At 40.1% G+C, this 107500-nt stretch overlaps 5 protein-coding genes and 1 non-coding gene across 9 annotated transcripts; 2 read left to right on the top strand and 4 right to left on the bottom strand.

Annotated features, from left to right (window-relative positions):
- Window positions 1-10675: 10675 nt before the first annotated feature.
- sox17 (SRY-box transcription factor 17) lies at window positions 10676-13568 on the top strand. Its single transcript, XM_077201572.1, has 2 exons — window positions 10676-11119; window positions 12530-13568. Exons 1-2 carry the CDS (start codon window positions 10819-10821, stop codon window positions 13126-13128), a joined length of 900 nt encoding a protein of 299 aa, XP_077057687.1. The 5' UTR covers window positions 10676-10818; the 3' UTR covers window positions 13129-13568.
- A 25499-nt stretch (window positions 13569-39067) lies between these two features.
- On the top strand, window positions 39068-54028 carry LOC143710573 (uncharacterized). 2 transcript variants are annotated; one of them, XM_077201493.1, is made up of 4 exons: window positions 39068-39191; window positions 41729-42414; window positions 46951-47101; window positions 47436-54028. In XM_077201493.1, the coding sequence occupies exons 2-4, from the start codon at window positions 41746-41748 to the stop codon at window positions 52184-52186; spliced, it is 5571 nt and encodes a 1856-aa protein (XP_077057608.1). In that variant the 5' UTR covers window positions 39068-39191; window positions 41729-41745; the 3' UTR covers window positions 52187-54028. The 2 variants fall into 2 exon arrangements, with proteins under 2 accessions (XP_077057608.1, XP_077057609.1); XM_077201494.1 differs by lacking the exon at window positions 41729-42414 and having other exon boundaries at window positions 39092-39191.
- Window positions 54029-56598: 2570 nt separating this feature from the next.
- Window positions 56599-79301, bottom strand: LOC143710608 (kinesin-like protein KIF20A). Its single transcript, XM_077201586.1, has 18 exons — window positions 79062-79301; window positions 78885-78980; window positions 72847-72966; window positions 71114-71252; window positions 69243-69427; window positions 67798-67882; window positions 67560-67739; window positions 65127-65238; window positions 64979-65041; window positions 64161-64307; window positions 63926-64088; window positions 62566-62742; window positions 62049-62188; window positions 60910-61075; window positions 58544-58655; window positions 58310-58380; window positions 58120-58239; window positions 56599-56883 (listed from the first exon to the last, which is right to left on the bottom strand). The coding sequence occupies exons 1-18, from the start codon at window positions 79176-79178 to the stop codon at window positions 56632-56634; spliced, it is 2445 nt and encodes an 814-aa protein (XP_077057701.1). The 5' UTR covers window positions 79179-79301; the 3' UTR covers window positions 56599-56631.
- A 1543-nt stretch (window positions 79302-80844) lies between these two features.
- On the bottom strand, window positions 80845-85970 carry rps20 (ribosomal protein S20). Of its 2 annotated transcripts, XM_077201585.1 has the most exons (5): window positions 85812-85970; window positions 83909-84008; window positions 83655-83728; window positions 81004-81165; window positions 80845-80883 (listed from the first exon to the last, which is right to left on the bottom strand). In XM_077201585.1, exons 1-5 carry the CDS (start codon window positions 85812-85814, stop codon window positions 80863-80865), a joined length of 360 nt encoding a protein of 119 aa, XP_077057700.1. In that variant the 5' UTR covers window positions 85815-85970; the 3' UTR covers window positions 80845-80862. The 2 variants fall into 2 exon arrangements, with proteins under 2 accessions (XP_077057700.1, XP_077057699.1); XM_077201584.1 differs by having other exon boundaries at window positions 80845-81165.
- LOC143710884 (small nucleolar RNA U54) lies at window positions 83792-83860 on the bottom strand. Its single transcript, XR_013194679.1, has one exon. It is a non-coding gene; the product is annotated as a small nucleolar RNA U54 (small nucleolar RNA).
- A 452-nt stretch (window positions 85971-86422) lies between the features above and the next one.
- Window positions 86423-104822, bottom strand: plag1 (pleiomorphic adenoma gene 1). Of its 2 annotated transcripts, XR_013194601.1 has the most exons (4): window positions 104650-104813; window positions 100519-100845; window positions 88072-92156; window positions 87741-88003 (listed from the first exon to the last, which is right to left on the bottom strand). XR_013194601.1 is itself a non-coding variant. In XM_077201565.1 (3 exons), the coding sequence occupies exons 2-3, from the start codon at window positions 100740-100742 to the stop codon at window positions 91220-91222; spliced, it is 1161 nt and encodes a 386-aa protein (XP_077057680.1). In that variant the 5' UTR covers window positions 100743-100845; window positions 104650-104822; the 3' UTR covers window positions 86423-91219. The 2 variants fall into 2 exon arrangements, 1 of the variants encoding a protein (XP_077057680.1); XM_077201565.1 differs by having other exon boundaries at window positions 86423-92156; window positions 104650-104822.
- Window positions 104823-107500: the final 2678 nt, after the last annotated feature.

Raw genomic sequence — 107500 nt, 5'->3', positions numbered from 1 at the left:
GCTTTCCGGAGCTCTGAGTAAAGTGGTGGGGTTCGGGAATGCGCTGCAGCAGTTTAGATTTTACAGCAAAGCCAACTCCATGGTTACGACGAGTGCCTTCGGGGACCCCCTTCCAGAAGAAGGTGTACCCAGCACCAACCTCTGTCAGGGAGTCCTCCCCATGTAGTCTAGTCTCGCTGAGAGCTGCTATTTCAATGTTATATCTTGCAAGCTCCAGGGCCACCAGTGCTGTCCTGCGATGGGGCCTGTCAGGAGTTTCGGCCAGGTCCAGCAGTGTACGAACGTTCCACGAAGCAATACTTAGCTTATTTTTTTTTACTTTGACTTTTCGACCGCAAAAGGGGATGCTCCGACGGTTGCGGCTTACCGTCCGGAGTGTGGGGAGCAGACAATTTTTGGACCACCTTTTCCAGGTTGCTGCTCAGTCGCAGTGGAAGCTGCCGAAGAAGCTTGCGCATAGGTGGGGATTAAGGTGAGGGTGTGGGTGCGCAGACCTCACTCCCACCATCTTCACTCCTACCAGATGACCTCCAGTGGCATGAGGGAACCCATGACGACCTTCGTCTGGCAGGAGTTGCAGTTTTGTCTTCGGGGTTTGCTCCCCTAGCCACGGTACCCTCCCGAGTTAACCCATGTGGCTTGGGGTTGCCTTCGTCCGCCTTCCCAGCCGTTGTGGTGGTTCTCACATCACCATCTTCCGCCTGCGCCGCCATTGGGGTCTTCACTGTTTACCCATAGCTGGGGCTATTTACCCATAACTGGGACAGAGGTTGACGGGCATCAGGGCGTTTCCACTCACCAATGAGCCTGCATGCCGCGTCTCTGGGGCCTACTGCTGCTCCGAGATCCCGTACAACTTAGCCTGGAACCACAAGGGACCAGTTACCATGTGTGCCACAGGGAGGCGTGTACGAGATCTTGGTGGTGGAGAGGCTATGTACCGGCTGAGGAGGCTTACGCACTCGGCTCCCCTTTTCGCCCCTGAAAACAGAGGGCTATCCGGTGGGAGTAGCTGAAAGCAGAGAGTGGCAAGCAGAAGGAACATGCAACATGCACTAGCTACAAGCACTACTACTCCAACACTGCTGCACTGACGCAGCACACGCCCTGTGTACCAGGACACACACACACACACACACACACATATATATATATATATATATATACATGAGACCCAGCAGAGAAAAACTGTTGAACGACCCCTCAAAAACACAAGGCTAATGTCATACGACACTTTATTTAAAGGAGGGATTTCAGTCAAACCCGGGAAACAGGAATCAGGGAGACTTGGAATTAGGCTTATTGACCTTGGGCCAGGAAGAAGCCACATAACAACCACCCGGTACACCCTAGCAACCATCATAACAACCACCTGGTACACCCTAGCAACCATCATAACAACCACCTGGTACACCCTAGCAACCATCTTAACAACTATTTAGCAATGCATAAAAGCCGTCAGAACACACGACAGGAGGGGTTGCAGGAAAAGCAAAATAAAACAAACATTATGTTTCATTTTCGCTATGGATATTCAGAAAAATCTCACATAGGAGAATTTTTGATGTGTGTGTGTGTGTGTGTCTGTGAGTGAGTGTATGTGTGTGTGTTTGTGTGTGTGTGTGTGTGTGTGTGTGTGCGTACGTGCGTGTGTTTGAGTGTGAGTGTTAGTGTGTGTGTGTGTCTGTGAGTGTATGTGCGTGTGTGTGTGTGTCTGTGTGAGTGTTAGTGTGAGTGTATGTGCATGTATGTGCATGTGTGTGAGTGTGTGTGTGTGTGTGTGTGTGTGTGTGCGTGAGCCTACTTTGCCATATTTTCAGTTTTCTGGATGTGGGTTAGAATTAGGGGATAATAATGATTTATAACTAGTTGACGTTAAAACACTTATAATTGAACGTGTGTGTGTGTGTGTGTGTGTGTGTGTGTGTGTGTGTGTGTGTGTGTGTGTGTGTGTGTGTGTGTGTGTGTGTGTGTGTGTGTGTGTGTGTGTGTGTTTGAGCCACAGGCACTCGATCTATGCAGAGATCAGAACAGGGAAGCTCAGCTCATACACTCGTAGGAAGTTAGTACAGGAGTAAAGTGTGAAATCACTTCTCGTTATCTCTATCTGTGTGTGTGTGTGTGTGTGTGTGTGTGTGTGTGTGTGTGTGTGTGTGTGTGTGTGTGTGTGTGTGTGTGTGTGTGTGTGTGTGTGTGTGTGTGTGTGTGTGTGTGTGTAATTTTGCGTGTAAATTCTTTTTTTCATTAGTACCCAAACTGGTCATATACAACACACAGACATTTTTGAGAGATCGATTCCACACACACTGATGCACACCGACAGATGATGATTAACTTTTATTCAAACGTGTCTATCTCTGAATCAAAGCGCTTCACTCAATAAAGTCAGAGTCAATATTCAGTGTTTGATCTGTCTGTGTTTGAGTCTGTGTGCCTAAAATATCTGACTCGCACATTTTCTCACCAAAGCTAAACTCAGGTCAGAGTTCCCAGGTCATTTAGGAGAACAATGGGGCCGTTAAAACACTATATATCACTCTCACTTTACTCTCGGACTCCGTTTCTTTTCAAGCTTATATCACACCTCTCTCTCTCTCTCTCTCTCTCTCTCTCTCTCTCTCTCTCTCTCTCCCTCTCTCTCTCTCTTGTTCCCTCTCGTTCTATCTCTCTCTCTCTCTCTCTCTCTCTCTCTTGTTCCCTCTCGTTCTATCTCTCTCTCTCTCTCTCTCTCTCTCCCCCCTCACTCTCTCTCTCTCTGATTTACAGGATGTGTGCTATTCCTAGTCTTTACACAAATGCTCATTAAAATGATTAACTATTGCAATAATCAGTGTTTCTCAGCATGGTTGGCAACCCTTCGATAGGGTCAAAATGGACTAACCCTAACCCTAATCCTAAGGCCATTGATTTTCATGAGGAAATATTTAATTGGAATTGGAAAACAAAATATTAAACAAGTGGCATATGTTTTAATAAAAGGAAAAAAACAATAACAACTCTGCTGATTTTTAACTTTATTTTTATAATGTTAGCAGTATATGTTGCCTGCACCCAGATACACCCGTTTATTTATCAGCAAAAGTCCATTTTGGATGCCATATGCTTTATAGTACATGCCTTTGTTTGTTTCGTTTGCCTTTGTCCCCCTTTGCTCCTTTGTTATAAGTGTATTTGCCTCACTTTCCCTCCTTCTTACCCTCCTTATTTTCGGCTCTATTCATTCCCCTTGTGTGTCTGTTTTGTGCCAGATCGCTGTTAGCCAGCCGGTTGCTTTGTCAGATTGTCTAGTGTTTTTTCCCTGTTGGCTTCAGGACTTTCTGCCTGTGTTGACCTCCCTCTCTGCCTGATTATCGGGTCTGTCCTGCCCTGGGCTCATCAGCTGTGTGTCGGGCAGTGCGAGCCGGGCTTTCACCGGGCTTTAACCGGGCTAATGGCCTTGAGTCTGGAACATGAGCCCAAAACCTGCTGTGTTTCCACTGTGCTTCACTAAAACACACCCGTAACACGCCTCTCTGGAACAGCGTCTCAGCGTCTCACAAACCCATCGTTTCACCGGCAAAAGGAAGTTTTATCAGAAAACGGATCAGAAAGAAATCACTGGAAACAGCGATATCGCAAAATGAACATGATGAAGCGACTGTTTGGTGGATGTTTGTTGTTTAGGCTACTTAAAGATTTAAAACCCTAGCATTGATGTTTTACTACAGGTTTACAATATAAAGTGATACATTGATCATAATGAATTAATTTGTGTCAAAATTGCACATTAGTCACACAAGCCCCTTTCACACAGCGCGTTGATCCCGGGAAATTACCGGGAAATTGCCAGAACACCTTCTGTGTGAACGCAAACACGACCCAGGATTGATGGCGGGTTCAGGATCTAGTAACATTGCCATTTTCAGTCCCGGAACGTGCGCTGTGTGAACAAAAGCCGTAATCAATGCCGTGTCGTAATGATGGCGCTGAAGGCCGGATCGTTCGCCAGCGTGAAACGGTACGTAATGCGCTACTTTATGATCGAATCAGAGAAAAAAATGCACAAGCGTGGTTTCTCGAGAGAGAAGTCGCAGCTCATAAGCAAACTATAGACGCTGCTGAGACATTACATGTCACATCGATGTCACATGTCTTTACGGGATTTTACGGGTTGTGTGTAAACGCACTCTCTGATTCTGGAAAATCACTTGCAGTGTGAACGAACCAAAATCAAACGAACCCGTGTCAAATCCCGGTTCACTTTATCTGTGTATTTTCCAGAATCTGTGTGTGAAAGGGGCGATAGAAATAAAGTGGTTTACCATTATTTCAGAAAAGAAAGAGGACACACTTACTTATACAGTCGCGTTTGTTTCTGTTTATTTGTCACAGCACATATGTACATCACATTTAGAAACAATTTCTGATAATACTGATAATTTCTACAAATATCCCACCAAAAATATGACCTGAGGAGCTTTAGCGTCTCTCACAGTACAGTTATATTTTCAGTCAGAGAAACAGAGGAAGCTATGCTATGATAGGCCATGTGGAGCTAAATATGGATATCAGACAGTCCGGTAAGAGACGAGAAGTACTGACAGATCAAATAAAAACATGATTGTGATAGCCTTTATGATTTGTCTGATTTCTTCAAGCGGTCATATTTACCATGTTTACTATGGTAATGGTTAGCGCACAGTCCTTCGTATGCGTATAAATATTTTTTGCCTTATACGGTGATCAGAGTCCACATCGGATCACAAACAGAAGGTATTCACACATGAAAGTGAGTTTTGAGCTGAAATGATTTTAAAAGTCTTTAATGCTGATGTTAGCTGGTATAGCTATAGAATCAGCCGGCGCTGTCGTCTCCAGACTCTGGTAATCCCCGCCTCTGTTCGTGACCCTGGCCGTTGGTCTCGAGGAGCCCCGGCGAGCCTGTTCAGGCCCCGGAAGTGACAGTGGAAACGCGACTGGCCCCGGCACACACTAGCACGTGTTGACTCCTGATTCTCACAAAGCGCTGCAGTGGTTCTTGGATTTACTCATTTTTATCACCATTTGTTGCATAATTATAGCCAGATCACTTTAATCTTGCAGACTACCACCTGTCCAGTCCAGTCCAGTCAGACTGGGCAGTCCTCTCAGAATAAGGTTGCTGAAGGCTTGTTTCTATTCTGCACCCATTTTATTATTTACAGATCCTTAGTGGCAGCTCGTTGTGGAGGTTGATGCCTCAGAGGTTGGTATTAGGGTGATCCTTTTCCAGCAAACCCTGGGAGTGCAATCTTGTGCCTATTACTCCCTTATCTTAACGTCCAAGCTCCAAAAATCTTAAGTCAGATGCCTTGTCCCAGTATTTCACTGGCCCAGATGACCCAGTTGTACTCCTGAACCTATCATTTAGCCTGAGTGGATGGTGTCAGCTGTCAGGACGTTGAGGTGGGGTCACGGAGGGGCTTCAGTCAGCTGAGAGAACCTATTATTTGTGCCTATAAGGTGATCCTGCCCTCCTGTGGAGCCACTCATTAAGGCTTGCCATCCATTAAGGCTTGCCACCCAGAATTGAAGAGGACACTGAAATGCCAGCAAATGCCATATGCCAGCAATTGCTGTTCAGTGTGTTACTGCCTGCTCAGTCTGTGCCCAGAATAAATCGTCCAACATGCCTCCCTCATCATCCTTGGTCCCACTTTGCCTTGGATTTCGTCACAGGCATTCCCCTGTCCAGTGGCAATTCCTTCATCCTTTCTGCGATGGATTACTTTTCTAAGGTGGTCCACTTAATTCCCCTCCCTAAGCTCCCCTTTGCTAAGGAGAGAGCACTGGCGGCGGTAGCCCACGTCTTCCAGATCCATGACCTTCCGCTGAATGTGGTCAGGGAGTCTCTTCAGGCTGAGGAGATCCTGGGGTATTCTGGACTGGTTTCCCCGTGTCTTAGCCCTGCCCTCCTTGTGTGTGCTGTTCCCTGCCGCTGTTTGCCTTTGTTCTGTCAGCATTCAGCCTGTTGCTCTGCCGGCTTGTCTGTTATTGGCTTCAGGATTTTCTGTCTGTTTTCCCTGACTGGTCTTGTCTGCCTGATTATAGTCTCTGACCCGCCTTGGACTCTGAGGCCCTGTGTCCACCAAAGCGTTATTTCACGCGGCTGATGTATTTTTCCAATTGTTGTCAATGGGAGCACCGCGTTCTTAAAATGCCATAAGTGAAACGAGGCGCTGAGCGTTCAGCATTTTTTATCGGTTGCCGAGAGTTGAAGAACTTCGGGTAAAACACAGCGCTCATCACTGCCACTTTTTACCCATCCGTCCAATCACAGTGCAGGAGGGGCGGGGCTAATACCACACCGACCAACCTTCGCATTATGCTTGTACAACGTCAACAGATGGCAACAAGAAGTATAATAATGGAACAAAATAATTTAAAACAAGAGCCAGAGCAAATACTTTACATTTTATCGACATTTTTATGTAGAAACAACACAGAAACAAACTGTAAAATTCGATACAAGTAACACTTCCGCAGTTATTCTGTATAATAGCAAAGCGTCTCAACTGGGGAAAACAAAACGCTGTAATGCCAAAACGCTCTCAGGCGCCCACAGCTAGGCGTTTTCAGCAGAGCGCCTAGCGTTTCCAGCTAAACACGCTTTGGTGGACACGCGGCCTGAGTTATCTACTCCTGACCTGTTTCCCTGGTTTCTCCATCTCAGAGGTGGACAATAACAAAGTACATTTACTTGAGTACACTTTTTGAGTATCTGTACTCTACTTGAGTATTATTCTTTCTGGAAACTTTTTACTTTAACTTCACTACATTTGAAAGACAACTATCTTACTTTTTACTCCAACTACATTTCTGTCAAGGTCCTTGAGTAGAAAGTAGTAACGTCAGTCAGGGGATCAACATTTTGGTTGGAAATGAATGTCAGGTTGACGTCAGAGCCTGAGTGTTGTTTGTTTCTGACATCAACCTTATTTTCATTTTCAATGTTGGGTTTGGTCTTCTAAATGTGAATTTTGTCATTGTTTTGGAGCAAACTAGCTTATGGATAACAGGAAGGCTAACATATCCATACTAAAAGCCAAAAAACTTTAAATAGGGCACTATTTGAGGGAACAGCCATTTGGGTGTCTGAAACCATTGTGTGTTAGTGAGTGCACTTATTCAATCTCACATTCAATCCCACTACTGGAACTGTGTTCTAGAAATAAATTTGATATTTTTATATCAGGGTAGGCATAGATTCAGAGACATAGGGTACTGTAAGTATTACATACAACAATAATAAAACAATACATTGAGATTTACTTTGTACTTTTGATACTTAAGTACTTTAAGTAAAAAAAAAAAAAGTAGTTCTGTACTTTTACTTAAATAAAAATTGGTCTTTACAACTTTTAATTGTACCGGAGTAATATTTGACCAGTAGTATCAGTACTTTCACTCAAGTGAGGAAGTTGTGTACTTGGTCCACCTCTGCTCATCTACCACCCCCCCCCCCCACCCCCCGTGTGTGGACTCCAGTGCTATCCGATCTACTGGCTCTGACCCTCGAGTGCCCAGACCTCAAAACCAGCCGTTCGGGTCAGTCCCGGGCCGGCGCCAGGACACGCGACTTTATAAATCTAAGGGCGCTTGTGGGTGAAATCGAGGTCTGGATGGGGGTTGGAGGCGTTCATAACATCACAGGATCGCTTTCCTTGAACTCTTCCTGTCCGATTTTAGGGAAAAATAAATCAGATCTATTGAAGACGAACAATAGATCACTTAAGCGCGCTGAAAGAACACCACAGACAAAGTACAATCAACATGGGAAAATCTCACAGTAAAACTGGGAGCTGTGAAAAATTAATATACTGGTGTTTTGCCAGATGAGAAGTTCATCTATGTATCATCCTTTTACACTTTTATAACCATTTTATTTTTCCTTGCTTTTCTTTTGTGATTATTTTAATTAATTTCTGTGTAAAGCACTTTGAATTACCATAGTGTATGAAATGTGCTATATAAATAAACTTGAGATCATCATAGCCATCGACATCGGGCCGGATTCGGGTTCTCTCTCGATGACTGGCCTTGATAACACCAGGTCCCATTATGCATTTATAGCTTTTTCTTTGGGAGTGTTAACATGTTTGTAAGGCACCGGCGGAGGGCAGACTGGAATGGAGTGAGGGGTGTGTGTACCTACTTTAGGGACAAATTTGTAGCCTCCCTTTAGGGATGTCCTTATTCGTAAAACTTAAATAAAAAAAATTTTTGTGTTGGAAAAATGTGAAACGTTGTCTGAGTTATGTTTAAGTATGTACAGCTAGCTGTATATAAAATAGTAGACATTTATAAAATGTCCCCATTTATGTGTGTGTGTGTGTGTGTGTGTGTGTGTGTGTGTGTGTGTGTGTGTGTGTGTGTGTGTGTGTGTGTGTGTGTGTGTGTGTGGGAGAGGTCTCTCACCCTTATCTAGGCTAGTGCTTCAGCCTGCATTTCCTGTCCCTCACAAACTGCTTCCTGTCCTTGGCGTTGGAGCCTTCAGACACACGCACACGCACACACACACACACACACACACACACACACACACACACACACACACACACCCTGTCCCTCATGCACAGACAGCTCTACACATAGACTCACATTTATGAATATACGCACACACTGTCGCCAGGCCTTTGTGGGGAATTACACAATAGCACTGGCTCCTGAGAGCCGGGGGACTTTACATGAGTCAGACGGAAGCTGTATATGTGTTCACACTCACCTCTCTCTCTCTCACACACACACACACACACACACACACACACACACACACACACACACACACACACACACACACAGAGACACACACACACACACACACACACACACATGGTTTTCACAAGCAAAATAGTCGATGTATTTCAGAGGGCGTTACACGTGTCCAGTTTATGTGTATGATGCTCTTCTGATAATCATACAATCATGAAGCCATTATAACACAAAGAGTTAGAGAATAAAAAAATTCAAATCAAGGTGACCAGAAAATAGGATGTGGTTTTGGTAAAGTTCCCGATTGCTCCGGTAACACTGCTCACGAGCGGACAGCGACATTTTAGTTCTCAAAACGTCAACATTTACCATTTAAATGCTCATTTTACAGCGTTAATTTAAGCAATAAGCCTCATCACACCACACAAACCCTTTACTGAGGCAACAATATTATCAGACCCCAATATTCAATAAATAGTTTGTTTTTAATACGATAACAATTTAATTTACCTTGCATTCGATAAAACAAAACACTGTAAAGTACTGTAAAACACCTATACTGTAAGTAAAGCCAGTTCAACAATCACTAACGTTAAAGCCCAGAGTTTGAAGTTACATAACGACTACTTAATATTCAGAGACTAGAACTTAATTCAAAGGCATGAGAGTTCCTTCTCTGAATACAATGCAACACCTTTCTCTTCATTATCAGTGTGTGACAATCCTCCTACTACTGTTTGCAAATTCAGGTTAAATCTACTGGCAGGATATTAATCCTAAACCAAACATTATCGCATCCGTGAGACAAACATTTTAATTGCAACTCTTAATACTAGACAACCAACGATTAAAAGTTTGCGAAATAAAAGTTAAATCACTTTAAAATTACAAAAAGTCTTTATGCTTGCACTTTTTTATCATCACGACAAATAAAAAGCACATTCGTTTTAAGCGTATGCCTCCTAGAGAGAAAATAAAAGTGTTTCTATTGCTTGAGTAAAAGTTAAAGCGATTCATGCAATGCATTTTTGTCATAAATAAACACTCGCAAACAGAAGCAGAACTTTTCACCATGCACAAAACATATGCTATGTCAGGTGATGTGATTTTCCAACACGATCTCATGAAAGTGCGTATCTATAGCACGAATTTCATTTCTCGTGCCATTTATACGCCAAAAATAGTTTTTGCTTGCGAGTGATATACGCACTGCAAACCTCTTGGACACGGGTGTGGAGTCAATCAATCAATCATATTTATTTATATATAGCACGTTTGAAAAACATCCTAAGTTGGCCAAAGTGCTTTACATACAGCCCAGAACATATTATCTAAGATTATAAAACAAATTATAAAACAATTACAAAGCACCTGCGTATTACACGCGAAAACTACGTATCATATGCACGAAAAAACAATTGTTGGCATATAAATGACTCGAGAAATGAAAGTCGTGCTTTAGATGCGCACTTCACCTGACATTGCATGTGTGTTGTGCGCGGTGAACAGTTTCAGGAGACCGGGCTGGATTACTATTCACATGCTTTTACGATCGAACCTTTTTTTATCAGTATGACAAATAAAAAAGCGTCTTAACACATACTACTAACACATTCGGTTTAAACATATGCCTCCTATAAAGAAAATAGAAGTGTTTCTAATGCTTGAGTAAAAGTTAAATCACGAGCTATGCAATGCATTTTAGTCATAAATAAAGGCGCAAACGGGAACCATAAGGACGTTTCACCATGCACAAAACATATGCTCTGTTAGCTGATGTGATTCACATGCTTTATATTCTTTAAATATAAAAAAGTGAAATGTCACGGGGGAAGAATCGCTGTGAACGCGCAGTGTTTGTGAACGCGGAGTCTCTCACACCTTCCCCGGCTCGGTTCGGTCCGCCCACACGAGTCACTATTGGTGGAGTTTAAATCTGTGTGCACTTCTGACCTTAGTGCTGAATATACTGTATGCGCTCAGCACTGGGAAACCAGCAGAGGACATCCAGTGAAGGAAGTTTCCAGGCCAGAGAGTCCAGTTTATCATCGGTGATCACCGGAGAAGCGCGCGCGCCGCGTGTAGGAGATGAGCAGTCCCGATGCGGGTTACGCCAGTGACGACCCGAGCCTGACCCGAGCCAGACCCGAGCCTGACCCGAGCCTGAGCCGAGGCACGAGCTCAGTCATGATGCCCGGCGCGCGACAGTGCGCATGGCCGGAGGTGGACGCGCTTCACGCGCTCTCGGAAGCCAAAGCGAAGCGCGGAAACAGCGAGGCGCGCGTCCGCAGGCCGATGAACGCGTTCATGGTTTGGGCGAAAGATGAGCGAAAGAGGCTCGCGCTGAAAAACCCGGACCTGCACAACGCAGAGCTCAGCAAAATACTCGGTGAGTTCACATTATGTGTAGGCTACTACTGGTTTTACTACAAAGAGAGAGGTTCATTAAATCAGCAGCTTTTGTTCAAAAACATAATTATTCAAATCACATATTCAGTCTTTGTCTTCCAGGCTGGATTGTTAAAAGTCAAATTTCATAGGCTATAAATACAGCTTTAAATATAGTAATGTGGGAAATATGCATCAAAATAAAACAAGAACCCAGACTTTTCCATACACGTGGAAGTTTATCATTGACCCAAGGTGAAATAAAAGTAGAATCTAATGTCATGTATTAATATCATTCGACATGAATGTGTAAAGTGAGATGCATACATGTGTGTAAAATGTTTAAAATAGTTAATGCAAAACAGTTTCTACACTTTTTTTATACCATATACCGAAGTTAAACCAATTATTAGTGAATAAGCAATGCTGACAGTACAAATATAATATTTATATTTGTATCATGTGATTTAGTTTTATAATAATGTGATTTGCATGTAGAATTAAATTATTTATCAGTAAGTGTAATAAGAGACAAACATTCTGGAATTGTATTTTTATCCTGCTCTTTGTTCATGGATATTTTCCTTCATTTTTTCACCGTAAAAAAAAAATTATATGATCAATAAGTTGAGACAACATATGTTTCTATGTTGCTTTAACTCACCTAAATAAGTTGAGCAGTTTTCAACTTTCAGCTGAACAAGATTCAACTCATTTTTTTAAGTCAGTTTAATGTAATTTAAGTCAAGTTGATTGTACTTAAAACTTTACGGCTATTTTTTGTACGTTTTATTTGGTTTATACACTGGAGATGTGTTCACTGTAGACTGTGATCAGCTGACTTAACTTAAAACGTGAACTTCAACTTAACTTAAATAAACCATGCGTAATTGAAAAAATTAAGTTATGTGGACTTGTCAACTTGACATAATTAAGTTATGTCAAGTTGAAAATTCCACATAACTTATTTCTTTCAATTACGCATGGTTTATTTCGCCTACTTAATTTCAAGACGAGTTTCCTCTTTTTTTAAGTTAAGTCAACTGATCACTTTCTACAGTGCAAGCACTAATAGATAACACTTTACAATAATGTTCATTAGTTAACATCAACTAAGAATGAACGACATTTCTACAGCATTTATTAATCTTAGTTCATTTCAACATTTACTAATACATTATTAAAATCAAAGGTGGTATTTCTTAACATTACCGTGAACTAACATGAACAAACATTGAACCGCTGTATATTATTCTTAATAACGAACATTAACAAATATTCATAAATACTGTAATAAATGTATTGCTCATCGTTAGTTCATACATTAATGTTTAGTAATGAACCTTTTTGTAAAGTGTTATTTAAACGCTCACTGTCTCTTTAATGCTCATTATTGTGGTGTTATTTGTAGGTAAGTCGTGGAAGTCGTTAGCGGTGTCGGAGAAGCGTCCGTTCGTGGAGGAGGCGGAGCGGCTGCGAGCGAAACACATGCAGGATCATCCCAACTACAAGTACCGCCCGCGGCGCCGCAAGCCGGGGAAACGAGTGAAGCGCCTGGACTCGGGACTCCTGCGCTCCGGTCCGACCGGTCCGGGTTTTCCCGCGTACTTCGAGAGCCAGGCGTTCGAGTCCTTCAGCTCGACTCCGGTGGGATTCAGCGGACACCAGTCGTCGTGCAGATACACACACTTTCAGGAGCACACCGACACACACGCCGTCTACACACACACCGAGCCGCAGCTCAGTCTGATGACGGACACACAGCAGCTTTATAATGAGAGTGTGTGTGTGTATAACTCTTCTTCTCATCACGCGTTCCCCTCGACTGGAGATGTGTTCTCCAAGCGTCAGTATGAGGAGTCCTCACTCAAACACAACACCGATCCCGATCCCGATCCGGGTCTGATGATGGACGACTGTCTGCTTTACGGAGTCCCTCATGTTCCCGATCCGATCTCCACCGCTCTGTCTGACGCCAGCAACGCTGTGTATTATTACACTCATTCCTGAGCCGTTCTGCGCTGGTTTAGATCAAAACTGAATCCAACTTGATGAATTATTTCTAGTTTTCGGTCAGTTCCCTGTAGAGCGGACTTCTCTGAGAACCTTCAGTTGCTTTCACACTTTTTATGAGTAGCCGAAACCATTGAAATGGCAGCAATAAAGTATAATTTAAGGTTTCAAAATGTACAATCTTTCTGTAAAGCAGCACAAAAAAAACACTAATGAAAATAATATTTCTGGTGCAAAACTCTGTAGAAACTGTCCAGCAAATTCTGGGCTCTTTAGAATTAAAACTTGATGAATTATTTCTAGCGTTCGATCAATGAAAATGTAATTCCCCGTAGAGATTTCAGAGAACCTTCGCTTGTTTCGAGTTCCGAACCCATTAAAACATCATTTGAGTTTAAAGCGGGACAAACACTGAGAATAATAATTCTGGTGTAAAACTCTACCTGACTCATACTGTAAATATTGACAGTGTAAAATTACTGTACAGTAAAACTCTTACAGAATACATTTCTGTTCATTTTATTTTGTCTTTGTTTTGTTTTTTTGTATTTTTGAAAAATAAAAGGAAAGCATAATATTGTGTTTTTTGCTTTGTTTAATGAATTCCTCCTGGAGTCAAACTCTGTTAATATTAACTCTATTCTGCGCGCGCACACACACACACACATACACACACACACACACACATACATCCCACACACAGACATACACTCACACACACATACATCCCACACACAGACACACACACACACACACACTCGCACACACACACACTCAAACACACACACACACACACTCTCTCTCACACACACACACTCTCTCACAAACACATACTCTCTCTGTGTGTATCAGTGTTTTTGTATGTGAGTGTGTGTGTATGTGAGTGTGTGTGTGTGTGTGTGTGTGTGTTTGGAAGTGTGAGTGAGTAAGTGTGCGTGTGAGAGAGTGTGTGTGTGTGTGTGTGTGTGTGTGTGTGTGTGTGTGTGTGTGTGTGTGTGTGTGTGTGTGTGTGTGTGTGTGTGTGTGTGTGTGTGAGAGTGTGCGTGAGAGAGAGAGTGTGTGTGTGCGAGTGTGTGAGTAAGAGAGTGTGTGTGTGTGTTTGTGTATGTGTGAGTGAGAGAGTGTGTGTGTGTGTGTGCGAGTGTGTGAGTAAGAGAGTGTGTGTGTGTGTATGTGTGAGTGAGAGAGAGATAGTGTGTGTGTGTGTGTGTGTGTGTGACAGGAATGTATAATCCTGTAAATATGTGTCTCCAGGCTTTATCAGGTTCATAAGCTCGTTCTCAATCCCAGTCCAGTTGTGCTGATGATAAATATAGACACACACTGTATAGTAGCTCAATTACACAACCAGATATTCGTCACACTGATTTACACACTTACATCTATAAATATCTCTGACACACACAGACTCTTTTGTTACTTGTGTGTGTTAGTGGAGTAAATCTATAAATGTAACTTATTGTAACAGGAATACTGACTAAAATTAACTTATTGTAAAAGAATAAGTGTTTTTGTCTGTAACGTAACTGTGTGTTGATACAGGTCCAGTTTGAGTGTGTGTGTGTGTGTGTGTGTGTGTGTGTGTGTGTGTGTGTGTGTGTGTGTGTGTGTGTGTGTGTGTGTGTGTGTGTGTGTGGCTATGCAGAGAGTGCGGAATATGAATGTTTGTGTTTGTTTGTGTGTGTGTGTGTATGAATGTTTGTGTTTGTTTGTGTATGAATGTTTGTGTATACATGTGTGTTTGTAGGTGTGTGTGTGTGTGTATGAATGTGTGTGTATGAATGTGTGTTTGTGTGCGTATGTGTGTATGAATGTGTGTGTATGAATGTGTGTTTGTGTGCGTATGTGTGTATGAATGTGTGTAAATGTGTTTCACACACACATCTGAGAAGCTTCACACCGATGTTCCTGTTTATCAAACAAGTTCCACATTTGCACCTAAAGAATAGTGACACACACACACACACACACACACACACACACACACACACACACACACACACACACACACACACACACACACACACACACACACACACACGTGTTAAAACATTTATTTTTTTCCTTTCCGTTACTTGTGTACTAGTACAGCAGAGACACACACAAAATCAGTTCAATTCACGTTTATTTATCACTTTATTTAATACAGATTCCTTCGAAGCAGCTTAACACTTATACATTATAAATATGAATAAATACCCATTAGGCACTTTATTTCCACTTTTCATAATTGTCTTAATTTTTATTTAAAATAAACTCCTCTCCGAGCTGAAATGCGATGAGAAAACAAAAGCCAGCATCACCCATCACCCGTCTGTCTTCTGTGTGTGTGTGTGTGTGTGTGTGTTATCAGACAGGTTTCTTCCGTCAGTTTGACCAATCAGACAGCGGTGGGCGGAGTCACTGCAAACACACACTTCGCTTCTGGCCATATATATTATCTAATTATCTTCAACTGCATTCCCCTGTGATTTACCAGTATTTTATCTTCTTTTATTAAAGATCAAGCTTCTGAGATGGCCAATCATGTGTAATGTTTTAAGGTGAATAGTGTATGAAAATATACTTTACACTATATGAAATCTATACAGATTTTTTGTATTTATATTTATTAATAATTTAAACACCTGACATTCTACATTACACCCAAAAATGACATTTCACACACACACTGCCTTTAGGGGGCGCTCTTGTGCTTTTTAAAATTGGAATAATTATATCAGCTTTGTCACTTTACTTTTTATTTGTTCATGTTTGTTATGAAATTCACCAAATCTGCCAAACTGTTTTTAGTTTTGGCAGTTATAAAATGAGTGTTGTTTTCATTTATCTTTACTGATTAAACTTATAAAGCGTTAATAACACCACTGGTCTGTGCAAGAAAGAAAAAGTGATCAATGAGGTTTATAATAGTTTATGAAACTATCAATCTGAATTCAATCATCCCAATGTTGCAGAACAAAAGCAAATGTACTTTTATTTTATACAAAATATAAATTTTTCAAAATATTTTTTACTCTGAAAATGCTCTGAAATGCCATGTCTATTCAAGTTTTGTTTGAAATTTGAAGTTGATATCACAAAAATTGAAGTTCCTATGAGAATTTTTGTTTTTGCGCTTTACTAAAAATATCCATCGAGTCACACACTTTCCGTTGATTTTATTATGGGTTCTTCTGTCACAAATGTATAAATTTCTGTCAAAATATCACTTCTCTCAGAAAAACAATGACCAAATATGGAACCCAGAGTCTCAGACCATTCCATCGATATGCATTTTGTCAAGATTAGAAAAGTTTTTGATAATAAAAAAGTGCAGTAAATATTGTAATATGAAACATGACACCGGGCCACTCGAGGAGCCGCTAAAGAGGAATTTAAAGTAACGTTTCGCAATATAAAATTTCTTGCAACTTGATCCTACAGAATCAGTCAATTACAGGCCGATCTCGAATCTACCTTTTCTGTCAAAGATACTAGAAAAGGCAGTATCCTCACAACTGTGTTCCTTTCTAGAAAGAAATGATATCTGCGAGGATTTCCAGTCAGGATTTAGACCGCACCATAGCACTGAGACAGCTCTCATTAAAGTCACAAATGATTTGCTCTTATCATCTGATCGTGGTTGTATCTCTCTATTAGTGTTACTTGATCTTAGTGCTGCATTTGACACCATTGACCACAACATTCTCTTAAATAGACTAGAAAACTATGTTGGCATTAGTGGAATTGCACAAGCATGGTTTAAATCATATTTATCTGACCGCTATCAGTTTGTAGCAGTAAATGAAGAGATGTCTTATCGATCACAAGTTCAGTATGGCGTACCACAAGGCTCAGTACTAGGACCGCTGCTGTTCACTCGGTACATGCTACCTTTAGGAGATATCATTAGGAAACATGAAATTAGCTTTCACTGTTATGCTGATGATACTCAGCTCTATATTTCTTCAAAACCTGACGAAACTTACCAATTCACAAGATTATCGGAATGCATAGTTGATATAAAAAAATTGGATGACTAGAAATTTCCTACTACTTAATTCTGAAAAAAAAGAGATTCTAATTATTGGACAAAAAACTTCCTCACGTAATAACCTAGAATACGGTTTATCACTTGATGGCTGCACTGTCTTCTTCATCAGTTAAAAACCTGTGTGTGTGTGTGTGTGTGTGTGTGTGTGTGTGTGTGTGTGTGTGTGTGTGTGTGTGTGTGTGTGTGTGTGTGTGTGTGTGTGTGCTCTTTGATACCAATCTTTCATTTGAAAGTCACGTGTCTATATCTGTAAAACCGCATTTTTCCATCTTAAAAATATATCTAAATTACGCCATATGCTCTCCTTGACAAATGCGGAACAACTAGTTCATGCGTTCATGACATCAAGGCTAGATTATTGTAATGCTCTACTGGGTGGTTGCCCTGCACGCTTAATAAACAAACTACAGCTGGTCCAAAACGCAGCCGCTAGAGTTCTTACCAGAACCAGGAAGTATGACCATATTAGCCCGGTTCTGTCAACACTGCATTGGCTCCCTATTAAACATTGTATACATTTTAAAATATTGCTGATTACTTACAAATCACTAAATGGTTTAGCTCCCTAGTACTTGAGCGAGCTCTTAACGCATTATAGTCCTTCACGTCTATTGCGATCTCAAAACTCCGGCCAGTTGATAATACCTAGAATATCTAAATCGACTGCTGGCGGTAGATCCATTTCCTATTTAGCACCAAAACTTTGGAACAATCTTCCTAACATTGTCCGGGAAGCAGACACAGTCTGTCAGTTCAAATCTAGACTAAAGACACATCTCTTTGACCTAGCATTCACATAACACTCTATAGACTTCTATAATTCAATGTTAGGCTGCTTAGATTAGGTCAGCCGGAACTGGGAACACTTCCCTCAAATCCTGATGTACTCGTTACATCATAAGAAGAATGGCATCTACGCTAATTTTAGTGTCTTTGTTTATCCCGAGGTTTTCCCGCAGCCTGCCGGAACCAGGCCGTTTCCAGATCTGACGAAGGACTTTCGCCTGGACCCGATGACAATGCAGTGCTGAAGTGCCAACTAGCCTCTCCCAATGAAGGATCCCTATACCACTCTACAGATAAAGCCTTGTGGAATTTTTCGGTTTGCGTACCTACCTGAAGTGAACAAATAAAATAAAATTCTGCATCTAAATTTATAGACAAGACAAGTAGTTTGTTTAGGCATGGTTTGAAGGGAATTACAAACCTGCACACATATATTCAAACGCACATAACTATAGAATCAATTCTTAATGCGCATGTGAACGCCATCAGCGTCTATCACAGGTTCACGTTTAAAGTCTGTTTAGAGAGAACGGTGTCGTCTTAGCGGCCCCTAATTTAATAACAAATGATCATTTAGACGGAAGTGATTCAATCAAAACTAACTTTAGCTGGAAAAAACATTTTTCAAGAACCACTATAAAACCAAACCAATCTCTGTTACCTTAAATTATATGTTTATCTCTGTAAAGCTGCTTTGAAACAATCTACATTGTTAAAAGCGCTATATAAATGAGGATGACTTGACTTGCGTGTATCAGTATATTAGATCAGCGCATTCGCTCTTAAAGTGACAGTAGCCTAATAATGTCATGATTCTGCCCTCTTGTCGTAGATTTTCTCTGGTCATGATGAGGCAGGATCATAACAGAATCATGTTTTGTGTGCAAGCGCATGGCCAGCTGTTCGGGCGATGTGCTTGTGTTGTCTCGTTTCGTTACCCCGCCCCCTTGTTATCCTCGTCTCGTCATTATTGTCTAGTCAGTTTCACCTGTCCTTGTCATTAGTGTTCCCTTTATAATCCCCTTGTGTTTGCTGTCCTGTGTCGGTTCATTGTTTGACTCTGTTTGACGTTGAGTGAGTCTAGCTGTAAGTAGTTTATTGAGAAGTCTGTTATTCGAGAAGTGTCTGTACCTGTCTTAGTTTTGTTCCTGTCTTAGTCTGGTGTGTTCTACCCTGTCTTGTTTTGCCCCCTCGTGGGTTTTGTTTTCTGTTTTTGTCCTTAATAAATCCCTTAAAAGTCATCTGCTGTCTGCGCCTGGGTTCTCCTTCCATCCGCATAACAAATAAACCTGTCTGTCATTAATGTTGATCAAACAACAAAAGACAAAGAGAGAATCATTCACTGAATAACTTTAGTAACTTTAATAATAATCAATGTGTTTATTCATACAGTAAAGACTATGCAGAGTTATATTTTTTACATTTGATTATTCAATTTTTGTATAGTATATAGGGTAAAATATTTAACTTTATATATTTTTTTTATTGGTAGCACCTTACAATAAGGTTCATTAGTTAACATTAATGTATTAACTAACATGAACTAACAAGAGCAATACATTTGTTACAGTATTTATTAATCTTTGTTAATGTTAATGTAAAAATACAGCTGTTCAATGTTTGTTCGTTTGTTCACAGTGCATTAACTAAAGTTAACAAATACAACCTTGGATTTTAATACAATATTAGTAAATGTTGAAACTAATTTTAAGTAAGATTAATAAATTCTGTAGATATTGTTCATTCTTAGTTCATGTTAACTAATGAACATTATTGTAAACTGTTATTTTTGTATTGTATTTGTCCTGTTGTTTGTAATCTTATTTTTTATGGTATTACTGACTGTTTCAACTCACCGTTGTTGGACAGTGAAACTGCTCTAAAAAATAACATATTAAGGGTTTGGGGTCATTTTGGGGTTTCATTTTCATGAATTTATGAATATGTGTTAATTGAAAAACACTTTGCCATCAACATTTTTAAATGTGCAGTTTTGTTTTTATTTGACCCCATTTTTCGTGTTGGGGGTGACAGAAAGATCATTAACACAGCAAGGCTGCTTTGCTTCATGTCATCTATGCATGTACATGTGTGTAACTATCTGAGTCCACAGACATATCAAACAAATTCTATGTTTATCCCAAACATGTCTTGGATGTTTTCCCAGTATAAGCAATGCTCGCTCGGGGATCTGGAACCGGCGCCTGGAAAACTGCAAAGGGTTAAATATAGATACACACATTCCCGATGAATACCTCCGCATACATGATGAGAGAAGCGCAGTCTCACACAGATCATCGCTTGTGTTTAACGCAGGATTGTTTTGACTCCTTTACACACTTTATAATCACGAGTTTTCAGATGGTCAGAACAACGTCACACATAAAACGAGCAAGATTAGCTCACAGCAGTGTTTTGCACGTTTGGTAAGTTCTGTTATCAAATATATATGTCATAAAACCCATTTCTTTTGTTTTGTATCTTTATGTTGTTCAGGTATTAAATGTTTCCCCGTCATTGATGCAATTTTTCGGCTTCCCGTGTTTCCACTGTTATACGGTAGGGGGCGCTATAACACATCTTCTGAAAGAGTACAGAATCTCCTGATCAAAACACACGCGTCCCGCGTTGCGTTACCGCACAGCATTTTCACCCCTTGTCCCGCACGTCGCATATTGAGAAAATGTCCCGCATTTTCATCAGTCTGTGTTTCGCCTGAAGTACAAAATACAACAGCAGTTTTTAAACCCCTATGGTTGAAAGCACAGGAGTAAACACGGTCACTAGTGGGTTGTTGTGACGCTATCAATCAAAATGTGGAGCAGTGATTCGTTTCTTGTGTTTCAGTCGGAAAAAAATGGATAATTCTGTAAATCAAATTTTAAATTTAACGGAGTTTATCAACTTGTTGCTGCTGAGGTTTCCAAATCCTTTCTAAAAATATGAACGTTTTTGGTGTAATATATTCTTAATATAGAAGACTGTCAATGATCTAAATTCATGTTGGTTTATATTTTATTTGTTCATTATTTATTTTGTTGGATTTTAGTTGGACTTGGTCAGACCTGTTTCAAAAATAGTGATCTGCATGATGCCTGATGCCTTTGGGCTCAGTGATGTTGAATTTAAATGTCATGTAAGACATAATGTTACATGTGATGTAACGGTGTGTCTGGAAGGGACTAAAGAACAACGAATTTTTATCAGCTGAAAGGCACAATACAAATGTTTTTATTAAGTTAGATAAGTTTCCGGTTATGTTATAGTCCCACATTGTCCCACACAAACTTATAATTGTCCCACATTTGTTGGTGGTGGTCACCCTAACGTGAAGAAGATGCAAAAAAAGAGGAATCTCTTATGTAAACTGACGCGATAATCAACATTAAACAGCATATAAATCTAAATTGTCTAACATTCTGAATGAAGTGTCGAACCCATGAACGGTTGAACACTGTGAAGCTTTGAGGTGTTGATGGACTCGATCGACTCTGTGTTTTGAATCGCTCTGAATATGATCCAGATGTAGTCTTTCACAAAAACGTGATTTTATCACCTCTTTTGCTCAAAATGTTGCTTCTTTTATGAAATTTGCCCAGTTGATTAAAAAAGCATGACCGTATTTTTTTTTTAAGTAGAGGGTCTGTTATTCCTTTTTTACACCGTGTCCTAACCAGATGTATGGAAGCCCGTTTCCGCCATAGTTGAGTAAAAAAAAGGTTATCTAAGTCATAATAATGAGAAAGTTTCTCATAATTATGACTTAGTATCTCATTATATTGAGAAAGTATCTCATAATAATGAGAAATTTTCTCATAATAATGACTTAACATCTCATAACAATGAGAAACTTTCTCATAATAATGACGTAACATCTCATAATAATGAGAAACTTTCTCGAAATAATGACTTATTTTCTCGCACTTCTACCGACTTCTACGCATGCGCAAAGCAGTGGAGCAGAAGGGAGTGCCACGCTAGCGACATCCGCTGGTCAAAGCGTGTAAATGCATCACAGCAAATATGGCACCCTCTGCAGTGAATAATATTAATGATAAACTAGAAAAAGTTCGTCGAGACAAACTTTAAGTTGGCTTGTGAAAGTTTGGACCAATAAGTTTGAAGAAGTTTAAATTAGTTTAAAGTTTAAATTAGTTTAAATTTTAAAGTAGTTTGAAGTTGAAATTAGTTTAAAGTTTAAAGTAGTTTAAAGTTTAAAGTTTTAATGGTTTAAAGTTTAAAGTAGTTTAAAGTTTGAAGTATAGTTTGAAGTAATTTAAAGTTGCTAGGGTGTTTCTAGTGGGTTGCTAAGGTGTTCTGGGTGGTTGCCTGGCGGTTGCTAAGGTATTTTAGGTGGTTGCTAGGGTGTTTTGGATGGTTGCTATGGTGTTGCTTGGGTGTTCTACGGTATTTTGGGTGGTTGCTATGGTGTTGCTAGGGTGTTTTAAGGTATTTTGGATGGTTGCCATGGTGTTCTGGGTGGTTGCTATGGTGTTGCTAAGGTGTTGTAAGGTATTTTGGGTGGTTGCTATGGTGTTCTGGGTGGTTGCTAGGCAGTTGCTAGGGTGTTCTGGGGTTGCTAGGCAGTTGCTAGGGTGTTCTGGTGGTTGCTATGGTGTTGCTAGGGTGTTCTAGGGTATTTTGGGTGGTTGCTATGGTGTTGCTAGGGTGATTTAAGGTATTTTGGGTGGTTGCTAGGGTGTTCTGGGTGGTTGCTAGGCAGTTGCTAGGGTGTTCTGGTGGTTGCTAGGGTGTTGCTAGGGTTTTCTAGGGTATTTTGGGTGGTTGCTATGGTGTTGCAAGGTATTTTGGGTGGTTGCTATGGTGTTCTGGGTGGTTGCTATGCAGTTGCTAGGGCGTTCTGGTGGTTGCTAGGGTGTTGCTAGGGTGTTCTAGGGTATTTTGGGTGGTTGCTATGGTGTTGCTAGGGTGATTTAAGGTATTTTGGGTGGTTGCTAGGGTGTTCTGGGTGGTTGCTAGGCAGTTGCTAGGGTGTTCTGGTGGTTGCTAGGGTGTTGCTAGGGTGTTCTAGGGTATTTTGGGTGGTTGCTATGGTGTTGCTAGGGTGATTTAAGGTATTTTGGGTGGTTGCTAGGGTGTTCTGGGTGGTTGCTAGGGTGTTCTAGAGCATTTTGGGTGGTTGCTATGGTGTTGCTAGGGTGTTTTAAGGTATTTTGGGTGGTTGCTAAAAAGAAAGAAAGATTGAAAGAAAGATTAGAAAGAAATAAAGATAGATAGAAAGATTAGTTAGAAAGAAAGAGAGAAAGAAAGAAAGAAAGAAAGAGAGATAGAAAGATTAGTTAGAAAGAAAGAAAGATTAGTTAGAAAGAAAGATTAGTTAGAATGAAAGAAAGTTAGAAAGTAAGATTAGTTAGAAAGAAAGAAAAAAAGAAAGATTGAAAGAAAGATTAGAAAGAAAGAAAGAAAGAAAGAAAGAAAGATAGAAAGATTAGTTAGAAAGAAAGATAGAAAGATTAGTTAGAAAGAAAGAAAGAAAGATTAGTTAGAAAGAAATAGATTAGTTAGAAAAGAAAGAAAGAAAGAAAGATTAGTTAGAAAGAAAGAAAGAAAGAAAGATAGAAAGATTAGTTAGAAAGAAAGAAAGAAAGATTAGTTAGAAAGAAAGATTAGAAAGAGAGATAGAAAGAAAGATAGAAAGATTAGTTAGAAAGAAAGAAAGATTAGTTAGAAAGAAAGAAAGATAGAAAGTAAAATTAGTTAGAAAGAAAGAAAGAAAGAAAGAAAGAAAGATTAGTTAGAAAGAAAGAAAGAAAGATTAGTTAGAAAGAAATAGATTAGTTAGAAAAGAAAGAAAGAAAGAAAGATTAGTTAGAAAGAAAGATTAGAAAGAGAGATAGAAAGAAAGATAGAAAGATTAGTTAGAAAGAAAGAAAGATTAGTTAGAAAGAAAGAAAGATAGAAAGTAAAATTAGTTAGAAAGAAAGAAAGAAAGAAAGAAAGATAGAAAGATTAGTTAGAAAGAAAGAAATATAGAAAGATTATTTAGAAAGAAAGAGAGAAAGAAAGATTGTGTTCATAAGTGTATGAATTCATGAGTTCATAAGTGTATGAATTCATGAGTTTATAAGTGTACGAGTTTATGAGATTAGAGTTTATAAGTTTAAATGAGTAAGAGTTCAGAGTTTATTAATTTATGAGTTTGAGTTCATAAGAGTTTGAATTCATGAGTTTATAAGTGTATGAGTTTATAAGTGTATGAGTTTATGAGTTTAGAGTTTATAAGTTTAAATGAGTAAGAGTTCAGAGTTTATTAATTTATGAGTTTAAGAGTTCATAAGTGTATGAATTCATGAGTTTATAAGTGGATGAGTTTATAAGTGTATGAGTTTATGAGTTTAGAGTTTATAAGTTTAAATGAGTCTAAGAGTTCAAGTTTAGAGTTTATTAATTTATTATGAGTTTAAGAGTTTAAGTGTAGATAGATAAGTGTCATAGATATATGAGTTTATTAGTTTAAATGAGTCTCAATGGCTCATATAGTATATAGAATGGCAGTTTGATTCAGTCTAGGGCTTCAAGGTATTTAGATTTGAAATTTTGACAGTTTGGGAGTTTGAAAATCTGAACATTCCGCAATGTAAAGTCAATGGGAGTTTTTTCCGACTTTGATCGTCATTTTTAGGAAAACCGTAAGTCCGATCAGTTAGAAAAGATATAGCATACCGAGTCAGAACAGTTTGAGTGTCCGTGCCGAGTTTGGAGTATGTGGAGTTAAAGCTCTAGGAGGAGTTAGAGTTGTAAATTTGAGTAAGAAGAATAATAATAATAACTAGAAAAAGTTCGTCGAGACAAACTTTAAGTTGGCTCGTGAAAGTTTGGACCAATAAGTTTGAAGAAGTTTAAATTAGTTTAAAGTTTAAATTAGTTTAAATTTTAAAGTAGTTTGAAGTTGAAATTAGTTTAAAGTTTAAAGTAGTTTAAAGTTTAAAGTTTAAAGTTTAAAGTTTAAAGTTTAAAGTTTTAATGGTTTAAAGTTTAAAGTAGTTTAAAGTTTGAAGTATAGTTTGAAGTAATTTAAAGTTGCTAGGGTGTTTCTAGTGGGTTGCTAAGGTGTTCTGGGTGGTTGCCTGGCGGTTGCTAAGGTATTTTAGGTGGTTGCTAGGGTGTTTTGGATGGTTGCTATGGTTTTGCTTGGGTGTTCTACGGTATTTTGGGTGGTTGCTATGGTGTTGCTAGGGTGTTTTAAGGTATTTTGGATGGTTGCCATGGTGTTCTGGGTGGTTGCTATGGTGTTGCTAAGGTGTTGTAAGGTATTTTGGGTGGTTGCTATGGTGTTCTGGGTGGTTGCTAGGCAGTTGCTAGGGTGTTCTGGGGTTGCTAGGCAGTTGCTAGGGTGTTCTGGTGGTTGCTAGGGTGTTGCTAGGGTGTTCTAGGGTATTTTGGGTGGTTGCTATGGTGTTGCTAGGGTGATTTAAGGTATTTTGGGTGGTTGCTAGGGTGTTCTGGGTGGTTGCTAGGCAGTTGCTAGGGTGTTCTAGTGGTTGCTAGGGTGTTGCTAGGGTGTTCTAGGGTATTTTGGGTGGTTGCTATGGTGTTGCTAGGGTGATTTAAGGTATTTTGGGTGGTTGCTAGGGTGTTCTGGGTGGTTGCTATGCAGTTGCTAGGGTGTTCTGGTGGTTGCTAGGGTGTTGCTAGGGTGTTCTAGGGTATTTTGGGTGGTTGCTATGGTGTTGCTAGGGTGATTTAAGGTATTTTGGGTGGTTGCTAGGGTGTTCTGGGTGGTTGCTAGGCAGTTGCTAGGGTGTTCTGGTGGTTGCTAGGGTGTTGCTAGGGTGTTCTAGGGTATTTTGGGTGGTTGCTATGGTGTTGCTAGGGTGATTTAAGGTATTTTGGGTGGTTGCTAGGGTGTTCTGGGTGGTTGCTATGGTGTTGCTAGGGTGTTTTAAGGTATTTTGGGTGGTTGCTAAAAAGAAAGAAAGATTGAAAGAAAGATTAGAAAGAAATAAAGATAGATAGAAAGATTAGTTAGAAAGAAAGAGAGAAAGAAAGAAAGAGAGATAGAAAGATTAGTTAGAAAGAAAGAAAGATTAGTTAGAAAGAAAGATTAGTTAGAATGAAATAAAGTTAGAAAGTAAGATTAGTTAGAAAGAAAGAAAAAAAGAAAGATTGAAAGAAAGATTAGAAAGAAAGAAAGAAAGAAAGAAAGAAAGATAGAAAGATTAGTTAGAAAGAAAGAAAGAAAGAAAGAAAGAAAGATTAGAAAGAAAGAAAGAAAGAAAGAAAGAAAGATAGAAAGATTAGTTAGAAAGAAAGATTAGAAAGAGAGATAGAAAGAAAGATAGAAAGATTAGTTAGAAAGAAAGATTAGTTAGAAAGAAAGAAAGATAGAAAGTAAAATTAGTTAGAAAGAAAGAAAGAAAGAAAGATAGAAAGATTAGTTAGAAAGAAAGAAATATAGAAAGATTATTTAGAAAGAAAGAAAGATAGAAAGTAAAATTAGTTAGAAAGAAAGAAAGAAAGAAAGATAGAAAGATTATTTAGAAAGAAAGAAAGAAAGATTAGTTAGAAAGAAATAGATTAGTTAGAAAGAAAGAAAGATAGAAAGTAAAATTAGTTAGAAAGAAAGAAAGAAAGAAAGATAGAAAGATTAGTTAGAAAAGAAAGAAAGAAAGAAAGATTAGTTAGAAAGAAAGATTAGAAAGAGAGATAGAAAGAAAGATAGAAAGATTAGTTAGAAAGAAAGAAAGATTAGTTAGAAAGAAAGAAAGATAGAAAGTAAAATTAGTTAGAAAGAAAGAAAGAAAGAAAGATAGAAAGATTAGTTAGAAAGAAAGAAAGAAAGATTAGTTAGAAAGAAATAGATTAGTTAGAAAAGAAAGAAAGAAAGAAAGATTAGTTAGAAAGAAAGATTAGAAAGAGAGATAGAAAGAAAGATAGAAAGATTAGTTAGAAAGAAAGAAAGATTAGTTAGAAAGAAAGAAAGATAGAAAGATAGAAAGATTAGTTAGAAAGAAAGAAAGAAAGATAGAAAGATTAGTTAGAAAGAAAGAAAGATTAGTTAGAAAGAAAGAAAGATAGAAAGTAAAATTAGTTAGAAAGAAAGAAAGAAAGAAAGATAGAAAGATTAGTTAGAAAGAAAGAAAGATTAGTTAGAAAGAAAGAAAGAAAGATAGAAAGTAAAATTAGTTAGAAAGAAAGAAATATAGAAAGATTATTTAGAAAGAAAGAGAGAAAGAAAGAAAGAGAGATAGAAAGATTGTGTTCATAAGTGTATGAATTCATGAGTTTATAAGTGTACGAGTTTATGAGATTAGAGATTATAAGTTTAAATGAGTAAGAGTTCAGAGTTTATTAATTTATGAGTTTGAGTTCATAAGAGTTTGAATTCATGAGTTTATAAGTGTATGAGTTTATAAGTGTATGAGTTTATGAGTTTAGAGTTTATAAGTTTAAATGAGTCTAAGAGTTCAAGTTTAGAGTTTATTAATTTATTATGAGTTTAAGAGTTTAAGTGTAGATAGATAAGTGTCATAGATATATGAGTTTATTAGTTTAAATGAGTCTCAATGGCTCATATAGTATATAGAATGGCAGTTTGATTCAGTCTAGGGCTTCAAGGTATTTAGATTTGAAATTTTGACAGTTTGGGAGTTTGAAAATCTGAACATTCCGCAATGTAAAGTCAATGGGAGTTTTTTCCGACTTTGATCGTCATTTTTAGGAAAACCGTAAGTCCGATCAGTTAGAAAAGATATAGCATACCGAGTCAGAACAGTTTGAGTGTCCGTGCCGAGTTTGGAGTATGTGGAGTTAAAGCTCTAGGAGGAGATAGAGTTGTAAATTTTTGACAGAATAATAATAATAATAATAATAATAAGTTTAAGTACAATATCAGTAAGTTGGCTCTCACAAGCCAACTTAATAATAATAAGTTTAAATAGGATTTCAGTAAGTTGGCTCTCACAAGCCAACTTAATAAGTTTAAGTACAATATCAGTAAGTTGGCTCTCACAAGCCAACTTAATTATCAGTATATAAGACGGGCTTCCATACTAGATAGTCTTTTATACATTTGTAATATTCATTTGTATTTCTGTGTATGAACAAGCAGCAACACAGAAGGGTTCAGTGTTCTAAAAACGTGTTCTAAAAACATATTAACACATATACCCATATATTTTATGAAGATGTTACACTTAAACTAAACGAATAAATGTAATAATCCAACTTTAATCTGATAGTTTTGTAAATTCACGTAACACCATCGGTGTGCACAAGCAGGCGTCCTTCGTTACCATGGTAACCGTCCTGCTTCTGCTTTCCACTTTCACACCTTTTCGTGGGCATGGAAAAGTATGGAAGATACTGATGATTTTTAATTGATGTTATTTTATGATACTACAGATTGCACTTCTTAGTTCACACCGACTGTAATGAAAACAACTGGTTTGCAGATCGTGCCATGTTTGCTGTGATGCATTTACACGGCTTTGACCAGCGGATGTCGCTAGCGTGGCACTCCTTTCTGCTCCACTGCTTTGCGCATGCGTAGAAGTGCGAGAAAATAAGTCATTACGAGAAAGTTTCTCGTTATTATGAGATGTTAAGTCATTATTACGAGAAAGTCCTCATTATTATGAGATGCTAAGTCATTATTACGAGAAAGTTTCTCATTATTATGAGATGTTAAGTCATTATTATGAGAAAGTTTCTCATTATTATGAGATGTTAAGTCATTATTATGAGAAACTTTCTCAATATAATGAGATACTAAGTCATAATAATGAGAAACTTTCTCAATATAATGAGATACTAAGTCATAATTATGAGAAACTTTCTCATTATTATGACTTAGATAGTCTTTTTTTTTTCTCAACTATGGCGGAAACGGGCTTCCATACAGATGCGATGAGATTCAAGCGACAAATAATTAGTCTGTCCACACGGGACGCGACTGTGAGACGGGTCAAAATCAATCAAAACCCACAGCCAATTAGAACAGCGTGTGGGCGGAGTCTCGCGGCACCAGAGAGTAATCCTGACGGCACTCGCAAGATGATGGATAAGTACATAATCAAATTCACAAACATTAGCCTACACCATTTAAACATTATTAAAAATACACAGGCTGCTGAGTTACTAAAACAATCTTTGTCATAGCCTAATACACTTGTTTGTTCACAGTGTTGTTTCCATAATTTCAAGATCTGAGGTGAATTATCCATTGTTGCTTTTACAGCTGCAAAGCTGGAGCACTAAATTATATTCAAAGTCACATTACACGCTTTTAACATTAATTAAAGCACATAAACAGTACCTGAGATATTGCCACACTTGGTTTTTGTTGTTCCAGCGCGACGTCGCAGAAAAATAGAAACCGTTTCTAAAATAGAGTCGTCGCATGTCGCCGTCGCGGCTGGTTAGGACAAACTCTGATTAACATGGAAAAGACGCCTTTTATCGCTCGTCGTGGCATGAACCGAGTTATTAATGACATGAGCAGAGAAAAGTTAACAAACTTTAGAATTGCTGTGAAACTGGAATCCACAAGAGTTTGATGTTTCATTGGATAAAAGACAAAGACATGCAATCAGTTACGAAATAAACCATTTATTGTACCGTTTTTAAAGAACCCGTGCTAGCATGTTTTAGCATATAGCCAGCGTGATTTGTTAACGTTATTAACATGATTTAGAATTGGTGCTCACATGATTCTAGCATGAATAAACAGTGCTGGAATGTTTGAGCATGTAGCTAACATAATTTAACAGGGTGCTAACATGATTCTTGCATGAATTAGCATGGTGCTAGCATTTTTTACATGTAGCTAACATGATTTTACATGGTGTTAACATAACATGATGCTAGTATGTTTTAACATGTAGCTAGCATGATTTAGCACAAAATGAACCATGCAACTCATTATTCCAGGGACTCATTTATTTCAGAAATGGATTTTGCGCGCTTAAATGGACAAATACTCTCAAAAATGTGTTAGAATGCCCATCTTGGCGAGTATTTACTAAACGCAGTTGGTTTTGTCTTAAGTGAACATAAATAGTTGGGAAAGTAATGGAGTGTGTGTATCAGTATATTAGATCAGTGCATTCGCTCTTAAAGTGACAGTAGCCTAATAAACCTGTCTGTCATTAATGTTGATCAAACAACAAAAGACAGAGAATCATTCACTGAATAACTTTAGTAACTTTAATAATAATCAATGTGTTTATTCATACTGTAACAGACTGAGAACAGGATGCAAAATGCAAGTAAGAAAAGTGCTTTTTTAAACAGACGTAGAATACACCAGGCCAGGCGAACAAAAATAGATGTAACGTGGCGCAGGGACTTTGACAGGCAACCCGGTGATGGTGCACGGTGATCCAGTGCGGTAATCTCCCGGTAATCTCCCGGTGATGGTGCATGGTGATCCAGTGCGGTAATCTCCCGGTGATGGTGCACGGTGATCCAGTGCGGTAATCTCCCGGTAACTCCCGGTGATGGTGCACGGTGATCCAGTGCGGTAATCTCCCAGTGATGGTGCACGGTGGTCCAGTGCGGTAATCTCCCGGTAATCTCCCGGTGATAGTGCACGGTGATCCAGTGCGGTAATCTCCCGGTAATCTCCCGGTGATGGTGCATGGTGATCCAGTGCGGTAATCTCCCGGTGATGGTGCACGGTGGTCCAGTGCGGTAATCTCCCGGTAATCTCCCGGTGATAGTGCACGGTGATCCAGTGCGGTAATCTCCCGGTGATGGTGCACGGTGGTCCAGTGCGGTAATCTCCCGGTAATCTCCCGGTGATAGTGCACGGTGATCCAGTGCGGTAATCTCTCGGTGATGGTGCACGGTGATCCAGTGCGGTAATCTCCCGGTGATGGTGCACGGTGGTCCCGTGCGGTAATCTCCCGGTGATGGTGCACGGTGGTCCAGTGTGGTAATCTCCCGGTGATGGTGCACGGTGATCCAGTGAGGTAATGCAGGAATCCAGACAGATGACGACGACAAAGAACAAGAAGAAAATCCACAATAAATCCAAGAGACGAACACGGGAACAGGAACACACACCGGGGAATCCACAACGATCTGACAACATGAGACACCAGTTTCTGAACATATAAAGGGAACAAACAAGTAGTAACAGCTGGCGCCGCTAATCAGTGGTGATCAGCGGCCATGGCCACTTATGTTATGTTATGTATCACACACACACACACACACAAACCAACACACAAGACTAGAGAGAGACAGTGAATTCATGAATCGTGACACATATGGTAAAGACTATGCAGTTTTATTTTTTTACATTTGATTATTAAATTTTTGTATAGTATGCATTATAAGAGAATAAATGATCACTCTCTGATTATTAAACCATTGTTTTTTCATGTTGGAAGTTGTTTTATTTAAATTATTATTATTATCAATAATAATAATAATTTTCTGTGTTGACTTAGTTTAATGTATAATGTGTTCAGATAAACAATTTTAGAACACATATTGTTTTTCTTTGTCACATGTCTACTAGCAATATTGTTGTGTGAGTTTGTTGTGTTCAGAACGACTTGAAAGTCTGCTAGTGGTTGATCCGGAGTTGTTCAGTGTATGATGCCTAATTTTGCCCATCTGAAATGGCGCTAGAACAAGTTCAGACTGAATATGCATCCCAATCTCTGTTAGATAAAGTATTTGTGCGTCTTTTGGACTTGAGGACCACCGTAATCAGACTAGATAACAGGGGTATCTTTCCCTACAACCCTACCTCACTTTCTAAAACTGTTAAACAGCGTAGAAGCCCTGAGAAACAGGATTAGTTAGTTAGCTTTGACTTAAAGCTAACTGAGTCTTTAAATTTATACAGATATGACCTATTTCAGGAGATATTTTGTGAATGATTATTGCATTTCACCAGAACAAAGTACAGATTACGTTTTTCTCAAGACATCAAAGCAAACTTTGATTGTGATCATAAACGAGCGTAGTTTTAGGAACCTTTATCTTCCCAAAATGGGCAAATTATAAAATAAAATTCCATGTTCCATTGTGTGATTAAGTCGTATGCCAGTCCCACCCCACTTTAAAATTATTATTATTCCAAATTATTTTCCTGTTTTTTCTCACTTTTGCAATCATCTTTAATTCAATCGTAGAAATATGTAGGATAATCTCAGGACGGAGGGTTCCACTGAAGTCCAAGCATGGCGTCAACTCTGAATCCCAGCTTCACCTCTCTCTCCTGAGGACAATAGGCCACTCTTACATGCAGCTCCACGTCTGATCCTCATCCGGGCACTGAATGACATGCTAGGTCCCCCACAAGAACGACATATACATATATATACCACATATATATAAACAGAGTCGTGACCAGAATGCCGACATGGTCATCCATCCATCACAACTCAGAGGTGATTGGGTTCCCGAATGAGACCCCATTTGCCAGTGTTCGAGGTATTGTTGAACGCGACTGACAGATTGGTAACTTATAGTATGTAAAGCAGGCCTTTGTTAAAACATTAAAACATTCAAATTGTGTGAGGAAATACAAACTTTAGCATGGGCTTGAATCATTTGATAAATGAAACAGAAATAACATTGACCTTTGTTCTAAAATCATTCCCTGTGTGCGAGGAAACAGAAACTTTAGTAAGGGTTTCAATAATTGAATTTAGCAATCGATGAAACAGAAATAACTTGTATTTAGGTAATATTTACTGAAAACATTTCTATGTTTAACTCTTATTATCCCTTTTCAGTAGTTTCACATTCTCTGTAAGAAGCCACAAATGGCAAGTTAAAACTGATTAGAGCCCATAGTTACAAAATCACAATATGCATATAGAATAAGAAGCTAACCTATTTTTAGGTTTTGAATATCTTAATTTATTTTTTTATTTTTTTGCCTAAAGGCCAATTCAAACATGCATTTGCCTTAATAATTTAATATTTTGCTGTAACAAGAATGTGTTGTGTTCCTTCAGCTATAGCCATCATATCCAAAACATGAATGTTTTTCACAGTGTTATGATGGGCTAGTCAGGAAATATCCACAGTTTGTGTAATATCAGTGTATAATAAAATGACGTTGGGGAATATGTAGCAATGTGAAATGGTCTGAGGAGAAACTTATCAGTGTTTTATGATCTGTACAATCCCTCTCTCATAGTGGACTTTGATACATAATTAAGGCTTTAAGAATGTGTGACTCATAATATGTAAACCATGAACTCAGGTCAGTAAATCACATTGAGTTGGACATTCGAAGGTGCACAAGCTGAGATTACACACCGAGGCTGCTGGGTATTATTTTTCATGTGTTTGGACACTGGATTCGTTTAGGGAAATGATTCTGATAAACTACACATCTTCATTCATTTTGATCCTGAGTCTGTCTCTCATTTCAGGTAGGGAGAAAAATATACATCAAATTGTCATAAATAGTCTGTCACTTTAATTTGTTTTCCTTTGTTACACATTTACTTTGTTTCATTTTCCCGCTCTTTGCTGGTTTTTGATTAATTGGCACACCTGTTCATTTTTGAGTTCATCGTCCCTCAGTTTTGCTTTATTTAACAAGACCATTCAGCTGTTTTGAAATACTTTGAGTATCTTCATCCTCATTGGACGCTGTTTAGATCCTGTTATGACTTGTTCCTGTTTTGACACAACCGTCAAACCTATTCGATGTGAAAACGGTGGAACTCCACATGCAAACAACCTGTCCTGTATCTGTCCGGCTGCTTATACGGGGAGATTATGCAGTTATGTCAACAATGAAATTGCAGTCAAAGGTTTGTTAAAAAATCTATCAAATATAAATAAATGATTGTATGATTAACTTTTATCTCTACGTCTTCATATGCCAATTTCTTTGGAATTATTTTGCAACAATGTAATCGTCAGAATGAAAATTTGTGCAGTTGTTTTTCCCAGTAAGATTGGTCTCATTAATTAAAATGTGGTGTATTAAAATTTCTTCAAAGCTTAATAAATGGTATCTCGACTACATGAGATGGGCAGGATGCCCTTTTTAGTTTTAATTAGTTGTTACATTTTATACTTTCTTAAAATTTTTAAGCACCGAGTGAACTACACATTAAAACGCATCTCAGTTATTTCAGTAATGTTTGATGTTGAAATATTCTAAACATTCTGCATGTTTTTAATCACAGTTCTGCAAAAGCTTAAAGTTTACACAAATAACTCCCAACTGGCCTCTGCATATGAATTGTATTTTAGAGATAAAACACAAATGCATAAATCAGATTTGTGGCACAATACATTATCAATAAGAATTCCCATTTCGAATAATTTAATTGTTACTAGAAACCGAGACACTACTTAGAAAACGTCAGAAAAGGATTCAGTGAAAAAAGGAGAGCATTAGGAGAGGAGATATACAGAGAGAACAACAATTAATTTGGGGAAGCAAAATAAATAAATAAATACAGTAGCATAGATTTTCAATTTAAATCAGGCAATTGATTATACTTGTATTTACTTTCATTGTATTTATAATTTGTTTTGACTCTTTCTTTATTCTCCAGGCTAAAAAGCTGTGTTGAGGCTACATCTTTCTGAAAACTGCTGTTCTGTTGGATGGCAAAGTGACGTGTGTGACTCCGTGCCGTAACAATAATCCTCAATCAATATATCATACAATCATCTGTACAGTTCCTGAACAAGGACCAACCTGCAACTATCCTACTATCACTATATAATTATTTAACTATAGTGGTGGTTAAAGATCTGGGCTAGATACGGAAATACTGTACGTCTGTCCCCGACACAGCCTGAGTAATAAACGCATCTACTAAATGGCTAGTTTGATTATAGAAATATAAATACATGCTTAAATTGGTTTGTAAGTAATATCAAAAGTTTGAATCCTTCTGATAGGATGAAATATTTCATGCGATCAAGACCAATGATTGTAGAACTGGAATGATTTAAACGAAACAAAAGCAATTACAAAGCAATAGTAACAAATATGTACAGATGTCTTTATGAAAATTGAAAAGGACTTATAATGCATGTAAAGGCTTTCCAATGCAGTTGTTGTTGATAATAAGAGTAAGCTGTTTAGAAACCGAGTCCATGCAGACGGATGTAAACGCAAACAAATGTCTTTCTTTATTACTTGTTGTGCTCCATTAAACATCATCTCATAAACTTCTTGTGGCCTTTCCTTGTACACACACACACACACACGCACACGCACACGCACACACACACACACACACACACACACACACACACACACACACACACACACACACACACACACACCTTAGACAGCAAAATACTAAAATCCAGCTTGAGATACACTGCCATGTGGTCAAAAAAACGAAAACAAAATCCCGATTACCACTTGTGTCTCAGGTGCTCTAGTTCTACACAGCGCCACCCAGTGGACAAAAAACTTTACCTTACAACAAATGGCTCCGACACATCGGCCCCTTAGTTGATTATGACATATTGCCATATCAATTACAAATTCATACAAATGCAGCCATACATACCAATTCAAGTTTCGTACAAATGTATGTAGGAGACAGTAAATTCAAACACTTAAAATGTCGAATGCCCTATTTTAATCTGCTTCTAAGATGTTACTTTTAGTTTGAACTTTTACTGAACGTAGCAAACCCTGGTTGTCAGGATAGGTCTCCACAACTCTTCCAAGTAGTCATGAAGCTCGTGTGCTGAAGAATCAGCAATAATCACGATCTCTCCGGGGCTAAAACTTTGTTGTTCTTTGTTCCACTTTCGTCGCTTTTGTAACAAGGCTAAGTATTCCTGTACCCGTCGTTTCCAGAAGAGATTGGAAATATCTTGCACGTCTCCATCTCTTTTTTGGCATACAGATCAGATCTTTCAAACAACCCAGTGCAATGCAGGATTTCCTCTCGTAAGCAGAATGTGATTTGGGCTTCCGAATCATTAGGATCATTGGATAGTTTAGAGATATCGATCATTCAAAATAGCTTCCGCTTCACACAAGACTTCTTCATCCAATGTTTGTTGTCGAAGGACTACACAAAGAATTTGTCTCACCATTCGAATTATACGCTCCCATGCTCCACCGAAATGAGAGCCCGTCATAAAACCCATTTCTTTTGTTTTGTATCTTTATGTTGTTCAGATATTAAATGTTTCCCTGCCATTGATGGAATTTTTCGGCTTCCCGTGTTTCCACTGTTATACGGTAGGGGGCGCTATAACACATCTTCTGAAAGAGTACAGAATCTCCTGATCAAAACACACGTGAAGAAGATGCAAAAAAGAGGAATCTCATATGTAAACTGACGCAATAATAAACATTAAACAGCATAAATCAAAATTGTCTAAAGTTACTGAATGAAGTGTCGAACCGACGAACGGTTAAACACCGTGAAGCTTTGAGGTGTTGATGGACTCGATCGACTCAGTGTTTTGAAGTGTTCTGAATATGAACCAGATGTAGTCTTTCACAAAAACGTGATTTATCAGCTTTTTTGCCTAAAATGTTGCTTCTTTTATGAAACTTGCCCACATTCAAGAGTTGATTAAAAATGCATGAACGTATTTTTTTTTTTGTTTAAAAGCAGAGGGTTATTCATTTTTACACCGTGTGTCCTAACCAGATGCGATGCGATTCAAGCGACAAATAATCAAGCCCCGTTCACACTACAAGCGACTTTGTCGCTGCATGTCGCCAGTGGCTGGCGATGAGGTCGCTAGTGGGCGTTCCCACTACTGGTTGCCTTTATAAATGACATCCAATGATGTGGAAAAGGATCATGCGCGCTCCACTCCTGTTGGTTGTCGCTTCCGAAAGTCGCTCTTCATTTGCATAAAGTTAAACAGATCTCAACTTTGTCGCGTCGCCAGACACGCCCCATCCGGTCGCCAACGGTCGCTGTCACGAGTGTGTTTAAACTTGAGGAACGCCCATCAACTTACAAATGTGGAGAGGCGTGCGACACCACGCTTCAGATGTGTCGCAAAAGTGGATCAGTACCGTGATGGTGCAGATCCACTTGTCCGTGCGACACTTCTGTTGCGCAGCGCTCCACTTTATTCCTATGGGTGACGTCACGCGACTTTAACGCGCCCGCAAAGCATCCCGGGAAGGCGGCGCTTCATTTGGAAAAATGCTGCATGTCAAAAAGCTGGCCGATGCCCATCTTTATGCAAATGAATTCCGTTGAACGCGACGCGACTATCCAATAGAAGCAGAGCATATGTAGACGGGGGGAAGTGTCTCGCAGGTCCTCTGTTCTAGACTGGCCGCTGGCTCAAAACCACACCGGTAGCGGTAAACTTGAGGAACGCCCATCAAAGTACAAATGTGGGGAGGCGTCGCGACACCACGCTACAGTCGTGTCCTTACCGTGAGTCTGTCCACACGCGACGCGACTGTGGGACGCGTCAAAATCAATGAAAACCCACAGCCAATCAGAACAGCGTGTGGGCGGAGTCTCGCGGCAAGTGCACAGAGAGTAATCCTGACGGCACTCGCAAAGATAATGGATACTAATCAAATTCACAAACATTACACTATTTAAACATTATAAAAAATACATAGGCTATTGAGTTACTAAAACAATCTTTGTCAAATAATACATTGTTTGTTCACAGTTTGTACGTTCTTGTTTCCATTTGTTTCATTTCACGATCTGAGGTGAATTATCCATTGTTGCTTTTACGGCTGCAAAGCTGGAGCACTAAATGATATTCAAAGTCACATTACATGCTTTTAACATTAAATAAAGCACATAAACAGTACCTGAGATTATCATTGCCACACTTGTGTTTGTTGTTCCAGCGTGACGTCGCAGAAAAATAGAAACCGTTTCTAAAATAGAATCGTGTGTCGCCGTCGCGTCGCGGCTGGTTAGGACAAACTCTGATTAACATGGAAAAGACGCCTTTTATCGCGCGTCGCGTCGCGTCGCGTGTAGTTAGGACACGGTGTTACGTTACATTACATATTACATGTTCAGATATTCATACAAGAAAATATTCTGGAGGCCATGAAACTTTTGTGAAAATGGTCTAAAACGCTGGCGGGGAAAGAGTTAAAAACGGCAGTGGTAGCGCTAAGCGAACCAGGGCTAAATTAATAATTTCCTTTTTTTTTGGAGCAAAAGATCCAAGAGAACCTCGAGTGAGTTCACTAGTGTAACAGCGCAGCGCTTCTGTGTTGTACGTCACACGCATCACACACATGACCAGCGTCGGCCAATAGTGAGGCTACGTGTGACGTAGCTCTACGCTATCACACTACGCTAACTGACTCGAGGCCCACAGAGAAGGAAATGAATAGTTGAAATAAAGTCGTTATTTTTGTTTGTTTTTGCACACAAAAAGTATTCTCGTCACTTGATAAATTTAAGATTGAGCCACTGTAGTCACTTGGACTATTTTAACGATGTCTTTAATAACTTTTCGGGGAACAAGTGTCAATCCCTTAGAAGCCTATGGAGGAGTGATCCAGCTCTCAGATTTAATCACAAATATCTTAATTCGTGTTCTGAAGATGAACGAAGGACTTACGGAGTTGAACAACATGAGGGAGAGTAAATACTGACAGAATTTACATTTTTGGGTGAACTATCCCTTTAAAATTATAGAAGAACATGCCATTTTTTATATATTGATTTAATCATGTTTACTGCTGAATTAATGGGGGAAAGTTTGCTTTTCATGTCCTCGTTATCATCATGAAATTGTAATGTGTTACGGTTTATGAAAATAAATCAATGTTATTGCTATAATAGTATAATTCTTTCACAGTCTATGTAGTTATAGTTCTTTACGTAGAGACAGAATTTGATTATATTTAACAATCATATTTCAGTAAGAGTCATCAAGGATCAAACAAGTTATAAGTGTTTCACTGTTTACTAATATTGTGAACTTAAGAACATTTGTTTATTCACTTCATCAGTTTGTTACAGTTAGAGTAAAAAAATATTGAATAATATTTGAGAATATTTTGACCATTTTTCAGACGTACCGAGTTATTTCTTTTATTGATAAGATATTGATCGGTTAGGTCTCTTACACAAGTGAAGGTGTGTTCGGGTGATGTGCTTAAACTAGCGTGTTTATCTCTCACACACACACACACACACACTGGTTGGTGAGATTACAAGCGAGAAAAGATTAAGCAAATGAAGTCTGAAGCGGTCTCAGAATAACTCCTAGTCTCCAGCTTTCCTGTTCGGCGTATGACAGCGCTTGTGCGTGACTAAATGTTCACATTAACTCGCTCGAAATGAGGAACACAGTGAGTATTGTCCAACCTCTATGACTGTACATGTAATGTTGTGTTTTTTAGACTGGGGAAGTGTTTTCTGGAGCGGTTTTGTCGTCACCGGGTAAATCTTCCACGGATAAAGCTGCATTCAGAGTATTAAGGGACATTAGTTTAGAAAATGTATGCTTTCTAAACGTAAAAAGCCAATACCGTTTCCTTATAGTAACTTAATGATAGAATGTTCATAGATTTAATCCTGAGTATCAAAATGAATATTGGATTTTTTCCCCCAGTGAAAGTATCTTACTATAGTTTACCTTTTAAAGAATTCCTTTTCCACATAAATTGTGTAAGATAGTTGTTTACGGTTTATAATACAGTGATTATAAAGATGTAGTGGTATTAAGTGGCTGATTATTTGAGCATGTCTCTGACTGGACAGTTCTGGTGATGGTTTAATCCAGACCTGTTGAACAGTAAACAACACCTGCCATTAAAGCTGATGTACAGTCTGTGATCTGCTGTCCGGATCCACAAAAACAGGCTTCAACAACTCAGGGTATAGCTATATGCTGCATTTAAAGAAAATGCAATCACAAAGCTTATTTGTAATGTGGTTGAAAACATAATCCAATATTATCTCCAATAATGTTCAATATTATAACAAATCTGCTGAAAAGATATGTTGTGTTTGGAAGCTGTAGCATTTAAAGACATAAAACACACTTCCAACTAAGGATCACTGGAAAAACGAACCTCTACCTACATTTTTCGTTAAACGCAAAAAACAACAACAATACATGCAAATCATTGCAGTTTCCATCTGAAATGAACAATAGAGACAGTAAAACAGAAGGGCAGATTATTGATTAACTCTTTCACCACCACTGACGGATATTTTTTGTATTTTCACTGTTATACGGTAGGGGGCGCTATTACACATCTACTGAAAGAGTACAGAATCTCCTGATCAAAACACACGTGAAGAAGATGCAGAAACATGCAATATCACATGTAAGCAGATGCATATGATATGAAAAATAACGCGATCGTCAATTTTAAATGACAGAAATCAAAACCGCGTAATTTTACTGAATAAAATGTCGACCCAGGAAGGGTTAACGACTGTGTTAGTATTAGGGGTGTTGATGGACTCGATCTACTCCATCTGTGTTTGATCATCGTTCTGAATCTGAGAGCGTTTTTCTGAGCTTTTTACTGAATGTTGCTTTTTATAATGAAACTTACCCACATTCAACTGTTGACAGAAAAATGCATGAATGCACAGGATATGTTCTCTATCTTTTGATATATAATATATGTTTAGATATTCATACAACAAAGTATTCTGGCCATGAAACCTTTGTGAAATTATCAGAAATGCTGACGGTGGCTGGCAACTCTTTTTTTTTTACGCTGGCGGGAAAAGAGTTCATAAAGACGTATTTACACGTGGTCCCTTGCAAAATACTGTTTTATGATCTCAAAACACTTTCACCATAGTGCATGATTTGTAAACTAATACAGTTTAAGGTTTGCATCACATAACCAGCTCTATTTGTTTGTCTTTTCTGGCGTAGTAAACTTGCAGCAGTGCAGTCGCGATGTGAAGCGCTCGGGTACGAGTAATGGTACTAAATGTTACTAAAATGGCATGTTGCTTCAGAAAATGGGTTTTTATCCCACTTTTGTTAAAACTATCGGGTTTAGTGTAAGTGGTGCGTTATTTTCAAACTCCATAAACCATTAACTTTGCACCACTTAATCCAGAACTGTCGTGACTCGTGATACGTACAACAACCTACGTAAAAAAAAAAAACATTCCCAGATACATGTACATCTTAAGATAAAACTGATCACGCTTTAAGCGCCACCCACTAGACATTTCAATTGCAAAGTGCAAAACGTGCAAAATGCAACGTAAAATCATTTTGCAGAAATGCAGCCACAGGTATGTTTTTCTCAATGAGTATTATATATTTCCCTCCAACTGGTGTCTATAATATTAAAGTCCCCCTGTAGTCGATAATTGTATCCCTTTAAACTCCTCTTTGATCACCAAAATGACATATTTTAAAAAAAATCTCCTTGAAAAAAATGTTGTCTTGCCTTAAAATATCTTGAATGTAACTCGACACCCTCGCCTCATTTAGTAGCCTATTTGCAGTGGTTCTATGAATATGCAAATGAGCCCCGCCTCCACTCACTCACTCAGAGATCCACTCGTTGACGATCACACGTTGATCTGATTGGTTACAAGGTAGTTTGTGACGTCAGAAACACCAGCGATTTCAAAGCGTGTTTTTGAGACTGTCTTTGGTTCACTGCAGTTTTAAGGAGAATATACTCAGCAATGCTGTCGACTTATGAATTTACACATGGTTTGTCATAAAGCGTATTAAAAACAACACATACACATATAAACAACATTAAACGCTGGAATTTCACCATCTGGATGCTTTCACTTGGTCAAAAGCATGATTGCATGGTTTGTTACTATTTAAGTGGCCATAATCATTCTACATTTTTGAGTTCTTTAAGTTAATTTCATGCGTTCCTTCATGTAGGATGCGGTTGAATCGTGATGATGATGATGATGATGAGTGAAGCTCCGGTTGTGAAGAAGGCTGTTCCCCCGGCCCAGTCCACCGCTAGCGGTCACACTCAGATGACCTACCGGCAACCGTACATCTCGGAGAAGACCTCCTCTAAACACGTGTGCTTTTACAAAAGTGGAGACTCCCAGTTCAGTGGTATACCTGTGATCATCAACAACCGCACCTTTAAAACCTTCGAGGCTCTCTTGGATAGCTTATCGAAGCGTGTGCCTCTGCCGTTTGGAGTTCGCACCATCACAACTCCTCGAGGTCATACGTCGGTTCGGTCGCTTGAACAGTTGCATCATGGACACTCCTACATTTGTTCTGATCGCAGAACCGTCAAACCCATTGACCTGGAGCGCGCGCGCCGGAAGCCGCCGCCCTGGTACCACGCTCGACCCGTTAGCGCCCGGCGATTAGCATGGTACACGCACAGCCCTGCTCAACACGGACTCTACAGCGCGAGAAGGAACGAGCGGGTCCTGCTGCATACGCCAAAACGCCTCGTGCTTTTCCGTAACGGAGAGCCAGAAGTGAAACACACGCTGACGCTGCAGAGAAGGACCACATACTCATTCGAAGCACTCTTAGATCACATGTCAGAGGTCATGCACTTCCCTGTCCTCAAGTTACACACACCTGAAGGGAGAAGGGTAAGGATTTTCCCGGCAGATTGCATTCATTTTTAATTGCAATATTTTATTTTTCATTCAGTTCGGTAACACTTTACAATAAGGTTCGTTAGTTAACATGAACTAATAATGAACTGCATGTTTACAGCATTTATTAATCTTTGTTAATGTTAAATTCAACATTTACTAATACTTTATTAAAATCTTTTTGTAACATTAGTTAATGCAATGTGAACTAACATTGAACAACTGTATTTTTTATTAACAAACATTAACAAGGATTAATAAATAAAGTAACAAATGGATTGTTCATTTAGTTAATACATTAATTAATGGTAACTAATGAAACTTATTGTAAAGCGTTAACTTCAGTTCTTTAAATCTAACATTTAAATTGGTTTTTCGATTTAAAGGATTAGTTCACTTCAGAATGAAAATTTCCTGATAATTTACTCTCCTCCACGTCATCCAAGATGTTCATGTCTTTCTTTCTTCAGTTTTTGAGGAAAACACTCCAGGATTTTCTCCATATAGTGACTTCAATGGAGTCCAACGGGTCGAAGGTCCAAATGTGAGTTTCAGTGCAGCTTCAAAGTCTCGACACGATCCATCCGAGGAATAAGAGTCTGATCTACACAAACCAGCGCACATTTATAACAAAATAAACATTTATATACTTTTAACCACTAATGCTCATCTTGCACTAGCTGTGATGCGACCCACATTACGTAATCAGGTTGAAAGGTCAAGCGTGACGTAGGCGTAAGAACAGATCTAGTGTTTACAAAGCAAATGTGCAAAGACTAAGTCAAATGCCATTTACAAAAAAAATTTAATAAATAAAAGGTAAAACAATGATGTTGGACAATTTTGAAGTAGAAGGTCATGAACTCGAGAAGAAAGTGAGTTTTTTGCCCTTCCCTCATCTTCCGCCTACATCAGGTTATCACCTGACCTATCCAACCTGATTACGTAATGTGTGAAGTCGTGAGCATTTGTGCAAGATGAGCATTTGTGGTTAAAAAGTATATTTAATTATTTTTAGAAAATGACAGATGGTTTGGCTAGATACGACCCTTATATCTAGGCTGGGATCGTGTAGAGCCTTTAAAGTTGCAATTTGGACCTTCAACCCGTTGGACCCCATTGAAGTCCACTATATTTAATAATATTGATCTTAATTTCTTTTCGACTGAAGAAAGAAAGTCATGAACATCTTGGATGACGTGGGGGAGAGTAAATTATCAGTAAATTTTAATTCTGATGTGAACTAATCCCGTAATTTGGTCCATTGAACTGAAAGGATTAAATGTGTGTTGTTGTTTTTTTGTTGTTGTTACATGCACGCTTTTGACACATTGAAACAAAAAGAAACTATAACTCTATTTCCAGAGTGTTTTATTTGATTAGAGAGTGACCATGTCAGTAGTGGCTCTGGTGTAAAGCTGGCCAGTCATAAATAGCTTTTACAGACCGAGGAAGACCTTCTGCCCAGTGATGCTAATCCTCTTTACCATTTCATCCTATTATACTCTGCAATCTGGGATAGAACATTGAAGGGAATAAGAGGCATGCCATATAGACTACCAAACCAGCTTTATTAATAATGCTAACCTTAAGTGTTCTTCAGAGCATGATTACTATTTATGGTTATTATTGAAGTACACATTCAATAGAGTAACACCTATACATATATATATTCAATGAGAAACCTTTGGTGTGTCACACAGATACGATGGAAAAGGGAAATGTATCGTCATGATGACATTATATATTGGGGTATAAGTTTGCCATTTTGACATATATGTTGGGGTGTGATTTTCAATTTAATCAGCCAATATTTATTTATATTTATTTTATTTACACCATTTAGAAATGTTTGAGCATGTAACCCAACCCTTACCCCCTAAACATACCCATTTGTGTATTGTATAGTGGTCAACCGATATATCGCCTAGGCCGATATATATCGGCTGATATTTGGCATTTTTTAAATATCGGCATTGACCGATAAGTGTTTCTGATTGGCCGATGTGTTGGAATCGGGACTTTTATTTTGACAGCGCTCCGGACTTTTATCACTCACATTCTCCGTCTTCATTAGTTTACAATCTCTATCCGTCATATCTCTAATACTTTGTTACACAGAACTGGTAAACAAAGAAAGTAAATGGTATGCGAAAAAGTAAAGCGTAGCTTTTATATTATTTGTAACAGAAAAGGCAAACAATCAGGCTAAAATACTTTTTCATTTACCGTCAACATTCAGCAAATGCGCATCTACATCATTTAAACAAATCTCTGAATATCTAATAAACATTTAATTTCACAAACCTTGCAGATTTAATCGAATCCAGCTGTGATATCTTGAGAAGTGTGCGTTTGTAGCCTCATAAACGTGTTCCTGCGAGTGACGGTCGGTCCGTGCGCAGTGAGTGAATGTGAACAGAAGATCAGCTTCACAGGAGACGCCATCAAAAACTTTAAATCCTTCATTTTAAAATATGCTGTGCAATATCCAGTTGCCCACTGTGTCATATTCATATCAGTTTCACCGTGAGCTGTAAAATTAGCGTTATCTTGTCTTTATTAGAAAAAATATGATTACCAGTGCACACGAAATGACCAGATTACTGAGTGCCCTGTTACAGTGTTTACTTCCTTTTTATTCACATATTCATGTATTTTTAAAAAAAAAAATTGTGAAAAATAGTGTTATAGGATTGCAGATTTAAGAAGTTGCCATCTAAAGTATAAGGATGTTTATTTTAAAGATTTGTTTTCTAATTTATTTCTAATTTATTAAATATTGATTAAAATAAATATAAACATATATATATATATATATATATATATATATATATAGGCCATTAGCCGAAACAGACCCAAAAACGATCGCCCTCTCCATCCGCCATGAAGCTCATGTGCAGTGATTAAAACCTTGCGCTCTGTTCTTGGGGTGGGATTAGGTGCTCCAAAAAACTACTACTTTTACAAATGCAAAGTATGCGTCTTAATCTGACGGATATGGCAAACAACTGAAAGCAACGGAGTGCCCTGAAAGTCCTGACCAAGTGTCAATATGTGATGGGTTGGAAGTGAGAATGTGTTCATATTCTCTCTATAAATCCATATGGGCCTCAGTTAGTCCAATAATTTAGTGCTGATAATACAAGAACACCTTTCAGGTGTGACGATTACCTGAATAGCATCACTCCAATTCATTGGCTGATGTCGCTTGACACCACCTAAAAAGTGCTGCATAATCAGCTGCTTATAATGAGGGTTTTCCACTACACAGTACCAGCTCCCCTCAGCTCGACTCGCCTTTGTTTGGTTTTCCACAGCGTAAAAGTTGTACCTGTACCTGCTTTCGGGGACTTTTTTTCGTATCACCTCCGGTGAGGTTCTGAGCGAGCTGAGGCGATACTAAAATGTGACGTGTAAACACGGCAGACTGCTGATTGGTCAGAGAGAATCGTCACTATTCACTGCGTCATCATTGCACGCGCCAGACGGAGTATTCTGAATAACCCCGCCATTTTTAAATAGTTTGGCCAGAGATTGCGTGATTTTTAAATAGATATAACTTTACCCATGGCAACTCGGAAGAATACGCCATGTGAGAAACAGCCACATCCCGAGGATCAAAAACAGACACTCGATTTCCTCCATTGTCCTGTGTGTGGATAGCGGGTGTGCGTCGCGTTGAAGATTACGTCACGGCAGTTTCATGCGGCTTCGCTATGACGACCAGGTACTATTGGGGAGGTACTATCTGCAATGGAAAACGGAGCTAAAAGCGAGCCGAGACGAGGCGAGTCGAGTTGAGCTGGTACTGGTAATGGAAAAGCGCCTTAAGAGTGTGCTAGCATAATCACCATATATAGCTTCCACCTCTACCAGCCTGCGTAACAAGCATGTTAACCACACACTACAACATCTAACCCTGATCAAAAACTGAGAAGCAGGTGTTAATCCTCTGTTCAAATTTCTCTATAAAATCCAATATAAACTATACTGGCCAAGAGGAGGCCAGGAACCATTGGTGATATCAATCCGCAGACCTCATAGGTGCACAAAATTGCTTTCACAAACTTCTGGAATAGCCTTTTAGGCTACACCCTTTGTTCAGTCCCTGAAACAAATAAAGAACTGTTCAGACTCACGTCACTGGCTGCTAGTGCAGTCAATGTAAATCTGCAATGCTCTTACACAACATACACATCCTCTCATCCTCTGCCAAGTCTGCACTCATTCCCTCATCCTTATGTCATCCCAAACCTGTACGACTCTCTGTCTTCTGTCGAGCACAAAACAAGATATTTTTTGAAGAATTGAAGAACTGTCAATTAGTATAAAAATGACATCGGGCCCTACTGCCCTTTATTAAAGTCACACTCTGCTTGAATTTGACTTTGTTAATAACTCTTAATTTTAATAAAGGACCTAATCCAACAATTATGAAGTGCACTGTATTGTAGAATGACTACTAACTACGCTAATATTTTATATCTGCTTTATTGACAAATGATAAAGATGTTTTTACATTATCAGGTGGATGGGCTTCCCGCATTGATCTTATGCTCTGGGGTATTGGTGGCCGCTGGCCGAGAACCCTTCAAAAAAAGCAACTATGATGTCCAGAAGTCATCTCCATCAAAGTGGCTACCGGCTAAAAGACTGGGACGGCGGCGTCCAATAACCAGTAAGTTGATTCAGTTTACTTTTATTCCAGTACAGAGCTCAACTGCTATAATAAGGAGGAGAAAATAACTTTGCAGATATTCAATACTTTAAAACGTGTATTATATGTTACACTGCATGTCAAGATAATCTACTACTGAGACTGTCTTGAAGCAAGTGCTGAGGCATTCATATCTAGTGTAATACCTACAGTGACCCACTTTCTTCAATATGGATTATAGGATACATGCTCTCTCTCTAATCTGTGTTCCTATTTTTCTCACTTGCATTGCTTTACTGCTGTCCTGACTTGATCAAACAACTCTTCATCTGTCAACATCACCAACATTATAAAGGAAAAAAGAAATCCCGCAGCGCCAAATCTTGTCCCTTCTCCCTATCTTCAGAAAGCTACATTGTGAATCAAATACAAAACAGTTTGCCAGGAAGTATGTGTGATTTTCCAAGCAACCCAAATGGCTCTGTGGAAGCAGCTACTGGATATCATCTTGCGTCAGTTTCTGAAACAGAAATAATCACCAGTCTGGATAGTGAGAGAGAGGATGATTCACACATGCCCTCTGATGATGACATTGAGAAATCCTTTCGAGTCAATCAAGATGGAAGTATGACCGTTGAAATGAAGGTACGCCTCACTATTAAAGAGGAGGAAACAATACATTGGACCACCACAGTCAGCCGCTCCAATGTGTGCAATCAATTTATAGCAGACACTCTTCCCTGTCCTGACCTGGAAGCTAATTTACCTGATAGCTTACCCCCTCAAAATTATCCTGGTGCTATAGAGGTCAGCGAGAGTGACCCCAATGAAGACTGTAAGGTAAATCAACAAAGTGAGATCAATGGAGGTGCAGCAAGCATGGAGTTAGAGCGGCTTTCTTCACCACTTACTCACAAACAAGGATCCATCGAGAGCATCATAACTGCTAGTGATACAGACATTCATAAGAACTCTTCAAACTCTTACATGGAAGATCTGGACAATGGAGAGGTGAAGCAGAACCACCCTGTTCCCAAGCCTCGATGCACTCTTCCCTCTGATACGAACACCACCACACCGCAACAATCCAGTAACTACAGATCTTCAGAAGTCCTCCAGTTCCAGGACGATCAGAAAAATACATTGTTACACATCTATGAAGAGCAGATTTGTCAAGAGAACTTCTCAGGCAATACGCAACATGGCTATATAGCATCTTCTGACACAGTATCCTCAGATAAAACGTTCCATTACTTTAATGAAGATATGAAATCTGAGACCTTGGCAACTATCAAATGCGAGTCAATTAGGAAAAATGATAAACCATATGCTTACACTAACGAAACAAACACCTCCTCAACACAAAGGGCCATGGTGTCAGTAACACCAGTTACTGTATCCTCAGAAGCCTCGGTATCTAGAGGAGTTATTACTGTTGATACAACCACAAAGAGGAAGTCAGTGAGAGTAATAGTGAAAAAGAATCACTTGTTTAGGTCTGCTTACCCAGAAAGAAAGCAGAGAGATAAAAAAGATGACATCCTGAAAGAAATAAAGAAAATAAGAGCTGATATATTGAGACAGAAAGGAGCTATAAAACATTTCAGAGCAAAAGCTGTTCAAAAACTTCTGAAAAGGAGAAATAATAGTGGGAATGGACTAAAGCCTCAAACAGAGTGTGTTCAACTGAGTACAGACGACCCAAGCCCACAATTAGTTGAAAAAGAACAAAACAACATACAAGTGCAAGCTGATAGTTTCACTCTGCCAAAGGAAAACCTGCATAATGCATCACTCAGCAAAGGCACAATGACACAGCAAACATCAGAATATGTTGAACTCTGGCTACAATCTCAACAGATTCCAGCACAGTCCTGTTTAGAAGCAATACCCAAAAATAACACAATGGTAAAAGCATCACTGTTCAATTATCAATCTTCTAAGACAATACAACCATCTGCAAAGGACACATTTGATGAGAAAGGAATCCATGTATATTCACCAAACACCAAAAAGCCAGCACTTTCAGACAAAGAACAAAGTGATCACTTAACAAAAACAAATGGATATCAACAGATTTCTGAGCTAATAAGTAAGACCTCCTCGTATGACACAGAAAATACTTTGAGGGGACCAGTTAATATCCAAACAAAGCCTCTAAAAGAACTGATAGATCTGCCAGCACAAAAATACTATACTGTTAAAATGGCTGTAAGGCCCGATATGAAGCCAGTACTTGATCAGCTTTGCAATTCCATTCAGTCACTTCGTGAGATCACACAACAAAAGAGGTCATTATGTTTGAAAACATCCAAATGTCTGCCAGATTTTTCTTCATCCTTGGCATCTACGTTTAGCTCTTCCTCCAGAGTACTCCTTGCCTTTCTTTCTATCATGACTTTAAAGGATGGCTTAAGCCATTTAAATACATGTTGTCAGACTGAGGCCGACCTAAGCAGTTCTGAGGCAATGCTCATGCTGCAGTCTCTAAAGGAACTGGCAGTAATAGAGAATGCAGAACATCTAAGGATAAGTCTATATGACCTCTACAACTCAGCATCTGTTCAGTTGCTCCAGAACTGGAAGGGCTTTCAAGTACTGAGCAATAAAGCAAGAAGTAGCAGTGGGAGTGAGTCCCATCACAGGTCAAGTATAGAGGAGGAAGAACATTCAATCCAAGTGCTGATGGAACATCTAGGTGTTCCTGAGAGGGTTCGAGAGGAGCTGGCAGCCCTCAACCATGCAGATGTAGAGTACATGATTTGCAATCAGATGGAAGACACTGACGCAGTAAGTGATTCACTCCCAGAAATGAATATGAATGGCGTTTCAGAGCACCGCTCTAAAGAGCAGATGGTTAGTTTCTCAGAGTTTGTGCTGGAAGATTATGTGAGCATCTATGTTAAATCAGTTATTGATAGAGCTATAAATGCACACCTCACAGCAGGCTCACATGCAAGACCTGATATGGACAATCTTGTGATCACTGATAGATACCAACAAGATTTGAGAAATGAGATATTTTCCAATATTAAGAGAACTTTTCAGGGTGATTCAATACCTGACTCAGATATCTGCGAGGATATGTCATCTAGTGAATCTAGCTATGGGGCAGAAATGTGCAGAGAGATGGGGTTGATAAGAACAGGTTTGCAAGGAATGGTGAAAGGAAGACGCAAGCGACAAGAAGAAGAAACCATCAAGAAACATCAGGAAAAGGAAGAAAGACAATGGGAAATTGATGAGGGGAGAGGTACATGGGAAGAAAGTGGTTCTGAAGTAGAGAAGACATTAAAAGAGGTCATAGGAAAAGCTGTAAATGAGATTGTAAAAGACAAAGATACTGTTGAAGATGTGGGAACTAAATTATCAGAAGAGTCACTTATTACATGTACTGGAAAACAAAATGTATCTGTGAAAGAAAAGGTCCGCCAACAGGAGGAGAACAAGAGTGAGATCTTTCCTGAGGAAAGGACTTTCAATAAAGAAATTAATCTTACTGTGAAAAGTTCTGGACTGAAAGATTTAGATGTCTCAAAAGAGAAGATATCAGGACATTGGAACAATGAGATTCAGACCATTCAAACTCAAGATCAGTTGCACAATAAAAGAGAGAGGACTGAGAGGGATGTTGCATTACCTGAGGTGCAAGGCATTTCTCATTTTGTTCATATTGAATCAAATCTAGAAGTGGATGAAGACTTGTCACATCAAGACTTGTCAATGGAAAGTGGGACTTATTCAGAAGAGGAACAAGTGATCCTAGAAGCGCCAGAATGCTACACCATCTACCAGGAGGACTTTGAGGAGATGTCTAATGAAGCCAACCAGTGTGAAGAAAATGAGATTCATTTTAAGGAAGAAATAGCAAGCACTGTTGCAAAGCTTATCTGCAGTCTACAAGACCAGGAAAAAACAGTGTGTAAGAGACCTTATAATACAGCACAAACATTTGGCGAACAGCTCTTGAACCACATCAATGCACCAAATCTAGAGGCAGCAGAGATTACCAGAACCACAGATAGGGCATCAATGGATTCAATCTCATCCTCATTAGCATTCAGCTATGATTCCAAAAACAGTGCTTTGCCAAAAGATTCAGAGGTACACATTCAGACCAACAAAGTGAAATCCATCAGAGACATGTTTCTTGCTAAGAACACTACAGGCATACAGCAGAGACAGACACAGCCGAGAAGTTCTGATTCGGCAGAATACCAATTTGAATCTTCTAACAAAAAAGAACACCAATCCTCAGATGTATCAAGAGAAGAAGAAGATCCATGCAAGTTGTCCATTGCCAAAGGTTATGTAAAAAGGACTATTGAGCATCTTTATGGACAAGGCTCTAAAGGATCTAGTTCTGATGAGAAGAGATCTTCTTCAGCCCACAAAGTCAAGAAAAGAGAAGGCCTTAAAGCTACAAATTCCCCCAGGCTGCCCTCGATCAATGAGGCTCACACAAATGCCATACAGGATTTATCTTACTTTAATGCCACAAGCACAAGAGACGGCTTCAATGAGCCAACGCATTGCATTACTCTGAATGCGAGGATTAGACCAAATGATGCAGTCCTAATTGATAAGGGTCGCTGGTTATGTAGGGAAAACCAAACGAGTCCGAAATCTTGTCCAGAGAATGAAGACACACCCAAGCATGTAAAGTCAGAGCAGGATTCTGGGAAAGAGGATATTCCATATTCCCTATTTGGCCCTTCTACTATCATACCTGACAAGGATTCGTCTCTCACAGAACAAGGGGAAAATACTGGGTGCCCAGGGAGGACATTCACATACTTTCACCTTCCAAACGCCAATGATTCAGAAATACAGCCAGATGAGCAAAAAACTGACACTCCAGAGGGGAAAACAGGGAACAAGGTTAGTCCTCTTACAGAGCCTCCTAAATGTTGGTCTGAAAAACACAGCATTGTATCTGTCTTGACACCACCTTCTAATAAGGTGCATCCAATGACAGAAACTACACCTCCAGTAGTTACCCAGCCAACTAAAGGACAAAGCACTGAAGTCACAAGACGCTCTGCAGAACCTGATGCACTGGAGATTATATATATGTTTTGTGGACAACACTGCCCCATACTCTAAACTTGCTTCAGAGTGTAAATTCATTTATTTGTACTATATCATCATTAGTCCTCACCTTAACATGAACCAACATGAACTCAAACTGAGAAGAACAAATGCTAGACTGGCGTTGGGCAAGCTTTCAGGTTACTTAAAGAATTTGTCAAACAAAGTTTGGTGGGCAGAACTTTGAAAAAGATGTGTTTAAGGTGATATTACAACCAAGTATGCACAGTTCGTAGTATTTCAATATAGTAGTATTTCAGTGCTCCAACCCTGATCAAACTCACCCGTCTGTGGCGTTCTGAAGGTGTGTTTGATTAGGGATGATCTCGAGGGCCAGAGATGCCCAGCCCTGGTCTACTCTGTCTGTCCCTGATGAAAAGCAGTAGCCGCTGTGCTAGCCGTGGATTAGCCTTTAGGGAAGATTGATTCGCACAGAACGAACTACAGCGAACTGAATGGCAAAAGAGACCATTTACACAGAATGCTTTTTTGTTTTTGAATAAATGCAAGACGCAGTGCATTGGAACGGAAAAATGTGCAAGATCTCAAGATGCCTTTTTAAAAGTTGAACTTCTTGGCACCAATTTTACTCCAGAATAAGACAATTAATGAATGGGATCAACAAGTTTCTGTTGCAACTCCTCTTGCACATTATAAACAGAGATTATGCTCAAAACCCTCTGGGCAACAACTCTCCAGCCTTCATTTGCATGACAAGCTCTTTCACGAATTGTGCATTCTTGTTTTTTTCCCCCATCAACTAGGATGCAAGGAAAGAAAAAGAGGATAAAGAAATCAAAGAAAAATATATTTGTTCATTGAAATATTCATGATCACTTGATCACGCTTTAAGCGGTATCAGCTGAGCTCAAGTGATCTGCCCTCATGTTGTTGAGGTTTGGTTATGAATTTCATAAGAAACATGAATAAAGCAAGATGCCCTGTTGAAATATGTGAAATGTATGGTTTATTTAAAGGGCATATCTAGTGGAATTACAAAAATACAGCATATTTGCAAATATTGCGTGTCACGCCTCCCCCAACTAAAACATCACAAACAAAGCTCTTGTCAGGTAAAATTAGGCTAACCTGAATATTGAATTCAATTCAATTGAATAGCGAACACTGTCTAGAGTATCTGTACACTGCATCTGCACTGGGTTATTGTTTCGACATGACACGACCCAACTGTTGAGTCTGTCCGCACCGGACACAAAGTAACCACTATAAACTGGTGCATTGGTCTTTCTGGACGGGTGCATGCTGGTGTTGTATTGAAGTGTTCATTGTAGTGCGTTGCATCCTCATGCCTTGTTTGCGTTGACGTGTTCAAGAGCTTTTTTTAATCTTTGAAGCTCTAAATGCAGCGAACTTCAGCTTGCACTCCTGAAACCAAAACTGAGTGTCTTTTTCAATGTAACGTATCAGGCATGGTCCCACGGCAGCTAAACACCCTCTGGCTCCACAGTTTATGAATTTTTATGCTCAAAGCATATTCATGTGATTTCTATTCATCAGACAGTGTATGTTGTGTGACCATGCTGCCTGTGACCACTATGGGAAAGTTGGATATCACATTTACTTTAAACAAGAATAAATTTATGTTTGTAAATTTTATTTATTTGTAAATGCAAGGCTTTTTAGAAATTTTAAGAAAACGGTAGATTTGTACAAACTTGTTATTTTAGAAGTCATTATACCTCATGCAATCTAAGTTCCAAAAATATGTTTTTTACAGTAAAGCTATAGAAGAACCGGTTTGGGTTCCTAAAATAACCTTTTTTTGTTTGTTTTTTCATAGTGCAAAGAATAAATAAGAATTCTACAAAATAATTAAATCATCTGAAGAACTTTTATTTTGATGGTCCACTTCAGTTATTCTACTTACTGTAAGTAACTTGTCAAATAGAAGTCAACTAACTCTTACTACAGTATTAGTAGACTGTTAGTTTTAGTAGAATAAGTTGATATTTACTTGCAAAGTTACTTATAGTCAGTAGTGTCTGAAATGGACTATCAAAATAAAGTGTCACCACCTTTTTTATATATAATTAACCTATAGTTTCTTTACAGAACTATAGATGCCAATTAAGAAACCTTTACTTGCAAAAGTCTATGTATGAAATATGAGTGTGAAGAAGCTCAATACAGTAAGACTGTGTTGTGTACGGTACAATACGCACAAATAACTTATACTGTTGTCAAAATGAGACTCCTCAATCAATGGCAGCTGATGTGTATTAATCATTTTTAAAACAAAATGTAATAATTTGTTCAGTTAAACGTATGTGTTTATGTTGTCCTCTTTTTCATGAACTGGAGATCTTTCTTTCTCTGCCATAGACTGTAAATCCACTTAGTGGCAGCAGAAGTTTCCACATAAATCTTGACAAAATTAAAGATGTTGAATTATTGATTGTGTCTTTTCTGTGATGTTTGTTTTGCTCACATCAGTGTAATTTATACCCTGTGCACGATAACACTAATTAAAATGCTTTTTAAATGAATAGTAATCATGCACGTTTCATTTAGTTAATGCAGTGTTTACGTGGAATATTCATACATTTTATTTGAGATTAGACTGCATGACTATTTAAAATGAGCTTGTTGAAGGTGAAAAAGGTCATTAGAATATTGAACATGTTGAGTTCAGTTAACTGGAATTAGTGGGACACTATATATGTACACATCCATTATTAATCTTGTGCCTAACATGATGAAAACGGCTTTGTTAATGTTTCTTGTCCCCTCACAATGACAGAAAACTAATTACACGTTACATATAGGCCTATTTTCAGTTCAAAATGGCGAAAATAGACAAAACTATATAAGTTTGCCTGATTATTTCTTTATCATTCGTCTACCATTTATGACCTAAGTTTGATATATGATATAAAATAAGTTTATCTACTTACATCTTATCTCGCACTTGACCGTACGCGTCGAGTCGCACTGTTAAAATTCGCGCTCAGTGAACATAAAGCCCGCCTACCTTAATTTAATTGGTCATCTCAAATATTCTGACATTGACGAGCAGTGACAGACCAATGAGGCTCAGATGAACACACACACACACACACACACACACACACCACTCTGTTTCTGACGTGCTCTATGCTCGGCGCCGCTGCGGATTGAAGATGAAGAACGCGCTGAATCTGATTATAACAAGACTGAAGCGAACACTAATTTGTGTAGCATACATAATCACAAATTTTTTAGGGGGCTAGGCATTAGTTTAGGGGGGCTGAAGCCACCCTAAAAAGGGCCTAGCGACGCCCCTGGTTGCAGATTTATTCAACGTTGCAATAGCGTTGAATAAATATTTTCGTCTGGTTAGATACTGATTATCAATCTCTCAAACTCGATCTAAACCACTATGCTAACTGTCGGTCTCGTACATCCGCCATGAAAACCCATTTCAACATGCTGCGATTTGGAATATTAATTTCAAATACTATTAAGGGTGAATAGCATGTGAATAGGGACCGATTGGGACGCAGCGAGAGACTTTAGACAGGGATGAATAGCAAACATGCAATCAGAAAACTACAAACCGACTACAATCCTAACTGGAAAAAGTTACAAAAGTTCCAAGCTGGGGTTGTAACATTTGGGGGATTTATTTTATGGCACCAAAATCTTTTTTTTTACTTCACAGAAATGCTTAATTTCTTCTTTATTACTAAAACCGTTAAACTAATAAAAACCAAAATAAAAATGCATATATTTAGACTATACAAACGATTCATTAATACAATTACATTTGTTTCTGAAACCCACTGTTCTGCTGGGACCAGGATGACTTCACATGTGGAACATCTATGTGGTGTTTTTAAATAAATTTACATGGTTTGTCTTAAAGCACAAGTCGACAGCATTGCGGGGTATTTTCTCTTTAAAACTGCAGTGAACCAAAGACAGTCTCAAAAACACGGTTTGAAATCGCTGGTGTTTCTGATGTCACAAACTACCTTGTAACCAATCAGATCAACGTGTGATCGTCAACGAGTGGATCTCTGAGTGAGTGAGTGGAGGCGGGGCTCATTTGCATAGTCAGAACCATGTATACTAAATGAGGCGAGGGTGTCGAGTTACATTCAAGATTTTTTAAGGCATTTAAGGAAAAAACATTTGTATGTCATTTTGGTGATCAAAGATGAGTTAAGGATAAAATTGACTACGGGGGACATTAAATATCAAAGATATCCCAATCTTAGAGCGTGATCTAATCTGATTTCAGAATCCTTGTTTTTGAAGCCATTTTTATGTGATCTGATGTCACTTTGGAACATTTGACCAAAGCCATTACCACAGAGCCAATCTCAATTACAGAATCACTAACAATTTGGAAAAAGTCAGATTTGGAAAAAAAGTGGAAAGATTTTAAAAAACTTTTATTACACAAATAAAAACCTCAATAGAGACGTTGAACAAACACACAGTCCTCGAGTTCATGATCAGCTGGGCTTCTTCCTCAGAGTCGTGGCTCTCACAGATTTTCTGATGGTGCGGCAGAGACTCCCAGTAGACGGAGGAGTCATTGACTCTTTAATGTTGAGGAGAAGACCACACCGCGGACGAGACCCGACACACACACTCGCCCGAGACGGCCCAACACACACGCACGCACGCTTCACCTCCTCACGCAGACGCCCGATCTCCTGCTCTCGAGCGCTGGCATCACTCTCCAAAGACGCCACTTTCTGCTCCTGTCGACACACACACAGCTCTCAGAAACCAACGCTGACGTGCCTTTAACTGCAGTTCCTCCACTGGCCACTAGAGACAGGCTCCAGAAAAGACTCAATCCCATAGACTCGCATGTTAAAATGCCCAACTTTACAGCAGAAAAAAAACATGTTTACAGCCTGGTACAAAAAGTGGTTTTGGTCTATATAGCGAATTGTACAATAGGCTGCAGAAAAGACTCAATCCCATAGAAGACTTATTGAAGAAAAAAAACAAAAACAGATAATGGAAACGCAGTCATTTTTTTATCTACATTGAGAAAATAACAGTTTTGCGTAAATCTGTAATGGAAACACAGATATAGTTTGTCATTGTGGCTGGAACAAGAACAAATGCCACGGGAATAGAAACTGTTTCTATGGGCACCTTTACACGACAATGTACTAAAAACATTGTGAAATGATCCCAGTTCACACAGATCCACAGAAACGGCTAAAAACGCTGTGTTCTACTGCCAGGCCAGTAGGTGGCGATGTCACTTTGTAAAGAAACACTATGTGCATATATACACACACAACAGTAATAAGTAATACACATGACGTCACCGTTTCCACTAATTTGCATTTTGTAGTTCACACAGACATGGTTTTAAAAAGTTCGTGTTTTTAGGCCCCCAAAGTCCCATTTTCGTGTAAATTAATTGGCCAAAAGCCCATAAAAAGTTCTGTTTTTAGCAAGCCTTCCAGTCCCTCTCTTGAATCCATCACTAAGGTGCCTTAAACTGCAGTTCATCGACTGGCCACTAGAGACCGGCTGCAGAAGAGACTCAATCCCATAGACACCAATGTTAAAATGGCCAACTTTACAGCAGAAAAAGAAAGTGGTTTTGGTCTATATAGCCAATTTTGCCCTTCATGGCGACTGAGGGGATGAATATTTTTATAACTCATCCTTTTAAATTATATTATGCCTTAAAGTTCTGCATAATTAAGGGCGTTGCCACTTGAGTGACAGGTGGTTTGCCGCTGATGTCACTACTAGCCGTTTGTCTGCAGTCTGTTAGCGTCAGGTCACCTCAGCTAATCCGTCTCGCTGCCCGTTTTAGTTTATCCGGGAGCAACGCACGGCCAATATGGCTCCGCCCACTTTGGGCTTCAAAAATGCTCTTCAGAAACACTATGGGTGACGCCACGCACACTACAAACATTTTTTTACAGTCTATGCTCAGCACATAGGTTTCATCCAAGTGTCCTAACCTGATTCGAGAGTCTGTTTTGTAGAGTTTGGACTTCTGCAAGTTTCTCCATATAGCTCTCGCCGGCTTCCTGAAGAGTCTCGTTCAGCTCGCTGATGCGCCGCTCGAGAGACACGATCAGCTAAAACACAAGCAGGAACTCAGAGGTTTCGGCAGCAGTTACATGATGTCTTCATCTGTTATGCGTTTACCTCTTGCTTCTCAACACACAGATTCTCCACCGCACACTTTTCCTTGTACAGCATCTTATACCTTTCTGCATCTGCACATTCATTGATTGAATTATTTTTATGCTGTACAAGCTGTATATTAGATCTTTACCCCTAAACACAACAGTCACAGAACTTTCTGCAGTTTTACATTTTTAAAAAACATTTAGTATGATTTATTCAGGGCCAAAAAAGTCAGGATTACACACACGATACCTGTGTCTATGGACGGCAGTGGGCTTGTCTGCATAGAGTTGTCCTGTTTGAGGGCTTGAGGACCAGAACACTGGCATCTCTGTTCCAACTCAAATACAAGTTTCTCTAGTGCCTATAAACCAAATAAATGATTAAATCGCTACATTAAGAGGCTAAGCTCAAGGAACGAGAAGTGGCTGGAACATCAGAACAACTGCAAAAATGAGCAATTAAAGACATTAAGATGATTTTAGGCTAAATTCCTGAAATTATAAATGGTCATTAGTAATGATTTAATGGTTTATCACTTTTGACCAATAAGTGGCGCTGTGACCAAACTGATGTGGTGTGATCAGAGTGAAGTGACGATAGCATATTGACACCAAACTCTGCATTAGCATTGCATAAGAGAAAGCCTCAGTCGTTTTGGCATCATGCCTAAATTTGATGCAGTGTACAAAAACGCTTTAGTCTATCAACACGAAATCCATAACTTTGTGCCGGCATGGTCTGGAGATGATACAATTAAATGTTTGTGAAAATTGGATAAACTGTCTAAGAGTTTTGAAAAAGTAGGTTTTTAAAGAAAATCAAAATGGTGGAAAGTTTGGCATACTACGGCAAAACTGGTATATGTTCTCGGCACGACTCAAGAAAAGTATTAAGACCAGTTTCTTTACAATAGGCAAAAATCAAATTCCATTAGCATATTTAAAATTTCATTATAACATTTGACAAGGTAGCACTGCCCCAAAACGTTTTGATTAGCTACAGGAAATGGTGACGAACGCAGTTGCATAACGATATGGTAATGAGTTATAAAAGATTACCTTTTTGAATTTTCTCTTAAAAGCAGATACCCAAAATGGCCAATATGTTCGACTCGACATGCTGCACCGAATCTAAAGAGACCAGTTTTGTGATTTTTGGCTGAAGAGTTAAAAAGAGCATATCTCCTGACCACTAGTTGGCACTGTGCCAAAACTGTGCAAGTAAACTCATGTCATGGTTTTCATAACACACACCAAGTTTGGTCAGAATACGCTAAACGTTGCAGAAATCTCACGGCCATTTTGGCATGCTCTATTTCTAATTTGTTTGCGCATCATTCGAAAACAGTTTGACAAATCAACTTTAATTCCATAACTTTGTTGGCATGATCTGGCTCAATTTGTGAGAAAATCAGAGCAACTGTCTAGGAGAGAAGTACTGTTTTTGGAAAATTCAAGTGGCGAAAACTGACGTCAGTGCGCAATCGTATCATCTTGAAGAAATCAGAAGATTGTTTCTAGGCCTTACATTTCAAAAGTTAACAAACATTAGTGACAATTTGTACAGCTGGTGGCGCTAGAGGGATTAAGTTAGAGACTCCAAAATCGCTGTGGTTAAAGTTCAGACGGTCCTCTATCAGTGTGCCAAATTTCATAATTTTCCATCAAGCCTTTCTATGGGCTGCCATAGACTTCCAGAGCGGAGGAATAAGAACACTAACGATTACAATAAGTGTCTACTTGTCTTTGGTGCTTGACCCCTAATAATAATAAAATGTTAAATTTTAATAAATGCAACTAGATTGTTACACTGTTGGAAGCGCACAAGCATTTAATAGAAACCCCTCCTTCAATGCGAATCCGTGTAATTGACCTGACAAACAAAAGCATAGATGTAAAGGTGTGCGTGTATGGATGTAAAGGTGTGCGTGTATGGATGTAAAGGTGTGCGTGTATGGATGTAAAGGTGTGCGTGTATGGATGTAAAGGTGTGCGTGTATGGATGTAAAGGTGTGCGTGTATGGATGTAAAGGTGTGCGTGTATGGATGTAAAGGTGTGCGTGTATGGATGTAAAGGTGTGCGTGTATGGATGTAAAGGTGTGCGTGTATGGATGTAAAGGTGTGCGTGTATGGATGTAAAGGTGTGCGTGTATGGATGTAAAGGTGTGCGTGTATGGATGTAAAGGTGTGCGTGTATGGATGTAAAGGTGTGCGTGTATGGATGTAAAGGTGTGCGTGTATGGATGTAAAGGTGTGCGTGTATGGATGTAAAGGTGTGCGTGTATGGATGTAAAGGTGTGCGTGTATGGATGTAAAGGTGTGCGTGTATGGATGTAAAGGTGTGCGTGTATGGATGTAAAGGTGTGCGTGTATGGATGTAAAGGTGTGCGTGTATGGATGTAAAGGTGTGCGTGTATGGATGTAAAGGTGTGCGTGTATGGATGTAAAGGTGTGCGTGTATGGATGTAAAGGTGTGCGTGTATGGATGTAAAGGTGTGCATAGATGTAAAGGTGCGCATAGATGTAAAGGTGCGCATAGATGTAAAGGTGCGCATAGATGTAAAGGTGCGCATAGATGTAAAGGTGCGCATAGATGTAAAGGTGTGTGTGTGTGCCTTGGCTCGCTCCTGCTCTTCGCTGTATTCCTCTATAGGGATGTAATCCTCCTCCAATCTCTCGAGAGCGCACTGGTACGCGTGCTCTTTCAACGCCTCTTTATACATCTCGAACGTGCTGTCCATCTTCTCCTCATAGCTCTCCTTCAGGTCCATCAGCTGACGACTAAAACACACCGTTAAAGCAAAGTCACCATTTATACAGCACGTTTATAAATGTATAGACCGTTTCAAAGCAGCTTTACAGTGATAATAGAAATTACAGTAACAGATTGTTTAGGCTTTACAGCGGCTCTAGAATAAAGTTATTGTCAGATAAAGTTAGTTGATTGATTCACTTCAATACTTATTTACTTAGGAGCCGCTAACACGACACCGTTCTAACAAAACGCTTTAATGTGTTCCGGCCGCTCATCCGCACAACAGTGTTTGGAGTTTGGTTGCGGCGACTAGCTTCGGACGGCCCGGGTGGGTTGCGGCGACTAGCTTCGGCCGGCCCGGGTGGGTTGCGGCGACTAGCTTCGGAACGGCCCGGGTGGGTTGCGGCGACTAGCTTCGGAACGGCCCGGGTGGGTTGCGGCGACTAGCTTCGGAACGGCCCGGGTGGGTTGCGGCGACTAGCTTCGGACGGCCCGGGTGGGTTGCGGCGACTAGCTTCGGGACGGCCCGGGTGGGTTGCGGCGACTAGCTTCGGGACGGCCCGGGTGGGTTGCGGCGACTAGCTTCGGAACGGCCCGGGTGGGTTGCGGCGACTAGCTTCGGAACGGCCCGGGTGGGTTGCGGCGACTAGCTTCGGAACGGCCCGGGTGGGTTGCGGCGACTAGCTTCGGAACGGCCCGGGTGGGTTGCGGCGACTAGCTTCGGAACGGCCCGGGTGGGTTGCGGCGACTAGCTTCGGAACGGCCCGGGTGGGTTGCGGCGACTAGCTTCGGAACGGCCCGGGTGGGTTGCGGCGACTAGCTTCGGACGGCCCGGGTGGGTTGCGGCGACTAGCTTCGGAACGGCCCGGGTGGGTTGCGGCGACTAGCTTCGGACGGCCCGGGTGGGTTGCGGCGACTAGCTTCGGACGGCCCGGGTGGGTTGCGGCGACTAGCTTCGGACGGCCCGGGTGGGTTGCGGCGACTAGCTTCAGTCATCACCTGTGAAGCTCCTCTGTCTCCATGATCTGCTGCAGCATCGCGTCTCCCATCTCCTTTCGGATCTGAATCTCCTGGAGAAGATTCTTCCTGCGCTCCGCCATCAGCTTTGAGCGCAAGCTCTCTACCAAGTTCAACAAATCCTGCAAGAGAAGACAGAAACATGTGGCAAACTGCAAAAAATGCTTTTCTTAGTATTTTTGTCTTGTTTCCAGTCCAAAAATCTAAGTTCTTGAAAAGATCTTCACTTAATTTTGATATACCCAGAAAACAAGACATTTTACTGCTTAAAACAAGCAACATAAAGATAATTTTAAATAAATTAACAAGTTTCTTACCCAATTGGCAGATAATGTTGCTTTTTTATAGCGGTTAATTTTGACAAACAGGACGTAACGCATGGCACCTCTTGATTTAAGAATATTTCAATATTTGGACTGGAACCAAGACAAAAACCCTAAGTAAGAAGTGTGTTTGCAGTGTGAGCATTGCGCATCATGTGTAAGCAGAGCTCAAGCACCTCTTGGGGTAATATTGACACATCGGCCTCATCTCCGTCCAGCAACTCTTCCTCGGACAGATACTCGTCCACGGCTTGGTCATCAATCACTCCATTCCTCAGCAATGGCTTCCCATCCAGACCAACCAGACGTGGAGCCAGAGACTCGATCGATCTCTGAGGCATGACCTGTAACACCTGACATACACAGACCACAGATGACACGGGCAATGGGAGAAATGAGGCTTTGAATCAATTGAATTGCTTTGGCAAAATGATTCACTGATGGAAGCTCCGCTCGCTGGCGACCCCTGCTGGGCAGGACAGTGTAAATGCAGCGAAAACAGCTTTTACAAACCAGCAATGTTTCATTAAAGCTTACATCTGTTAAATGCAATTAACAAATCATCTTATACCACTAAATATGATGTGCCTCTATAATACCTGTTATTTTATTAAATTGTAGAGCTTGTATTGTTCATGAAGAGCTTGGCTAATAAGACTAGTTAGAGACTCAACTTCAACTCTTACGCCATTAAATGTCTACAAATGTATAAAACTGATCTGAGATCAGGTGAAAGTCATATAGACACTGGTTCATGGGTCCACACAGAGATCAGCGCCCTCTAGCAGTGAATCAGACATTTGGAAACAATGTTAAGTAGCTAAAGCTTGCTCAAAAAGCCGCTAAATGTTGCTAGATGGCGTAATGCGCTAACTGTCGACAGTTTACATCCGGTTTATCTCCTAGTCCATGCTCACACGCTGAAAATGTTAATATATCATAAAGCCAAATGTCCAATAAAGCGGTTTTGAATCAGTGACTGACTGCGTTAACCAGCAATCCAAAACGTTGCTAGTCGCTTTTTTTAAAGACGTAAAATGGGTCTGAGAAGTCGATAATCTAGGTGACAAAAGTCTGTAAATTGGCAACACTGGTTATGACGTAACAAAGCATCGTTTACTGAAATCACATGACTAGTTTGATACACACTGAATCACTGGTTCCAAATGAATGATTCGAAAAGGTTCAGAAGCTTCGAAATCGACCGTCACTAGTTGACGTGGTCAATGGCTTTGTGAATCATAAGGTTACAGATGCTCATAATCAGTCATGCCACCTGACATTATAAGCCAGCCGTACAACAACCTCGAGTTCCCATAATGGTAAAAACATTGTGGCGTTTTGGCGTGTGTTAACTTGTGTTGAAGATGAGATGCTGGTGACGGGATTTTGTTTGATTATATATATATATGCTCCGTCTGTGACATAGCTAATCTGGTTTCTTTCTTTCTTAGTTTTGGCTTGTAGAAGTTCTGAATGGCCGAACTGATTACTAGCATCATAACCAGGGTTTGATATTAACTTTCACTCCCAAACCTGCTTGGCGACGGCAGAGAACTTCATCACATGGAGGGTTTCGTCGTAAGTGGAGGCGCACTGGTTGATGTTGACGATCATGCACGCCCGTCCTCGACCGCAGAACATGCCCTGGAAGAGCCGGGTCAGCTTGCTCTCGCGGAACGGCACGTAACTCTTCACCCTTCGAGGAGCAGACACACATGAACACACGCCCGTACACCCGCGGCTCAGGGGCGTTAGCGGTCGCTAGTACCTGTGACTCTGGCTGTTCCTCAGCGCCGCGATACACTTGCCCAGAATCAGCAAGGAATTATTGATGTTTCCAGCTTCCTTCAGACGCTCCCCAAACGTTTTGGTTTTGTTGCATCTTTCAGAGCCGGCCAAGTCGCAAAGTGAAAGACTTTATGCCAGAAAAGAAATTAAACATTCAAAACAGATTTGCTTCACTGAATTTTTTTAAGTACAATAAACTTGGATTTTGTTATTTTGACTTAAATTACATTGATTAATTACTTTAAACGAATTTTGTATAACATAAATGATGAAAATTGCTTCAAGTCCCCCTGTGGTGAAAATCCGGCTTTTAAATGTTGTTTATATGTCTATGTGGTGTTTTTAATACGCTTTAAGACAAAGCATGTGTAAATTCATAAGTCGACAGCATTGCTGAGTATTTTCTCCTTAAAACTGCAGTGAACCAAAGACAGTCTCAAAAACACGCTTTGAAATCTCTGGTGTTTCTGACGTCACAAACTACCTTGTAACCAATCAGATCAACGTGTGATCGACAACGAGTGGATCTGAGTGAGTGAGTGGAGGCGGGGCTCAATTTCATATTCATAGAACTGCAAATACTAAATAGGGCAAGGGTGTCGAGTTACATTCAAGATATTAAGGCATGAAGAAATAAAGGAAAAATTTGTAAATGTCATTTTGGTGATTTAAGAGTTAAGGGATAAATTAATCTTAAGTAGAATACACTTGGATGTTTAAGTTATTTCAACCTTAATTACATTAAACTGACTTTGTATAACTTATCAAAATAAGTTATGCGTTTTACAGTTCACTTACTCTGACAGTCCCTGAACATCTTCTCCGTCGAGGCGTATCAGTTTGATGGTGAAGATACTGTGACTGTAAAACAGAACAAAGGTTTTGCTTTTGCATGGAAATATATATTCTGCACAAATCAGACTCATAATATCAGACTCATAATGACCTTCTGCTGGACGACTGGTTCATCTTGGTTGCGGCTGCGCTTCGGTTCTTATTGCCCACGCGCAGCACTTTACTGGCCTCCTCTGCGCTCTGCACATTAACCCATCGCAAATCTACAACGACACTTAAAATTAAAGGACTCTGCAGTATGTAATTAATTACAATATTATTTTTCTGTTATCTCTGTAAAGCTGCTTTGAAACAATCTATTGTAAAAAGCACTATATAAATAAAGGTGACTTGACTTTTAACCCTGTGATGCTCTGCGGTCATTTTCGACTGAAATTTGAAAAAAATTCGTATTTTCTTCTTCATCAGAAAGGTACGAAACTTGAAGGTTTTGGCACTTCCTTTGTGAACAAAACCACCATGGACATGATTCGAACAGGTTAAATGTTCTGTAAACAATAGTCACACAAACAATAATGCTCCTCGCGCACTGGAAATTAATGAGCTGAATTTCCTCTAGTGGAAGCGTTCGGTACTGCAGACAAACAAAACATCTCACTGAACGCTCATTTAGGACATCACCGTCAAATTTTGTTTAGAAACTGGTTTAGATGTATGGCTTTGATTCGCGCAGTTTTAGAGTAAAACATGTTTTTGAAAATATATATTTCAAATAGTGCATTTTTTGCACATTTTTCATAATAAATGTAAAAAAAAATTCACTTTAAAACTTCTCCAAGTGTCGCGTTTGAAAAGAGATCAAACTTCAGTCTGTGTTTTAAAGCATTCTAGATTTACCAGAGTTTAAGCTGGAAATTAAGTTTTCAGGTCTATGCTCAAAGTGAATAAATGGATTACAAATACAGTGAAAATATTTAATACCATAAAATTCCCTAAAAATACTACAAAAAAAAAAAAAAACTAAAATAGTACATTCCTAATAGAGCTCGGGATCGTTTCGTCATGCCGCGATGCATTGTGGGAATCACGGTACGGAAGTAGATGTACTATATAGTAGGCAGTGCGCAATTACGTTGGTCATTAGATAATATTAGGTTTAATTTAGGGTTATTTTTAGGAAAATGGTTCAGTATTGCTGTATTGTGAACTGCTGTAATCGGTCTCACGTTCGACAGGGCAAACGCCTCGAATCATATAAGTGGTGGTCTTTTTGCTTTGCTTTGTAGTCAACTCCGTTAGCGCTAATGGCTAACTGATATTTTTATCACATGGTCAATAGATTTTCAGCTGCCAGAGTTAACTAGCTAGCTACATTTATATTGAATGTATTCATTTAGCAGTTAACTAAAGTTCTGCTGTTCAGATTAACGATAAAGCAGTAAGTACGCTGCTGTGTTTTGGGAGCAAACTGTTATACTGATGTAGCTGCTGTTAGCCAAATCAGCATATCAATTCTCGATTAGCAAAGTCACCAGGGTGGCCATTTCCATAACACCAAAAAGGAGGACACAGATATCCCAACCTGCAAGAAGTCATTTCCCGGCTATATATTTTGTTGATTGGTTTTGTTGACGCGGTGTAACATGCGCTTTGTTGACGCGGTGTAACATGCGCTTTGTGAGGCACACACGCACATTTGCACACACACGCAAGGTCTCTCGCTCTCTCCCTCTCTGCCGTGCGCGTTACACGGTTTGGAGCTTGCAAGCTCTAGACTATGGGAGATTTTAACTAATTTACGGGCATCAAGGAGCCACTATCAATATGTGGGATTTTTATAGGTTAATTTTTTTAAACAATTCAGCGCAACTGCAAAAAGGAGGAATAATGAGTGTCCGGCTTGAGGCTGCGCCGGACAGGTATGGCTGGCCACCCTAAATGTCACCTCGTTTATTCATCTAGATTTTGGTGGATAGACTAGGTTAGTATAATACTGACATGCTATGGCATAATTTGTACCTTACACTTCTAGAAAGCATCAGCCAATAGACACACAAATGCAGTGGTAATTTCTAGCTATAGTCTCCTCTGTACTGAACCTTAAATGGTATTCTGTTGCTGAAGCTTAAATGTTAAAATGCTTTATTACTAATAGCTTACATATTATTCTATTGCTGGAGCTCTGTAGTTTAATTGTTATTATTACATGGCTTGGTTGAATACTAATATTGAATGTGGTCTGTTATTTCTTGACCACTGCTCAGTATAACACACCGTTGCCATGAAAAACAGAGCGTTGCCATGGACAGTTCTGTTCATTCTGGAGCAATACAACCGTTTTTAAAATAAACTCCTTTATCCGGAGATCGGCCGGTTACGCTATTACCTTATACCAAACCGGCCTTTGCGTTACCTCTAAAAAGGCCGCCGTTACCCACAATGCACCGTTCCATGACGTCTACGCCCGTGCTCCATTTAAAAAAAAATTTTTTGTTTTACTTTTATTTCAATTAAACTAATGTGACGACGCAAAGAGCAGCAGAGGGTTAAAGGCACACACACACTCCTCCCGTGAGGACCGTACCCCTGATGTAGGAGCTGCCGGTGCCGTCCTCACACACTCGCAGCGCCGCGCGTCTCCTGGTTCTGCCGACGGGGCCCGACTGGAGCAGGTCGTACACGTGTTCGTTGTAGATCTCGTAGAACGCCACCCAGACGCAGTACCGGCAGTGTCCGTCATCGGCCGTGACATCAGCACTGTCCACTGGAAGACACGCGAGAGCTTAAACACACACACACACAGCCATCGTAACCGCGTATACCTGTATGGTCATACGAGACACTGGAAAACGACAAACTGTTGACGGAGGAGGTGGAGCTTCGGCTGGATCTTGAGGGTTCAGGATCCTGAGACGAGAGAAACGTGATCAAGCTCGTGATCGAGTCTCAGAACCAGTTCATCAGCAGTGATGGAGAAACATTAACAGCATCACAACCCTTATAAAAATTAAACCTGGCCAGTGTCTTCTAGTTAGCCAAGCATTAAAGCGCCATCTAAAGAGGTTCAAATAGTATTGAGACCAATGTACTGATGTAGAAATGTTCCCTCATGGTTAAAATTAAATCATAAATATAAGCGCGTTTGTAACTTCACGGCCCTGATCCGCATCGCTTCAGTCTTACACAGAAAGTGCACTCGCTTAACTTAATGTTTTGCTGACTATATTGAATTAAATATATGAACAAATGTTAAAGGTTGATAAGCTAGAGTAAATAGTGTGATTTCAGAGATCGGAAACATCTAATTGAAGAGAACATTAAGTTTTTCGGGCCAAAATAAAGCAGTCCCGATAATTTTGCGGTATGAAAACTACGTAATAATCCTATAGTCACTCACATAATTGTTATTCCTTTTTTAATGCATTGAAGTCAGTTATAAAATCTGTTACTGTGGTACAGGGATAAAAGTTACAAAATCAATCTTATATAATCCTCCATATGATGGTTTGTGCTCAGATTATTTATATTGATTAAAAACAATGGTTCAAAACAAGACCTGGTTTGTTCTGATTATTCATCCGTCTTCCAGGCCGCTTACACTCAGAGAAAAGGTACAAACGCTGTCACTAGGGGATTACCTTTTCAAAAGGTACACTTGTGTTCCTTTTAGGTGCTAATATGTTCATTTTAGGTGCCAATATGTACCATTAGGTACCAACATGCACCCTTTAGGTATAAAAGTGTACGTTTTAGCGGTATCACCCCAGTCACAGCTTTTGTACCTTTTTTTCTGAGAGTGATGCGGGAGAATGTCAAATAAATATGCAAAGGTTAATAAGAAGTCAGGAAAAAGTTACGTTCTGCAATAAAAAATAAATTAAAAAAAAGTTCAAAAGTAATGAAAAACGTTCCTGGCTAACTACAAACAAACGTTACATACACATTATCTGGGAAGGTTCTGTGAGCCTAAAGGCCTCATGCTTCTGCGTCAACTCCACGGCGTAGCTACGCAGTCACTCCTACGGCGTCGTGGCCGTTTTATGGTTCTGCGTCAGGTTGCGTTGCATCGCGGTGCATCTGACCAATCACAGCCCTTGCGGTTTGCGTCGCCTCGACGCGGTTACAATTTTTTTGGAGGTGCACGTCGAGCTACGGCGGAGGGGTCGGAGAGGGGTTCGCGGCGACGCAGAGGGCTCTGCGGGGGTACGCCGTCGATTTGACGCAGAAGCATAAAACAGGCTAAACCCGCCGGTTCTGAAGCGCGCACCTCTTTGAGTGAGCTGAAAAGCGCCGCCTTGGCGTTCTTCTCCACTTTGACTTGTTCCGAGTCCAGTTTCTGCACATCAGCGCTCAGGAACGGCTTCAGGTCCGCGTGCTCGTACTGGCGGCCCGCCACGTGCCGGAACACCACGTCCAGCGCGCGCGGCAGAATCCCCGGATCCTGCGGGGAACCTGGAACGGGCCGTCCACATGTGATGACGTCAGAGGACATGCGTCAAACAGTGCGCTCAAGTCACGTCGTAAAGATCGTATTTACGAGTGTAACGCACATGAACACCATTTCGTAAAGTCGATTGTCTTTAAGATCTTTACGTGTCAGTAGGCACATTTCCATTACAGAATTTGCGCAAAACTTGTGATTTTTTTCTAAATGTCGACAAAATACTATTGCGAAATGTCTAAAATGTAATTTTTACCTCACGATAAGTCATGGCGACGGACGTTGGTGGGTTTACGTATATCCAGAGCCCGTCTACGGAAAGCCTGTTCACACCCTATAAAGTCCTATTGTACCGTATTTTGGTTGTAGTTCCACCAGAACTCCACTGGGGGGCGATCGCCCTGAGTGCAAAATAAATGGGAGTCTATGGAGCTAGACGGCTAAATTTGTCTTTCTCCCGATTGCCGTTGAGAAATCTCAGATTTGATTGTAGGTTTTGCAAGTTCAACATGGGTTATAGGTCGAAAGTTGAATGAACGAGTACGCATGTCTTTTCGATTTCTTACAGGTTGAGTAGTTGCCCATTACACGCTAGCATTCTGCTAATGAACGCTGATTGGTCAGTGAAGGACTGATTACGACCAAAGATACCGCTTGATGGCATCGTGGCATCTGAAGCGGAACCAGAATGTGTGTGTGTATTTTCGGCGTGGTCTTTTAAAACAACAAAACCTCTTCTAGCGCGTGTATTGACCTGTGTCAGTGGTGGATTTAGCTCCATAGACCTCCATTCATTCTGCACTCGTCCTGTGAGCGCCCTCATATGGAGCCAGAGTGGAACTGCAACCAGTTCAGAAGCCGGAAGTTTACTGAGAGTGACACTTCTCCCCTTACTACACACTCTCTGACATATCTCAGCCGCTGAACTGGCCATTATTAATAAAAGGAGACGCACATGTGTGTGTTATCCAGCATTAATGACAAGGAAAGACTCTTATACTGTGAGCGGCTCATATGAGGAGTTTCTGGGTGTTTCTCCCTCATTTCTGCTTCGAGGTCTTGATTTCGACATTTCTTTGAGGTTTAGAATCCAGTATTCCTGTAATTCTTTTGTCTTTAAACGCGCGTCTTCTACGTCAAGTGACTGTAAAACCTGTTTCCATTGCAGTTGTGCAAAATATTTATTTTTCGAACTGCCTGAAAAACCGCGTCACCAGAGCATAAAAACTTTTTTGAGATAAACGGGAGTTTTTGCGAAATTGACGCTTTTCAATTAGGCGTATATTCAATTCGCAATTTGCGCAATTTGAAGGGTGATGGAAACGCAGCAAGAGAAACATGTGGAAAACCACAAAACTTGAAGGCATTTAGCCGTGATATTACTAGAATTTACAACGAAGTAAGTGCATTGCCCACACAGGACATGATAGCATTAATATAATATGTAGCAATAAAGTTTACGGTGTCTTCATAAATTATTGTTTTATGTTTAATTTAAGACACTGTAAACTTTGCATCAGGTGTCTGTTTTTAATTTTAAAATGTAACACATTACTGTGTTTCTGGAAGTAGATTAAGAACCTTACTGTATTTTAGTGTAATTAAGAGAAGGCACTCTTACACACACGACCTCATGAACACGGTTTCAGGAGTCTCCGGAGGACTGGAGCGCATCAGAAGAGTGTGTGTCGGTTCACCTTGTATGGTGTGCGTTTTCCCAGCGTTGGTGACTCCGTAGCAGAACACCAGTGCGTTTGTGCCGTGCAGAAACTGGAGCAGCGGCGAGCGGACGGTGCCGGTGAAGAGCTCGGTCTGGGAGCAGTCCGGCCCGAAGATCTGCAGTCGGGACACACACACACACCTTTACACACGCAGCCTTCCCCCACGGTACACACACACACCTTTACACACGCAGCCTTCCCCCGCGGTACACACACACACACCTTTACACACTCAGCCTTCCCTCCCGGGACACACGGACACAAAGCACAGAACCTTTTTTCAGAAAGCTTATTTTATTTTGGTAAAATTTTGTCTTTTTTAAATGCAATTTTTTGGGAGATTATTATTTTCTTATTTTATTTACCTTTAAACTACTGGATTTATTCAATAAATATTCATTTAAAAACATTACTTTTTCAACGTAAATTCAAAATAACTCGATTTCATGCATAAACCTTTTAATTCAGCTCTAAATATCCTACATTGGGCGTCTTTAACGTCTTGTAGAAAATAATAGATCCTGATCTTTCATGACTCTAGATGGGTTATATCTCTATGGAGTAAACGAGCTGTTCCGCTGGGTCCTAAAGCCAGTTCACTTCAGTGTGCATTCAGACACACAAGTAGACATTATACAACTTCACCTTGTTTGCGATTGAACGGAAGTCAAGTTGGTTTCCCCTCTAGTGTGGAAGTTTTGGGCCGGAGTGAACCGCGATCGCACTCGTGCGGCCCGAACACTCCCGCACCGAGACCCAGCAGAAGAGCCGCTCTCGGCCCGTACAAACCAACTCTGGTGCGGTTCTTTAAGGAGTGAACACGAACCGACCCAAATGCAGAAACCACTGCGCCTTTTTTGGGAACTGGTCACCTCTGTGTGTGTGTACTGGTCACCTGTGAGAAGCGGAACTTGTAGAAGTGTGTGTGGTCACCTGTTCGGAGCGGAACGTGTGTGTGTGTGTGTGTATATAGTCACCTGTGTGAAGCGGAACTTGTACACCTGTGTGTGTGTGTGGTCACCTGTGAGAAGCGGAACGTGTGTGTGCGTGTGTATAGTCACCTGTGTGAAGCGGAACTTGTAGAACTGTGTGTGTGTGGTCACCTGTGAGAAGCGGAACGTGTGTGTGTGTGTGTGTGTATAGTCACCTGTGTGAAGCGGAACTTGTACACCTGTGTGTGTGTAGTCACCTGTGTGAAGCGGAACTTGTAGACCTGTGTGTGTGTGGTCACCTGTGAGAAGCGGAACGTGTGTGTGCGTGTGTATAGTCACCTGTGTGAAGCGGAACTTGTAGAACTGTGTGTGTGTGTGTTTGTGTATCGTCACCTGTGTGAAGCGGAACTTGTAGAACTGTGTGTGTGTGGTCACCTGTGAGAAGCGGAACGTGTGTGTGTGTGTTTGTGTATAGTCACCTGTGTGAAGCGGAACTTGTACACCTGTGTGTGTGTGTGGTCACCTGTGAGAAGCGGAACTTGTACACCTGTGTGTGTGTGTGTGTGTGTGTGGTCACCTGTGAGAAGCGGAACTTGTAGACCTGTGTGTGTGTGTGTGTGGTCACCTGTGAGAAGCGGAACTTGTAGACCTGTGTGTGTGTGTGTGTGTGTGGTCACCTGTGAGAAGCGGAACTTGTAGACCTGTGTGTGTGTGTGTGTGGTCACCTGTGAGAAGCGGAACTTGTAGACCTGTGTGTGTGTGTGTGTGTGTGGTCACCTGTGAGAAGCGGAACTTGTACACCTGTTGCCCGATTCCCTTCTCGCTGCTCTTCATGCTGGCGGATCCTCTCGGAGCGTGAAGAGAGACGTTCTCCGAATCCTCCAACACAACACACCCCTGAGAGGACAGATCAAGGGGATTTTATGATTACACTTTTCTAACTTTAGTCAGTGTGTGCAGATGTGGTTAATGCTCAAACAGCAACAAAGCGATATCTGTAAAATAAAATATATCCTTTAAACGACTACAACAAACGGCTGGTAGGAACTACAATGAGCTTCTTCACGGTTAGTGACATCACAAACCCTAAAATTTACATAAACTCCGCCCCCGGAAACACGATTTATAGATCATCATACATAATATTTGGTAACACTTTAGATTCGAGCCACGCCTGCAATTTCGCAACTGTCGCATCTCTCTGCCGCTCTGGAAAGGCGGGGCAGTGTGTGTGAGCGGGGGGCACTCACGTCACTTTTTAAATCCCCTACAGCGCGAAACATGAGTCCCGCAAACGCGGCGCCGAGGAGCTTGTATGTAATCGGAGGACAAATGGCTCCTTAGTTTCGAAATGGTTTGGGTACAAGGTGATCGCGTTGAAAAAGGCGTTAGTCTAGCGTTAGAAGCTCATTTGAAACATTGCAGCGTCTCATTTAAGAAAATGACAGCTCCGAAGAGACTCTGCTTTAGTTTGAGGTAACGTTAGTGCTAACAATAATAAAGATGATCATCATCACCGTATCTGTTACCACTGAAATGTAGATGTAATGTATTTCCAAATCCCTAATGCGGGTGTCGCGTTTTCAGGTGTTAAATCATAGATGTGCTACTACTGTATTTAAGCAATGTATCACACAAGTTGCAACCTACATCAGTGTCATTCTTTTTGGTGAAATGGTCCCACACACTACTTTTGTTTGCACGCTTCATCCTGTCGTCTGCCCTGGCTCTGACCTCGAGTGTTTTAGCCTGTAGCCCGTTTACTTTTCGCAAACCTTGTGAGCGCCGGACCCAAACGCTGTGACCTCGCGCCACATGTTTTTAATGGTTTATTAAGTACAAACAGGCGAGTTATGAAAAATTTAGTGTGAGGGATTTGTTCACTTCACACAAAAATATCTTGGAATGAGATGGCTATCTGCAGTAGCGTTTAGTCCACTGTCTATAATAGCCTAATTTAGAGATCACTTTTTTTTTTAACCGACAACTTTGATCGGTTAACGTTGATACGGTCAACCATCGGTCAAACGGTCATCGGTTAACATCCCTAATTAATACATGAACACTTCAGCCACTACTATTAAAGGGATAGTTCACCCAAAAATGTAAATTCTGTCAGTAATTAAGTTGTTCAACCCCGTAAGACCTTCGTTCAATTTCGGAACACGAATTAAGATATTTGATTAAATCTGAGAGCTGGATCACTCCTCCATAGGCTTCTTCAGGGATTTAACTTGCAGGCCCCAAAAAGTTATTAAAGACATCGTTAAAATAGTCCAAGTGACTACAGTGGCTTAATCTTAAGTTTATCAAGCGACGAGAATATTTTTGTGCGAAAAAAAACAAAAAAACACGACTTTATTTCCTTCTCTGTGGGCGTCGAGTGAGTTCACTAGTGTAACAGCGCAGCGCTTCTGTGTTGTACGTCACACGCATCACATGACCAGCGTCGGCCAATAGTGAGATTCAGATTCAGATTATTTTATTTAATGCAATGTCAGCATTCAAAGCTATTTTCATGGTAAAATTCAATTACAAAAATACAAATATCATATAAATACAAAAAACAAAACAAATATAAACAAGTCATATTATACAATATCTTTTTTTAAATTAACATATGATAAAAAAATCAAAACCTTTTCAGGCATAATTTCAGGCAAAACTTCAGAAAAGAGCATTCTGCTTGTTTTAAGTCCAGGACCATCTAATAAAATATGTTTGACAGATAAGGGAATTTTACAAAACATACATAAAGTTGGGTCTTCACCTTTAAGCAAAAAAGCATGGGTCAAACGTGTGTGACCCATACGGCATCTGGTGTAGACCACTTGATCAAGACTAGTTTGTTATTTCCGGATGAGTTTCATACAACTTATTATTCTTGCACATATCCCACTCTTCTTGCCACTTATTTAAAATATATCGGTTAATAATCGGTCTGATATCTGAGGGAGGAATTTGACATTCATTAACTTCCTGATTAAGAGAGCTTCCTTAGCGGCTGCATCAGCTCGTTCATTCCCTGTCAATCCGACATGTCCTGGAACCCAGCTAAAGCTAATACTGAAGAACTGATTTAGTAGATAATCCACTTCGGTTAAAATGCAGTTCACTAAAGGATGATCAATTTTTAAAGTGTCCATTGCTTGAAAAAAAAATTATAAAAATTATATATATTTTTTGTGGTGTATTTTCAATATGCTCCAAAGCTAAAAGTAAAGCACGTGCTTCAGCAGAGAAAATCGAGCACTGTTTTGGGATACGGATTCCATAGCGTTGATGTCCAGTCACCATTGCTGCCGTTACACTATTTTCCACCTTCGAACCATCTGTGAATAGAGGTACATGAAAAGGGAATTTGTTTCTTATGTCCAAATATTGCGGTCTATATACATTTGGATGAGTCACGCCTTTCCTATGATGAGCCAAATCCAAATTGATATTAGGCTTCTTTAATTTCCAAGGAGATATAGCATGGAATTGTATTTGATTTAAAATGTCCAAATTTATATTTAAGTTCTCCAAATGTGATTTAATACGAATGCCAAAGGATCTGATGCTTTTAGGTTTGTTCTCATTCAAAGGAGTAAATTGTAGAGGCCCACCGAGAAGGAAATGAATAGTAAACAGAAGCTTTTGTTTACGAGCCACAACCAGTAAGTTTGATTTATTTTTCGTCGATGTGTTTTCCTGTAATAGTTCGTATAGTTAATTGTATGTTGCAGCAAGGAAGTAAACAATGACAACGCTGTTTGGCTCTGCTGGTTTGTTAAATGCTCATTCATACTTAACGTTATCCGACAAACACCTAACCTTACAAACTTTTTTTTTAATCTCAACAGCGAACTAGGAATTAGTGTAAATTAATCTTTGATTAGAGCTTTTATGTTTATCTACATGCTTGTTTATCTACAGGCATGCTAAACATGGTTCTGTGTTTGATTTGGCAGCCGATGTTTAGTGTTCGTTTTAGGTTAATAGTTCTGGCGACAGATATTTGTCTACAATTGATCTAAAAATACAAGAGTAACTGTGCCATACAGTCAGAAACGGTCAATATAGATCCGCAGTCTTTACTCAAACAAACCCCTTGGAGGACTGTAGAATAATTTGTTAGAACGATATGAAATTCTTGTTTATAAAGCTTATTTTTTGTAATTCTATAATAATTAGTACAATAACAGCGCATCTAAAAAGCAATGAGAGAACCAAAAAAACAAACCTTACCGAAACGTCGTTTAACAGCCGTTCTTGAACAGGTTCTGCTCGATCGTCTTCACTAACGTTTCCCCGGGTACGATTGGTTTTATCGACGCCATTGTTTATAATACACCGAAGCACAAACTACCGGTAAAGGTAGAGGTGGACTGTCAGGGCCATCAGGGCCTTCTCTGCTGGCCCTGTCAGAATCTAAAATATATATTTTACATATTATATATTATATAATATTTTTCATTTTTACGATTATATTTGCATAAAGAATATGGTTATTTTTTGTGAGGCTGAGCTGGATTTTCCATATGGTCATCTAAACGCATCACAGCTCCGCGGACCAGCACTAGAAGTATAGCTACCCTTCCGTTGAAGCTGCCATTTCCCATTTGATCATAACTTTGACTGACGTGTATCATTAGCCAATCAAATTTCGATGCGCAGTGACAGAACGCCCTCAGGGGCCCAGTGATGTGTCGGCGCTAGCCCCGGCTGATGTCATCAACCGTTTGAAATGTTGGCGGGTTGTGAGCAATGTCAGTGAACTGAGCTATGGCCGCTGCCTTCACACCTCTTACCGGTCCAGTTGACGATCTCCTTCGTGTGCCTTTTTCAAGGCGTATGTTTTGGAGAGAAGAAAGAGATCATTTAAAAAGGAAGATCTACACCTAAGATGGATGGGCTGACCAAGGGTTACCCTTCACTGAGGGTAACTATGACCGCTATGACTGGCTAACAGCTAGCACTGAGCGGAACAGGTTATTTATCATTCACACAGGAAGTGCAGCGAGGAACATTCATGGTTGTGCGTTTCATATTATTTTTAAATCCATGTTATATACACTTTTAAACTATAAGTCCTTAGCTAAACTATGAGTTTAATGTAATTGGTGGCTCACAGCCATTTGTTAAACAGAGAAGACTTATTATAAATACAAGCTGTATACAATAATATTAGGCACAGTAGCTTCTTTTCTTTTCTACCAAGAACCTTATTGAACAATGTGAAAAACCATAAATGGCCCGGTACAAAATAGGGATGTCACGATATTGGATCAGTTAGCAGACGCATAAAGCTTGCCACAAAGAACCGGCAAATGTAGCCTAATCATTATAAATGTGTCAAATATAACAAGGAGACATTTTAATTGTTTCTTAATAAATAGTGTTTTCTGTGACGATGCTGACTCGCAGTATTGTGAAGGTGCATACAGAGAGAAATGCACACTTCATACAGATTATAAGAGTTGTCTCTTTTCATTTTGAATTGTTTTGTTTAAAAGTAGACATTTCAAGCTTAGATATATTTCTGAGTTTCTGTTCATTTATGAGACGAGCTCCAGTTCACGTGCGATGCAAGTTATATCGCGTCTTATATCGCGTCGGCGCCTCCATGTCCTGATTATAGGCTATTGTCTGCTATATTTGCTACTTATTTATTAAATCCAGGAAAATGTTTGATGAAACATTGATTAAAATTAAGATACAATTTATACAAAACGAAATTCACTTTAAAGAAGGGCTTTATACAAAACTTAATAAAGCGGTCAAAATGATGTCTCTCGATATTACGCATCTTATGATTAGGCTACTCATACTGGCTGATAGGCTGATCACTTTTCATATAATCAACATAGATGAAATGGAAAAAATACCATATTATTTAAACAAATATGAAACTAACTTTACTTTAATGGCTACAACACGTAGTGTGCGTTACTGAAGGCCCTGACTGAAACCCCACGGTACGCTACGTAAAGGTAAGGGGCGTCACGTTTCCGGAAAATGTGCACTACACGGTTAGCGAATCACAACACACTGGGCCAGCTAACCAATCTGAGCCCATTGTAGTTTTGAGGGGCTTCATAGAACCCGGAAACCATCAGACCGTTTTTACAAGGAGGGACAGAGCAGTGTAGAATAAAGGTAAAATATATGAAAAATAATGCATTTTTTTAAAAACAAAGCATGAACACGTTACAGTGCAGCCCACAAACACAACCAAGCCTTCGAAAAAATGCGTTTTACCGCCCCTTTAAACTTGTTGCTATATTAGTTAGTAGTAGCTGAAGTGTTAATGTAGAACTACTCATTACTTACTGAAAAGTTACTTATTAAAGGACCGTTATTCAGAAGTGTTACCGAATATGCTAACCAATGACTAGAATATTGTTAACTTCACATCAGCTACATAAGTTCATCAACTAACCATTCAGAAATGTCCTGTTGCTTCAACATGTTCACTTCTCCAGTCTCTGCATCATTGTCCGACGTTTATACTAACAAAGGCTAAGAGTTTTATGTTCAGTGTGTGTGTGGTAATCGGAGCTGCAAAAAGGCAAGCGCACACGCTCGTGAAGCTCCGCCCTCTGTCCCGGGAGCAGCAGCTCATTTGCATTTAAAGGGACACACACGAAAACTTTAAGTGATTTTAACAGGCTATAAAAACATATCTGTGGGGTGTATTTTGAGCTAAAACTTCACATACACACTCTGGGGACATCAGAGACTATATTCTTGTGAAAAGTGCATATAAAACCCCCTTTAAAGTCCCATGTTCCCAAAGGCAAACGTCATCATTGGATTGAGCTTAACCGCACCTGTTCTTCATTGCTTCTCAGCTCTTCTTCACTGAAAGGCCGAACTTTTAAGTAAACTCGAAGCTGCTGTTGCTCAGAGATCTCAGCACTCTCGCTCTGCACACAAACACCATACAGCATTATATATAAACAAAGATGGACATTTATGTGTTATAAATTGATTTGCAATCTTATAACCTGTGATGTTATGGAGGAAACTCCAGAAAATTCTGGAAGAGCCGCATGATGAGGTTCACAAGCCGTCGACTCCATCGCCAGCACTGTGTCTTCATCCATATCCATAACCGTCGCCATGATTATACTGTTATATAACAGTTATGTTCTGACAGCAAGATCAGTTTAACAAACTTGTGACTTGAAACTTGTGTCAGTGGTTTAGAGAAGAATAAACGTTTGAAACCATTTCAAACATGAGAACGAGCTTTAATAGCACATGTGAGATGTTACCCAGCATGCACTAGCCACACCTGCTCATCAATCAGCTCTTAAAGACATGCAGCACACCTGTAAGTTCATTAGGGTGTAGATCACGTCAAATCAAGGGTGCATTCTGGGCTTTCCTGACTAAAAGTTGTAAATATATTTAGCTTTAAATGTGTATGATGTATAAATAAGATGGTAGAGTTCCCTGAACCTAAAATATTGGCAACTTTACAATAAGGTTCATCGATTAATGCATTACCTAATATGACCTAACCATGAGCAATACTTTTGTTACAGTATTTCTCAGTTAATAAAAATAGAGCTGTTCATTGTTTGTTCACAGCGCATTAACTAATGTTAACAAGTACAACCTTTGCTTTTATTGACGTTTTAGTAAATGTTGAAATTAATATTAACTAAGATTAGTAAATGCTGTAGAAGTATTGTTCTTTCTTAGTTCATGTCAACTAAAGTAGTTAACTAATGAACCTTATTGTAAAGTGTTACAGAAATATTTATATTCGTAAAAATTCACATTTCAGGGTTTATGAGTGCTGGACATTTAATTTTTCATATTAAACATTATGTCTTTAAAGTATGATGGTATTAATTCATAATACATTTAACATTATTGCATTAACAAAAAGTGATTTAATTTTACAGCACTAATCTTTAAAACTTTCATATTTAGTAAACCGTGTAAACTTGCTTCTGATCATCAATGTATTAAATATCACATTAACCAAGTTCAATAAGTGATGTAAAAGTATTGCTTATTGTTAGTTCACGTTAATATCGAGGTTAACTAATAATTTGACAGACTGTATATATAATTTCACTGGGGAAAGACATTTAGCTTCAGTTACAGTGTTTGAAAGGTATTTTAACTCTTTCAGTTTATGCTTTTGGGTAGTTTAACCTCTTATTTGGGTTTCTAAAAATTAAATCCTTGCCCATCTCACACAAACACTGATTTCTCAGATCATGAGTTTCATTGAATCGCAGGTTTGAAACTCACTTCAGCAGAACTGGGTGAGAATGAGGACTGGAACACAACTACTTTAAGTTTGTTTGAAAGAGCAATAATCTTTTAGTTAGGGTGCTTGAAAAGCTCTTCCACACAAGTATCTTTGCTTTTTGTCACTGTTTACACTTGTGCTTAGAATCATAAAAAACATTTTTTCTTCCTCATACATCACAAATTTTCCCACGCTTTTCATGAATTCTCAAGTTTTGAACTACAGTATTCAACATTTGAAGTTAATAGAAGTTATCCTAAGACAAGAACGGGTAATGTTCAAAACTCATGAATAACTTTGAGAGGTTTTGATCCACTTCAAATGTGGACTACTGTAGTTTCTCCAGAACCAATATTGGAACGCAACAGCTTTCCCTTTTAAGTTTGTTACAAAGGAGAAAACAATGCTTTCTAACAGAACGTGTACAAGTGTGTGTGTGTGAGAGACGCGTTAAGTGACGCCGGGCTCGGTGCTGATGATCTCTGTGTGTGTGTGTGAATAAACACAGCAGTCAGATGTCAGAGATGACGTGTTTATTAAGCATCTGTGATGGTGACCTCCACGCCGGGCTCGGTGCTGATGATCTCTGTGTGTGTGTGTGTGTGTGTGTGTGTGTGGGTGAATAAACAGCAGTCAGATGTCAGATGACGTGTTCATTAAGCGTCTGCGATGGTGACCTCCACCTCGACGCCGGGCTCGATGCTGATGCTGGTGATCTGCTTCACGATCTCAGAGGGACTGTGCAGGTCGATCAGCCGCTTGTGGATCCGCATCTGGAAGCGGTCCCAGGTCTTGGACCCTTCGCCACACGGGGTCTTCCGGGTCGTGATGCGCAGGGTCTTCAGGAGAGGAGAGGAACACTTTACTCACAGCACTGATCATCATCACAGGACACTTACAGTAACTCCAGTTACACAGATTAAAGCAGTGCTTCTCAAACTTTCTTGGCCACGCCCCCTTTAAAAAAACTTGCACTCATATACATTTTAAAAAAAATATGTCATTGAATCATAACAGTAAGAGAGAATAGAACTTAAACTTAATTTAAATAAACATTTAAATAGTTAAGTGATGCTTTGGATGAACACCATAAAAGCACCATTATACAGGTGAGAATATCACACAACAGTTCATGCATTTCAGTAATTCAAATTAAAAGGTGAAACTAATATTTTTAATATATAGAATCTATATACATGTGCATGATCATACTTTTCAGAGGGCCGACATTTCTGTACTTAAAATCCTTTTTTATTTCAATTTAATTTAATTTTCTGTGATTTTAAATTTGGGTTTTATAAGCCATAATAAAAATAACGTTTGCAGGATATTCTAGTTTCTCGAGTTGGCCCTGTAAGCCCGTTTGCAGAGCGCAGCTTGTGATTGGCTGAAGTGCTTCTACGGCGAGCGGCTTCTACGCTGGGCTTGTTCCAGAAGAACGAGTGTAATTATACAGCGGCAACGAACGGCAAAGACAGAGCGCTAAACACTATTCACGCACTTAAACGCCGTCAGAACATCTTTTTTTGTCCTGAAAGCTTATTTTGATCATTTTTTTCCAATTGTTAAATGCAATTTTTTTTGAGATTGTCATTTTTCTGATCTCCCGCGCCTCACACTCCAAGAACCACTGACTTAAAGTAACGCATCAATCTATATATCAGTAACTTTAATTAAGTAATGCAAGTTACATTGATTCCGCATTTATTCACCTCTACTGTACAGACTGGCTTATTCAGTTCACTTTTGCTGTGAAAGAGCCTTTACATCGGCAAAAAATGGTTTTGTCATTAAAATACAAAGCCAGTAAGACCAGCTCTGGTCCGAAAAAAATAACGTAATATTACTTTTTCATAAAACGTAACAAATTAACGCAAATAGTTACTTTTTAGGGAGTAACGTGTCAGGGGAAAGTTACTCGGCATCTGCAGGGTTTTTACCCGCACCAATATTAAAGTACGGGCAGAGTAGAGCAACGTCTATGGTAACAAATCATAAAACGACCACACCATTTAAACCAAATACAGGCTGACAAAAGTTTGATAAACCTCACATTTCAGCCTTTAAAAAAGGAATGTCAAAATAAGACATTTGCTTCTATTCGATTCCCCAGTTAACAATGTTACGCAAAAATATTGTTCGACTTGCCAGTAGGTGGTGCTTATGGAAAAGCAGAAATAACGGTTACCCTGGTAAAAACAGTTAATTAATAAGCTGCGCTTAACGGTGAATTTTCCTGAAAGGCGGTGCGCACGAGATGATGCGCGTCAGCGGTGCGCACGAGATGATGCGCGTCAGCGGTGCGCACGAGATGATGCGCGTCAGCGGTGCGCACGAGATGATGCGCGTCAGCGGTGCGCACGAGATGATGCGCGTCAGCGGTGCGCACGAGATGATGCGCGTCAGCGGTGCGCACGAGATGATGCGCGTCAGCGGTGCGCACGAGATGATGCGCGTCAGCGGTGGGCACGAGATATGCGTTAGCGGTACGCACGAGATGATGCGCGTCAGCGGTGCGCACGAGATGATGCGCGTCAGCGGTGCGCACGAGATGATGCGCGTCAGCGGTGCGCACGAGATGATGCGCGTCAGCGGTGCGCACGAGATGATGCGCGTCAGCGGTGCGCACGAGATGATGCGCGTCAGCGGTGCGCACGAGATGATGCGCGTCAGCGGTGCGCACGAGATATGCGTTAGCGGTGCGCACGAGATGATGCGCGTCAGCGGTGCGCACGAGATGATGCGCGTCAGCGGTGCGCACGAGATGATGCGCGTCAGCGGTGCGCACGAGATGATGCGCGTCAGCGGTGCGCACGAGATGATGCGCGTCAGCGGTGCGCACGAGATGATGCGCGTCAGCGGTGCGCACGAGATGATGCGCGTCAGCGGTGCGCACGAGATGATGCGCGTCAGCGGTGCGCACGAGATGATGCGCGTCAGCGGTGCGCACGAGATGATGCGCGTCAGCGGTGCGCACGAGATGATGCGCGTCAGCGGTGCGCACGAGATGATGCGCGTCAGCGGTGCGCACGAGATGATGCGCGTCAGCGGTGCGCACGAGATGCGCGTTAGCGATGTGCACGAGATATGCGTTAGCGATGTGCACGAGATATGCGTTAGCGATGTGCACGAGATATGCGTTAGCGATGTGCACGAGATATGCGTTAGCGGTACGCACGAGCTGCGCGTTAGCGATGCGCACGAGATATGCGTTAGCGGTATGCACGAGATGCGCGTTAGCGGTGTGCACGAGATGCGCGTTAGCGGTACGCACGAGCTGCGCGTTAGCGATGTGCACGAGATATGTGTGTACGAGAGCGGGTCTCACCTTGGTGGGCATCCGCACGGGGCCCTTGACCTTCAGGCTCTTCTCTTTGGCACCTCGGATCAAATCAGCGCAAACTACAGAGAAAACATGATTAATGAAGACCCATCCGACACACACACACACGAGTGTTCAGGGGAAAAGGGCTCAGAATAGCGTATAGTATAACTCATACGTAAGTCGTTCACATGTTATCCTCCTCATTGCCGTGTTTAGCACAGGTTATCAAACACACACACTGTCATAAACGCACACACCTTTCTCCAGAGACTTGACGTTACGGCTGGTCAGTGTGATGCGGATCCGGTGGATCGCGACCTCGGCCTCGACCGGGGCCTTACCAGTGTCTTTAAACGCCTGTAAACACACACGCTGTTATTAAACATCTTTACACTCACACATAACACTTATAAACACACATACTAAACTGAAGACCTGCACCAATAAAACTAATACTACCTTTATTCAGAATATATACACTGCCGTACAAAAGTTTGGGACTCGTACGATTTTTTAAAAGTCTCTTCTACTCACCAAGGCTGCATTTATTTTATATATATAGAAAATAGTGGGAAATAATTTCAAATAACGTTCTATGTGAACATATAGTAAAGTGTTATTTATTCCTGTGATTTAAAGCTGAATTTTCAGCATCATTACTCCAGTCTTCAGTGTCACATGATCCTTCAGAAATCACTATAATATGATGATTTGATGATCAAGAAACATTTATGATTATTATCCGTGTGAAAATAATAATAATCCAGAATTCTTTTAATGGAAAGTTTAAAAGACAATTTATTTGAAATATAATATTTTGTAACATTATAAATGTCTTAACCGTCACTTTATCAATTTACTGCATCCTTGCTAAATAAAGTATTGATTTCTTTCATTTCTTCGCAAAAAAATAATTTCTAACCCCAATCTTTTGAATTATAGTTTTTAATGTTACAAAAACGTTCTATTTCAGATAAATGCTGTTCTTTTGAACTTCCTATTCAAAGAATCCTGCAAAAATTGTACATGTATTTAACATTGATAATACTGAATGTTTTTGAGCATCATATTATAGTGATTTCTGAAGGATCATGTGACACTGAAGACTGGAGTAATGATGCTGAAATTAAGCTTCGATCACAGGAATAAATTACACTTTACTATATATTCACATAGAAAACTGTTATATTAAATTGTAATATTTTACAACATTAGTTTTTTATTAAATAAACGCAGCCTTGGTGACCATAAATCTTATGAGATATTAAAAAACTTATATCCCAAACTTTAACAGTGTAAATTTATCCACAAATGTCAAAGAATGTGGCTGATCGATACTGTATTTTTATATATTTAGAAAAAAAGACCCATTTGTGCCAAAATTTAAAAATGTATACATTAAGTTGTGTTCTCAGTATTTCCTCCTTTACACGGAGGTAAACAACTGATATTATTGGTGTTTTGTTGCACAATAAACTATCCAGAAAAACAAGGTAACTCTAAAATGCAACGGGACTCGGAATTTTTAAATGTTCGTAGGTTACTCTACTAACTTACTCATGAAGAGATTAACCATTGCAGAATTATATTACTGTGACTAATACGAGTTTCTAGTAGGAAATCGGACATGAAAGTCCTCAAGTAGCGTTAGCATTGCCAAGTTTCCCACAGCATCGCCTTGTCTTTGTTAAAGTAGAGCATTTCTACATATAAACATCTAGATTGCGTGGAAAATATATGAATGAGACTCTAAATATAATGTTGGCCTCCCCAAACTATAAAAGCGAGAATAAACCTGTCATTCTCCGTGATTTCGGTTCATTAAGTCAACGTACAACAAAGCCCTGACGAACTCGGAAACTCGACATGAGAAGTGGGACATTTCCGTTAGCACGTGAAGCTAGCATGTGTAACGTTACAAACACTTTTGATTACTTAAAGCCTTAAATATAAAGTTAAAACAAACATAGAAAAAGAAAAACAAGCAAACGCTTGGCATAAAACGGTTAATAAAATAATATTTGACCGCGAATGTCTCAGAAACCACGAGCACTCAGAAAGATCATCAGCGCCGCGTTTTTACTCTGATGCACAAACACACCTAAACACAAACACAATATGCGTCAAAACACTTATGATATTGGTATAACTTCAAATTACCATGATTATTAATTCCTGACCGACTTATTCGTATCAAAGGCTGAGAAGAACAGCGGTGAGTCAGGAAGAGCAACGGGATCTCAACGCGATCCTTCTCGAAAGGACGGAAAAACGGCCTGCTCGAGCTTTTATACGCAGCATACGGGCACTGCGTGACGTCGGCGCCTCGTCAGCACTTCCGCCGGAACAAGAGTATTTAAGCGGGAATTTTTTTATTATTATTTTTTGCTTAGTGAGATCCCTGAGAATGAAGGCCATTATAACGGATAAATGTACATGGCTACAATACATTTAAGATAAATAATTCTATTTAAAAAAAAAATGAAACTGAACACACATTTTAACATTGTAATTCATAAAACAGATTTTTTTCTTTTCTTTTTTTAGTGGGACCACTCGAATAAATGAGTGTGGCTTCAATATATTCATTAAAAAAATCAATTGAAAAAAATTAAACTGAACAGAAATTTTAACATTGTAACTCATAAAACAAAAAACACATTGAATGTAATTTTTTCTCAACCTGAATAAACTTTCCACACACACACACACACACACACACACACACACACACACACACACACACACACACACAAACAAAAAACAATTGGTAAAGTGAGTCCTTCTCGTGTTTATTGATCATTCAGTACTGTGGACAGTATTAACACTGGACCAAATCTCTCCTCTCCTCACATAGCAGCAAAGGTCGTCTGAACACACACAGAAACACACACACACACACCTCTCATCAGAAACACACACAGCTGCCACAGCCTGCCTTCCCTAACACACTCCTGACTCGGATAGTCAGCGAATAAATAACGTTCTCTTTGGATGATGTTATCAGTATTAGATTCATCAGCTGTGGCAACACACACACACACACACACACATATATATATATATATGGGATTCTGTCTTAGGCTATACATGTACAACAGTAGTTCGTAAAATACATTAAAGTAAAATATGCATGATTAGCAATAGCAGGCCATTATCACAGAATGGCATTACAGAGACATTAAAAACACATAATTATGGCTGGAATGCTATTTCATCTATCCATATCATCCATCCTCTAAATGATATATATGCACCATATTACAAATACATTAACAATATGGCTCACATAACCCCAACACACACACACACACACACACACACTTTGAAATGTTGTGAAAGCGAGGAGAGGGTCTGTCGCAGCACCAGGGCTTCACACTGTCCTTTAGCAGCATTATCCATCAGATTATTGCAGGAGCGTCACTCATACACACTCGTGTTGTGATTGTACCAATGAACAGGAGAGATCCTGTAATCCCACACACACACGTCCACGATTCAGCAGCAATAAATGAACGACTTCACTCTTTTAGATGACCTCATGGAAGCGGGTCATTCGCCACTACAGATCTACAGGGTTCCTGAAGCTATCAGACACCTTAGCTTTAGCTTTAGCTTGTTTTACAATCGCGTGGACACATTTCTTAACGTCTGAGGAATACTTTTGAACTGCAATGTAAACATGCGTAATGTAACATGAACTGCAGTGAATGTTAAACATGTTATTCTTGTTTTACAAAAGAAATCATTGTGTAATGCTGCCTGTTGTTTAGTGTTTAGTTACAGAGTGTGTCTGTTGGGTGAAACCTTTGCTAGTGTTATAGAATGACTTTTTTGAGACATGTTTTTGTGCATTTTGGATGTGAAATTGACTGAAAGTTGGTTTGGAGAACTGTGTGAAGAGTTTAAAAAGAAAGAAAGATCATAAGTATTGAAGAATGTGCCCTAGCGATTGTAAAAAAAAACTGTAAATGTTGTATATACTTGCTAAAGAGATTTTGCTTGAATTGACCTTTTTTGGCTGAAGCCTCATTTTCTGAGACACTGACAGTTTGATATTTTGTGCAATAAAGCAAAACAACAACAACATTAAAAACAACACTGTATGAAGTGTACCTGTAAAAAATATGACACATATAGCATTGTGTATATATGCTTAAAATCTTCTAAAGGCTAATTATGATATCTAAAGTAATTTATGACAGTTACTTTCACAAAATAAAGGGCATATTATTTTTTCTGAAAGTGCTATTATGAAACATACGCCCCAAATGGGGGTTCTCTGAATGTTTAAGCTTTTAACAACCTTCAACTTCCGACAAACTAAATAAAAAAGACATTTGTCCAAACAACTACACACACACACACACACACACACACACACACACACACACACACACACACACACACACACACACACACACACACACACACACACACACACACACACACACACACACGTGTCTCTAGCAGTGTTGGGGAAAGTTACTTTTAAAAGTAACGTGTTACAATATTGTGTTACTCCCTAAAAGTAACTATTTGCGTTACGTATTTATTTTTTATGGACAGTTATGTGTTACATTACTTTTGCATAACTTTTTCTCACCTGGGCTTGCTGGTTTATTTTGTAATAACAAAAAAAAGTTATATTATTGGCAAATGTAAAGGTATTTTCACAGCAAAAGTGAATTGAATAAGCCTCAGACTGAAGGAAATGCAAATTCACAAGTGTACAGTAGAGGTCAATAAATGGGGGGGGGGGGGGGAATTACTTGCATTACTTTATTTGAAACTCAGATATTTGTAACTCTGAGGGCCCTATTTTAACGATCTAAGCGCATGGTCTAAAGCGCACACTACAAGCGCAGTTTAACGACAGGAAAAATTGTCGGCGCTCCCGGCGCATGGTCTATTAGGGTCGTCCCTATTCTCTTAGTGAGTAATGGGTGTGATAAAATAAACAAACAAACAAACAAGCGGAAAGACTGAACGCTTCTCTAACGAGGAAACGGATCTGCTCGTGCGCGACATTAAAGCTGTGTGTGTGTGTGTGTGAGGTTAAAGCGTGCAAGCACACCATCTATGGGACAAAGTGAGTGTAATAAGCAGAGTGTGTGTGTGTGTGTAATAAACAGAGTGTACGTGCGTTGTGTGACCCGACTATAGGCTCATATTACTAACCCGCTCTTTAAATAGCAAAAACAATACTTTGCCATTGACTTCAGAGCAGGTTTTGTGTTGGTCAATGGCTCAGTCTATTTTGGTAAGGGTCCAACAATGCTCCTGAACACACACGTGGCTCTCAGACCAGCAGCTCATGGGTGCACAGATGAGCGATAATGGATTTGCAATTTAAACAACGTTTAGATGGTCCAGATCACACGGTGGACCTGCGCGGGAACACGTCCACAACGCATCCCTGAAGTGTCGGCAGAGCTTGTGTCCACTAAACTCTCATCGACACGACAGCCATCGCCACTGGTCCTCAACAAACTCGTCTCCATACGCGCGTGATGACGCCGATCTTGAAACAGATAAGAACTGCATAATATAATGTTCCGATACAATCTGACCTCTGACCTGTAATGCTGCCTGAATCATAATCATACACTGTTGGTTCATTGGCCAGAGGAGAACTGAGACTGAGTCTGGTTTCTCACAAGGGTTTTTTCTCCATTCTGTCACTGATGGAGTTTCGGTTCCTTCACTGTCGCCTTTCTTCGCCTTTGTCGTCATTGGGTTTTGGCTCGCTTAGTTGGGGGACATTTCATTTTATATTTAACAATATTAGAACAACATTATTTTCCTGTTATCTCTGTAAAGCTACTTTGAAACAATCTGTATTGTAAAAAGCGCTATATAAATAAAGGTGGCTTGACTTGACAACGTGGCGCAGGACTTGAAAATGAAAACTGCGTTGGCGTGACAAAAAAACTAGCACAAAACTCTTGCGTTGCGTCTGGCACCGGGTGTATGATAGGGCCCAGAGAGTTTTAAATTTAAAAGTAATGCACTACTTTACTCGTTACTTTAAAAAAGTAGTCTGATTATGCTTTACCCCCAACACTGGTCTCTAGAGCAGTGAATCTCAAACCCACACACACACACACACTCATACTGAGGCTTTCCTACTCAACTGCTGCATTCTGGGACAGATCATGTGACCGATCACATCATATCTGTGCGGACTCCCGTTAGTAGCCGACACATTGCGTCACTGGCCATTTGCATAAAGTCGAGTCCCTTGTGTCGCCTCGAATCGCCAACTCTCACTGAAAACGAATGACTTTGCAAAATCGCTGTCAATGCGAAAAACCTTCATTTGATTTAGAGACTAAATCTTCAGCTTATGTTCAGAGAGAAGTCAAGGTGATGTCACAGATTGTATTTTGTAGTTCTATAAGCCGAGACAGCAAAAACTGGTTCATCGTTAGCCTTGATCAGTGCAACAGCCAGCATTCGGGTGGATGAGGTTGAATAAAGTAAGAGAGAGAGTGTGTGTGTGTGATTCTTCATCCTTCTTTCCCTTTGTTGGTGTGAATTGTGAAGCATTCCTGCGCTGGTGTCCTTTGAGGCCCTTACAACGAGCAGCAGCATGAAGGCAGACAGCCATCAAAAAACAAAAAACATAACGAGATGAGCCTTCCTCTCTATAGCTATGAAGGTTTTGGTTGCCTTTGGCTGTAAATAGTTGTGACATGGTCACTAAAACGCTGGTAGTTCAGTACCCAACAGTTCATAAGCCATACAACAAACAAAGAGATGGAAACAACATTAGATCAATGATCTTTTAGCCTTGATGGAACTTCAGCACCGCTAGTGTTAATAATGAGAGGACATTAAAACTATGCACTGTCTCTGTCGGCATTTTGAGAGCTAAACGTCACTGCAAACTGAGCTCTGCTTCTTAATATTCAGTTACAGTAAACACCTCTATAGAACATAAAACGAGTAATGCATCTGTAATCTCTTGAATGAGCAAACCTGTGATACTGTCCTCAAGACTTTTCTTTAGGAATGCACAATATATCAGCCACCATATCGGTATCGGCCGATATATGTTAATTTTTCATGTAATCGTTATCGGCCTAATAAGAAAATATGACCGATATATTAAAGCCGATAAATAATGGTATTATTTCCTACCGCTGAGACATTTCACTGTTCAACATGATGGTTTTGAATTGCTTGAAATATGATTGGAATCACTTTAAAAAAGGAAAATACAGTTATGCGCAGCACAAGTCTGTCATATCGGCTACATAAAATGATTATGGCATAACATTATAATCGTAGGCTTAGGAAATGGATTTTAATTGTGAGACTTGTAATCAGGCCCTCAAAAATTCTATAAAAATTTGGATTTAGATTTATCGGCCAATATATCGGTTATCGGCTTTCAAATATAAAGAGTTATCGGTTACCGGTATCGGCCAAAATGTTCATATCGGAGCATCCCTACTTTCCTTTAAAATGCGGTGTTTTGTAGGACTGTGCTTGTTTGAACTTGATTAAGAGCTAAGTTGATAATAAAAAGTGCACTTTGTTTGTTTCTGAATGTATTTGGGCTACTGGAAGGCTTGGTGGAAGCGAGGCAGGGTGGTGGTTGTATTCAGAGATGGTGGGTGTGTGTAACTGGGAGCGAGTGCATTGCTTTGCGAGTGGGAGATTGTGTGAAGAAGGCTAAGAGGCTCCGGTGTGTCTTGTATGGGCGTGGCCAGAAGCCCCTCCTCTTGGTTGTAAGCCACTCCCAAAGTAGGCCCCGCCCCCTGGCTGTAAGGCAGAAAATTAAACAGTGGAGACAGAAAGTCCAGGGACGACGTCGCCTCTCCAGTCACCGTGGCGGAAGCGCTCAGCTTGGGTGTATCTTCAGCCTGTAGCTCGAGGAGATAGCTTTCGAGCTCCGCCCTTAGTGGCGGTGCTGGTGAGTAAGAAGCATGACCTAGAGGATATCTTAGCGTGAGTGGCCCGGATGCTGGTGAGGATTGAGACTCCATTAAATCGACAGGCTCCGCCTTCACCCTAAGCAGCTCATGAGCGTGGCTTTTCTTAACATGGCGGGTAAGATGATCCTTACGGCCGAATCGCTGAGCGCAATACTGGCACAGAAAGTCCTTGCGTCCCGTATGCACCACCAGGTGGCGTCGCACGTCCTTACGGGTATAAAAGCGCCGTTCGCATTGATCGCACTGATGCCGCTTCTCTTTAGTCGCGGTAGCGCTTTTCCCAGCATGCCCGCGCAGGTGTTCCAGCAGCAGGGGAGTGCTCGGGTACGACTGCAGACACACCTGGCAGGTGAGGTCTCCACGGTGAGCAGCGTGAAGGGCTTGGTGCCTTCGAAAGCCAAGTTTGGTGTTGTAGCTCTTGCCGCATTCCGTGCAGCTGAAAGCCTCCTTGTTGGGGTCGTGTGTGTGGAGGTGGTTCTTCAGGTGATCTTTACGGTGGAACATCTTCTCACAGTAGCTGCACTTGTGGGTCTTTTCTGGCGAGTGTGTGGCCATGTGCCTATGGACACAAATATGCATTAGTGTACACTGACCATAGCAGGAGCTATTCCTTTTGATGACCAAATGTCATATAATAGGGGCTTTCACACCGGGTAATTCTAGGAACTGAGTTCATCGTTCACCTAACCTAGCCACCAGTGTGGTTCCCCGAAAACTAATGGTTCCCTTAGGAACAAAATCCTAGTTACATTTGCACCGCCAGTAGGAACTCTGAAGTGAAGTAAGACACGCTAGTTGTTGTGACCTTTATATTGAAGGTGCACAGACCTTTATCTTGATGGCACTGAGAAAGCCAGAGCCTGAGCTCACAGTGCTCACATTCTCTATGTTCATTAGTTTACGATCTGTCTAACAGTCCTGTCTAATACGTTATTAGATAGAACTGTTATACAAAGAAAGAAGGCAGTATTTGAAAAGTTATTAGCGTTTGCCGTGTGATTGATGTCCATTGTTGCTAGCTGAGCAGAAAAACCCCAAAATTATGTTTCTCTTGGTCCCCTCAAAGTTGCGTTGGATTTTCTCCTCAGTGTAAAGGTTAAAAGGCGCATCTATCACTGTTTTACAAGTTCATAGAGTTAGTTTCTGAAGTAAATATATAGGCTATAATCTTATAAGAGCTTTTTCTTAAGCTGTTTTAAAAATGGCGGGTGCTGGTCAGTGTATCAGTGCACACATAAGACACTGGTAGCTCCTATAGTGCTGGTTTAGACCCAACTCTGAAGTAGGAGGTAAATTAGTTCCTCCAAAAGGAGTTCCTAGAACTAAAATCATTCTTAGTTTCTGCGGTGCGAACATGCCAAAAACCGGGTACTTCAGCCAAATAGTTCTAGAATGAAATTGAGTCTTGGAAAATGTGTTAAGATTTTACGAAGAACTCTATGCAAACATACTAGTTTTATATTGTGAAAGTCTTCACAACACCTTAACATTGACAACACAGAACAAATAACTGGAGAACAGGTGAAAGGAATCATTAATCAAACATACAGGAAACCAGGTAAAATGACAGGGTGCACAGGCAAACTTAATGCCCAGGAGCTGGAGGAGCCAGGAGCAAGAGTAGCCAGGAGCAGGATGGGCTAGGAGCAGGAGAAGCCAGGAGGAGGAGGAACCAGGAGCAGGAGGAGCCAGGAGCAGGAGGAGTTAAGAGCAGGAGGAGCTAAGAGCAGGAGGAGCCAGAAGCAGGAGTAGCCAGGAGCAGGAGAAGCCAGGAGAAGGAGGAGCCAGGAGCAGGAGGAGCTAGGAGCAGGAGGAGCCAGGACCAGGAGATGCCAGGAGCAGGAGTAGTCAGGAGGAGCCAGGAGCAGAAGGAGCCAAGAGCAGGAGGAGCCAAGAGCAGGAGGAGACAGGAGCAGGAGGAGACAGGAGCAGGAAGACAGCAAGATGATCCAAGGCAAGGTCGCAGGAGGGGGGAGCCATGGTGGAGGCCTAAGAGGAGGGACCAGGGACGCGATCTCCTGTGACAGAGCCGGCCGTCAATAATATCCATTGGAGCCAAGGAGACAAAGATCCAGGGTGACAGCGCAGGTCTAGAGGGCCAAGGTGCAGTTGACGGTTCTCGGGACAGAGGCAGAGGCGGGGACCTGGAAGACCGCGGTGGAGTAGGAGCAACCGAGAACAACGGCAGAGACTTAGGGATGGCGGAACCGAAGGTCCGTAGGGATGGAGGGCTGAGGCATAGCCGGAGGCCAGGAATTCCGTTGTGGAAACAGGGTGACGCCTGACCAAGGTGAAGATGGAGGGACGAAGGAGCCAGTGGGATGAGGGACCCCGGTTGAGACGAGGGAGCATGGAGCCAAGGTGGAACTGAAGGGCCGGAGGCCCGAGGTGGAGTCTGGTGCTCAGTGGCTGGAGGCAGAGAGAGGGGTTCCTCACACCAAGATGTAGCCGGGGACTGGAAGATTTGAGGCGGATCCACACCACCAGATGGAACTGAGCATAAGCCGAGGGACTGACAGAAAAACAGCGGTGACAGGTTTTGGGGAACTGGCTGGCTTTGGTAGAGGAGGTGGGAGAGGAAGAGTGGGAGGGATCACAGGGTGCGAAGACAACATGGGGCTGGGGTGTGTTCCCCGTACAACGCCATAACTCTGTGCTTCACTACCATAGTATAATGCATCGTTGAAGAAGTCAACTAGCTAGTCACGACTGTTTCCCGGAACCTTATTGTCGCAAATTGGCCGTTCAACCACGTTGGTTAATAATGTCACACACATAGGGGAGTAATAACTATTTTTAATTAATCTGTTTGAGATCGAATTAATACTAGATGTTTTGCTATAATTAAGAACATGGCATCTGAGGACTTTTTCTCAGTTATTTTGCTTAATTTACGGATTGACACTTACAAAAATGACACTTTAAACATCTTGACAAACTAACAGACTTAAATGACATTTGTATGTATTTTAAATTAAAGATATAGATTGTACTGAATGTCAGCTTACTCAAGATTAGGATTTATTGAGTACACATGTCATGCAAACATGAAACTCTGCTTCTAACCACAGGTTGAGAGCTGTCGTTCCAAACACACAACGATGCTGTTTGCGATGCTGTTTGCGAATGTTCATTGGAATGATGGTTTCGGGAAACAAAGACTTGTTGAACTGCTGATAAATACGGAACTTGTGACCTTACTGGTCTAACGATGCTTTTGGGAAACGCACCCCACGACGGGACCAGTGTAGAAACAGGAGACTCGGCTAGGCGGAACCAGCGGTGATGGGAGATTAAGGGAATATATCACAAGCAGAGGCCAGTAGCAGCTCAGCATCAGTGGCGGGAGTGTGGGCGGGGCTCCATTCCATGCCCTCGAATACCACAAGAACTACCTCTGGAATAGGCGTTGTTGCCGGCTCGCGCACCTAGTCACGTCGTTGGGCTCCGGCTCCGGGATGGAGTACGGCTCAGGTTGGTCTTTTGGCTCGTTGTCCGAGGCAGGCTCTGGCTCCGTGTCTGGGGCTGGAGTGGGGCTGGAGTCATGAATGCAGCAAAGTTGTCCTCCCTCATAAGGACCACTCCCTGGGAGGCGTGCCCTGAACGAGCGAGCGGTCGGGAGAGTGCGTTTGGTGTCCAGGGAGTGGTTTTTCTGCTCCAGGCTCAACAGGAAAACAGAAGGAAGGTCCATGGTGATGGAGAGGGGGGGGGGGTGTATGGAATAAAAAATGCAGCAAAAATACTGAATTTGGTTCTGTGTTTTGTAATGGGCTGTTATATCTAATGAAGGGCAAGACAGGAATAATCCAAGGAAACAGTGTTTAATTCAAAAATACAGGAACACTCAGGGAAACTGACTTCATAGCACCTTAACATTGAGGACACCGAACAAAGAGCTGAATAAAGACAGGACTTAAATACACAGAAGAACAAAAGAGCTATTATTTGGAGAAAAGGAGAAAGTAGAGAAGAGAAGAAAGTCCCCCTGCGGTGAAAACCCATCTTTTAATGTTGTTTATACGTCTATGTGGTGTTTTTAATATGCTTTACGACAAACCATGCGTAAATTCATAAGTCGACAGCATTGCTGAGTATTTTCTCCTTAAAACTGCAGTGAACCAAAGACACACTCCCAAACACGGTTTGAAATCGCTGGTGTTTCTGACGTCACAAACTACCTTGTAACCAATCAGATCAACGTGTGATCATCAACGAGTGGATCTCTGAGTGAGTGAGTGATGAGTGGAGGCGTGTTGTAATATAGTAATTTGCCAATAGGTGTCACTGTTGTATTGTGCCATCTAGTGTGCTGGTACAGTTCTATTCTTCTTCTTCTTCGTTGCTTTTATCTCTCGTTACTTCCGTAATAAAAAAGCACGTGAAAATTCAATAGGTTATGGGCCTAGATCTTCGCTAAAGCAAAGAAGAGGTACTTTTTACACAGGATTTTTTTTTGTTGTTGTGTGAAATAGACAGTGTTCTGGAACTCACAATGGAGGATAAACTGTTTATTGAAAAGCTGAGTGGGCCAGAGAACTGGGCAACGTGGAAATTTCAAATGGAACATTTGATGAAAGCTAAAGGACTATGGGGCATGGGGATGGAGACTGACAACGTGGCAGAAGGAGCAAATGCACAGGCAAGAGCAGATTTTGAAAAACGAAAGGAAAAAGCGTTTTCTGTGTTGGTGCTAAATGTGAGTATGCCTCAGTTGTACCTGATAACAAGCTGTAAGACCCCTAAGGAAGTGTGGAACACACTAAAAGGACATTTTGAGAGAGACACTCTTGCTAACAAGCTGTTTCTGAAAAAAAAAATACTTCAGATGTGAAATGAAGGAAGGAGAAAACATAACTGAACATTTGAAACGAATGAAGGAGTTAACTGACCAGCTAGGGGCAAAAGGTGCAGTGATTGAAGAGGAGTACCAGATTGTAACACTCCTGGGCAGCTTGCCTCCAATCTATGCTACAATTGTCACTGCACTGGAAACTAAGTTGGACAGTTTAACGGTGCAGTTTGTTCAGCAAGCATTAATAAATGAAGAACAAAAACAAATGTCTGCTGATGTTAACTATAGCGGTGCTATGTCCAGTGGTGCTTTATCCGGTGGTGCATCAGCAATGTCAACACAAGTTCGTAGTGATATGCAGGCTAACTCCAAGGCAATAAGAGCTGACAGACCTGGCTCATGGAGATGTTACAAGTGTGGGAAAGAAGGACATATCAAGCGTGACTGTCCAAGTAAGAAAAAACAGACTAAAACACACAAAGCTAAAAATGTAACATGTGACCATGATGAAGATTTGTCTGAAAGTGCCTTCATCGCCAGAGAGGCAAATCAGGATAAGATGACACAACAGGTCGAGTGGTTGATCGACTCTGGAGCCTCAAAGCACATGACGTGTCATGAAGAAATTCTCAAAGACTACCAGCAATTTCCAAAAGCACAGTCTGTGAAACTTGGTGATGGCAGAGTGGTTGACGCTCTAGGAGTTGGTAATGTTAAACTGAGAATGACATTAAAAATCAGTGATGTAAAAAATGTCACAATGTTTGATGTGCTGTATGTTCCAAAGTTATCCGGGAATCTCTTCTCAGTGGGAGCTGCTGTCAAAAAAGGAAATACAGTGCAGTTCAAGAAGTCTCGCTGTTACATCCGTAATAAAAATGGAAATCTCAGAGGAATGGGAACACAAAGATCTGATGGATTGTATCAGCTGGATGTAGATGGAAGTTTGCCCGCCTGTCACTGTGCATCAAGTGCATTAATAGCAACCAGTTTGTGGCATCAGCGACTGGGTCACACCACTAAGTTGAAGGAACTAAAAAAAATGGTGAATGGAGTGGACTTTCCTGAAGAGGAAGAAGTTCCTTTCTGTGAAGCATGTGTGGAAGGCAAGCTGTCTAGGAAGCCACATAAGCCAGTAGGAGAAATCCGTTCCAAAAGTAACCTACAGTTGGTTCATAGTGATGTCTGCGGTCCCATGCAGACTGAATCTATAGGTGGATCAAAGTACTTTGTGACTTTTATTGATGATTATTCTAGATGTTGCAAGGTGTGCTTAATGAAATAGAAGAGTGAAGTTCTTTCCAAATCTAGCCCATTGAGAAAATCTTATCCAATGAGTGCGGACAGAAAATAGCAAGACTAAGAACGGATAATGGTGGGGAATACACATCCAAAGAATTTCAAGAATACTTGAAGGCTCAAGGTATCCACCATGAGACAACTGTACCTCACAGACCTCAGGAAAATGGTGTTGCAGAAAGAAAAAATAGGACATTAATTGAAGCAGCGAGAACCATGCTCTCTCACGCTAAATTAACAAAGTCGTACTGGGCAGAGGCTGTAGCAACTGCAGCTTACATACAGAACAGACTTCCCACATCTGTTCTTAAACAAGTGACGCCCTACCAGAGATGGTGCGACAAACAGCCAAATATGAGTCACATGAAACTGTTTGGTTAAGTAGCTTATCCACATGTCCCAGACACAGAAAGAAGTAAACTGGACAAGAAGGCTGTGAAGCTTCGCTTCGTGGGATATGCCAACAATGCCAAATGCTATTGCTTGTACGACGAAAAAAAAAGAAAGATTCTTATTCGTTGGGATGTGATCTTCAATGAGTCAGACTTTGATTTGAAGCAAGAAGTGGACATTTCTTGTTCGGAGAACAAAGTTGTCATGAAAACTGACGAGAGAACACCAATCGATGCTACTGTCGATCAAACTGCTAGAGAAGGTGGCAGAATCAGAAAACCACCTAAGAGATATGGTTATGATGAGTTTGCCTACCTGGTAACTGTTGATCATTATGCTAGTGTTTGTCGTGTTGCAGAACCAAGCACACTGAAAGAGGCAATGCTGAGTCCTAATGCAAAGGAATGGCAGAAGGCGGCTGACTTGGAATATGAATCACTGCGGGAAAATTAGACGTGGGATTTAGTGAAATTACCAAAGGATCAAAATCAAAGTGACGGACAAGTGGAGAGATACAAGTGCAGACTTGTCGCTAAGGGTTACTCACAGAAGTATGGTGCTGACTACGATGAAACTTTTTCACCCGTGGTACGTTTTAGCTCAATTCGTACATTGTTGTCCTTCGCTGTCCACAATAACATGCATGTGCATCAGATGGATGTGGTAACCGCATTTCTAAATGGACACCTGGATGAGGAGATCTATATGGAGCAACCAGAGGGATACATCAGACCAGGGGAGGAAAATTTGGTGTGAAAGCTGAAGAAGTCATTATATGGACTGAAGCAGTCCCCTCGCTGCTGGAGCAAAACTTTCACAGAGTTCATGAAAAACATTGGTTTCAAACAGAGTACATCAGACCCGTGTGTGTTTGTGAGATCTCGACAGGAGCTGGAGATATTAGCTGTGTATGTTGATGATCTAATTCTGATCACAGAGTCGATGGAAAGCATGAAAGAGCTGAAACTCGCACTTAACAAGCGCTACAAGATGAAGGGCATGAGATAACTGTCCTATATCTTGGGAATCTCTGTCATCCAAGACAAAGAAAAAAACAGTGTGTTCCTTCATCAGAACCATTACATTGAAGCCATTCTTCAAAAGTATGGTATGCATGATGCATATCCCATTGCATCTTCAGCAGATGCAAATGTAAAGCTAAAGAGGAATGATGGTGTCAGCAAGGCTCTGAACCCAAGTGCTTACCAGTCTACGGTAGGTAGCCTACTGTATGCTGCGATGGCCACACGACCTGACATAGCACAAGCATTGAGCGTTGTATCAAAGTTCAATGCAAATCCAAGTGTTTCATATCTGACTGCGGTGAAGAGAATTCTACGGTACTTGAAGGGAACACTGAATCTCGCACTCAAGTATGAGCGGTCAGAGTCTGGAGCTTTGGTCGGTTTCTCAGATGCTGACTGGGCTGGAGACCAGGACGATCGTCGCTCTACAACCGGTAATGTGTTCTTACTGGGTGGAGGAGCGGTGAGTTGGCTCAGCAAGAAACAGTCAACTGTTGCTCTTTCAACAGCGGAGGCTGAGTATGTTGCACTTAGTCAAGCAGCTCAGGAATGTGTCTGGCTTAGACGACTTCTGAGTGATCTTGGAATGGATGCTACTCGTGTGGTGATCCTGGAGGACAACCAAGGATCCATTGCAATCGCAAAGAATCCAGTTGATCATTCAAGAACCAAGCACATTGACATTCGCTAGCATTACATTCGAGAATGTGTGCAGAATGGACAAATACAACTGCAATACTGTACCACAGATGACCTGAAGGCAGACATCTTTACCAAGCCATTGGTGAGACAGAAGTTTGAGTGTTTCAGGAGTGAGATTGGACATTGTTTCATTTAATCCTGTTTTAGTCTGATCTTAAATGGGCTAGACTGTTAACTATGTTACAGTGTAAAACTATTAACATGGAAAAAGGACTACAGGAAATTTTTTTTTTTTTTAATATAAGAAATTCTTTTACTAAGAAATGGCTTAGAATTTACCCATTGTAAAATTAAGTGGGAGTGTTGTAATATAGTAATTTGCCAATAGGTGTCAGTGTTGTATTGTGCCATCTACTGTGCTGCTACAGTTCTATTATTTTTCTTCTTCGTTGCTTTTATCTCTCGTTGTTATTTCCGTAATAAAAAAGCACGTGAAAATTCAATAAGGCGGGGCTCATTTGCATATGCATAGAACCATGTACACTAAATGAGGCAAGGGTGTCGAGTTACATTCAAGCTATTTTAAGGCATGATGAATTTTTTTCAATAATTTTTAAAAAAATATATCATTCTGTTGAGTTTTAAGGAAAATTAAATGTAGTGTCAAAAGAAAGTTTATCTACTCGCATATGTGCAAATTCAGAGAGAGTGGGTTTGCATCAGAGACCTATAATGGGCATTAAATTGTTTGTTAGAATACAAGTACCTACCGTAGGAGTTTATACTTTGAGACGAAGGCCTTGGTGCAATCAGTGTGTGTGCAGCGATACGGCCTTTCCCCCGTGTGGGAGTACGAGTGTACCTTCAGCTTCTCCAAGCTGTTGAAGGCCTTCTCGCACAACTGACAGGAGAAGTTCTTCCTTGCTTTCCCCTCTACTCTCCTCTTCCTCACTCGACAGTGTTCTGCCGCGTCGTTGGGAGATACTGTTGCCATGGCAACCTAGCGACAGCAAGCCATGCGTTGGACACGAGCGATACGTCCCGGCACAGAGAGCGCGTAAAAGCCCAAATCGTCAACACAGCAGAGACGTAAGGCCCTGAGAAATAGATAGCAACAAAAACAAACATTAAAAAAATACACTTTACAGATTTTACAGCTTTTTCTGAAGCCAAAAACCCATATAATAACAATAACTTACCATTTAATATATACATTAGCTAAAACTACATGAGTAAAGTTTGATGACATAACTTTGAAAAGCTTGAAGTTTGAAGATTTTATTCACTCAATAAAACGTTGTTAACATGTTCTAGCACATTGCTAACATGTTTTAGCAAGTTGCTAACATGTTTTTCCATGATTATCACATTGCTAGTATGTTTTTAGCATGAAATAGCACTTTGCTAACACGTTTCTAGCATGATTTAACAAATTGCAACCATGTTTCTAGCATGAATTAGCACATTGCTAGTAGCCTGTTTTAACATGTTGCTAGCATTAATTGGCACAATCACTGAATAATAACAGTGCCATGCCATTGTAGTATGCAACGTAAACCACTTGTAAGCTGATGTATTTGTAAAGTGTAAATTCTGTGACGACAGTGATACGCTGCATTAATATAAAAATAAACAAAACATGCAATAAATACACGCCTAACATAGAATTCAAAACAATACAGGATATGTGTTGTGTAAAAGGAGAAGCTTCTTTCTGCATTACATGTAGGAATAACTCAGATCAGGCAAATGCTGTCAGTGGAATATTTTTTATCCAATTTTTTAATGTCATTCTTTTAAGGTACGTTTACATTATAGTAGATCGTTGTCATGTAAAAGTACCTTAAAAGAATGACATTAAAAAATTGTTTTTCTACTTCGTTTTCCGCGTACAGACGACAACATTGTCAAAATGATCCCCGTTCACACGGATTCGCGAGAACTGTTAAAAACGCTTTTATTCTGCCTCCAGGCCAGTAGATGGCGATGTCACTTTGTAAAGAAACACTAGAGTGAATACGTAACATGCAAGCGCATGAAAAACCCCTAAGGGGCATTTTACACAACACCGTTTTCAAGTAAAAACTTTTTATATGTTCATTTACACGACATCAGCGTTTTCAGGTGTGAAAATGTACGATTTTGAAAACTATACGTTATCATCGCCGTATAAACTACAAAAACGGAAATTTGTGAAGACGGTGACGTCATGCGTATTACATATTCAGTCTATAGGCGAGTAGTGTTTATTTACACTGTGACATCGCCACCCACCCGCCCTGGCAGCGTTTTAATCGTTTTCATGGATCCGTGTGAACGGAGATCGTTTTGACTCCGTTGTCGTCTGTACGAGAAAAACTCAAACGTTTCGTTTTTGGTACATCGTTGTGGTGTAAACGACCCCTCAGAATCTAGTAAAACTCTTTAATAACCGCAGCAGTGTTTCGCCTTCTCGTTTACAAAGCCTTGGGATTGCATTCACTTTATCTCAAAAACTCATAATAGTTTGACACGTTTTTAATGCTATGCAAACCCCTCACTTCACACAACTCATTCCATGTGCGTCTTTACTAGGCTATTCCAGCTGAATATTGGCACTGAAAAGTCAAAGGGCAAATGCCAATTTAAAGCTTTAATGTTTAATGAAACACCAGCCAGAATAAATGTTTTCTCCTTTATAACTGTTCCATGCTGGATTAGTCACTCTCTAACAACCCTGTAAATATTTAAACATTCTTTAAAAAAACAAAACATTTTTTTTAAACCAGTTAAATTATTCTGGTATGCCTTTTAACATCCAATCAGCTCTTCCACTTCTATGATTCTTGCAAATATGCAAAATTACTTAATGGCATCAAAATTTTAGTATTTCAATGTTGGCAATGCTTACTAGGCTAATTAAATGGCTAATATATTTAAGGCAAGGCAAGTTTATTAAGGCAAGTTTCATACACTATGGCAATTCAAAGTGCTTTACAGAAAGGGATTGAAATAATCCCAAAATAAAAGCAAGGAAAATTAAAACAGTTATAAAAGAAATTTAAATATGATGCAGTTATAAAATGAATTTAGCTTAAAGTACTATATATTTAGGTATTACAGAACAATATTAAAATAAAACATTTCTGGTCTGTAGTACAGTTATGTAAAAATAATAATAATAAAAATAAAATATATTTATATACTGTATTGCATTTTAGATATCTTTGGGCAATATTACTAATGCCTACAGAGTTTCATCATTTAGTTACACATAATTTTTGATGCATCTCAGTAAGAAATAATCCATACAAGAGAAGAACTGTCAGAAACCTCAATAGCTACCTGATTAAATTGTGATTGAGCAGATTTAAATTATACCAAATAAAACATTTTGTTCTCAGCTAAAATTACGCAAAAAAACAAAAACAAAACATAAAACAATCTACTTTGATTTAAATAACTAAGCTTCAAAGTCATATTTCTGCACCAAATCTTATTTGTAAAACAAACACGGAAAGGAACATGTAGCCTGTAATTATCCAGTCGTTTTACCCTAAAACACGACACAATAAAATATTCAAAATATACAGGTGAAACACCTGTAAAATAGCCTTCACATTTATAAACTATATTGTGCTCTATTTTTACCGACTTATTTGTTTACAGTGATTTCTGTCCAACAATCAGTTCACCTTTTAGACAACCAACCGAAATCAAACAACAATTATGAGTTCTAAATGTGTGAATATGATCTGTTATGATGCTAAATCTCTTTCTGCGACACCAGTTCTGCGCGGGAAACCTCTGACGTGTTCTATCGTTGAAGGACCGCGAACTTTCTTCCACTCGCAGCAACAGAAGAAGAACATCCGTAACAACTGCGCGGTAAACCCGGTAAACCCGTTGACCCCCTTCGGGGGGGGGGGGGGGGAGATGGGAATCATACAACCCACCATATACTACTATATACACACACACACACACACACACATCAAATAAACATTGAAACGACTGCACATTAAAAATAGACTTTTTCCCGATTTTAACAGTTCGATCATGTATTTTGCGCGGAATGCCGCACGAGCGCCAATCATCATCATCACATGCACGAGCATATTAAACTATTGATCGTAAGCTATACAGTAAATCTGCGCTGAGATTCTGCAGAAACGCACCACACCCGCGTCCAATAACAACTTATAACTCTGATATTATATATGACTGACATCCCAGTGTCAATCAAAACTCATTAAATTATTATTATGTGCTTTAATGTTTATGATCCACCAATCACATCCTGATCACAGTGGCACTTTCTGTCAGAGCGGATCTCTAGATGAACTCAGCATCTCATAATTAGTTAGTCCTTCACTTCTCCCACCATTTTGGTTGTTTGCGATATTGACAAGCAGCTTCTCTCGCTATAGTGACTCAATGACACCCCTAATATAGTCAATAAACACACTGACCGCGACGCACACACTGCGAACTGTGTCGAAATTAAACAGCGTGTTTATTAAACACGGAAAGGTCCTTGTATCACAAATCCTGTCAGAATTTTCGCGCGGCGCGCATTTTAGCGTTTAAACACGCGCGTGAGTTCGCCACGCTATCCCGTCCTTATTATTCCCAGAGAAAACAAAATGTTCAAAAACTTTTTGCAACTTTTTACAACTACTTATCTGTTTATTGACATTAGTCCGCGCGTCAAGTGACTTGACAGAAACAAACACCAGAATAATGTTCGATCTTCTGTATAATTCAGTCTTTCGTTGCTGTTCTCTTCAGTTTCAGACTCTGCGCTGATTAACACAAAACTTTTTTTCCCCTCTAGCTCTCCCCTCTCTCATAATTTGAATAACCCCGATATTTTAATTAAAGAACGCCGTAACAATTTTCTTAATATGCGTAAAACTCACCATAGGAGCGTTAACATCCTTTCTAGGGTGTTTTTCTTGACTTTCAACTATTTCCCGGATTTTTAATAATTTTTTTCTCATATTTTTTGCTAGACGCGGCGGGCCTAAAAATTGTTTGCTTTCGCCTCTTTCCAGCAGCCATTGTGTGTATGCGCTGCGATGCAACCAACCCCAGCTCAGGCCACGCCCACCGATACGCCCTCCTCCCTCGCGCTCGTGATTTGTGTAACAAACTGTCATTTTCAGATTTCACCGCCACTGACTTTCCCCTTCAGAAAATCTAAAATTTAGCACTCGTCGGTGGTTCTGTCAATCGCTGCCACTTCGTTCAAATATCTGTTTAATCAATAGGCGGGTAAAACAGTTATCTTCTGATCCCATTGGATGGAAGAGGTGACAATACACGCGACCAATACCGGTGACGCTTTCCTTCCTGCAGTTTGATTGGTCGTCGACGCCTGTCAATCAGCTACAAATAGTTAGGTTGAGTTGTGTTGTTGTGACAGACGTTACGTGCGTCTCTGACATGACATGAGGGAAGGTTGAGTGTTCTTGTGCGACAAAAATGTGAGTATTTGCGACGTTAAACTTACTGTTTTCATGACAAACACAGCTTGTGGTTTGCTATAAAGCGTGTTCCTTTTGATTTCTAATTCAGTAGAAGTTATACGTCGCGTTAAATTTAAGCTGGGCTAAATCACCGGTCCTCTGTATACTAACGTTCGTTTGAATGACTGAGATTGATGTTTGTTTTGAAGCGATTTAAGGCACGACTAAGTGCTCACTATGGTGTTTAATTCTGAGGCGTTTATTGTATGCGTGGAGATCTAAATTCGTTTTCTTTATACGTTATGACGTAAAGTATCAATACCGTTTAAATGACGTCATCTCATACTTTTTAATTATGCAAAAATACAGTATTTACCGAAATCAATGAAATGTATATTTGTAAGGTTTAATATGTAATTTTTCACAGTATTTGCGTTGTTGGCAAATATAATTTATTCTATAATGTTCGCTAGTACCGGATAAAAACTTAACTTAATTATGACTTCCTGAACATTATTGATTATTGATTTCTTGATTTTGACTTTCTTTTTCCCTTCAGGAAATGATCTTGAATGAGTATTTGACCTTCTTTATAGTAAACTCGTTTATCTAGACTCAGGGTTTCCCCTAGGGGTCTGTGAGGGAACTGCGGGAGAATATAAAAAGCTAATAATTCATTAATTCAAGGGAATGTAAAATTAAAGTAAAGAAATAAAGCGGCACAATTAATAGACACAGTTTTCCTATGAGATTGTCGTATTTGCATTTGAAATAGAATCACACTTATCGAAATGATTGCAATACTGTATGTCATGCACTTATTTAAATAAAATACTTCTATTAGTATTTTTTTTTATTTGATTTAAAAAGGTTTATCAAATATAAATCAAGTAATGAAGATCATAGACATAATACAAAATAAAAAACATTAAGCTAAACTTGAAATTATGAATTCGTACATGTATAAATATAATTTATGAATGAGTGTACATGTTCGTTAAATAATGAAATATATACATAGAAAAAGACATGCCTATGTAAACATTGCTTTTTTATTAAATATACATAAACATTCATTAAACTTAAACAATGAAACTCCTGTCTAAAAGGAAAAAAAGAACATTGTCTCAATTACCTTTATTTAAAATTATATTTTGCTATCATTGAAGTTCAGTTTTACATGTGCAGTGCTTAAATACTTGTCTTGGTTTAATAAAGCAGCTGTAACTTTTGAAACAGGCTTGGTAACGTTATTTGTTGTTCTGAAATCAGAATGATCGACAACAATCCTGAACTAGATGATAAAGTTCACAGAAATACTTTAAGTTGGCTTGAAAAAGCCTAGCCAGAAAGTTTTAAAATGTTCCAGCACGGTTTAACATTATTTACCATGTTTCTAGTATTACCACATTGCTAGCATGATTTAGCATGTTTTAACATGACCATGGATGGATCGATCATCAAGATTAGTAAGAAAGAAGGATTAGTTAGAAAGAAAGAAAAGTTAGAAAGAAAGAAAGATTAGTACGAAAAAAAGGAAGAATGAAAGATTAGTTCTAAATAAAAAAATAGAAAGAAAGAAGTTAGAAAGACAGAAATGTTAGAAAGAAAAAGATTAGTTAAAAAGAAAGAATAGTAAGAAAGAAGAACGAAAGATTAGTTAGAAATAAAAAATTAGAAAGAAAGAGAAGTTAGAAATAAAGAGAATTTAGAAATAAATAAAGATTAGTTAGAAAGAAAGAAGGAACATTTTGAAAGAAAGAAAGAAAGATTAGTTAGATGGTGAAGTAGGCTCTCTCTCTCCCTCTCTCTCTGTGTCTCTCTCTCTCTCTCCCTCTCTCTCTGTGTCTCTCTCTCTCTCCCTCTCTCTCTCTCCCTCTCCCTCCCTCTCTCTCTTCTCTCTCTCTCTCTCTCTCTCTCTCCCTCTCTCTCTCTCCCTCTCCCTCCCTCCCTCTCTCTCCCTCTCTCTCTGTGTCTCTCTCTCTCTCCCTCTCTCTCTCTCCCTCTCCCTCCCTCCCTCTCTCTCCCTCTCTCTCTCTCTGTGTCTCTCTCTCTCTCTCTCCCTCTCTCTCTGTGTCTCTCTCTCTCTCTCCCTCTCTCTCTCTCTCTCTCCCTCTCTCTCTGTGTCTCTCTCTCTCTCTCTCCCTCTCTCTCTGTGTCTCTCTCTCTCTCTCTCCCTCTCTCTCTGTGTCTCTCTCTCTCTGTCTCTCTCTCTCTCTCTCTCTCTCTCTCTCTGTCTCTCTCTCTCTCTCTCTCTCTCTCTCTCTCTCTCTCTGTCTCTCTCTCTCTCTCTGTCTCTCTC

The sequence above is a fragment of the Siphateles boraxobius genome, unplaced genomic scaffold (assembly GCF_051911475.1).
Source record: "Siphateles boraxobius isolate OS27281-9 unplaced genomic scaffold, OSU_SipBor_1 48, whole genome shotgun sequence".
NCBI classification, from domain to species: domain Eukaryota; kingdom Metazoa; phylum Chordata; class Actinopteri; order Cypriniformes; family Leuciscidae; genus Siphateles; species Siphateles boraxobius.
This window is presented reverse-complemented; position numbering and strand designations above follow the sequence as displayed.

Coding starts and splice junctions, on each gene's coding strand:
- sox17 (XM_077201572.1), top strand. CDS start 10,819: ATGAGCAGTCCCGATGCGGGTTACGCCAGTGACGACCCGAGCCTGACC. Junction 11,120..12,529: donor AGAGCTCAGCAAAATACTCG/GTGAGTTCACAT, acceptor TGTTATTTGTAG/GTAAGTCGTGGAAGTCGTTA.
- rps20 (XM_077201584.1), bottom strand. Junction 83,729..83,908: donor CGTCAAGTCTCTGGAGAAAG/GTGTGTGCGTTT, acceptor TTTTCTCTGTAG/TTTGCGCTGATTTGATCCGA. Junction 81,166..83,654: donor CCGTGCGGATGCCCACCAAG/GTGAGACCCGCT, acceptor CCTCTCCTGAAG/ACCCTGCGCATCACGACCCG.
- plag1 (XM_077201565.1), bottom strand. CDS start 100,742: ATGGCAACAGTATCTCCCAACGACGCGGCAGAACACTGTCGAGTGAGG. Junction 92,157..100,518: donor TCAAAGTATAAACTCCTACG/GTAGGTACTTGT, acceptor TTGTGTCCATAG/GCACATGGCCACACACTCGC.
- LOC143710573 (XM_077201493.1), top strand. CDS start 41,746: ATGATGATGATGATGATGAGTGAAGCTCCGGTTGTGAAGAAGGCTGTT. Junction 42,415..46,950: donor ACACACCTGAAGGGAGAAGG/GTAAGGATTTTC, acceptor TTACATTATCAG/GTGGATGGGCTTCCCGCATT. Junction 47,102..47,435: donor ACGGCGGCGTCCAATAACCA/GTAAGTTGATTC, acceptor AACATTATAAAG/GAAAAAAGAAATCCCGCAGC.
- LOC143710608 (XM_077201586.1), bottom strand. CDS start 79,178: ATGGCGACGGTTATGGATATGGATGAAGACACAGTGCTGGCGATGGAG. Junction 67,740..67,797: donor TGTCTCGTATGACCATACAG/GTATACGCGGTT, acceptor CGTGTCTTCCAG/TGGACAGTGCTGATGTCACG. Junction 64,089..64,160: donor AGGAACAGCCAGAGTCACAG/GTACTAGCGACC, acceptor TGCTCCTCGAAG/GGTGAAGAGTTACGTGCCGT.